This window comes from Heterodontus francisci, chromosome 34, assembly GCF_036365525.1.
Source record: "Heterodontus francisci isolate sHetFra1 chromosome 34, sHetFra1.hap1, whole genome shotgun sequence".
NCBI classification, from domain to species: domain Eukaryota; kingdom Metazoa; phylum Chordata; class Chondrichthyes; order Heterodontiformes; family Heterodontidae; genus Heterodontus; species Heterodontus francisci.
In genome coordinates this window covers 3,699,484-3,842,170 of record NC_090404.1, presented here as the reverse complement: position 1 = coordinate 3,842,170, position 142,687 = coordinate 3,699,484, and the positions used below count along the sequence as shown (strand labels likewise).

General features: G+C 44.7%; 8 protein-coding genes, 1 long non-coding RNA gene and 1 gene segment (V, D, J or C); 5 read left to right on the top strand and 5 right to left on the bottom strand.

The window, feature by feature from the left end:
• The first annotated feature begins 8,933 nt into the window (after positions 1-8,933).
• Positions 8,934-10,694, top strand: LOC137348465 (T-cell receptor alpha chain V region 2B4-like). The segment is given in 3 exon segments: positions 8,934-9,111; positions 9,196-9,486; positions 10,275-10,694. Coding segments are annotated over 2 exon segments (351 nt in total).
• Positions 10,695-40,912: 30,218 nt separating this feature from the next.
• LOC137348924 (zinc finger protein 34-like) lies at positions 40,913-49,287 on the top strand. The gene is made up of 2 exons (XM_068014170.1): positions 40,913-41,357; positions 44,542-49,287. The coding sequence occupies exons 1-2, from the start codon at positions 41,273-41,275 to the stop codon at positions 45,222-45,224; spliced, it is 768 nt and encodes a 255-aa protein (XP_067870271.1). The 5' UTR covers positions 40,913-41,272; the 3' UTR covers positions 45,225-49,287.
• A 227-nt stretch (positions 49,288-49,514) lies between these two features.
• On the top strand, positions 49,515-74,397 carry LOC137348922 (gastrula zinc finger protein XlCGF49.1-like). 6 transcript variants are annotated; one of them, XM_068014168.1, is made up of 4 exons: positions 49,515-50,034; positions 65,480-65,595; positions 71,462-71,590; positions 72,510-74,397. In XM_068014168.1, the coding sequence occupies exon 4, from the start codon at positions 73,029-73,031 to the stop codon at positions 73,533-73,535; it is 507 nt and encodes a 168-aa protein (XP_067870269.1). In that variant the 5' UTR covers positions 49,515-50,034; positions 65,480-65,595; positions 71,462-71,590; positions 72,510-73,028; the 3' UTR covers positions 73,536-74,397. The 6 variants fall into 6 exon arrangements, with proteins under 6 accessions (XP_067870269.1, XP_067870268.1, XP_067870266.1 ...); XM_068014167.1 differs by lacking the exon at positions 49,515-50,034 and adding an exon at positions 63,292-63,459; XM_068014165.1 differs by lacking the exon at positions 49,515-50,034 and adding an exon at positions 63,499-63,629 and having other exon boundaries at positions 72,778-74,397.
• LOC137348459 (zinc finger protein 664-like) lies at positions 55,798-56,487 on the bottom strand. The gene is made up of 2 exons (XM_068013766.1): positions 56,134-56,487; positions 55,798-56,052 (listed from the first exon to the last, which is right to left on the bottom strand). Exons 1-2 carry the CDS (start codon positions 56,485-56,487, stop codon positions 55,798-55,800), a joined length of 609 nt encoding a protein of 202 aa, XP_067869867.1.
• A 4,540-nt stretch (positions 74,398-78,937) lies between the features above and the next one.
• LOC137348921 (zinc finger protein 501-like) lies at positions 78,938-105,447 on the bottom strand. Of its 4 annotated transcripts, none has more exons than XM_068014157.1 (4): positions 103,983-105,447; positions 102,941-103,166; positions 85,603-87,047; positions 78,938-82,332 (listed from the first exon to the last, which is right to left on the bottom strand). In XM_068014157.1, the coding sequence occupies exons 3-4, from the start codon at positions 86,157-86,159 to the stop codon at positions 82,326-82,328; spliced, it is 564 nt and encodes a 187-aa protein (XP_067870258.1). In that variant the 5' UTR covers positions 86,160-87,047; positions 102,941-103,166; positions 103,983-105,447; the 3' UTR covers positions 78,938-82,325. The 4 variants fall into 4 exon arrangements, with proteins under 4 accessions (XP_067870258.1, XP_067870260.1, XP_067870261.1 ...); XM_068014159.1 differs by having other exon boundaries at positions 102,941-103,161; XM_068014160.1 differs by lacking the exon at positions 102,941-103,166.
• Positions 91,014-91,487, bottom strand: LOC137348458 (zinc finger protein 239-like). The gene has a single exon (XM_068013765.1). It carries the CDS (start codon positions 91,485-91,487, stop codon positions 91,014-91,016), a length of 474 nt encoding a protein of 157 aa, XP_067869866.1.
• Positions 105,194-106,068, top strand: LOC137348923 (uncharacterized). The gene is made up of 2 exons (XR_010969137.1): positions 105,194-105,245; positions 105,896-106,068. It is a non-coding gene; the product is annotated as an uncharacterized lncRNA (long non-coding RNA).
• A 187-nt stretch (positions 106,069-106,255) lies between these two features.
• Positions 106,256-106,829, top strand: LOC137348457 (zinc finger protein 239-like). Its single transcript, XM_068013764.1, has 2 exons — positions 106,256-106,266; positions 106,331-106,829. The coding sequence occupies exons 1-2, from the start codon at positions 106,256-106,258 to the stop codon at positions 106,827-106,829; spliced, it is 510 nt and encodes a 169-aa protein (XP_067869865.1).
• Positions 106,830-114,209: 7,380 nt separating this feature from the next.
• On the bottom strand, positions 114,210-122,645 carry LOC137348464 (oocyte zinc finger protein XlCOF6.1-like). 3 transcript variants are annotated; one of them, XM_068013771.1, is made up of 3 exons: positions 122,565-122,645; positions 117,446-117,755; positions 114,210-116,589 (listed from the first exon to the last, which is right to left on the bottom strand). In XM_068013771.1, the coding sequence occupies exon 3, from the start codon at positions 115,779-115,781 to the stop codon at positions 115,401-115,403; it is 381 nt and encodes a 126-aa protein (XP_067869872.1). In that variant the 5' UTR covers positions 115,782-116,589; positions 117,446-117,755; positions 122,565-122,645; the 3' UTR covers positions 114,210-115,400. The 3 variants fall into 3 exon arrangements, with proteins under 3 accessions (XP_067869872.1, XP_067869871.1, XP_067869873.1); XM_068013770.1 differs by lacking the exon at positions 122,565-122,645 and adding an exon at positions 117,876-117,904; XM_068013772.1 differs by lacking the exons at positions 117,446-117,755; positions 122,565-122,645 and adding an exon at positions 117,876-117,904.
• A 630-nt stretch (positions 122,646-123,275) lies between these two features.
• LOC137348920 (zinc finger protein 436-like) lies at positions 123,276-129,889 on the bottom strand. Of its 3 annotated transcripts, none has more exons than XM_068014155.1 (4): positions 129,806-129,889; positions 127,574-127,697; positions 127,407-127,454; positions 123,276-126,256 (listed from the first exon to the last, which is right to left on the bottom strand). In XM_068014155.1, the coding sequence occupies exon 4, from the start codon at positions 125,969-125,971 to the stop codon at positions 124,976-124,978; it is 996 nt and encodes a 331-aa protein (XP_067870256.1). In that variant the 5' UTR covers positions 125,972-126,256; positions 127,407-127,454; positions 127,574-127,697; positions 129,806-129,889; the 3' UTR covers positions 123,276-124,975. The 3 variants fall into 3 exon arrangements, with proteins under 3 accessions (XP_067870256.1, XP_067870257.1, XP_067870255.1); XM_068014156.1 differs by lacking the exon at positions 129,806-129,889 and adding an exon at positions 129,421-129,776 and having other exon boundaries at positions 127,407-127,460; XM_068014154.1 differs by lacking the exon at positions 129,806-129,889 and adding an exon at positions 129,421-129,776.
• Between the last annotated feature and the right edge of the window lie 12,798 nt (positions 129,890-142,687).

The following is a 142,687-nucleotide window of genomic DNA, read 5'->3' as shown; positions in this document are numbered from 1 at the left end:
GTCTTACTTGTACAATAGATAAAGGAGAACCAGAGGATGTGGTGCATTTGGATTTAAAGAAGGCTTTTGATAAGGTCCCACACAGAAAGTTAGTAAACAAAATTAGAACACATGGGAATGGGGGAATATATTGCAATGGGTTGAGAATTGGTTAACAGACAGAAAGCAGACAGTAGGAATAAATGGGTCATTCTCAGGATGGCAGGCTGTTACTAGAGGGGTACTGCACGGATCAATGCTGGGACCACAGCTGTTCACAATCTATATAGATGACTTCGATATGGGGACCAATTATAATATTCCCAAATTTGCAGATGACACAAAACTAGGTGGGAATGTAAGTTGCAAGGAGGCTGCAAGGAGGCTTCAAGGGGATTTGGACATGCTAAGTAAATGGACAAGAGCATGGCAGTTGGAATATAATGTGAATGAGTGTGAAGTGATCCACTTCAACCAAAAGGCACAGTATTTCTTAAATGGTGAGAGGTTGGGAAGTGTTGATGTCCAAAGAGACCTGGGTGTCCTTGTTTATGAGTCACAAAAAGCTGGTGTCAGGTAGAGCAAGCAATTAAGAAAGCAAATGGTATGTTGCCCTTCATTGCGAGAGGATTTGAATATAGTAGTAAAGCTGTATTGCTTCATTTGTATAAAGCATTAGTGAGACCACACCTGGGGTATTGTGTACAATTTTGGTCTCCTTATCTAAGGAAGGATATATTTGCCATAGAGGGAGTGCAACGGGGGTTCACCAGACTAACTCCTGGGATGGCGGGATTGTCTTATGAAGAATTAGAGGTGAGTCTAGAACCAGGGGGTACAGTCTTGGAATAAGGGGTAGTACATTTCAGACTGAGATGAGGAGGAATTTCATTATTCAGAGGGTGATGAATTTGTAGAATTCTCTACCCCAGAGGGCTGTGGCAGCTCAATCATTGAGCATGTTCAAGACAGATATCGATAGATTTCTGCATACTAATGACATCCAAGAATATGGGAAGTGTGGAGGAAAATGGCGCAGTAGTAGGTGATCAGCCATGATCTATTTGAATGGGGGAGCAGGATGGACGGACTGAATGGCCTACTCCTGCCTACTCCTGCTCTTATTTCCTATGATCCTACAAGAAGTGTCCTTGAGTTCCCAAATAGAACAGGATGTACACTCCACGGGACTGAGATGCCCTGCCAAACCTTTCCTTATTAAATCATTATTTGACTTAACCGGAATAAACTTAATTTAAATGAATAAAGACTCATCAGCTACTCACTGGTCAGCTGCTTCCTTTATGCTGATGTCACTTTATTTTATAGGGAGTTAACTTAAATGCTTTACTTAATGTTTATTATCTGCATAACTCAGCTTTTAACTTACTGAAAATTTCAGATCCCTTTATTGTCACTATCCCTTGTTATTTAACTTTTTCTTCTAAATGTGATTGACTAATTGAACACTGACTGTAATTATATAAGTTATCAAATTGGCTTTAGTTTGATATGAATTAATTGATCTCGTCTTACTCTATAGTTGATTAATGTGGAGACCAGATCTGTACACAGTTCTCTAGCTGTGGGGAGGGTCTAATTAGTGTTTTATAAAGGTCTAGCATAATCTCCCTGTTCTTATACTTTTAAAAAATCGTTCATGGGATATGGGCGTCACTGGTTAGGCCTGCATTTATTGCCCATCCCTAATTGCCCTTGAGAAACTGAGTGGAGTGCTGGGTCATTTCAGAGGGCAGATAAGAGCCAACCACGTTGCTGTGGGTCTGGAGTCACATGGAGGTCAGGGCAGGCCAAATTCTTGCTTCTGTTTATCGGTGCGAGAGCGCCCTCTGCTGAGCACTAACTGGAATTCTCAGTGTGGGTTTTTGTACGGGGGGGCTGCAATATCTCTGCAGCAGTGTGGGCTCCGTGGCACAGAAATACACGGCGGCGTCGGAGAGAAGAAACCCGGCGATATTTAAAGGAACCGTTTTTGTTTGATTTGTGTACAACAGCAGAGAACCTATCTGGGAAATCTGGAGACTTTTGTCCCTTCCCCGTGCTGTATTTCTTCAATAAATATCTCGGAGTTTCTCTGGTCTACTGGATGTACAAGAACAGAGTTGGAAAACCAGCTGTCGAGGAACTACAGTTCAGTATTATGGTCTGTCCTTCCAGAACTGTTAATTCAGGAGGATCCTGGAACACCGAGTCTTCTCCATTGGTTCCTGTAACATAATACAGAATGCATCCTAAACCTGAAGGTGAATATAACCCATGGAACAGACACTAACCATTTAAACATAGACTCACCGGGCAGTACGATCAATATTATCACTAAGTAACATGGAGAACACATGCTGTCTGGTTTAGAGTTCCACAGAAAATGAAAGAATGTTTTAAATAAGTTCACATTTCTAGTGTGAAGTTAAAGAGTAAAGCGAGATCAGAGAGAGATTTCATTCATTGAGAAACTCAGGGGCGTTTCCCAGGGACAGGATTGGCTGTTTTCTCAGAATAGATGATAGTTGGGCTGCAATCAGCGTAAGTTACAGACCAATTACTTCCTCTGACTGTTTCTCTTTCTCCTTCTGTCTTTCTCTGTGTCTTCAGCTCTCTCTCCGTCTCGGTGTCTGTCTATTTCTCTGTCATTCGGACTCTCTGTATCTCTATCTCCCCTCTCTTTGTCTCTGGGGCTCTCTCTCGGTTTCTCTGCCTTGTCTCCTTCTACGCAACAGTGAAGAGTGTAAAAAATCTAATTCCCCCCGTTTCAAAGAGTTTCCCAAAATGTTTCATTAATAGTAGCAGCTATGGCAGAGAGGGCATAATAACAAAAACACACAGACAATTTTAAAATAGAAGTAGCTACATTAAAATACCACTAGTATAGGTGTGAATCAGGAGTCATATTTGTATCCTTTGTATGTATGGGCAGTTAAAAATCAGCATCTTATCGTGATCTCTGTTGTTTCACATTGTCTAAATGGAGTATTATTTAACCATTAAAATAAAAGCAAAATACTGCGGATGCTGGAAATCTGAAACAAAAACAAGAAATGCTGGATTCACTCAGCAGGTCTGGCAGCATCTGTGGAAAGAGAAGCAGAGTTAACGTTTCGGGTCAGTGACCCTTCTTCGGAACTCAGTTCGGAACTCAGCGGCCGAGAAAACAAACTGCAGAATCCGATCGGACAGCAGATCCAACACAATTTTTCTTCGATCTTTTAAAAGGTGCCTGTGATTCTCACTGAGGAGGTTGAATTATTGTTTTCGTTTATCGGTCTGAGAGCGCTCTCTGCTGAGCACTAGCTGGAACTCAGTGTGGGTTTTATTTTGTTCGGGATCCGCTAGATCACAGCACAGAAATGTGGGCAAGAAGAACCCGCGGCGATATTTCAAGGAACCGTGTAAAACAGCAGAGAACCTGACTGGGAAACCTGGGGACTTCTCTTCAATTCCCGAGTTATATTTCTTCAGTAAATATCTCGGAGCTTCCCAGGGATACCGAATGCACCAGAACAGAGTTGGGGGTGGTGTCGGTTGTCCAGTAACTCCGGTTCAGTATTGCGCTCTGGCCTTCCTGAACCGTTAATTCAGATGGATTCTGGGATACTGAATCTCCGCCATTCGTTCCTGCAACGTTGGTGGAGGCAGGAACCCCCCACAACATTTAAGAAGTATTTAGATGAGCACTTGAAACGCCGTGGCATACAAGGCTGCGGGCCAAGTGCTGGAAAATGGAATTAGAACAGATAGGTGGTTGATGGCCGGCACGGACACGATGGGCCGAAGGGCCTGTTTCTGTGCTGTATAGCTCTATGACTCTATGAAATGTAGAATGCTTCAAAATTCAGTGAATTTGGATTTGAACCCCTGGATGACACGCTGACCATTTAAAACAGACTCAGCGGGCAGCAAGACCAATGTTATCAGTATGGAACACGGGGAGCACATGACGTCTGGTTTAGAGTTCCACAGAAAATAACAAAACGTTTTAAATATATTGCCCTTTGCAATCTGACATTAAAGAGTGAACTCAGATCAGGGACAGGCTTCACGCAACGGGAAATTGAGGGGCGTTTCCCAGACTTGGCTGGTCTGTCAGACCTGACGACAGTTGGGCACCAATCAATGAGAGCGGTAGAAAATTACTTTCTCTGATTGTTTCTCTGTCTCTCTCCGACTTTCTCTGTGCCTCTGTCTCTCTGTCATTCGCTCTACCGCTGTCTTCGGTGTTCCATGAAGGCGTGGTGCTTAGAACATCTAACTTGTCTCAGAATCTCGTTTTAACGAGTTCCCCACACAAAGTAATGTAAACTGTTCCATTAGTGCTCCGTTAATAGTAACAGTTAAGATAGATAAAAGGTACGAAGCGCAGCTCAGAGACACCTTTAAAATCAGAGACGTTATATTTAAAATATCCCACCGTATATTGGACAGGCGGGAATCAGGAGTAAGTCTGCACCCTCCGTGGTTGACGCAGTACCCAAGAGTTGGAATCTGCACTGTTTCAAACTGATTTCAACGCGCTTCATTCATCATTTGTATCTTGGATGTTAAAAGAAATAAAAGGAAATACCAAGATATAAAATGAAGTTGGCATTAATTCTGTGCATATTGAGTGTGAGTTAAAGTGTATAATATGTAGTTATAATAATCAGTCTGTGACATAATTATTCAGCTGCAGCCAGAGGTAATTTTGTGAATTGTGATTTCCCAGGTGGTGCTGGCACAGCGCTTTTCCCAACTCAGCTCCCGTTGCATCAACCAATACAAATTGCAGTTAGTGTAACTTAACACAAACTTCATTTTCACCTCAGTTTGATTCTCATTAATGTAACATTGTCTACTCATTATTCAACAATCTCAAACCTTACCTAACTATAAATCAGGTTGTCACTTCAAGTTTGCAGTTTCGAAATAAATACATTTCTTATTTATAATTAAAATTCAGGATTGGTTGGGATTTGATGGAATTACCCAACATCTACCCCCATTGTATAATCCCAGCTCAGAGTGAAGAGATTTGTGGCAAATGAAGTAACTCTGTTTGCTAAAAGGCTGCTTAACAAAATTGAGGCTCATTGAATAAAAGGGCCAGTGCACAACTGGATTTATAAAACGGCTGAAAGACAGAAAATAGCGAGTTGTGATAAATGGTTTTTGGGTCAGTGCTGGGACCACTGCTTTTTTTTTTGCCTAGATATAAATGGCTTGGATCTTGGAATACAGTGTAGAATTTAAAAATTTGCCGATGATACCAAAATTGGTGGAGTGTCAAACAGTGAGGATGATACGAATCGCCTGCAACAGTACAGACCAGCAGAATGGGCAGACAAGTGGCAGATGGAATTTAATACTGACACGTATGAGGTGATGCATTTAGGCAGAACGGATAGGGTGAGGCAATATAGTCATAATGTTGCATTTCTAAAGAGTGTACAGGGACAGAGGGACCTGGGGGCTCATGTGCAACGGTTTTGAAGGTAGGAGGATATACTAAGAGTGTGGTTAGTAAAGCATATAAGCTAGTAAATCTTCATAAACAGAGGCATAGTGTACAGAAAGAGGGAAGTTATGCTGGACCTTTATAAAGCTCTAACTGGCCCCAACTAGAGTATTGTGTCCAGTTCTGGTCACCAGAATTTCGGAAGGATTTGAGAGTCCTTGAAAGGGTGCAAACGAGATTTACCAGAATGGTTTCAGGATTGGGGAATTTTAATTAAAAGGTTAGGAAAAGCTGGGGTTGTTCTCCCTGGAGCAACGGATTTTGAGGGTCTTTTTGATAGAGGTGTACAGGATTAGATAAGTCCCATTAACTGATGGTACAAGGACATGGAGACGCAGATTGAAGGTTTGTGGCAAGTGACGACGGGAATATGAGGAAAAACATGTTTACGTAGGGAGTGGTAATAACCATAAGGCTGGTGGAAGCGGAGATAATCAGTGACTTCAAAAGGAAATTCGGTGGATACTTGAAGGAAATAAACTTGCAGGGCTACTGGATCGAGTGGGGGACTGGGATATGCTCTACGGAGCATGGACTTGATGGGCCGAATGGACTCCTTCGAAGCTGTAAATGACTCAGTGAATCTATGGAATACTTTCACGAATCTGGACGTCATGCTGTTCTTTGGGAGAAGCGAAGTTATATCATTTGCAATGGGTAGATTGTTATTGAATCATTTCCTGACACATGTATTGCCCGGGCGCTGTACAGGTGAATGCCGAAATTAGACAATCAGTGCCAACAGATATCAAATCCATCTTATCCTGTCAATGTGAACATTGATAGTACTTAAATTTCTCCGGATTAACTTTCATCCACCGCAATTTGCTGTATTCTCTCATCTCATACAGTAACGCCCATTCAACGCCACCATTAATGTCCATTTTTCACTAGTGTTCGGTAGCCCCGGGTGCCTTATTGGGTAATCTGTTTGAGACACTGCTCGCCTCGGTCACCCCCAGTAGAAAGGGAGGTTTTTATTCCCTTTAGCTGAGAGGACTTTAACACTGAGTCCCACATAGTGAAATGATTGCTTCGGACCCATTACAAAGACCCGATTCCCCCATCAGAGTGAATAGACTCCAATCGCTTTTGACCTTCACAAAGACCAACCATCCCAAACATTGGGCGTGTCGGTGAGAGACACGTCAGCCCTTTGATTATTGGATGCTGAAGAACGAAGTGGCGGCTGGAGTTGGCGAACGCTGGTAAATTTGAACACTGGTTACCGAATTGATAAACCACGCAGTTGGATTTTCAGACCATTGATGTCCACGTGATTTCAGAACCAATATCCGGAAATATGACGAATCCAGTTGGGACATTCGCGTTGTTATTCGTGTGTGGCTTTTCTGACTTAAGAATATTAGATTGGAAGTAAAGCTGGTGAGAGTGTTGTATATTTGTCTTGTATTAAATCCGTGGTAAGGATAGGATATCCCAAACTGAGCAGGTGTCGCCAGTGAAAGGGCAAGCGGTTCAAATCCGGTGTGATGCGGCCACCAGTAACAGTGACCGGCAATTACTGGACAGACACCGGAATTTATATTATGTTAACACAGTTTGCGGGAGCAGCTGGTTCGGAGTGTTTGTTGGCAGAAAGAGAGGTGATAATGTTTTCGGTGTGCGGGAAATCGCGGCTCCAGGCTCCAGGGTGTATTACTGTGGGAAGATGCACATTTGCACAAATGGTGAGAGATCCTTCAGAATAACTTGTCGCTTTCAATAATCGAGTTCAGAATTTTCATCCTCAGCATCTTTAGTCTCCCTTTAGAAAACAATCAAAATTGTTGTAGTGCCATTTTGTGTCATTTCATCAAACACCTAAGCGGTTAAGGAAAAGTTAATGGCGTCGCAACTTTAACAAGACACACTTGTATGAATCCAGTGTGGCTGAGGTTACCCGGCAGCCGTGATTTCCCTGGTATACATCAAATCTGGTGGTGCCATATTGTTTAAAACTCACTTACATAATTCCAGAGAGTCGCCAGGAGGACTAGGGATGCTCAATAAATACCGGTCATGTCGGATATGCCCATAGTCTGGAACTAATTTAAAATGCAACATTTTATGTCGTGTTCATTTAATTTCATTCTTTTAACGTAGTGTCACATCAAATCAAATAAATTAAAGCGTAAGTTTTTGCAATATTTTCTCCCTGTTAGGTTAATTTCCCTCAGTAGTAAACATCCTCTCCACAGTAAAATAAATAGAAGAAAAATACAAATACTTCAGTGACTGAATACCAAGTTTGACAAATTGAACGGGCAAAATCTACCCAAAATCGGCACTAGGCGGCGCACCTGCCCTAATAGGAAGATTCACGCAGGCGCAGGGCAAAGAGGACAATCAGACATTGTCAAAAATACAAGGGTAATGGGTATAAAGTATAAACAAAACTCACCGTTTCTGTTTGTCTCATACAATGAAACCATACAGTTCATACGGTCGCTCTGATAAATGTAAAGTAGAAAAATAACAAATAACGAAATATTAATTTAAATGAGGAAAGGAGGGCAGAGAATTCGGAGTTCAGAGACAAAAAGTGGGGAACAAGCTCCTGGCGCTGGGAAAGGGATAAAGAATTCAATGTTTATAAAGAGGAGCAGGGATTTCCAAATATACAAAACGATGATAAACTTTGTACACATCACTGGTGAGGCCGCAGTTCGAATATTTGATCCAGATTTTGGCCCCTTCTTTAAAAAGATATGAAATTCAGGGACAGGGTGCGGGAGAGATTCCAAAAGATGAAGCAGGGGTGAGAGACGATATTTTTGAGTGGAGACTGAAGGAACTGAGGATGTTCTCACCAGAGCAGAAGGGCTCATATTTAGGAAAGTTGAGGAAAAGGTGAAAGACAGACATTGTTATCACGACTGGCAATTCAGTGGATAACTGGAGGAGAATATTTCAGATCATCACTAACTGAACGGAGCGAGAGTTGAGTAAATTGTTGTATCATTTAGCGCAGGTTTATTAGGGGACGAGATGACCCAACGAGAAACAGTGATGGAAACAGAAACTGTGGGCAAGTTTAATAGCCAAGTGGATAAAAGTTTGAAAAGATGAAAATAATTTTTAAAAAACATAAGATTTATTGAACAGGCAGGTGTTTGGTTCTATGTGGGCTGATCTTTCACAGAGGCAGCAAAAGGGTGGTGGGCCGAATGGCCTCTCCCTTTGTGATGCAAATGTTTATGATTCAAAGACCAAGAATGATATTTTGAGTTAGAAAGACGACAGAGATCAAATCTTCCTGAAACATTTAACCTGTTGCTCCATACAGCGACAAGCGATACTCTCTCCCAGCGACTGTTCAAGAGATCTAAGGTTTGAGAAACAGCCAATCCCGGAGAGACACAGTGAATAATGTCAGGTGACGACATCCCATAATAATCTGATCGGTGAATGACGCCCATGAGTCTCACACTGTTCGAGGAGAATGTAAAGCTCTCCCCTCTCCTCCCCCTCCTCACCATTGAGAGTCTGGGACTCGGCAGCAAGTGCTAGTCTGGAAATCGGACCCTGATTGATCCGCCTTTTGTCCATCTTCACCGTCATGAACAGAAACCTCCACAAAAACCTGTTTCCAGTTGGTGTTCTGGCGCTGTTGATGTTGTGTGAGTTTATTTATCTGATCGGGCACCTTGTTTCACCAATCTTTAATACCTTGTGGTTGTTGAGTGATTTTGTTTTGTTCACAGGCGTTCAGTGTGAGGATCAGAGCTCACACCCCGAGCAGGTGGTGTCTCGGGAAGGTGAACGGGTTGAACTGGACTGCCGGCTCTCCATTGCTGCTGGGGATACAGTAGCCTGGTACAGACAAACACTGACAGGGGCACCGACATTTATCAGCTCCATATACCAGGGGACTGAGACTAAAGGACGCTACACACTGTCCTTCGACCGAGTACAGAAGTCTAACACCATCTCCATAGATAGCACCGTGACCGAGGACGCCGGACTGTATCGCTGTGCCACGAGGGCACAGTGAGGTAAAGAGCGGATCCAGCTGCACAATATCTTGCTTGCTGCCGTGTCTCCGTTACACGGTTAATCCTTCGCCAAACTAAGTCCTTTAGACATGCCAGTGATATTCAGAAATAGTAATTGTCCGCGTTCAAACTTCCATCTGGATAAAGTTACAACACCCTATAGTTGTTACTACAGAGACAGTGCATCGAAATATGTTAGCGAAGGTATTCTATGTTTGGTTGGACAAAATACAGAGTCAATAGATGGATAGACATGGAACACTGTATCACATACACCGAGATAGATAGATAGATAGATAGATAGATAGATAGATAGATAGATAGATAGATAGATAGATACATTGAACAAGAGAGAGAGAGAGATAAATTAATATATAGATAGACAGATAGATAGATAGATAGATAGATAGATAGATAGATAGATACATTGAACAAGAGAGAGAGAGAGATAAATTAATATATAGATAGATAGATAGTTATAAATAGGTGAATCGATAGATAAATAGATGGCTATATCAATAGATAGACCAACAGATAGGTACATAGATAGAGAAATGGGTAGATTAGTCAATTTTTCCCTATCAACCACAGAGGTTCTGATGAAAGGTCACAGACCTGAAAAAATTAACTCTGCTTCTCTCTTCACAGATGCTCCCTGACCTGCTGTGTATTTCCATCACTTTCTGCTTTTATTTCAGATTTCTAGCATCTGCAAAATATTGCTTTATTTTAGTATTTAATTCTCCTTGTGCAGATCATTATGTGAATTATTGATATTGCTTTGACAGCTGTTCCTTATCATTCGGAGACATTCCAGATGTCGGTGCTTCAAGGAACTGAAGGACAAACCATTTCTCTGCAACACAACGCTACTTTCGGTACAGGTGATTTTATATTCTGGTACCGGCAGTTCTCCAATCAAGCTCCTCAGTATCTCGTCTCCACATTCAGAGATGAGAGAGTTGAGGGAACGTTTAAAATATCTGTGGACAGTGAGAAAGGCACCACCACTCTCACCGTTAGCACGGCTTGGCTGTCGGACGCTGCAGTGTATTACAGTGCAGTGAGACACGGTGAAACACAGAGGGAAGGAGCCTGTACAATAACTCACTCAGCATGGGGTGTGAACAGAGGAGCAGTTCACAGGTTACAGAAGCTAGTGTGATACAAGTAAAATCAGCAATATGGTAAAATAAATGAGTGAATTGCATCATCAGAGTCATATTTATTATAATAATATGTGCTGTTTACTTGGAAAAGCGTTTATTCTTCACCATTTCACGCATAATCCTGCCTGATCCAGGCAGAGCCTCTCTGTATATTATCCCCTGCTGTATCTGATCGAGAGTAATTGATGGGACAGTGTAGAGGGAGATTTATTTTGTATCTAACCCGTGATATACCTGCCCTCAGAGAGTTTGCTGGGACATTGTAGAGGGATATTTACTCTGTATCTACCCGTGATGTACCTGCCCTCAGAGAGTTTGCTGGGACAGTGCAGAGAGAGATTTGTACGTGCTCTAGGAGTGTTTGATGGGACAGTGTACAGGGGGCTTTACTCTATATCTAACCCATACTGTACCTTCCCTGGGAGTGTTTGATACAACAGTATATATGGATCTTTATTCAATATTTCATCCATACAGTACCCGCTCTAGAGTGATGGAACAGTGTACAGGGGGCTTTGCTCTATATCTAACTCATACTTTACCTGCTCTGGGAGTGTTTGATGGGACAGTGTACAGGAAGTTTTACTCTGTATCTAACCCATCATGTACCTGCCCTGGGAGTGTTTGATACAACAGTGTACATGGATCCTTATTCAATATTTCATCCATACTATACCTGTTCTAGGAGTGTTTGATGGAACAGTGTACAGGAAGCTTTCCTCTATATCTAACCCATACTGTACCTGCTCTGGGAGTGTGTGACTGAGCAGTGTACAGGGATTTCTGCTCTCTTTATAACTTATGATGTTCCCGATTGGGATGTTTTATATTTATAATATATGTGTGTGTATGTATGTTTTTATCCAACATACAGATTAAACCTCAACAGCAAAGTACTAATCACTTTCGTGTCATGGAGTTACTGAATATTGATTGATCTTCGCATTCGATGATTCGAGAGGTCGAAAAACTTCAATTCTTACGAAATTAAAAATCCAGTCAGGTGAATTGAGGAATTATTAACGTGAAGTCCCTCTGATATATGCTGGTGAGCATGTAATGTGTTAGTGGCTTGGGCATACCAGAAAAATGAGACACGAAATCTGAGAATTAATACAAAATAGCAACGGTAGCAAAAGCCAAACAATAAAGTGGCAGCAGTTACAATAATCGTAAAATAAAACAGTGACAACTATACTGCTCTAGCATAATAATAGTTCAACATGGACATGCAGCAGTTTCACTGATAAATTGAGAATCCAAATGTTTCACAGACAAGATTCCATTTACTACCTGACGCCACTGGATGGCGCTCCAGCACCTCATCTTTGTCCAATACTTTCAGAGCCGTCAGTTTAGTGGTTTCACAGGTGACAGCTGGAGATTGTAGCAAATATTTCTGTGTGGTATCACCGCACACGGCGGTGTATTTACAGCGAGAGCAAAGTACAGGTGGTACCACATTGTTGACTGAGACAATGAAGTATTGGAATCATTGTTTTTCATTAATCCAATGTCACTGTATAGTCCAAAGATGAAGGATAACATTTGTTTTTTCGTTCAAAATGGTACTTTATAATACATAAACAGACAAACAGGCAAACAATTTCATCCATTGTTTTCTGACCGGATGTTGCTTCATTATTGAACATAAAATGAAATTATTTGGAAAGTTCCTGGACTGACAAATCCATTCACTCCTCCACAAGTGTCAGATTGGCGAAACATTCTGTCAGACAATTAAACATCCTCACCTCACACTGTGTAAATAATATTTCTTGCATTGGAACAGCCACTACACCTGCAAGGTGCTTTTTTGACTGTAAGGTGCTTTTGAACGTTCTGACGTCGTGAATAGCGCTATATTGAAAATAAAAGTCTGTCCCTTTCTATTATAAAAAAAACTAATATTTTCTTCCATGTAATATATCACTCTAGGGGTTAAATTTTTGAGCAGTAGAATTTCTTCTTTCCGTTTCTTTGCTTCCATCCCTCTTTGGTTGATAAGCAGTCTCCACTTCCTGTGATGTCCCGGATTCGGGCTCCAATCTGCTCAGTGACTCTCTCCGCTCAGCAGCACCCTCTCAGTCTTTTTTATTCTTTCGTGGGATTTAAGGGTCACAGGACAGGGAAGCATTTGCTGCCCATCCCAAATTGCCCTTGAGAAGTTGGCCAGCTGCCTTCTTGAACAGGCCATCTGGTGCGGGTACATCCATAGTGTTCTTAGGAAGGGAGTTCCAGGATTTTGACCAACCGGCAGTGGTACTGCCGAAGGAGCTGAGGCGAGTTGCTGCAGTGCATCTTGCAGATGGTGCGCACTGCTGCCACTACGCCTTGGCGCTGGGGTGGGGTGGGGGGGGAAATAAATACTCAAGGTGGTGGATCGGGTGCCAATCAATTGGGCTGTTTTGTCCTGGATGGTGTCAAGCTCCTTGAGTGTTGTTGGAGATGGACCCATTGAGGTAAGTGGAGAGTATTCCATCACACTCCTGACTTGTGCCTTGTAGATGGTGGACAGGCGTTGGGGAGTCAGGAGGTGAGTTACTCGCAGTAGGATTCCTACCCTCTGACCTGCTTTTGCAGTCACTGTATTTCTACCATTAGTCCAGTTAAGTTTCTGGTCAATGTTAACACCCAGGATGTTGATGGTGGGGGATTCAGCGATAGAATGCCGTTGAACGTCAAGGGGAGATGGTTGCATTTACTTTTGTTTGAGATGGTCACTGCCTGTCACTTGCCACTTATCAGCCCAAGCCTGAATGTTGTCCAGGTCTTGCTGCATGTGAGCAAAAACTACTTTAGTATCTGAGGAGTTGCGAATCGTACTGAACACTGTGTTCATCAGCGAACATCCCCACTTCTGACCTTATGATGGAAGGAAGATCATTGATGAAGCAGTTGAAGATGTTTGGTCCGAGGACACTACCCTGAGGAACTCCTGCAGTGATGCCCTGGGGCTGACATGATTGACCTCTAACAAGCACAACCATCCACGTTTATGCTAGGTATCACTACTGTATCTATATCGGATCAGTGTTGGGACCCTTGCTTTTCCTGATATATGTATGTTAATGACTTAGACTTTGGTGTACAAGGAACAATTTCAAAGTTTTCATATGATAAGAGACTTGGAAGCATTGCGAACTGGGAGGAGGGTAGTGTATAACTTCAAAAGGACATAGAATGGGCAGACAGGTGGCAGATGAAGTTCAATGAAGAGAAATGTGAAGTGATTCATTTTGGTAGGAAGAACATGGAGAGACAATGTCGAATAAAGGGTACAATTCTAAAGGGGGTGCAGGAGCAGAGGGACTTGGTGTATATGTGCATAAGTCATTGAAGGTGGCAGGACAAGTTGAGAGAGCAGTTAATAAAGCACACAGTATCCTGGGTTTTATTAATAGGGACATAGAGTACAAGAGCAAGGAAATTATGTTGAACTTGTATAAAACATTAGTTCCGCCTCAGCTGGAGCATTGCGTCCAGTTCTGGACGCCACACTATAGGAAAGACGTGAGGTCATTAGAGAGACTACAGAAAAGATTCAGGAGAATGGTTCCAGGGATGAGGAACTTCAGTTATGAAGATAGATTAGAGAAGTTAGGACTGTTTTCCTTGGAGAAGAGAAAGCTGAGAGGTGATTTGATAGAGGTATTCAAAATCATGAGGTGTCTGGACAGAGTAAATAGAGAGAAACTGTTCGCACTCGTGAAAGGATCGAGAACGAGAGGGCACAGATTTAAAGTATTTGGTAAGAGAAGCAAAGGTGACATGAGGAAAAACTTTTTCAGGCAGCGAGTGGTTAAGATCTGGAATGCGCTGCCTGAGAACGTGGTGGAGGCAGGTTCAATTGAAGCAATCGAAAGGGAATTAGACAGTTATATGTAGGGGAAGAATGTGCAGGGTTATGGAGAGAAGGCAGAGGAATGGGACTGAAGAAGTTGCTCTTTCAGAGAGCCAGTGTGGACACGATGGGCCGAATGGCCTCCTTCTGTACTGTAACTAATCTGTGATTTTGGAAGGTGTATTATTGAATGCCTGGACTTCCATTTACCTATTCCTCCTTGACCTATATTTTAATTAGCAACAGCCCTAGGTCATCAGCCGTGACTCTGTTGGTAGCACTCTCTCCACTGAGTTAACAGGTTCCATTTCAAATCTTCCTCTGGGACACGAGCACAAAAATTGCACTGGTACTCCAGTGGAGTGTTGTATTGTCAGATATATCGTCTATTAAATGGTCCATGAACCCAAGGCGCCGTTTACTCTCTCAGGTGCAAAGGATCACATGGAACCATTTCAACATGTGCTGGAGGGTTCTCCCCGGTGTCCTGAACAATATTTATCCCTCAATCAACAGATTACTTGGCCATTATCGCATTGCTGTTTGTGGCGCCTGCTGTGTGCAAATTGGATGTCGTATTTCTTAAATTACAGCGGTGACGACACTTCATAAGTACATAAGCCTTTGAGAGGTCCTGTGGACGTGTAAGACGCTATATAAATGCAACCTTTTTCTTCTGTTCCTTTTATTTTTTTTTAATTCTTTCATGGGATGTGGGCATCACAGGCCAGGCAGCATTTATTGCCCATCCCTAATTGCCCTTGAACTGAGTGGCTTGTTAGGCCATTTCGAGAGCATGCAAGAGTCAACCACATTGATGTGGGTCTAGAGTCACATGTAGGCCAGACCAGGTAAGGACAGATTTCCTTCCCTAAAGGACATTAGTGAATGGGTTTTTACAACAATCGACAATGGTTTCATGGCCATCATTAGATGATGGGCAATAAATGGGCAATGAATGCTAGCCTGGCCTGTGACGCCCACATCCCATGAAAGAATTAAAAAAAAAGGAACAGAAGAAAAAGGTTGCATTTATATAGCATCTTACACGTCCACAGGACCTCTCAAAGGCTTATGTACTTATGAAGTGTCGTCAAACCCATGTCCCCAAAACAATACCTGCGGCTCTGAGCTATTAGTCCAATAACAATACCAGTACGCCACTGCCACCGATTGGCAATAGGTGTAAAAAAAGCAGTGTTGAATTGAGCCAGTAAATCATATACTCCTGGAATGATAAAGCTGAGGAGGCCATTCAGCCTTTCAGGACTATACCAGCGATTTGAAACAAACTTCCAATTATTACACTACTGTCTGCTATTTCCCCAGAGCCCTGCAACCTTTTTTTCATTTGAAATATTTATTAAATTCCCTTTTCAAAGTTATTATTCATTGTGCTTCCTCCACCCCTTCAGGCAGTGCATTCCAGATGATAACAATTCGCTCTGTCATTTATCGCCTCCCTAATATCACCCAGAGTTATAGAGTCATTAACGGCAGAGAAAGTGGCCATTCAGCCCATTGAGTCCATGTCTGCTCACCGCAGCGCTATTCAGTCAGCCCCACTCCACCGCTCGATCCTCGTAGCCCTGAAAGTCTATTTCTTTCAAGTGGTCAACCAATTTCCTTTTGAAGTCACTTGTTCTCTCCAGTTCCACCACCCTTGTGAGCAGAGAGTTCCAGTTCATTACCATCTGCTGCGTAACAAAGTTCCTCTTCACATTCTGCCTGTATCTCTCGATCAAAACCTTCAATCTCTGTCCCCGAGTCCTTGTACCATTCATTCATGCAAACAGTTTTATTCTTGTCTAACCTACCTAAGCCTGTCATAATCGTATACATTCCTATTAAATCTCCCCTCAATCTCCTTTGTTCCGAGGAGAATAATCCAATTTTTCCAACCGAACCTTCTAACTAAAATCCTCCCTCCCTGGAGCCATTCTGATAAATCTCTCTCAAGGACCCTCACATCCTTCCTAAAGTGTAGTGACCAGAACTGGATGCAATACTCCAGTTGGGACCTAACCAGAGCTTTGTACAGGTTTAGCATAACCTCCCATATCCTTTGCTAACCACTCGTTCAATATGTCCTGCCATCTTCAAAGATCGATACACATGCACCCCCAGGTCCCTCTGTTCCTGCACTCTTCTGAACTGCACTGTTAAGTATTCATTGCCTCTCCCTATTCCTTCTGCCGAAATGCATCAGCTCACTCTTGACAGTAGTAAATTCAATCTACCACTTGTTTAGTTTTGTTTAGAGATACAGCACTGAAACAGGCCCTTCGGCCCACCGAGTCTGTGCCGACCATCAACCACCCATTTATACTAATCCTACACTAATTCCATATTCCTACCACATCCTCACCTGTCCCTATATTTCCCTACCACCTACCTATACTAGGGGCAATTTATAATGGCCAATTTACCTACCAACCTGCAAGTCTTTTGGCTTGTGGGAGGAAACCGGAGCACCCGGAGAAAACCCACGCAGACACAGGGAGAACTTGCAAACTCCACACAGGCAGTACCCAGAATCGAACCCGGGTCTCTGGAGCTGTGAGGCTGCGGTGCTAACCACTGTGCCACTGTGCTGCCGCTTGTCTGCCCACTCTGCTAACCTATTTAGATCCTATGGCAGACGCTTCATATCATCCTCACCGTTTGCCACAGCTTTAAGTTTGGTGCATTAGCAAATTTTGAGATTCTACTCTGTATTCCAAGATCCAAGTCATTTATATGTAGCTTTGGTTACTTTGCTATTTACCTTGAATCTGTGCCCTTTGGTTATGGACCTTTTTGCCACTGGAAATGTTTTCAGCTTATTCATTCTACCAAAACACTTCATGATTTTGAACACCTCTATGAAATCTCCTGTTAACCTTCTCTTCTCTCTGCAGAATAACCTCAGTTTCTCCAGCCTCTCCACAGAACTGAAATCTTTCATCCCTGGTACCATTTTATAAAATCTTTTCTGGACCCTTCCCAAGGCCTCGATCCACTTTTGAAAATGTAGCACCCTGGATAGTCTTAGTGCAAAAGTCTTAAAGGGGGTGGAATTCTTAAAATGCATACGAGAGAGCTTTTTGTGCCAGTATGTACATTGACCTACAAGAGATGGGGCAGTACTGGACCTAATCCTAGGGAATGAAGCCGGACAAGTGGTAGAAGTGTCAGTGGGGGAACATTTCGGTGATAGTGACCATAACTCTGTAAGATTTAAGGTAGTTATGGAAAAGGACAAAGATGAGCCGAAAAGAAAGGTACTGAATTGGGGGAAGGCCGATTTCAATCTGATAAAACAGGATCTGGCCAAAGTGGACTGGGAGCAGCTACTTGTAGGAAAGTCGACATCGGATCAGTGGGAATCATTCAAAGAGGAAATAGTGAGAGTTCAGAGCCAACCTGCACCCATTAAGGTGAAGGGTAGAACCAACAAGTTCAGGGAACCCTGGATGTCAAGGGATATAGAGGATTGGATCAGTTAAAAATAGGTGGCTAATGGCAGATTCAGAGTGCTGAAAACAGTGGAGGCACTAGAGGAGTATGGAAAGTGTAGGGGGGTACTTAAAAATGTAATTAGGAGAGCGAAGAGGTGACATGAAAAAACACTGGCAGACAAGATAAAGGAAAATCCTAAGGCATTTTATAAGTATATTAAAGTCAAGAGGATAACCAGGGAAAGAGTAAGGCCTATTAGTGACCAATGTGGCAATCTGTGTGTGGAGCCAGAGAACATAGGTGAGGTTTTAAATGATTACTTTTCATCTGTGTTCACTATGGAGCAGGACGATGTAGGTGTAGAGATCAGGGAGGGGGATTGTGATATACTTGAACAAATTAGTATTGAAAGGGAGGAAGTATCAGCTGCTTTAAAGTGGATAAATCCCCAGGCCCAGATGAGATGTATCACAGGCTGTTATCTGAGGCAAGGGAGGAGATTGCAGGGGCTCTGACACAAATTTTCAAATCCTCTCTGGCCACAGGAGAGGTACCAGAGGATTGAAGGACAGCGAATGTGGTACCATTATTTAAGAAGAGCAGCAGGGATAAACAAGGTAATTACAGGCTGGTGAGTCTAACATCAGTGGTTGGGAAACTATTGGAAAAAATTCTGAGGGACAGGATTAATCTCCACTTGGAGAGGCAGGGATTAATCAGGGATAGTCAGCATGGCTTTGTCAGGGGGAGATCGTGTCTGATGAACTTGATTGAATTTTTTGAGGCAGTGACAAAATGAATAGATGAGGGTAAAACAGTTGTTGTAGTATACATGGACTTCAGTCAGGCTTTTGATAAGGTCCCACTTGGGAGATTGGTTAAGAAGGTAAGAGCCCATGGGATCCAGGGCAATTTGGCAAATTGGATCCAAAATTGGCTTGGTGGCAAGAGGCAGCGAGTAATGGTCGAGGGTTGTTTTTGCGAGTGGAAGCCTGTGACCAGTGGTGTACCGCAGGGATCGATGCTGGGACCCTTACCGTTTGTAGTGGATATTAATGATTTAGACGTGAATATAGGAGGTATAATCAGTAAGTTCGCAGATGACCTAAAAATTGGTAGTGTCGTAAATAGTGCGGAGGAAAGCCTTAGATTACAGGACGATATAGATGGGCTGGTAAGATGGGCGGAGCTGTGGCAAATGGAATTTAATCCTGAGAAGCGTGAGGTGATGCATTTTGAGAGGACTAACAAGGCAAGAGGCTATACAATGTATGGTACAACCCTAGGAAGTACAGAGGGTCAGAGGGACCTTGGTATTCTTGTCCACAGATCACTGAAGGCAGCTGCACGGGTAGATAAGGTGGTTAGGAAAGCATATGGGATACTTACCTTTATTAGCCGAGGCAGAGAATATAAGAGCAGGGAGATTATGATGGGGTTGTATAAAAAGCTAGTTTGGCCACAGCTGGAGTACTGTGTACAGTTCTGGGCAGCACACTAGAGGCAGGATGTGATTGCACTGGAGAGGGTGCAGAGGAGAGTCACCAGGATGCTGCCTGGGCTGGAGCATTTCAGCTATGAAGAGAGACTGAAAAGGCTAGGGTTGTTTTCCTTAGAGCAGAGAAGGCTGAGGGGAGAATTGATTGAGGTATACAAAATTATGAGGGGCATTGATAGGTTAGATAGGAAGAAACGTTTTCCTTTAGCGGAGGGGTCAATAACCATGGGCATAGATTTAAGGTAAGGGGCAGGAGGTTTAGAGGGGATTTGAGGAAAAAACATTTCACCCAGAGGGTGGTTGGAATCTGGAACACACTGCCGGAAGAGTCGGTAGAGGCAGGAACCCTCACAACATTTAAGAAGTATTTAGCTGAGCACTTGAAACGCCATAGCATACAAGGCTACGGGCCAACTGCTGGAAAATGGGATTAGAATAGTTAGGTGCTTGATGGCCGTCACAGACACGATGGGCCGAAGGGCCTTTTTCTGTGCTGTATAATCCTATGACTCTATGAATTGGACACATTACTCCCGCTGAGGCCTCCTGGTGTTTTGTAGAAGTTTATTATAATCATTATTTTTCTACCGGAGTTGTCTGTGGCCTAGTGCAATGAGAACTGAGACAAGACCTAGTGTAATATAAACACTCGGCGGCTAGTTTTTTCAGCCAGTGCAGACACGATGGGCTGTATGGCCTCCTTCTGTGCAGTAACTTTTCAATGGTTCCACATACATGGTCTTATAGTACACATTACATTACATTATGCTCGACTCTGTTTACATTGCACTCGACCCTATTTCTGTTGATGTTACCATGTTCATGTCTCAGTTTTAAATACAGAAGATTGTGCCTCTTAGTATATTATACAAGATTATGTCTCAGTTGTTGCTGTACTAGACTATATCTTACTCTTTGCTCCTCTTGACCACCTCCTCTCTCAGTAATTAAACCATGTCTCTATTTCGATTGCACTGGATCCTACCTCAGTTTTAGTACTCGACTAAATCAAGTGTCTGCTGATATTCCACTAGAACCTGTCTCTGTTACACTAGACATTATCTCAGTTGGCACTGCATTAGATCATCTCTTTATAACCCATTCTCGGTTATTACAACAATAGACCAAGCTTCTGCTCAGATTACACTAGGCCCTGTCTCGCTTAATATTGCACTGGACCAAATCTCTGCTTCCATATCTCTTCTTTCGACATTGGACCATGTGCAGTTATTAGTACAGAGACTATTTGTCTGTTTATAATATACTAGGCCTTGCTCAGTTATTACTGCACTAGATCATGTCCCACTTACATTACAAAAAAATCATATCCCACTTATATTACACTAGACTATGTTTTTTTTGTGTTATGCTAGGCTGTGTCTCAGTTTTTGTTGCAATAGGTCATATCTCCATTTATACCACTAAACCGTGTCACTTTTTACAGTATGTCAGTTTGTGCCTCAGTTATTAATGAACTAAATCATAAAAACTATTGGAACATACCGGGGAGGAAATAGTGAACTTAACAGGTTAAAAATGAAATCTGTGAAACGAGAAATGGTGTGAAATTAACTGGAAAGCAGCAAGTGTTTCATTTCTTTGAAAACGAGAGAAATAATAAATCAGTCATTTACAGATTCATTAACTTCACGCCAGTTACAGGTAGTTCATTACCCTCAGTCTTCAATTACATTTTGAATTAAATAAATGGTAAAAAATAATTGGTGAAGATAATTATTTATATTTGTGGAATTGCAAACAATATGTTGTGTTTTTCACACATATACACACGCATATTTAACAAACACTTTGGGGGTTATTTTAGTGAAAGTGTGAAACCAGGGGCTAAATGAGCACTGTGCTAATGAAAAGCCCCTGGTTGAATGTCTGGATTTAGCACACGATTTTGATCCTAATTGCTGATTACCATAATTGAACTTGCCTCGAGTCGCTAATCCAGAGACCTGCAGATTAAGTACGCAAGTTTTGATTAACTACAATTTTCCTGAAGCAGAATACGTGGGATCCATGCACCCACTTCTGCTATAAATGTGGGGTGGCCTGGCTGACACACAGTAACATGTTTCAGGATGGCTCTGGAAGCAATTGAGTAGGTGCACAGATTCTCAGACACAGCATTGTAGGTCCTGGTGGACCAGATCCAGTGGATGAGGGATGTCCTGTGCCAGCAGCGGGGAAGGTCACCACCTCACCCTCCTGTCTCACTATCCTGCAGCAGCTAGTGCTGCTCTGCCTGGCCTCAAGTCCTCCCCACATTTTCCCGGCCAGAAAGACGCCTATGACCAAGCACTCGCTTTCTCCTTGTGATTCCTATATGGCCAAGTCACACAACCTTTACACTTTTTGGGTGAGGCCCTTCGAGACTTTCCAAGAATAAATGTTGATCGGGTGTTGGCAAATTTGCAAAAGTGTCCCAGAAATTATGCCGAATGGTTTCAAAAGTCCTCTTGAACCTGCCAGCAGCCAATGGACAGTAGAAGGTAATGTACCTTTAACTAGGGCAGAAAACCTCTGGGACAACTTTTTTCACTCCCAAATCAGCTGGTTGTTGTTTAGAGAGAGGGGATATTGGTGACAATTGGTTGATGAATGATCCTCTGGGTGATCGATCCCAGAGCAAGTGTCAGCTCCTTTACCAAGATGGCATCTTCTGTCAAACGCAGGCTTAAGCAATGCTTCAGCTTAAGGTCCAACCTTGGCTCCATTGGAGGCTCTGTAGTACATACAGTATCGGGGAAAATCGCCCCCACTGTCTTTCAGGTGCTTTCATGAACCAATAATAACTCCCCTCCCCCTTCTCTGTTGATGTGGACATTAAAGCTCCCATGGTCCCCACACTGTCCTTGTCAACATTCCTCCCTTCAACCATGGTTTGACATCCTTCCATCTACGAAAAATGATGGACACAAAGTAAACAATCCATTTAGTTGGGGTGTCTTCTCTTGGTTCACTTTTGCTGATGGCTGTGAAGGCCAATCCTCGAGAGGCAGGTTCTGTCACAAGTGCCACAACCCCTTTGATCAAAAAAAATACATGAACAGGAGTTCAGCCACTTTGCTCTATTACTGATGTTTCTGCGCACAAGTCGGCCACGTTCATCTGGGATTAGTTGCACTGCACATTTTGGGACCTCCTAGAGAGGGCGATGATCTTGTACATCAATGCAAGTTGTTTCTTGGTATATTAATATCAGAAATAGTAACTGACTTCGACTTTTTCACTTTAGGACCAATGGCCAAACATAGTCACCAGGTGTCAGTGAAAGCCCGATTGCTTACATTACATGAAACAGGCACTGCCTCGGTTATTACTGCTCTAGATGCTGTCTCACTTTATATTACACTAGACCCTGCCTGTTTATATTGCACTAGATGCTGTCTCACTTTATATTACACTAGGTCCTGTCTCTGTTTATATTGCACTAGATGCTGTCTCAGTTTATATTACACTAGACCCTGCCTCTGTTTATATTGCACTAGATGCTGTCTCTGTTTATATTACACTAGATGCTGTCTCAGTTTATATTACACTAGACCCTGCCTGTTTATATTGCACTAGATGCTGTCTCAGTTTATATTACACTAGGCCCTGCCTCTGTTTATATTACACTAGATGCTGTCTCAGTTTATATTACACTAGGCCTGCCTCTGTTTATATTGCACTAGATGCTGTCTCAGTTTATATTACACTAGACCTGCCTCTGTTTATATTGCACTAGATGCTGTCGCAGTTTATATTACACTAGGCCCTGTCTCTGTTTATATTACACTAGATGCTGTCTCAGTTTATATTACACTAGGCCCTGTCTCTGTTTATATTACACTAGATGCTGTCTCAGTTTATATTACACTAGGCCCTGTCTCTGTTTATATTACACTAGATGCTGTCTCAGTTTATATTACACTAGACCCTGTCTCTGTTTATATTACACTAGACACTGTCTCTGTTTATATTACACTAGATGCTGTCTCAGTTTATATTACACTAGACCCTGTCTCTGTTTATATTGCACTAGATGCTGTCTCAGTTTATATTACACTAGATGCTGTCTCAGTTTATATTACACTAGACCCTGTCTCTGTTTATATTACACTAGGCCCTGTCTCTGTTTATATTGCACTAGATGCTGTCTCAGTTTATATTACACTAGAGCCTGTCTCGGTTAATATTACACTGGATCTTGTCTCAGTTTATGTTAAGATTGAGCCTGCTTTAGTCTATATTATGCTAGATGTTGTCTCCATTTACATTACAATCCGTCATTTTCCTATTTGCATTGCAACAAACCTTGTCTCTGATCATATAAAAACAGTCCATGCCTCAGCTATTTCTACATTGGCCCAATCTCAGGTTTTAATGCACTAAACCATGTTTCTACTTGGACTGCACAATGCCCTGTCTAGGTTATTACTGCACTAGACCACGTTTCTGTTTCTGCCACACAAAGCCCTATCTCTGCTATTACTGTAATGAACCATCTCTCTGTTACTATTACACGGAATGCTGTCTCACCTATTGCTGCACTTGTCCATGTCTCAGCTCATAGAAATCGAGGTCCTGCATTAGTGTTACTGCACTAGGGTCTGTCTCAGTATATATTACACAATGTCCTCTAGCAGTTAAAACTGCACTGGACCTTGTCTCAGTTTTTCTTATACTAGGCCCTGTTTCACTTATTACTACACTTGACTCTTCATATTACACTGGAACATGCATCTATTTAAATTACACAAGACGATATCTGTTATTACTCCACGACCCAATCTCAGATTTTACTGCACTTGGCCCTGTCTCAGTAATTACTGAACTAGACCCAGTGTTGGTTTATATTATATAGGTCTTATATCAATAATTGGTGCACTAGGCCCTGTCTCAGAATTCCTGCAAAGGACCCTGTCCCTGTTTATATTACAACATGCCTGTCTCCGGTCATATTGCACTAGTCCCTCTTTCAGCTGTTACTACACAGGTCTATGTCTCTGTTTATATTAAATTCGGCAAAGTCTCTGTTATTGCTGCACCAAACCCTATGTATGTTTATACTACACTAAACCCAGTCTCATTTAATACTGGACTAGTCAATGTCTCCGTTTATATTACACTGGACCATGTCCCTGTTATTACTCCACTGAAACATGTCTCTTTGTATCAAACTAAGCCCTCTCGCTTCATTAATATTGTGTTTATATTACACTAGGATCACTCTGTTTATATTATACTAGACCCCAACACTGTTCATATTACACTATACTCTGTCTCTGTTTATATTACACTAGATGCTATCTTTGTTGATATTACACAATATCCTCTCTCTGTTTAAATTACACTATACCCAGTCTCTGTTCCCTGTCTCTGCTTATATTACACTAGACCTCATCTTTGTTGATATTACATTATACCCCACCTCTGTTTATATTACAATATGGCCTATCTCTGTTTACATTCCACTAGACCCCACCTCTGTTGATATGACACTAGACGGTGTCTCTGTTTGCATTACTGTACACCCTATCTCTATTTATATTACACTAGACGCTGATCCTGTTTGTATTACACTGGACACTGTCTCTGTTTATATTAAATATATATATATATTTATTATATTGTTTAAGAAGGGTAGCAAGGATAATCCAGGAAATTATAGGCCGGTGAGCCTTACATCAATGGTAGGGAAATTATTAGAGAGGATTCTTCGGGACAGGATTTACTCCCATTTGGAAACAAACGAACTTATTAGCGAGAGACAGCATGGTTTTGTGAAGGGGAGGTCGTGTCTTACTAATTTGATTGAGTTTTTTGAGGAAGTGACGAAGATGATTGATGAGGGAAGAACTTCAGTACAGCCTTTGACAAGGTCCCGCATGGCAGACTGGTACAAAAGGTGAAGTCACATGGGATCAGAGGTGAGCTGGCAAGATGGATACAGAACTGGCTCAGTCATAGAAGACAGAGGGTAGCAGTGGAAGGGTGCTTTTCTGAATGGAGGGATGTGACTAGTGGTGTTCCGCAGGGATCAGTGCTGGAACCTTTGCTCTTTGTAATATATATAAATGATTTGGAGGAAAATGTAGCTGGTCTGATTAGTAAGTTTGTGGACGACACAAAGGTTGGTGGAGTTGCGGATAGTGATGAGGATTGTCAGAGGATACAGCAGGATATAGATCGGTTGGAGACTTGGGCGGAGAAATGGCAGATGGAATTTAATCCGGACAAATGTGAGGTAATGCATTTTGGAAGATCTAATACAGGTGGGAAGTATACAGAAAATGGCAGAACCCTTAGGAGTATTGACAGGCAGAGAGATCTGGGCGTACAAGTCCACAGGTCACTGAAAGTGGCAACGCAGGTGGATAAGGTAGTCAAGAAGGCATACGGCATGCTTGCCTTCATCGGTCGGGGCATAGAGTATAAAAATTGGCAAGTCATGCTGCAGCTGTACGGAACTTTAGTTAGGCCACACTTAGAATATTGCGTGCAATTCTGGTCGTCACACTACCGGAAGGACGCGGAGGCTTCGGAGAGGGTACAGAAGAGGTTTACCAAGATGTTGCCTGGTCTGGAGGGCATTAGCTATGAGGAGAGGTTGGATAAACTCAGATTGTTTTCACTGGAACGACGGAGGTGGAGGGGTGACATGATAGAGGTTTACAAAGTTATGAGCAGCATGGACAGAGTGGATAGTCAGAAGCTTTTTCCCAGGGTGGAAGAGTCAGTTACTAGGGGACATAGGTTTAAGGTGAGAGGGGCAAAGTTTAGAGGGGATGTGCGAGGCAAGTTCTTTACGCAGAGGGTGGTGAGTGCCTGGAACTTGCTGCCAGGGGAGGTGGTGGAAGCAGATACGATAGCGAAGTTTAAGAGGCATCTTGAAAAATACATGAATCGGATGGGAATAGAGGGATATTGGCCCCGGAAGTGCAGAAGGATTTAGGTTAGGCAGGCATCAAGATCGACGCAGGCTTGGAGGGCCGAATGGCCTGTTCCTGTGCTGTACTGTTCTTTGTTCTTTGTTCTAAACTAGGCCCTGTCTCTGTTTATATTACACTAGACCCTGTCTCTGTTTGTATTACTGTAGACCCTGTCTCTGTTTATATTACTGTAGACCCTGTCTCTCTTAATATTACACTAGACCCCGCCTCTGTTTATTTTAATGTATACCCTATCTCAGTTTATATTAAACTAGGCCCTTTCTCTCTTTAGATTACACTAGACTCTGTCTCTGTTTATGTTGCACTAGACCCCATCTCTGATTACAGTACACTGGATCCTGTCTCTATTTATATTACACGAGATGCTGCCTCTGTTTATATTACATGAGAACCTGTTTCTGTCTATAGTAAACTTGCCCTGTCTCTGTTTATATTACACTCGATCATGCCTCTGTTTGTAATACGCTAGGCCCTGGCTCGATTTATGTTACACTCAACCCTATCTCAGTCATCATTGAATTTCGCCTTGTCTCTGTTTATGTTGCACTAGAGCCTAACACTGTTCGTATTGCTCGAGACCCTATCTCTGTTTCTACTCCACTAGGCCCTATCTCTGTTTATATTAAACGAGGCCTTGTCTGGTTATATTACACTAGATCCCTTCTCTGTTTATATTCTACTAGACCCTGTTTCTGTTGATATTCCACTAGACCCTTTCTCTTTACAGAACACTAAAGTTTGTCTCTGTTTAAATTACACTCGACTCTGTCTCAGTTATCAGTGGACTTCGCCGTGTCTCTGTTTATATTACAGATGACCCTGTCTCTAATCTTACTGCACCAGGCCCTGTCTCTGATTAAATTACACTACACCCTGTCTCAGTTATCACTGGATTTTTCATATTTATTTTTATATTACACTAGTCGTTGTGACTATTTTTATATTACGCTAGACTGGATCTCTCTTCTTACTGCACTAGACCCTGTCTCTGTTTATATTAAACTAGTCCCTGTCTCAGTTATCACTGGACCTTGTCATGTGTCTTTTTATGTTACACTAGAGCCTTTCTTTCTTTGTTTTTATTCATTCCTAGGATGTGGGTGTCACTGGCTAGGCCAGCATTTTTTGCCCATCCCGAATTGCCATTGAGAAGGTGTTGGTGAGCTGCCTTCTTGAACCGCTGCAGTCCATGTGGGGTAGGTACACCCACAGTGCTGTTGAGAAGATATTTCCAGGATTTTGACCCAGCGACATAGCGACTGCGATATAGTTCCAAGGCAGAATGGTGTGTGGCTTAGAGGGGAACTTGCAGGTGGTGGTGTTCCCTTGCACCTGTTGTCCCACTAGGTGGTAGAGGTTGTGGGTTTGGAAGGTGTTGTCACACACTTGGTGCGTTGCTGCAGTACATCTTGTAGATGGTATACACTGCTGCCACTGTGCATCGGTGGTAAAGGGAGTGAATGCTTGCGGATGTGGTGCCAATCAAGCGGGCAGCTTTGTTTTGGACGGTGTCGAGCTTCTTGAGTGTTGTTGGAGCTGCACCCATCCAGGCAAGTGGAGAGTATTCCATCACACTCCTGACTTGTGCCTTGTAGATGGTGGACAGGCTTTGGGGAGTCAGGAGGTGAGTTACTCGCCACAGGATTCCCAGCCTCTGACCTGCTCTTGTAGCCACGGTATTTATATGGCTACTTCAGTTCAGTTTCTGGTCAATGGTTAGCCCCCAGGATGTTGATAGTGGGGGATTCAGCGATGGTAATGCCATTGAATATCAAGGGGAGATGGTTAGATTCTCTTTTGTTGGAGATGGTCATTGCCTGGCACTTGTGTGGCCCAATGTTACTCTATTTTTGTATGTGGGAAGGTGCAATCATTTTCTATACCTTCAATCTTGTTAATAGCTGTGTGAAATTTCGAATTGTTCTGTTATTATGTGGGTAACATTTGTGTTGAAGGGATGGGGTGAATCCTGCAACAATCTCCCGGAGACGGACTGGGATTGAAGGACAGGACTAAAGGTCAGTCATGGTGCACTGCACTTCACAATACTTGGTGACAAACTCTGTTGTGTTAAAGTTTACTCATTCACACTTGTGTTGTACTGCGACAATTGCTCACTTTTTCATGTTAAGGATTTTTTGTCCCTGCGGGATTTCGACTTCACTTGACCTCGTGATTGTGTTAGAAACAGCCTGGAACAGTAACCCCGCAGTCCCAACCGACAAGCTGCCGCAGGGTCCTAACGTCCACCAAGTTCAATCATCTGATCAACAGGGACAACTGAAATGAAAACACACAATGTTTTATATATATGAGTGCGTGCGTGTGTGTGTGTGTGTGTGTGTGTGTGTATGTACACCAAATAAATCATCCTTAACGGTTGCAAGGTGGTTCCACAAAGATAGATAACCTATTTGACCAGATTGTTTCTGCATTTTATTTCCTTTTATTCAAACTGTAATTGCAGATTGTTTAATACCGTGTGATATAAACAGAGATATGGCCTCGTGCAATGATAACAGAGAGACAGGACATCAGGTGAAACTATAAGAACCATGTCTTGATGTAATAATAATTGAAACAATACTTTGTACAATAATAACTGAAAGTGGTTATAGTGTAAGACTAACAGAAGCAGGGTTAGCATTCACAATACCAGAAACATGGTCCTACTGAAAAGTGACAGAGACAAAGTGTCCAGCAATAATAATAGAGGTGTGCACTAGAATTAGAATAACAGACAGGTTATTTTTCTAAAAATAAGAATGGCAATGTGTAACAATTACACAGACAGGGTCTAATACAATAAGAGTAGAGGCAGGATCCAGAGTATAACAGCAAAGACGTGGCTTACTTTGAGTGTAACAAAGGCAGTGTTTGATCCAATAATAACAGAGGCAGGCTGCAGTGTATTTTTTTTTTTTAATTTCCAAAATATACTTTATTCATAAAAATCTGTAAAAATTACATTGCCAAACAGTTTCCAAACAGCACCAAAAAATACAAACATTGCAAGGGAGATCAGTTTCCTTCAATACTGTCATGAGTTTCTTCCCAACCCTTCCGTTTCACAATTGTCATGTCAATTACAGTTTTACATTTACAGCAATTGAGAATATTAACGATACAGTTCGAGGGGTTTCCCATGTATTACTGAACACATCACTACATCCTGTGTGATGATAACACAGTCACTATCCAGTGCATCAAAACCAAAGCTTTGGTCTCCTATCATAGTGCAAGTGAGTCAGAATCTATTGATATAACAGCAAATACTTTGCCTAACACCTCATAACAGAGTCAATGACCACTGCAGTTTGAATGAGATGGGCTTAGTGTAATAATACAAGCACTGCCTTGTGTAATGGGAGCTGGGAGCTGATCATGGCAGCATTGACTAATTGCTGACACTCTAAACTCTACATCCCGCTCCAGAGACTCGACCACATAATCTAGTCCGATGTCCCCAGTGCAATGTAAATGTTAGCCTTTCTGTTCTTCTTTTCCTCACCATTTTCTTAGACTCAGAAGGAGTGAGGGGAATGGCAGACAGAGCAACTCTGGGCAGTTTCTCCATCCAGCAAGGCAAAGTTTCCTGGGATATCATTCCAGGTTTGACGTGCCTGCCCACTCCTAAAAAAACAACCTCTTCCTCCTTGGATTTGTGAAGGGAGTTACGACTACAGGGCCCGGGGCAGTCTGGGACCTGATATAATAATACTCACAGAGGCTGGCTCCAGGGTATCAATAACAGAGGCTGCTTTTACTGCAGGTACACTTACCTGGAGTGAGGCAGGGAGCCTAATAAACACCTGATTGTAATAGGAAGACAAGGTGCAGGGAAGCAATGAAGTCTTGGGCCTAGTGCAGGCTTCTAAGTTATGGTGAATGACACAGGGATTGTGTGATAAAATAGGAGCGGAAACGTCATGACAGAGGCACATGTGACTGACTCCACCTGACTAAGAGCTGATACACAAAAGGGGGTGACCATGAGTACAGGGCAGACTGCAGAGATTTCTTATATGTGAGATGACAATGGTGCATCTCTCAGAGAAACTGAAAAGAATCTGTCCCGTCTCACCTTTCTTCAGCTGTATCTCGGTTAGTAACACTCTTGTTTTTGAGTCACAAGCTTTTGGGTTCAAGACCCACTCCAGGGCTTGAGCACACAAATCAAGGCTGACTCTGCAGTGCAGTACTGAGGGAGTGCTGCACTGCCGGAAGTGCCGTCTTTCAGATGAGATGTTAAACGGAGGCCCCATCTGCCTGCTCGGGTGGATGTGAAGGATACCATGGAAGTATTTGGCAGAAGAGCAAGGGAGTTATCACCGATTGTCTGGCCAACGTTTATTCCTCAATTATCTGCTGTGTTTCCTACATTACAACCGTGACAACACTTCAAAAGTACTTCATTGGTTGGAAAGCGTTTTGAAACAGCTGTTGGTTGTGAAAGGCACTATATAAATGCAAGTCTTTTTTACATTTTTGCAGTCGCCGTGTTACACAGAAACAATGCGGCCGGATCTGACAGTTCATAGCAACTGATGTTTTAAATCTTCTGTTTGAGGCACTTTATGACTGAAAAGATAAAATTTCAAAACCTCACCAGAGGAAAATTCAGAGTTTTACAAAAATGAGTGAGCTGTCCAATTAGTCCCATTCCCCATAACGCTGCCAATCTGTCCCCCTTCAGGTATTTGTCCAGTTCCCTTTGAACGTTACTGTTCAATCTGCTTCCAGTGGCCTTTCAGGCTGTGCATTCTCGATCACAACGAATCGCTGTGTTAAAACAAAATTCTCCTCATCTTCCCCTCTGGTACTGTTGCCAAATATCTTAAATCTCTGTGTCCTCTGGTTACAAACCCTCCTGATCCTGGCAACAGTTTCTCCCTATCTCCTCTATCAAAAACCCTTTCAGATTTTGCACACTTCTATTAAATGTCCCCTTAGCCTTCCCTGTTCGAAGGAGGAAACACCTGTTTTTCCTTCCATAATCTATCAAAAAACCCTCATTATTTTGAACCTCTCTATTAAATTGGAACACACACACACTGATGGAGAGAGATACAAGAGAACGAGAGAGAGAAGGACTGAGAGAAAAGCTGAAAGAGACTTTTAAAAAGGCAGAAACACCGGGCGGTGAGAGATAAAAGCTGAGAAATAGAGGAGACAAAGAGCTCACCGAGAAAATAATATAAACTGAAGGGGAGCAAACTACCAGCTCCCAGTTTCGGAGAGCAGAAGGAGCTCAGTGACTGATCCACAGACATGGTCAGTTATGTTCTGGAATGGAGATTCGAAACAGAAACAGCAGGTTCATTTGTAAACGCCACTACAATGTGAACTGTGTGACTCTGCACTGACTCTGTGGACAGATATAGGCCACCTTGGCAGATGTTTCCGCCAGATTGTGGCCCCTGGATTTATTTTCTGCTCAGAAGTGAGATGTGTGGTTTGGAACCGGCAGCAGAGAAACAGGAAGTTGTGTTGCCTGAGAAGGAAATAGCAGGTGTCAGTTTCATGTTATCACCATGAACAGTCTTCCTGCCTGTGAGGGTGGATTCACTCTGACAGCACCAAGAACCAGCGTACAGATTGCTTCTGGTATCAACATTGCATTCACCTCCATTTACATTTTAAAGAATAAAACACATGAGTTTATTTAGGTTTTAATGTATTCACTGAAGGGGGAGATTGTTACAAGATTCACCCCATCGTTTCAATACATGTATTACCCACATAATACAGAGCAATTAGAAATTGAATACAACTGCCTTCCAATCAAAAATGATGAAATCCTGACACACAAATGTACATCTTTATTTAATATTAAGATGAATGACCCTCACTGTCTGTCTGTCTATCTATCTATCTATCTATCCATCTAAACAGAAGAAATAGGAGCAGGAGTAGGCCATTCGGCCCCGGAGCTTGCTCCGTCATTCAATAAGATTCTGGCTAATCTGATCGTGGCCTTAACTCCACTTTCCTATCTGCCCCCCACAACCCCCTCCGACCCGCCCACCACCCCCCCACCCCCAACCATCTGATAACCATTGACTTACTTGTAGATCAAAAATGTGTCTAACTTTGAATATATACAATGACCCAGCCTCCATTGCCCTCTGGGAAAGTGAATTGCAAACACTAATGACCCTCTGAGAGAAGAAATTCCTCTTCACGTCGGTCTTAAATGGGAGAGCCCTTATTTTGAAACGGTGGCCCCGAGTTCTAGATTCCCCCATGAGGGGAAAGATCCTCTCAGCATCTACCCTTTCAAACCCCCTCAGAATCTTATATGTTTCAATAGGATCATCTCTCATTCTCCTAAACTCCAGTGAGTATAGAACCAAACTGCTCAACCTTTCTTCGTCAGGCAACCCTTTCATTCCAGGAATCAGCCTGGTGAAAATTCTCTGAACTGCTTCCAATGTGAGTACATCCCTCCTTAAGTAAGGAGACCAAAACTGTGTGCAGTACACCAGGTACGGTCTCAGCAATGCCCTGTAAAGTTGTGGCAAGACTTCCCTACTTTTATACTCCATCTTCATTGCAATAACACCAACATTCCATTTGCATTCCTTATTACTTATGGGCAATAAATGCTGGCCTGGCCAGCGATGCCCACATCCCATGAATGAAAAAAAAAGACCTTACCTCTCTTCATATTACACTAGGGCCTGTCTCTTTTCGTTACACTAGACCCTGTCGCTGTTTATATTGCACTAGACTGCTTGGTATCTATTTTGTTTTATAATGAGCTTTGGATGTTTGATTATGCTCAAGGTGCTATCGAAATGCAAGTTTGGATTCTGCTGTTAATCATGTCCAGGACTGAACCAAGTTCATTCTGAAAGTGGAGATGGTTTCTGCTGATGTCAATAACTCCTACAACTGGGCTGGAGTTTAATTTTTGTATTTACCAAATAAATAAGATTTGTTCCAAACAAACATTTGTCCAGTCCTTGATTTCTCCAGGACAGGAGATGACTAATTGATTTCCTGTTACAGACTGTTCCATTTTTGGGCCTTTTCTCCTTTCTAACTTTAGGTTGTTTCCATTCTCATACCTTCAATTACTCTCATGGACAAGTCCCAGCTCCCCATACCTTCCAGAGTGTCTCTGTTAGCCTTGGGATCCAGGGAAGGTATCGGTAAAACATCGGGATAATTAAACACAAAACCCAGTCTGTTACTCACTTTCAGCTACTGGACTTAGCGTATGTCCCACTGCATCTCTCTCACCTTTCATGTGTGAATAGAGCATCACACCTACAACCCCTATTTAAATTTAACATTAAATCTTCTGAGCAAATGTATTTAAATAGCAGATGAACACCTCAAAATAATTGGCAAAATAATCAGCGAGTTGCTGTGATCTGGAATGCACTGGCTGAAAGTGGAAGCAGATTCAATTACAACCTTCCAAAGGGAATTGGTTAAATCTTTAAAAGGAAGAATTTGCAGGGCTCTGGGGAAAGGTCAGCTCTTTCAAAAATGCTGCCAGCCCTACAATGCAGCTCTATATAGACAGGAGACAGTCTGATGTCCAACTCCCTGGAGCCACGGGAAATGGGCGAGGTCTTAAATGAATATTTCTCATCTGTATTTACCGTGGAGAAGGTCATGGAAGCTAGTGAGTTCAAGGGAGGGAACACCAATATCCTGGAGCATATCAACATTACAAAGGTAGAGGTGTTGTAGGTTTTGAAGCACATTCATGTGGATAAATCCCCAAGGCCTGACCAGGTGTATCCTAGGATGCTATGGGAAGCAAGGGAGAAGATTGCTGGGGCCCTGGCAGAGATTTTTATATCTTCGTTAGCCACGGGTGAGGTACCGGAAGACTGGAGGATAGCTAATGTTGTGCCTTTTTTTAAGAATGTCTCACGAATTTGATTGAGTTTTTAGAGGAGGTGACCAAGAGGATTGACGAGGGCAAGGCGATGGAGGTTGTCTACATGGACTTTAGCAAGGCCTTTGACAAGGTCCCACATGGTAGGCTGGTCCAGAAGGTTCAAACACATGGGATCCAGGGTGTATTAGCAAATTGGATACAAAATTGGCTTGGTGATAGGAGGCAGAGGGTGGTAGTGAAGGTTTGTTTTTCAGATTGGAGGCCGGTGATCAATGGTGTGCTGCAGGGATCGGTGCTGGACCCTCTGTTGTTTATCGTATATATCAATGACTTGGATGTGAATGTAAGGGGCATGATTAGTAAGTTTGCAGATGACACCAAAATTGGTGGCATAGTGGACAGTGAAGAAGGTTGTCTAAGGTTACAACAGGATATAGATCAACTGGGAAAGTGGGCAAGGGAGTGGCAAATGGAATTGAACGCAGACAAGTGTGAAGTGATGCATTTTGGGAAGTTAAACCAGGGCAGGACATATACAGTGAATGGCAGGGCCCTGTGGAGTGTTGTTGAGCAGAGAGACCTTGGGGTGCAAGTACATAGTTCCCTGAAAGTGGTAACACAGGTAGACAGGGTGGTGAAGAAGGCGTATGGCATGCTTGCCTTCATCAACCGAGGCATTGAGTACAGGAGTTGGGACGTCATGTTACAGGTATACATAACGTTGGTTAGGCCGCATTTGGAGTACTGTGTGCAGTTCTGGTCGCCGTACTACAGGAAAGATGTGATTAAGCTAGAGAGGGTGCAGAAAAGATTCACAAGGATGTTGCCTGGTTTGGAGGGCTTGAGTTATAAAGAGAGATTGGATAGGCTGGGTCCATTTTCCCTGGAGCGAAGGAGGCTGAGAGGGGACATGATAGAGGTATATAAAATTATGAGAGGCATAGATAGGGTAGATAGCCAGAGTCTGTTTCCCATGGTAGTGGTGACTAAAAGTAGAGGGCATAGATTTAAGATGAGAGGGAGGAAGTTTAAAGGGGATCAAAGGGGTAAATTTTTCACACAAAGAATAGTGGGTATCTGGAATGAGCTGCCTGAGGAGGTGGTGGAGGCAGGAAGAGTAGCAACATTTAAGGGACATCTGGACAGGTACTTGAATGAGCAAGGCATAGAGGGATATGGAATTAATGCAGGCAGGTTGGATTAGTATAGATAGGCATTATGGTCAGCATGGACGCGGTGGGCCGAAGGGCCTGTTTCTATGCTGTATGACTCTATGACTCTATAATAAAGAAAGATCCAAGCTCTGCAATAAATCAGCTTTATTTCAAACCATTTGCAGCAAGTTGGGGTCCAGTTGCCTCGTTCCCTTGTCATCTGGGTACAAACACTGCCAGCTGCTGTGCCCTATAATTGTGGCCCAGAGGCCGCACTCCCTGTTTAAAGCATTGCAGCGCTGCATCCCTGCTGTTCAATCCTCTGCTATCCCCACACTCACTTCCCTTCTTTCTGGAGATCTAACTGTTGTATAATTGTACCAAGTTAACAAGCTCTTTTGAAACCCTCCATCTGCTCTTTTCATGCAGACTTCAGACAATTTATTTGAAGCAGGTGTTATGAGGATTTCTAGTTTTTGTTAAAATTTGAGAATCCATATTTTAAAAAGTGAAAAGGATTCCATGGATGCTGGAATCTTCAAGAAACTGAACTTTGGGTGTTTTTCTTTAAAGTTATCAGAACGTTTGGACTGAAAGTAGACAAGTTTTTACTGGAACGCACCTGTTTGCAAAGAACCCAGCAGGGGGGTGTGTTATGACCTGAAAGGACAGATGTTTACAAGGAAGTGACAGACCATGATTTATAGATGTCACAGGATCACTGCTGAAGAGTTTTAGTTTCATTTTCAACTGTTAAAAAGCCAGTTGTTATTTGGCCTGAAAAAAAAAACACAGAAAGGAGGAGTTACTGTGTGCCTGCCAGGAGAAGACAGCTGATATCTCTCTCTCTCTCTTTGAAGAATCCCTGCATCTTTACAGAATTCCTGCATCAAGTTGTACTGTTGCCTCCTCTATTTGAAGAAATCCTGCTTGTTTGGAGAAATCTTGCATCTTTGAAGGAACTTTGTATTGAATGTGAGAATTGAAACCTTTATTGCTGCACACATGATGTAAGAGCCATGTGAAGCTTTCTGTGCTGAATCTCTTTGAAAGTTTACCCAAACATATCATCAACATCGCTGGAAAGAACTGTTCTAGGAAGATTCCCTTTTGGGACACCTCGCCAAAACAAAGGATTTCCATAACTTCTTTTCAGTCTAAGTTTTTTTTTTATTTCCTTCTATTTCTTTATAACAGCTGTAAACAAAAAATCCTTTTGTTTCCAGTTAGCCGGTTGTGAGTGTATGCGTGAGGGCTAGGATAAATAATTCACTTTGTGCATATGTTTACTTCATTATTGGTTAAGACTTGGTTTATGATAAACGGATAGTTTTGTTGTTTATTAAAGAAACCTGGTTGGTGTGCTTTATTCGGGAGGAAAAATAGAGTATTTGATTGACAGTTTTGGTAAGTGGGAAAGTTTACATATAAGTTCTGATCTGTGGAGAGATGGGATTGAATTAACAGTGCACTCCTCCCGCCTCGGACGTAACACAGGATTTGATTAAATAAATTAACACCTGCCTAAAAATGTTCATCTCAGGACTGTCACACTAACATGTTAAATCTTTGCAGAATTATTAAGAACCATTTTTATATTGGAATCTTAAACCTGCCGTTTCACCTTCAGTCAGGAACAGATCACAGTTTTACACCAATCTCTGATTTGACAGCATGTTTCCAGCATTCACCGTCGTTCTTCCTGACTCTAAACACAGTTGTAAAAGGAGCCTTCTGTTCCGAGCCCAGGAGCTCTGAACCATGGAAGACAGCGTCTGGGACACATTTCATACACACTTCAGGATTAACCCACATGGGGATATTGCGATCAGTGTAGAGATGAGAAAGACCAAAGTGCCGTTTGTCCCTCTCAGTGTGCCCCTGACGGACTGTGTTCAGACTGAAATTCTGTTCCTGCCGTACGATCCTCCCTCAGATTGTCCTTTCTGAGCTCCAGCCAAGTGATGCTAAACACTCAAGGTGGGAAAGACAAAAATCTACAGCAAGGTGTTTAAACCAAAGCTGATTATTTTCACAGATATCGGAATATGAAACCTCAGCAATGAATCAAGAATGTCAGAATGCACATGGTTCAGTGGTGGATGTGATTAACAGCAGCAATAACAGCAGAATCCAACCCTTACAGTCACTTGTGAACGCGCTGGTGATTCAGCGGGTTGGATAAATGAGTAAATCCCTTCCCACACATGGCGCAGTGTGAACTCACTGGTGTGTCAGAAGGTTATATGAATGGGTGAATCCCTTCCCACATACAGAGCAGGTGAATGACCTCTCCCCGGTGTGACTGCATCGATGAATTTCCAGCTGGGATGGGTAATTGAATCCCTTCCCACAGTCCCCACATTTCCACGGTTTCTCTGCGGTGCGGGGGTCCTTGTGCCGCTCCAGGTTGGATGAAAAGTTGAAGCCTTGTCCACGCACAGGTATGCAGTTTCTCCCCAATGTCATTGGTTTATCAGGCTGTGTAACTGGTTAAAGCTCTTTCCACAGTCAGTGCACTGGAACACTCTCACTCGGGTGTGTGTGTCTCGGTGCTTTTCCAGTCACACTGATGTCTGATTTTATTTTCCCAAAGACAGAACAGACAAACATTTCTCCTTCCACATTCAAAGGCCGATGTCATGCAGGTCCTGATGAATCAAGTGACTCTGTCTGATCTTGATATGATGTTTGCTTTTAGTTTCCTGTGTGCAAATCCTCCTCTTCTATTACACTGTAAAAGAAGTTTACAAAAGTCTTCACTGTCAGTCCAGGATAGAAATTCTAAACAGACAATTCTAGTTTCTACGGAACATTTTTTCCTCTCTTGTTCCCCCAAAGCTGTAAATCCCCGTCCCACACACTCTCCCTTCTCCCTGTGCTGAAATCCAAACCCATCGCACCATCTCTTTCCTCCACTGCCAGTTTTCTCCCTCCCTCTACTCTGTCTGGGTTCAGTTCTCCAGCCCCTGTGTTGCAGAGTGAGAATCAAATCAATGAGTCAATGATTTTCTCTCCTGGTCACTGGGACCCTGAAGCCCTGCCCACTCTCTGTGTCCTCACCAAGATGGCCGCACATGCCCAAGACCCCGCCCTGCCCAAGATGGCAGTCAATGATCCCACTCCCCCAGGCCTATCACCGCAGGGTAAACATGGGGCCTCAGGCCTACCCCAGCTGCCATGCGGCAGAACACAGAGGGGATTCACCGGTGGACCTTTATCAGAGCCTGAAGCCCTTCAGCAACATTCTCATCCCTGCGGCAGGTGGCCGGGGCGCGGCCTCCCCGCAGTTTTGTAGTCACATATGAACTCGCTGGTGTCTCAGTAGGTTGGATAAATGAGTAATTTATTTCCCACAGGCAGAGCAGGTGAACAGTCTGTCCCTTGAGTGAGTGGTTTAATTTACCTGTAGATTGTGTTTTTATTTGGCTTTTTAAACTCTTCTAATTTTTCGAACATTTAAAAGATCTTTTGCCAGCGTGAACCAGCTAGTCTTTTCAATGTTGGTGCTTGTCTGAGTGAATTGATCTTGCACACTTTGTTTTAACAAACTGCCTCGCTCATCACAGAGGGATACTCTGTCTTTAATTCTGTCTGTCCCTTTGACTGCCAACCACAGAGATGAAGATTACTGTCCCTTTAAGGATCATTTACACGTTTAAATTAAGATCTGTTTTTAAAGTTGTCTGGGAGGACGGCAGTTTGCTTTCCTTATTCAAAACATTAATGTCTGTGGGGCTCACATATTTCCATTCAGTTGATTTAATTTCACTTCAGCTCCATCTCAGTCGGATCAGGGTCAGACACTGAACACACTAGCCCCCACAGGGACATCACAAACTGCCCCCTCCCTGGGATAGTCATTGCTGGAGGGACTGCAGCAAGAATATCGGAACGGGAATGGTCATTCAGCCCCCTTGAGCCTGCTGCACCATTCTATTAGATCATGGCTGATTTGCAGTCAAACTCTATTTTCCTGCCTTTGATCCATTTCCTTTGCGATCTTTACCTGACAAGAATCTATTGATTCATGCCTTGAGAATTTCAGTGACCCCCCCCCACCCCCAGCATCCACAGCCTTTTAGTGAGATTGATCCAGATTTCCACCACCTTTTGTGTGAACATGTTATTCCTGATTTCACTCTAAGCTCTGTGCCTCCTTGTTCTGGATTCCCTAGCAGAGGAAATAGTTTCTCTGTATCTACACTCACCTTTATCATTCCAAAGGAATACAAATTAACCTGGTCTATCCTAGTGAATCTGTTCTGTCTCATCTCCAAGGCCGATTTATCTTTCCTGTGGTTTGGTGCCCAAACCTTCACACCATTCCTGCTGGAAAATAAATGTTCTTCTTCAATACAAGTTGAGTATTAAACAATGACTGAATGACTAACGCAGGCACTGGGGGTACAGTCAAGTTCCCCTGAGACAATACATGCAGCTGGACAGGTCCCTTAACTGAATTCTGACCACAGACAGTTCATGCGAACAAAACCAGACTGAACAGGAAGATAAGACGGAAACAAAAGCAGGCGTGATGGTCCACAATTAACCTCAATGCAAACTGAATTCAAATGAACATTGGAGTGGCTTAATTAGATTCGGAATGCACAATCAATAAGAAACTGACATCATTCATTTCCAGAGTAAGGATTATTCTGGGCATGGGTCAGAATGATTTGATTCTGAGAGGATGAGGACAGGTTCAAGAACATAGGAATATAAGAAATAGGAGTAGGCCATCATCATGGCTGATCTGATTGTGGCCTTAACTGCACTTGCCTGCCTCCCCCCACACCACCCCCCCAACCCCATACCCCCAAACCCTTGACTTCCTTGTAGATCAAAAATCTGTCTCCCTCAGACTTGATTACATTCAGTGAATCAGCCTCCACTGCTCTCTGGGGAAGAGAATTCCAGTGATTAACATGAGTTTGGGAGAGGATAGAGGCACTGGCTAGATGACGTTAAGTGCCAACATTCAGCTGTGGAAGATAAAATCAAGACTTATTTAGACAATGGAGTGGATATAAAAAGCAAGAGAGTCAGTCAGTTGTGTGATACTTGTAGGTTTGAGGATTATTAATAAATACTTAATTCCTGTTAGCATTCCCACCTCTGAGTCAGCTACCCCACTCCAGACAGTCCTGGTGAATGGAGACGGCTCTCCAGCTCACTGTGGGTTGATCTTAGGCAGGATAGGTCTGTCCAGTGTCTGTGGCTGTCCACCCCCATTGTGTGAGTTGTGGGAACTCATCAAAAGTTTTCACCCAGAGGGTAGTGGGAGTCTGGAACTCACTGCCTGAAAGGGTAGTAGAGGCAGAAACCATCAACTCATTTAAAAGGTGCCTGGATATGCACCTCAAGTGCTGCCACTTGCATAGATATGGACCAAATGATGCAAGGTGGGATTAGGCTGGGTGGCTTGTTTCTCGGCCAATGCAGACATGATGGGCCAAGTGGCCTCTTTCTGTGTCGTAAACTTTCTATGAGTCTATGAAACTCACTCAGTTAAATACTGACCAACAGATCAGCTTAAAGGAGCATTAAACAGCCTGTGAATCCTTGCACTAATTGACACTATTCTTTAAGAGAAGAGTTCCAAAATAAACTATCACCACGCTGTGTTATTTCCTGAAATAATCCCTGCTGACTGTCCTAAATTAACCCATTTCACTAACAAATGTTGCAATGTTTGCTCCGCACCCCAGGTTTTCATTCGTTTCAATCCCCAACAGAAAGGGCCAGTTTGCTCTTGGAGTTGAAGAGAAATCAGGTTACAAAATGATGCAGTTTCAGCCAATGAGGGAGATCCGGGCTCAGCCCCGCCTACTTGGTGCCATAAACCCCGCCCCTCACTCACTGCGATTGGATGCAGAAACGAGCCGTCCGCTCCGTCCTCCAGTCTTCCTATTGGTCCGGAACTCTCATCAATCACCTGGGCATTGAGCTGCCAGGTAAGAGGTGTGGAGGAGGCGGGAGAATAAACCGGGGGGCGGGCACCTGGGTTCACCCTGGCCTGAAAGTGCAGTGTAAGCGGCAAACTCTGGGAGGAATCGCAAGAGCTGGAAATTCTCGGGGAGCGTCTGTAATTGGAGGAGAATTGGAGACTGGTCAGGGAGTGTCTGTAAATGGCGGAGAACTGGAGACTGGTCAGGGAGTGTCTGTAAATGGAGGAGAACGGGAGACTGGTCAGGGAGCATCTGTAAATGGAGGAGAAATGGGAACAGGGCAGGGAGCGTCTGTGAATGGTGAACTGGTGACTGGTCAGGGAGCGTCTGTAAATGGAGGAGAATTGGACTGGTCAGGGAGTGTCTGTAAATGGCGGAGAACGGGAGATTGGTCAGGGAGCGTCTGTAAATGGAGAAGAAATGGGAGCAGGGCAGGGAGCGTCTGTGAATGGAGGAGAACTGGAGACTGGTCAGGGAGCGTCTGTGAATGGAGGAGAAATGGGAGCAGGGCAGGGAGCGTCTGTGAATGGAGGAGAACGGGAGACTGGTCAGGGAGCGTCTGTGAATGGAGGAGAAATGGGAGCAGGGCAGGGAGCGTCTGTGAATGGAGGAGAAATGGGAGCAGGGCAGGGAGCGTCTGTGAATGGAGGAGAAATGGGAGCAGGGAAGGGAGCGTCTGTGAATGGAGAACTGCAGACTGGTCAGGGAGCGTCTGTAAATGGAGGAGAACTGGAGACTGGTCAGGGAGTGTCTGTAAATGGAGAAGAAATGGGAGCAGGGCAGGGAGTGTCTGAAAATGGAGAAGAAATGGGAGCAGGGCAGGGAGCGTCTGTGAATGGAGGAGAACTGGAGACTGGTCAGGGAGCGTCTGTGAATGGAGGAGAAATGGGAGCAGGGCAGGGAGCGTCTGTGAATGGAGGAGAACGGGAGACTGGTCAGGGAGCGTCTGTGAATGGAGGAGAAATGGGAGCAGGGCAGGGAGCGTCTGTGAATGGAGGAGAAATGGGAGCAGGGCAGGGAGCGTCTGTAAATGGAAGAGAAATGGGAGCAGGGAAGGGAGCGTCTGTGAATGGAGAACTGCAGACTGGTCAGGGAGCGTCTGTAAATGGAGGAGAACTGGAGACTGGTCAGGGAGTGTCTGTAAATGGAGAAGAAATGGGAGCAGGGCAGGGAGCGTCTGTGAATGGAGGAGAACTGGAGACTGGTCAGGGAGCGTCTGTGAATGGAGGAGAAATGGGAGCTGGGCAGGGAGCGTCTGTGAATGGAGGAGAAATGGGAGCTGGGCAGGGAGCGTCTGTCAATGGAGGAGAAATGGGAGCAGGGCAGGGAGCGTCTGTGAATGGAGGAGAACTGGAGACTGGTCAGGGAGCGTCTGTGAATGGAGGAGAAATGGGAGCTGGGCAGGGAGCGTCTGTGAATGGAGGAGAACTGGAGACTGGTCAGGGAGTGTCTGTAAATGGAGAAGAAATGGGAGCAGGGCAGGGAGCGTCTGTGAATGGAGGAGAACGGGAGACTGGTCAGGGAGCGTCTGTGAATGGAGGAGAAATGGGAGCAGGGCAGGGAGCGTCTGTGAATGGAGGAGAAATGGGAGCAGGGCAGGGAGCGTCTGTAAATGGAAGAGAAATGGGAGCAGGGAAGGGAGCGTCTGTGAATGGAGAACTGCAGACTGGTCAGGGAGCGTCTGTAAATGGAGGAGAACTGGAGACTGGTCAGGGAGTGTCTGTAAATGGAGAAGAAATGGGAGCAGGGCAGGGAGCGTCTGTGAATGGAGGAGAACTGGAGACTGGTCAGGGAGCGTCTGTGAATGGAGGAGAAATGGGAGCAGGGCAGGGAGCGTCTGTCAATGGAGGAGAAATGGGAGCAGGGCAGGGAGCGTCTGTGAATGGAGGAGAACTGGAGACTGGTCAGGGAGCGTCTGTGAATGGAGGAGAAATGGGAGCTGGGCAGGGAGCGTCTGTGAATGGAGGAGAACTGGAGACTGGTCAGGGAGCGTCTGTGAATGGAGGAGAAATGGGAGCTGGGCAGGGAGCGTCTGTGAATGGAGGAGAACTGGAGACTGGTCAGGGAGCGTCTGTGAATGGAGGAGAAATGGGAGCTGGGCAGGGAGCGTCTGTGAATGGAGGAGAACTGGAGACTGGTCAGGGAGCGTCTGTGAATGGAGGAGAAATGGGAGCAGGGCAGGGAGCGTCTGTGAATGGAGGAGAACAGGAGACTGGTCAGGGAGCGTCTGTGAATGGAGGAGAAATGGGAGCAGGGCAGGGAGCGTCTGTCAATGGAGGAGAAATGGGAGCAGGGCAGGGAGCGTCTGTGAATGGAGGAGAACTGGAGACTGGTCAGGGAGCGTCTGTGAATGGAGGAGAAATGGGAGCTGGGCAGGGAGCGTCTGTGAATGGAGGAGAACTGGAGACTGGTCAGGGAGCGTCTGTGAATGGAGGAGAAATGGGAGCTGGGCAGGGAGCGTCTGTGAATGGAGGAGAACTGGAGACTGGTCAGGGAGCGTCTGTGAATGGAGGAGAAATGGGAGCTGGGCAGGGAGCGTCTGTGAATGGAGGAGAAATGGGAGCTGGGCAGGGAGCGTCTGTGAATGGAGAACTGGAGACTGGTCAGGGAGCGTCTGTGAATGGAGGAGAAATGGGAGCTGGGCAGGGAGCGTATTTAGCGCATGCGCAGTGTCACTTTGATCAGAGTTGTCTGAGTGCTGAAGATGCTTTTGCAGCGGGTGAGAGTCGGCGGGGCGCAGGGGAGGAACGGAGCCGGCGGGTGGGCGAGGAAACTTCAGAAACACCTGATGTAGGCGGCAAGCTCTAAATAAGAACATCCAGGTCCCGCGTTTGCTGCTCCGAGGCTTTTTCCCGGGAACAGGTCCAGGTCAATGGCCGCCATCTTGGCTGAGCGGGGAGCAGAGCGCATGCGTGCCCATGTCGGTGACGACACCGCGAATGGGCGGGGCTTCAGGGTCCCAGTGACCAGGAAGGAGGAGAAATGTTTATCTGTTCTGTCTGTGGAAAAGATTTCAAGCACCCACACACACACACACCCGAGTAAGAATGTTCCAGTGCACTGACTATGGAAAGATCTTTCACTAGTTACACAGTCTGAAAATTGATCACACCATTCACAGTGGGAAAAAACAGTGCATGTGTTCTGTGTATGGACAAGGCTTCGACTGATCATCCTTGTGTCTCTCCAGGTCGCACCATGGAGAAGCAGTGGAAATGTGGGGACTGTGGGAAGGGATTCAGTTGCCCATCCCTTCTGGAAATTCATCGACGCAGTCACACTGGGGAGAGACCGTTCACCTGCTCTTTGTGTGGGAAGGGATTCACTCAGTCATCCCACCTCAAAACACACCAACAAGTTCACACTGGAGAGAGGCCGTTCACCTGCCTTGAATGTGGGAAGAGATTTAATGCTTTATCAAACCTCCTGTCACACCAGCGGGTTCACTCTGATAAGAGACCGTTTAAATGTTCTGACTGTGAGAAGAGATTTAAAAGCAAAAACCAGCTTCAGCAGCACCAACGTACTCACACTGGGGAGAGGCCGTTCACCTGTGCTGTGTGCGGGAAGGAATTCACTCAGTTATGCCACCTTCTGAGACACCAGCGGCTTCACACGGGGGAGAGACCGTTCACCTGCTCTGTGTGTCGGAAGGGATTCATCCAGTCATCCCACCTCACTGAACACCAACTTGTTCACACTGATCAGAGACGTTTTAAATGTTCTGACTGTGAAAAAAGATTTAAAAGTAAAAGCAATCTGCTGAGACACCAGCGAGTTCACACCGGGGAGAGGCCGTTCACCTGCTATGTGTGTGGGAAGAGATTTTCTAATTCAAACAATCTGCTGAGACACCGGCGAGTTCACAAGTGACTGCTGGGATTGGATTCTGCTGTTATTGCTGCTATTAATCATATCCAGACTGAATCCTGACTGGATGCCTTTTTCCAGTTGGGTTTCCACAGGGTTCAGCACTAGGCTGCTGGCTTTTCGTTATATATACGAATAATGTAGACATTAAGAAGTTTGCAGATGATACAAAAATTGGTTGTGTGGTTGATAATGAAGAAAAAAGCTGTAGACTGCAGGAAGATATCAATGGACTGGTCAGTGGACATAAAAGAGGCAAATAAAATTCATCTCTGAGAAGTGTGAGGTAATGCATTTGGAGAAGGTTAACAAGACAAAGAAATACAATATTACTGGTGAAATACTGAGAAGTGTAGTGGAACAGAGAGACTTTGGAGTGCATGTGTACCGATCCCTGAAGGTAGCAGGACAGGTAGATAAAGTGGTTAAGAATGCAAACGGGATACTTTCCTTTATTAGCTGAGGCATAGAATATAAGAACAGGGAGTATTTCCAGAATTTTCTGTTGATGAAAGTTTACAATTCTGAAATGTTAACTCTGTTTCTGTCTCTACAGATAGTGCCAGAGCTGCCGGTATTCCCAGCATTTTCCACTTTTTTACAAGATCAGGGAGGTTATGCTAGATGTGAATAAAATACCAGTTCGACCACAGCTAGAGTACTGCATACAGTTCCGGACACCACATTACAGGGTGCTGTACCATACATTTGATGGGATGTGAGCATCACTGGTTAGGCCAGCACTTATTGCCCATCCCAGATTGCCCTTGAGAAGGTGGTGGTGAGCCGCCTTCTTGAACCAGTGCAGTCCGTGTGGGGTAGGTACACCCACAGTGCTCTCAGGAAGGGAGTTCCAGGATTTTGATCTAGTGACCATGAGGAACGGCGATCTAGTTCCAATCAGGATGGTGTGTGGCTTGGAGGGGAACTTGCAGGTGGTGGTGTTCTCATGCGTCTGCTACTCTTGTCCTTCTAGGTGATGGAGGTCGCGGGTTTAGAAGGTGCTGTCAAAGGAACCTTGGTGAATTGTTGCAGTGCATCTTGTAGATGGTACACACTGCTGCCACCGTGCGTCGGTGATGGATGGGGTGCCTATCAAGCGGGCTGCTTTGTCCTGGATGGTGTTGAGCTTCTTGAGTGTTGTTGGAGCTGCACCCATCCAGGCAAGTGGAGAGTATTCCATCACACTCCTGACTTGTGCCTTGTAGATGATGGACAGGCATTCGACAGTCAGCAAGTGAGTGATTCGCTACAAAATTCCCAGTCTCTGACCTGCTCTTGTAGCCACAGTATTTACATGGCTACTCCAGTTCAGTTTCTGGTCAATACTAACTTCCAGGCTGTTGACAGTGGGGGATTCAGCAACGGTAATGCTGTTCAATGTCAAGGAGAGATGGCTAGATTCTCTCTTGTTGGAGATGGTCATTGCCTGGCACTTGTGTGACACAAATGTTACTTACCACTTAGCAGCCCAAGCCTGAATGTTGTCCAGGTCTTGCTGCATATGGACACGGACTGTTTCAGTATCTGAGGAGTTGTGAATAGTACTGATCATACAATCATCAGCGAACACCCTCACTTCTGACCTTATGATGATGGGAAGGTCATTGAACTGAAGATGGTTGGGTTTAAGACATTACCTTGAGGAACTCCTGCAATCATGTCCTGGGGCTGAGATGATTGGCCTCCAACAACCACAATCATCTTCATTTTTGCTCAGTATGACTCCAACCAGTGGAGAGTTTTCCCCTTGATTCCCATTGACTTCAGTTTGGCCAGGGCTCCTTGATACCACACTTGGTCAAATGCTGATATCCAGGGTAATCACTCTTGCCTCACAGCTTGAGATCAGCTCTTTTGTCTATGGTTGACCAAGGCTGTAATGAGGTCAGGAGCCAAGTGGCCCTGGTGAAACCCAAATTGAACATCATAAGTAGCTTATTACTGTTTAAGTGGTACAAAGAACAAAGATAATTACAGCACAGGAACAGGCCCTTCGGCCCTCCAAGCCTGCGCCGATCCAGATCCTCTCTCTAAACATGTCGCCTATTTTCTAAGGTTCTGTATCTCTTTTCTTCCTGCCCATTCATGTATCTGTCTAGATACATCTTAAAAGACGCCATCGTGCCCGCATCTACCACCTCCGCTGGCAACGCGTTCCAGGCACCCACCACCCTCTGCGTAAAGAACTTTCCACGCATATCCCCCCTAAACTTTTCCCCTTTCACTTTGAACTCGTGTCCTCTAGTAATTGAATCCCCCACTCTGGGGAAAAAGCCTCTTGCTATCCACCCTGTCTATACCTCTCATGATTTTGTACACCTCAATCAGGTCCCCCCTCAACCTCCGTCTTTGCTTGATAGCACTGTCAATGACACCTTCCATCACTTTGCTGATAGTTGCGAATGGACTGATGGGGCGGTAATTGGCCAGATGTGATTTGTCCCTTTTGTGGATGGGACATACCTGGGCAATTTTCCACATTGTTGGGTAGATGCCAGTGCTGTATCTGTTCTGGAACAGCTTGGCTTGGGACGGGGCCAGAAATGGAGCACAAGTCTTCAGTACTGCAGCCGAGATGTTGTCAAGTCCCATAGTCTTTGTATTGTCCAGTGCCTTCAGCCTTTTCTTGATATCATGTGGAGTGAATCAGTTTGGCTGAAGATGATGATGCTGGGGACCTCAGGAGGAGGCTGAGATGGATCATCCAATGTATGATTGCACCAGAGAGGGTACAAGGGAGATTTATGAGTATGTTTCCAGGAATGGAGAATTTTAGCTATGAGGAAAGATTGACGAGGCTCAGATTGTTTTCGTTGGAACAGAGGAGGCCGAGGAGAGATTTAATTGAGGTGTCTAAAATGATGAGGGGCCTGGACAGGTTGAATAGGAAGGAGCTGTTTCCCTTGGAGATCAATAAGAAGGAAGCATAGATTAAAAGTAATTGACAGAAGCATTTAGAGGGGAGTGGAGAAATCATTTCACCCAGAGGGTGGTGAGGGTCTGGAACTCACTGCCTGAAAGGGTGGTAGAGGCAGAAACCTTAATCACATTTGAAAAAACAATACTTGGATACACACTTGAGGTGCTGTAACCTACAGGGCTATAGACCAAGGGCTGGAAAGTGGGATCAGGCTGGGTAGCTCTTATTTTAGCTGGCACACATATGATGGACAGAATGGCTTCCTTCTGTGCTGTAAATTTCTATTCTGATAATTGGGGTTTTTACTGATTTTCATAAACCCTCTAACTGGGCTGGAGGTTCCAGCTGAAAGATTTGAAATAAATCATCTTTGTTTTCAACACATTGTTGTAGATTTTTGTCCTTCCCACCTGAGTGTTTAACATCACCTGGCTGGAGCTCAAAGGACAATCTGGGGGGAGGATGGTACGGCAGGAACAGAACTTCAGCCTGGACACAGTCCTTCAGGGGCAACACTGAGAAGGACAAAGGGCACTTGGGTCTTTTTCGTCTCTTTTCACGAGCAGCAAAGATCCTGTGTGGGTAAATCCTGAGTCGTGTAAGAAATGTGTCCCAACCGCTCACTTCCATGGTTCTGAGCTCCTAGACAAGAAACAGAAGGCTCTTTTACAACTGTGTTTTTAGAGTCAGGAAGAACAACGGTGAATGCTGGAAACGTGCTGTCAAGTCAGAGATTGGTGTAAAACTGTGATCTGTTCCTGACCGAAAGTGGAAAGGACTGTGGTAATTATTCTACAAAGATTTAGCATGTCTGTGTGTCAGTCCTGAGTCCATCATTTTAACACAGGTCTTAATTCACTTAAAATACAGGGATGAGAAATTTCCGCCAAATGGCAGATGTCCGACATTGGGGTTATTGGAAATTGATCAGTGGCTTCTTCCAGGCTGCCAAAGCTTTCAATGCGATCCCGTCTGTTATTGGTCAGTGTCTGTGACTGACAACCGGCTGCTTGGGCAGGGTGAGCGCTGATTGGTGGTTCGCAGCGGAGGCGGGCTGGGTTCGGCCGCTCCTGCTGTTTTCAGGCGGATCGGTGAGTGAGCGAGTCAATGGGAATGGCTGCTGCAGAGAAGAGAGGGCGAGGGCGAGGGGAGGGGAGGAGGCGAGCCAACACATAGCCAGAGGCGTGGGCAGGACCAGCACTGAGGGAGCACACAGAGTCAGGCAGCCCTTTAAACCAGCACCGGCCCAGGGAGCAGAGGGGGAGAGAGAGAGATGGACAGAGAGAGAGGAATAACAGAAAGGGGGGAGGGGTGGGGTGGTGGAGAGAGAGACACACACTCAGACATGGGGAGAGAGAGTCATAGTGACACAGACAGAGAGCAAAGAGACAGAGAGAGAGACACACACAAAGAGAGGGAGAGAGAGAGAAGTGGAGAAAGTGACACAAAGAGAGAGAGATGGGGAAGACAGAGAGGGGGAGGGAGAGACACAAAGAAAAAGAGGGGACAGAGAGAGACATAGACATGGGGAGAGAGAGTCATAGTGATGCAGTCAGAGAGGAAAGAGAGACAGAGACACATAGAGAGAGGGAAAGAGACATACAGACAGAGAGATGGGGAAGAGGGAGAGAGAGAGGGGGAGAAAGAGACATAGCGAGAGACACACACAGAAAGAGAGACTGAAGTAGAGAGAGAGAGATGGGGAAGAGGGAGAAAGACAGAGAGAGAGAGGGGGTAGTGAGAGCGCTCAAAATTACTCCTGACAGATGGACATCTATCCGGAATACTCCCATCACTACATCAAGTGTGAGGACAAACATTGACAACTTGTGCAAGTAAAAATAATGCCAGCTATCTCAGTAAATCAGTGTTCAACATAGTGACGAGAAAGTAAGTTAATAGATTAGTCTTCTCATTTAAAGCTTGTTCATAAAAATTCACATTTTTTGTTGTTTTGATGAAAAGTAAAATGCATTTTTAATGCCTTTATTTTTCTGAAATTTGCTCATCGACCCCCGATATCGGACAAAAATGGTAATGTGGCCTCTCACATGAAAAGACTGCAGTTTCTGACCTTCAGACCCAAAATACCAGCTTTTAAAAAACGGAGCTGTCAATTTCAACTGACAGTTGCTGCGAGCAGGAACTGCTGCTTCTGACCTTCGGGGCAGCTTCGTGGTTTTCCGGCCGGCTTTTAAAAAAAAAATCAGAACTGACAGTCTGGTGTTTAAAATTTAGTTCATCCTTCATAATTACATGATGTACTAACTGGATTAAATACTGAAATGTTGGAATGCTGAGGTCACGTTGGTAATTTTATACAAATGCATTGGTCCACCGTCTTGATGATCATCGAAGGTAAACAAAGGGAAAACAAATGGTTCTGCACATCTGAAGTGGTCTGGAAGCATTTGCATCCATTACAGATCATTTCCATTGTTATAATTACATGATTCTTTGTCAAAAAAGAAAATTCAGACTTTTTTGTCTTTGGCCATTAATTTTCAGACCTTTTGCTCTTTGGCCGCTCTCACCCCTAAAAATAAACCCTTTTAAAATGAATAAAGTCTGCATGAAAATAGCAGAGAGAGTTTACAGGAGCCTGTGAACTGCTCGTATAATTACACAACAGTCATTTGCTCTCCAGATAAAGTCGGACCTGCAACATGTTTCCAGGAATTCCTTGCATTATTGATGTGTGTGTTAGACATCAGGATAACTAAAAATACACGACTCGGAAGGGGGTGAGATCCCAGCCGGGATCACTCCCGCTGTGGAACTCCACCATGGACCCCGCTCAGGGATTGGGACCTCCAGGAGTGGACTGTAAGAAAGCTGGGTTGGGTTTCACTATCCTGACAGATATATGGTGAGGAACCAGAGGAATCCTTATGAAGGAACTCTCTGGGGTTTTACCTGCCAGTGTAGGTCTCGGGGTGGATGATGCCTGACTCCCCAAATTCTCTTACATTGAACCCAGTTTGGAACAAGATTAATTCAGTTTCCAAGAGAATACGGACAAATATCACCACAATTTTCTTTTAATCTTTCATGAGATTTGGGCATTGCTAGCAAGGCCAGTATTTGTTGACCATCCCTAGTTGCCCTTGAACGGAATGGCTTGTTAGGCCATTTCAGAGGGCAGTTAAGAGTCAGCCACATTGCTGTGGGTCTGGAGTCACATGTAGGTCAGACCAGGTAAGGACAGAAGATTTCCTTCCTTAAAGGACGTTAGTAAGCCAGATGGGTTTTTATGGCAATCGATGATAGTTTCATGGCACCATTACTGAGACTAGCTTTCAATTGCAGATTTTTTTATTAAGCACACAAAAGCAAAAGCTAAGAGATCTTTGGAAAAGAATAGAAAAAGCTTTTCCAGCTACATCAGGAGTCAAAGACATAGTCACATAAAGTTACAGAGAATTACAGTGAGCCAATAGAGTTACATCAAGTTAACAGCAGTGATTCGGAAAGATTTTTGGTTGAAGGACCCCTTTTCAAATGGATTAGTAATCACGGACCCCACACCTAAATTATCCTGTTAAAGGCACTTGCAGGGAAGTTTGCCAGTGCTGTCCGATATAGTGAACATTGATGTGATTGGTGATATGAAAATGTTTATCTTTCCTTCAGCTGAAAGGTAACCCGACAGGAAATATCCACTGAATCTCATTGTAAAATTAATTAAACAAGAAAATGATACATGTGAGTGTTAATTCAGCTTTATATCACCTCCCAGTGGAATGTCCTGTCCTGTCGATGCTGGGTCAGGCCCTGTCCAGGGGCCTGTCTCCCTCGCTCCGTGTTCCCTGCTCCATGTCCCCATTCCCTGCTCCATGGGCGGCACAGTGGCGCAGTGGTTAGCACCGCAGCCTCACAGCTCCAGCGACCCGGGTTCAGTTCTGGGTACTGCCTGTGCAGAGTTTGCAAGTTCTCCCTGTGTCTGTGTGGGTTTCCTCCGGGTGCTCCGGTTTCCTCCCACAAGCCAAAGACTTGCAGGTTGATAGGTAAATTGGCCATTATAAATTGCCCCTAGTGTAGGTAGATGGTAGGAGAATGGTGGGGATGTGGTAGAGAATATGGGGTTAATGTAGGATTAGTATAAATGGGTGGTTGTTGGTCGGCACAGACTCGGTGGGCCAAAGGGCCTGTTTCAGTGCTGCATCTCTAAATACATAAATAAAATTTAAAAAACCAGCCTCGATAACATGGGCCATCTTGACAGTCATGTGTGAGGAAGACAATGCTGGATCTGATTTGCTCCAAATTAAATTTTATGTTTCATATTTCACTCCAGGGGTCAGTTAGTTTCTTTAGGTTAGGATTATCATTAAAATGGCAACACACACTGTGTTCACCCATTGATCTCCCCAGATTCACCATCACCTCACAGCTGGTGTCACCTGTCTATGAAGAGGAGGTTGTTGTCCTGTCTAGAGCGGGGTTGACCAACATTTAGCCTGCGGGCCAACTTTCCAAAATGGGGTTTGGGGAGGGAATCTGCAATTGGATCCAACTGCTCTACACAAACATCAGTAGCGCAGTGTCAATCAACGGGTGGGAATCGGAAAGTTTCCCGATCCAATCTGGAGTCAGACAGGGCTGTCCTCTGTCCCCGGTCTTGTTTGTTTGCTGTATTGAACCCTTTGCTGAGTCTATCAGGAAGGATGCGAGCATAAGAGGGGTGACAATCCCAGGCAGCGGAGGCACTCAGGTCAAAACCTCCCTGTACATGGATGACGTCGCCGTCTTCTGCTCGGATCCGCTGTCCGTGCGCAGACTGATGAGCATCTGCGACCAGTTCGAACTGGCCTCGGGAGCCAAAGTTAACCACGGCAAGAGCGAGGCCATGTTCTTTGGGAACTGGGCTGACCGATCCTTTGTCCCCTTCACCGTCAGGTCAGATTACCTGAAGGTGCTGGGGATATGGTTCGGAAGGGCCGGGGCGTGCACCAAAACATGGGAGGAGCGAGTAGCCAAGGTACGACAAAAGTTGGGCATGTGGGGGCAGCGATCTCTCTCCATTGGGGGTAAGAACCTGGTCATCAGGTGCGAGGCGCTCACGTTGTTGCTCTACGTGGCGCAGGTCTGGCCCATACCCCACTCCTGCGCCGTGGCAGTCACCCGAGCCATTTTCCGCTTCGTCTGGGGATCTAAAATGGACCGGGTCCGGAGGGACACGATGTTCAAATCTCTGGACATGGGCGGGAAAAATGTACCCAACGTGGCCCTCATCCTGATGACCACCTTCGTGTGCGGCTGCATCAAGCTATGTGTCGATCCCCAGTACGCAAACTCCAAGTGTCACTACGTGCTGAGGTTCTATCTGTCCCCGGTGTTGCGAAGGATGGGCCTGGTCACATTGCCGCGGAACGCACCATGCAGTTGGGCGGCGCCGTACCACCTATCCTTCGTGGAGCAGTTTCTGCGGAAAAACACCTTTGACCACCGGTCCATCAGGCAGTGGTCTGCACGGAATGTCCTCAAGGCCCTACGGGAAAAGGAAACGGTGGATCCTGTCGGATGGTTCCCCGAGCAGACCGTCAAAGTCATTTGGCGGAATGCCTCATTACCAGAACTTTCAAACAAGCACCAAGACGTAGCTTGGCTGGTGGTGAGAAGGGCCCTCCCCGTCAGATCCTTCATGCATACCCGAAGTCTCGCCCCCTCCGCACAGTGCCCCCGCGTTGGCTGTGGTGGGGAAGAGACGGTCGCCCACCTCCTCCTGGAATGTGCCTTTGCAAAGCAGGTGTGGAAAGAGATGCAGTGGTTTTTGTCAAGGTTCATCCCAAGCAGCTCTGTAACACAGGAGTCTGTGCTCTACGGGCTGTTCCCAGGGACGCACACCGAGACAAACATCAACTGCTGCTGGAGGGCTATCAATTCGGTGAAAGACGCCCTTTGGTCTGCCCGAAACTTGCTGGTCTTCCAGCGCAAAGAGTTGTCCACCGCCGAATGTTGCAGACTGGCACATTCCAAGGTCCAGGACTACGTGCTGAGGGACGCACTAAAGCTTGGGGCAGCCGCAGCAAAGGCTCAATGGGGAAAGACCACAGTGTAAGGTTCCCCCACCAAGCTGGACTGAGGGGCTGGATCCATGGGAAACCCCTCGAACTGTATCGTTAATATTCTCAATTGCTGTAAATGTAAAACTGTAATTGACATGACAATTGTGAAACGGAAGGGTTGGGAAGAAACTCATGACAGTATTGAAGGAAACTGATCTCCCTTGCAATGTTTGTATTTTTTGGTGCTGTTTGGAAACTGTTTGGCAATGTAATTTTTACAGATTTTTATGAATAAAGTATATTTTGGAAATTAAAAAAAAAAAAAAAAATCTCTTTCTCCTCCCCTCCCCTCTCTGTCTCCCTCTCCCTCCTCTCTCTGTCTGTTTCTCCCCTGCCTGTCTCTCTCTTCCCCTCTCTCTGCCTCCTCCCCTTTGTTTGCCTCCCTTTCCCCATCTCTCTCTCCCCATCCTGTCTCTCTCTCTCTCTCTCTGTCTCACCACTCTCTCTCCCCTTCTCTTTCTCCCCCCCATCTCTCCCTCCTTCTCTGTCTCTCTCTCCTTCTCTGTCTTTCCCCCCGCACCGACTCTCTCCCCCATCTCTCTCTGTCTCTCTCCCCCTCTCTGTCTCCCCCATCACTCTGGCTCTCTCTTCCCCTCCCCTCCCCCCTCTCTCTGTCTCCGTGTTCCCTGCTCCCCTGAACAATATTCATCACCCGAAATGTTCACACACGTATTCACTCTCACACGCACACTCAAGATTGATAAAAAGACAAAGGGTAAGGGATGTTAAGTGTTCAAGGTGTAAAAGTCTGTTGTTTCAGGTAAAACCTGTGGGATACTCAAGGAAGGTGAGTTTGAAAGTTGCAGGCCTTTTTGCTGGTTGACTTGGATTTGCTGGGTTGAAGACGACAGTTCGAAGACGGTGCTGATTTCTTAATTCAGTTTTCACAGGTGAAGGAGTTGTTTAAAAGGCACTGTCTTTTCTCTGTTGCAGTTGGCTTCCAACTTGTCTCAGCAGGGTTCAACGGTATCAGCTGGAACTGATCTCTCTCTCTCTCAGCCTTGTGCTGGAATTCAAGATGTCTTTTGATGTTGACTTTGTAGCGACAGAGCCCAGACTGATGTTGATGACAGATGTTCTGAACTAGAAAGACCGCTTTTTCTTCAAAATGATAACCTTTAAAGGTGAACTCAAGTGTTAGTTTCGCCCATGTGACTTTAGGCGATAAGCTGGTACAATAGACTTTGATGGCCCCATTTTCATAAAATGGGGGCTGTTCATGCTCAATTGTGGTGAAGAGTAGCTGGAGATGTAGTGTCTGGGGAGTGCCTTTGTCTTAGCTCGCTTTGTGTATAATTCACATCCATGTGTGATAAGCTGCCTCATTTCCATGCGGGACTGAGTTAATTGATTTCTGTTCCAGCAGACATTGATGTGGATTTTAATGCAGGAGATGGTATGGGTCATGTGACTTGTCCTCCATTTTGTCGACAGTAAATGTACCAGTCTTTTAAAATTGTTATTTTTTGTAACTCTTCAGTTTAATTCTGTATTTTCATTGCTGCACTTCTCGTGAGTGTGATAACATGATTCAGTCCTGGATGTGATTAACAGCAGAATCCATTCACTGTAGTTACTTGTGAAGTCACTCATGTGTCAGCAGCTGGCACGAATGAGCAAATCTCTTCCCACACACAGAGCAGATGAATGGCTTCTCCCCAGTGTGACGTCGATGGTGTGTCAGCAGGGTGGATGAACAAGCAAATCCCTTCCCACAAAAGAAGCAGACGTAAATCCTCTCCCCAGTATGAATTCGCTGGTGTCTCAGCAGGTGGGATGACCGAGTGAATCCCTGCCCACACTCGGAGCAGGTGAACGGCCTCTCTCCAGTGTGAATACGCTAGTGTACAGTGAGGTTGCTTGATCGCTTGAATCCAGTTCCACATTGAGAGCAGCTAAACGGTCTCTCATCAGTGTGAACACGTTGATGGGACCTCAATTGAGAGGGATGTTTATAGCAATTCCCACAGTCTGGACATTTAAAAGGTTTCTTGCCAGTGTGAACTTGCCGGTGTTTCCGGAGGTTGGATGACCCAGTGAATCTCTTCCCACACACGGAGCAGGTAAACAGCCTCTCCAGGATCTGACTGTGTGGATGAGTTTCCAGCTCAACTGGATAATTGAATCCCTTTCCACAGCCCCCATATTTACACGGTTCCTCCCCGGTGTGACTGTGCTTGTGTCTCAACAGGCCACATGATCGGCTGAAACCTCGTCCACACACTGAACGCGTGTATGGTTTGTCTCCATTGTGATCGGTGCTTTTTCCTTCCATGCTCAAATTTCGATGATATTCAGGTTACGATAAGCCCAACAGAACATGATGTGATCTTTTGTTTTGAATTTCCTGACTGCAAATTCTCCCCTTCCAATACCCTGTGAAATTGATTTAAAACAGGAAAAAGGGAGTGTGAGAGAACTCACAAAAACACAAAGGCAGGTTGTGAAAGTGAGCTGAATGAATCTGTGGGGTAATGTATGGGGCCAGCCCTGGGAAAAAGTGACCATAGAAGCTGCTGGATTGTTGTAAAAAAAAACTAGTTCATTGATGTCCTTCAGGGAAGGGAACCTGCCACCCAGTCTGGACCTACACAAGACTCTGCCCTCTATGGGAGGACAGAGAGGGAGAGGTGGAAGAGGCAAGGAGCAAAGGAGAGGGATTTTATATATCTACAACACGAGCAGAGTAATTTTTTTTTTAAATTTCCAAAATATACTTTATTCATAAAAATCCGTGAAAAATACATTGCCAAACAGTTTCAAACAGCACCAAGTCAAAAATACAAACAGTGCAAAGGCGGTCCGTTTGCTTCATTACAATCATGAGTTGCCTCACAACCCTTCCATTTCACATTTGTCATGCCATAAACATTTTTACATTTTACAGCAAATGAAAATTTTTCCGATACAGTTCAAGGGGTTTCCCATGGATCCAGCCCCTCAGTTCAGCTTGGTGGGGGGACCTTACCCTGTGGTCTTTCCCCATTGAGCCTTTGCTGCGGCTGCCCCAAGCTTTAGTGCGTCCCTCAGCACGTAGTCCTGGACCTTGGAATGTGCTAGTCTGCAACATTCGGTGGTGGACAACTCTTTGCGCTGGAAGACCAGCAAGTTTCGGGCAGACCAAAGGCCGTCTTTCACCGAATTGATGGTCCTCCAGCAGCAGTTGATATTTGTCTCAGTGTGCGTCCCTGGGAATAGCCCGTAGAGACACAGACTCCTGTGTTACAGAGCTGCTTGAGATGAAGCGCGACAAAAACCACTGCATCTCTTTCCACACCTGCTTTGCAAAGACACATTCCAGGAGGAGGTGGGCAACCGTCTCTTCCCCACCACAGAGTAATGACAGAACCTACCAGACCCTCGAATTCCACCATCTAGAAGGACCAGGGCAACAGGTGTATGTGAACACCATCACCTCTAAGTTCCCTCCAAGCCACACACAGTCCTGACTTGTCTGACATCCAGTACTAGATGAACAGCCGTTTCCTCCAATTGAACATTGGGAAGAGCGGATTATTCCCACTCTGTTCAATTTTTCTTCTGTAAGCTTGTCATCTGATTTATGTCATCAAATGTATGGAGATTTTAATCGTTAAGAGAAATGGTGGACAGTTTTACGAAGCACAACACAGGAGGAGATTTAGCTGAATTGACATAAAGACAATGAGGAACACAATGTAACAATGCACAAACAATTGAAGGACTGGCTTAAAGGAATAACTGGGCAGACAGGGGATGTCACCATTAGAAAAAAGCGAGTCCCTGATTTCGATAAATACATTGGCATAAGAGTTAGGACAGTTTAGAGGTAAGGTTAATACTATCAACATTCAGAATAACAGAGACTATGAAGAAACAATGATCTCAAAGACGCAATCTTTTGCAGGTTGTATGGAGGGGTTCAAAGGGATTAAATGATAAATGTATTCTATGTCAGGCAATCAAATTAAAATATGGAACTCTTATGGGGATATGGATTGGTGTTAGGTGGGAAGATTTGGATCAGCGTATTACTCCAGGAAGCCTTGCAATCAGTGACATTATTTCCGAACTGATTCCTGTGATAGCAGCAATCCCATTGCTATCTATTGGTGTAAGACTGAAGGAAGTATTTAAAGCGGAGACCACAGGCATGTTGGGGGATGATGTAACAAAGAATTTGTGAACTATCCAAGGAGCTGAGTGAAGGGAAAGGAAGGGATGTGGAAAGCTCCAGACACTTTATGTTGTTCCGGGAGAAGTAGGGCCTGGTTATGCTGATGTCAGGTTTTATCAAGCGCACGGTCAGCCTGTGGTTTCACCCTGATGAAGAATCTTTGAATTGTACCATTCAAATCACTCGATGGGATTTTCAGAGGACCATATATCGTCTGTTTGGAGAGAGGAAGGTTTGTGTTACAGCTGATGAGAAGCAGCACAAACACACGCGGGGACATTTCCTGTCCCATCAGGTGGACAACACTTTGCCTCACAGCAACCAAGCTGACTAAAATCGGAACAAAGTGTTGCTGCCTGTAGGGGCCACAATGTTAGAAAAATTCAAGTAAACATGACCCTTCAGGGACTGCGAGCAGTTTTGACCATCCAATTCCACCCCTTTCTCTGAATCTTAAATCTATATTGAACAACATCTGGGACAGAGGCAATCACAAAAACAATAACAATGAGCGGTTTATTCCCACTCTGAGTGATCAGCCCCAGTGGGAGATAGGATACAATGCAGGACAACATCCCGGGATAATTACAGCCTCAGCTTTCCTCTTGGTTTTACAGATGATAATAATAACCCTTATATTGATGGTCTGTTTGATGCAGAGAGCTCAGAGACAGGTTACAAGGAGAAAAAATAGAATGGAAATGTTTGCACTGACCAGGTGATAAGCTTTGAGGTTACAAAAGGAAGAATCTTTTTGAGACTCGAGGTGGGGAATGTAGACAGAGGTAGTCGAGGTGGGGAATGTAGACAGAGGTAGTCGAGGTGGGGAATGTAGACAGAGGTAGGCGAGGTGGGGAATGTAGACAGAGGTAGTCGAGGTGGGGAATGTAGACAGAGGTAGGCGAGGTGGGGAATGTAGACAGAGGTAGTCGAGGTGGGGAATGTTGACAGAGGTAGGCGAGGTGGGGAATGTAGACAGAGGTAGGCGAGGTGGGGAATGTAGACAGAGGTAGGCGAGGTGGGGAATGTAGACAGAGGTAGGCGAGGTGGGGAATGTAGACAGAGGTAGTCGAGGTGGGGAATGTAGACAGAGGTAGTCGAGGTGGGGAATGTAGACAGAGGTAGGCGAGGTGGGGAATGTAGACAGAGGTAGGCGAGGTGGGGAATGTAGACAGAGGTAGTCGAGGTGGGGAATGTAGACAGAGGTAGTCGAGGTGGGGAATGTAGACAGAGGTAGGCGAGGTGGGGAATGTCGACAGAGGTAGGCGAGGTGGGGAATGTAGACAGAGGTACGCGAGGTGGGGAATGTAGACAGAGGTAGGCGAGGTGGGGAATGTAGACAGAGGTAGTCGAGGTGGGGAATGTAGACAGAGGTAGGCGAGGTGGGGAATGTAGACAGAGGTAGTCGAGGTGGGGAATGTAGACAGAGGTAGTCGAGGTGGGGAATGTAGACAGAGGTAGGCGAGGTGGGGAATGTAGACAGAGGTAGGCGAGGTGGGGAATGTAGACAGAAGTAGGCGAGGTGGGGAATGTAGACAGAGGTCGGCGAAGTGGGGAATGTAGACAGAGGTAGGCGAGGTGGGGAATGTAGACAGAGGTAGGCGAGGTGGGGAATGTAGACAGAGGTCGGCGAAGTGGGGAATGTAGACAGAGGTCGGCGAAGTGGGGAATGTAGACAGAAGTAGGCGAGGTGGGGAATGTAGACAGAGGTAGGCGAGGTGGGGAACGTAGACAGAGGTAGGTGAGGTGGGGAATGTAGACAGAGGTCGGCGAAGTGGGGAAGACCTGAATAATTCTAATGACTTTATTAAACATTTCTCAATAGTAAAGACACTTACACACATTAAAACTAAGAATCTGCAGGTTCAGAGAGGTCATATTAAGTATAAGATTAGAACCTGTGAACGGACATTCGTAGATTAATGATCTGAAAGGACAGACTTGAAGTATTTTAGAGACCAAGCCAGATGGTCAGGAGATAGACAATGCAAAGACATTATTAAGCCTCTCAGAAAGAGATGAGACATAAAGGTACAAACTGTAAGAAAAGCAATGATAGTATTGACTCACTAAAGAGAATTCCATCATTTACAAGATGACTTAATTGGTTAACGTGTTCTGTTTTAATAAAATATAACCAGAATGTGTTGACATGTTATCATGTTAGCGAGATATTACTAAAACCAAAAGGTTTCAATACGCGAAAGCTTGGGGCTCTTGGCTTGGGCTAGCTTCGAGCTCAGTAACCAGATTAGAATGATGCATTCACAGCTCTTTCTGAGGAGTCCTCTTGTGAGTATCCAATAATCTCATGGTCTCGGCATGGAGTGGGTTGTGTAACAGAAATAAAAGCATTAAACCAACATCTCACTGTTTCCCACTTTCCGAGCTTGTTTAAAGGGGTTCTCGATACAGATAATCCTGTAAAAACGCAGTGCGTATTTATCCTGTTAGGGGGTAAAGCACTAAAACCCTGTAACAATCTGAAACATATCCCAGGATCTCCAAAAAGCACTGCATTCGTTATCAGCGAATTTGTTTCCGCACAGGATGCAGGTGAATAGCCTCTCTCCACTTTGTATTTAAAGTTTTTGCAGCTGTGATAACTGATCGAATCCTTTTCCACACCAGGCCCACTACACACTCAGTCACACACGCAGATGAATGCCCTCTACGCAGTGTGAACTCGCTGGTGTTTCAAAAGTTTAAATGACCAATTGAATCCCTTCCCACACATGGAGCAGGTGAACTGACTCGCTCCATTGTGAACTCGCTGGTGTGCACTGAGGTTGTGTGATCGCCTGAACCTCTTCTCACAGTGAGAGCAACTGAATGGTCTCTCGTCAGAGTGAACTCTCTGGTGTCTAATCAGTTCCGTGGAGCTTTTAAAGCCATTCCCACAGTCAAAGCATTTATAAGGTCACTCCTCAGTGTGAACTCGTACATGTGCCAGCAGGTTGGATGAAGCAGCGAATTGCTTCCCACGTTCAGTGCAGGTGAATGGTCTCTCCCCATTGTGGACTCCGCTGCTGCATCTGGAGGCTGGATACATTTGCAAATTCTTTCCCACATATGGGGCAGGAGAGTGGCCTCTCCCTAGTGTGAATTTGTTGGTGTGTCCGTAGGTTGGATGAATTGATAAATCCCTTCCCACATTCGGAACAGATGAACGGCCTCTCCCCGGTGTGAACATGCTGGTGATTCAGCAGGTCAGTTGATTCTGTGAATCCTTTTCCACCCATGGAGTAAGAAAATGGCTTCTTCACTGGTGTGAGTGCACTGGTGTAACAGCAGACTGGATGACTGAGTGAATCCCTTCCCACATACGGAGCAGGTGAATCGCCTCTCCCCAGTGTGAATGCACGCTGTGTTTCCAGCTGGGATGGATAATTGAATCCCTTCCCACAGTCCCCACATTTCCATGGTTTCTCTGCGGTGCCGGTGTCCTTGTGCCTCTCCAGGTTGGATGATTAATTGAAGCCTCGTCCACAAACAGAACACGTGTGTAGCTTCCCCCCGCTGTGCATAGGGCAATGTTGTTACAGGCTGTGTAACTGGTTAAAGTTCTTTCCACAGTCAGTGCACTGGAACACTCTCACTCGGATGTAGGTATCTCAGTGCTTTTCCAGTCACCCCGATGTTTGAAATTTTTTCCCATAGTGATAACAGACAAACTTTTTGCCTTCCACATTCACAAGATGATGATATTCATGTACTGATGAATCAAGTGACAGCCAGGTTTTGATGTACTGTTGGAATTTGAGTTTGTTGTCTATAAATTCTCCCCTTCTAATACTCTGTAAAAGGAGTTTACAAAAGTCATCACTGTCAGTACAGGATAGAAAATCAAAACAGACAATTCTAGTTTCTATGGAACATTTTTTCCTCTCTTGTTCCCCCAAAGCTGTAAATCCCCATCCCACACACTCTCCCTCCTCCCTGTGCTGAAATCCAAACCCATCCCACCATCTGCACAAGTTCTTTCCTCCACTGCCAGCTTTCTCCCTCCCTCTACTCTGACTGGGTTCAGTTCTCCAGCCCTTGTGTTGCAGAGTGAGAATCAAATCAATGAGTCAATGATTTTCTCCCCTCATCACTGGGACCCTGAAGCCCCGCCCACTGTGTGTCATCACCAAGATGGCCACGCATGTGCTCTGCTGCCCACTCAACCAAGATGGTAACTGTTGACCTGGACCTTTTTTAAAAATTAATTAATGGGATGTGGGCGTCACTGACCAGGCCAGCATTTATTGTCCATCCCTAATTGCCCTTGTGAAGGTGTTGGTGAGATGCCTTCTTGAATTGCTGCAGTCCATGCGAGGTAGGTACACCCACATTACTCTTCGGGAGTTCCAGGATTTTGACCCAGCGACAGTGAAGAAACGGCGATACAGTTCCAAGTCAGGATGGTGTGTGGCTTGGAGGGGAACCTGCAGGTGGTGGTGTTCCCATGTGTTTGCTGCCCTTGTCCTTCGAGTTGGTCATGGTCACGGGTTTGGAAGGTGCTGTCTGAGGAGCCTTGGTGCATTGCTGTAATGCATCTTGTAGATGGTACACACTGCTGCCACTGTGCGTCGGTGGTGGAGGGTATGAATGGGGGTGCCAATCAAGCGAGCTGCTTGATGTTGATAGTGGGGGATTCAGCGATGGTAATGCCGTTGAATGTCAAGGGGAGATGGTTAGATTCTCTCTTGTTGGAGATGGTCATTGCCTGGCACTTGTACGGTATGACTGTTACTTGCCACTTATTAGCCCAAGCCTGGATATTGTCCAGCTCTTGCTGTATTTCTTTCGGGCCTGCTTCAGTATCTGAGGAGTGGTGAATGCTGCTGAACATTGTGCAATCGTCAGCGAACATCCCCACTTCTAACTTTATGATTTTCCCTGGAAAAAGTCTCGCAGCTGCAAACGCGGGATCTGGAGGTTCCTGTTCGGGGCTTGCGGCCTCAACTGGGTGTTTCTGAAGCCTCTCCGCCGACTCTCATCCGCTGCAAAAGCATTTCCTGCACTCGATGGACTCTGAACAAAGTGACACTGCGCATGCGCGCTGGCCTCCTGCGGACCCGTTCACTTCCCCCGGTTAAATGTTGGGTAAGTTCTGCCTGACCGCAGCTGGTCCGTATTGCGCATGTCGGGGGCGCGCGCGTGCGTGGAGGATATTTTTTCCGCATGGAGAAGTTCGAACGGGAAACGGTTTAACGGTCGCCGGCGTCGCCATGGCTGCGGGGGGCGTGGCTTGGTAACGGCGCGCGCCGGCGCAGGTGAGCCATCGAGCTCGAGCTGAGCAGCAGCAGGTGAAGCGGCCAGGAGCAAGGCCGCGGAGAGAGCCTGGGGCTCGAGTGGCAGGCGGCAGCCGTATCTCCTGGGGAGGACGCCACTCTGACTGGGGCCACCCAAAACGAGGAAACACGGGGATTTTAATGTCACAGCCTTTGAGGGGGAGGCAATGGGTGCGAGAAAACCTGTAGATAATTACTGTAAAAAGGCAGGAAGGTAACAGCTTCAGACAGAGTGAGAGTTTGGGATTTTCCAAATTCCATTGTGGAAGTTTGAACTCATTATGAGCAGGTACAGGTTAAAGGCCCGATTTTCTGGAGCCTCTTAAAGCAACCCTCAATACTGTATGGTACCTCCAGTGAGAGTCGTGGAGTTATCCAGCACAGAAACAGGCCCATCGTGTCTGTGCCGGGCATCAAGCCGATCTATTCTAATCCCATTTTCCAGCAGTTGTCCCATAGCCTTGTATGCTATGGCGTTTCAAGTCCTCATCTAAATACTTAAATGTTATGAGGGTTCCGTCCTCTACCACCCCTTCAGGCAGTGCGTTCCAGATTCCAACCACCCTCTGAGGGGAAAAAAAATGCTTCCTCAAATCCCCTCTAAACCTCCTGCCCTTTACCTTAAATCTGTGTCCCCTAGTTATTGACCCCTCTGCTAAGGGAAAAAGTTTCTTCCTATTTATCCTATCAATGCCCCTCATAATTTTGTATACCTCAATCGGGTCCCCCCTCAGCCTTCTCTGCTCTAAGGAAAACAAGCCTAGCCTATCCAGTCTCTCTTCATAGCTGAAATGCTCCATCCCAGGCAACATCCTGGTGAATCTCCTCTGCACCCTCTCCAGGGCAATCACATCCTTCCTATAGTGTGCTGCCCAGAACTGTACACAGTACTCCAGCTGTCGCATCAGTATATGAAATTACAAGTGCAAAGCCTCCCATTCCATGGGAAAGCTCAAGAACAGTAAAATACAAAAGTAAAACAGTCAAGTAAAATCCCTTTTCCCATATTTATGTTGGCCAAGGGTAGTGCTTCCCCTCCCCACACTTCCATCAGTTTTGCCATAACACTGCCCTCCCAAAGTATCACCCGTCGCATTGGTTACACCCATTGGGTTTCTGTATTGGGAAGGTAGAAGTAGAAGTTCGCTTTGCTGAGCTTGCACTAAACACAGCCGTTAAAAAGTCATGAACAATTCAGGAAAAAGTTATGTGAGAAAACCCTGGTTGATAATTACTGAGCTTGGATGGGTTTTGGTGTCTCCAGTGCGTGGGGTTCAGATTTTCCACCAGTCCCTTTGAGGAAAGGACTGGCTGCAAGTTTTTACTAATTCATTCTTGGGATGTGGGCATCGCTGGTAAAGCTGGCATTTATTACCCTGTCCCTAGTCACCTCTTGAGAAGGTGCTGGTGGTGGGCGGCCGCCTCCTTGCACCGGTTTCATACGACTGAGTGGCTCGTTCGGCCACTTCAGGGGCAGTTAATAGTCACCCATGTTAGTGTAAGACTTAAGTCACACATACAGGGCCAGACTGGGTAAGGACAGCAGGTTTCCAACCCTCGAGGAGCATTAACAAACCAATTTCACGCTAATTGTGAAAAACTGGACTGTACCTTTATCCCTTTGCTGTTTGTGGGATCTTGCTGTGGGCAGCTTGGGCTGCCCACATCAACCTACATTACAAGAGTGAGTACACATTTTAAAGACGCTTAATTGGCTGTAAAGCACTTTGGAACACCCTGAGGTCGTGAAAGGTGCTGTATAAATGAACGTTCTTGGGAAATCCAACAGCTTCATGGTCACTTCTACTGACAACCAGCTTTTGTACTTCCAGATATTTTCTTCCAATTCTCAAACTGCTGTGGTAGAATTCAAACTCACGCCTTCTGGATTAATGTAACAGGACCACGACTGAGTGCTGTGTGACAGAGTGTTTAATTCAGGAATTCAGTAAGTGTGGGAATTTCAAATGTTCATCCCTTTCTAAAATCTAGTCAAGTTTCCATATAGCATTTAACTTAACATTAAATTGTAGTTCCTTTCAATCTTAGTCAATGGTAAACAAGCTGCCTGCTAGTGTCAGCTGTACAGTTGGTTCCTTAGGCAGCTAGTTAGAACTGGTTCCCTGGTCAGCAGGGCCTGACTCAGGTCTCTGGAATTCTAGCTAGTATAAATACAGGAGATTTTACTATCGCACAAAGTATGTAGCACAAAGTTCTGCTCGACTGCGAGACAGAGAGCTGAACTCGGGAATTTGGTGCCGTGAGGGAGAAGGTGCTGTTCTGGTTTTTTACAGAACAAGTATTTTATTAAACTAGTTAAACTGCAAATTATCAGTGATATTTCTAAACTTGAAACCTAATTAGTTAAATAAAACACAATAAAGATGGCACGGCAGGTGATTTGTTGCAGCTGTAGCATGTGGGAGCTGGTGAATACTAGTGTGATCCACTGCAACCACATCTGCAGTTAGTGTCCGAAGCATGAGGAACCTCGGCTCAGAGTTGATGCGCTAGAATCCAAGATTCAGCACTGCGATGCATCAGGGAGGGGTAAGTCACCTGGACGCTTTGTTCCAGGAGGCAGCCACACCCCTTAGGCTAGGTACTTCAAATTTGGTCCATGGTCAGGGGCAGGAGGATGTGACTGTGAAGGAGACAGGTATGGGGACCCAGAAAGTTGCAATGGAGGAGCCTTAGCCTTTGCACTGTCCAACAGATTCAACGTTGTTGCACCTTGTATGTTCAAGAACAGGGACTGCAAACTGACCACAGCACTGTGCTGCAGGGGACCATTCAAGTGGGGGAGTAAAAAGGAATGTAGTAGGGGACAGTATTGTTAAGGATGCTGTTCTTTGCAGCTGAGAGTGTGAGCCCCAAAGGCTGTGTTGCTTGCCTGGTGCCTGGGTTAAGGACAGCTCTTCAGGGCTGGAGAGGAACTTGGAGTGGGAGGGGAAGGATCCAGTTGTCGTGGTCCATGTGGGTACCAACGACATAGGTAGGACTTAGAAAAAGGGAGTACAAACAGCTCGGGGCTAAATTAAAAAGCAGAACCCCAAAGTAATAGTCTCTGGTCCATGAAGAAATTGGCTTCGGATCATTACGATCAGAGAGTTGAATGCGTGGCTCAAAGATTGGTGTGGGAGAAATGGGTTTCGATTCATGGGGCACTGGCACCAGTACTGGGGAAAGAGGGAGCTGTATCATTGGGACGGCCTTCACCTGAACCATGATGGGACCAGTGTCCTGGCAAATTGTATAACTAGGGCTGTAGAGAGGGCTTTAAACTAAATAGTTGGGGTGGGGGGAGGGTTCAGGTGAGGGGAAATTTAGAAAGTTAATGAAAAAGTACAAGACGATATTGCAGGGTAGCAATACAGGCAATGATAACCAGAGTGTAACAGGAAGGGATGGAGAGTAAGAGTACACCAGCAAATAAAGTCAGAGTAGGGAAAAATGGTAATAAGACAATTAAAGGCCCTTTATCTGAATGCATGCAGCATTCATAACAAGGTGGATGAATTGATATCATACCCATTTATTTCAGTTTGTTCTATGATAGCCATTTCAGAGACATGGTTGCAAGGTGACCAAGGCTGGGACCTAAATATTCAAGAGTATTTGCCATTGCAAAAGGATCGGAAGAAAGGAAAAGGAGGTGGAGTAGCTCTGTTAATAAAGGATGTGTTTAGTACAGTAGAAGATCAAGATGTAGAATCAGTTTGGGTAGAGATAAGAAATAGCAAAGGAAAGAAGTCACTGGTGGGAGTAGTTTTTTTTATTCGTTCGTGGGATGTGGACGTTGCTGGCAAGGCCAGCGTTTAATGCCATCGATAATTGCCCTCGAGAAGGTCTTGGTGTGTAGGTGCACCCATAGTGCTGTTAGGAAGTGAGTTCCAGGATTTTGACCCAACGACAGTGAAGGAACCGTGATATAGTTCCAAGTCAGGATGATGTGTGGCTTGGAGGGGAACTTGGTAGGTGGTGGTGTTCTCATGCATCTGCTGCCCTTGTCCTTCTATGTGGTAGAGGTGCTGTCAAAGGAGCCTTGGTGAGCTGCTGCAGTGCATTCGTATACAGTACACACTGCTGCCACTGTGCGTTGGTTGAGAGAGTGAATGTTGAAGGTGGTGGGTGGGGTGCCAATCAAGCGGGCTGCTTTGTCCTGGATGATATCAAGCTTCTTGAGTGTTGTTGGAGCTGCACTCATCCAGGCAGGTGGAGAGAATTCCATCACACTCCTGACTTACGAACATATGAATTAGGAGCAGGAGTAGGACACTCGACCCCTTGAGCCTGAACTGATGACTCCATATTTCCAACTACCCCCGATAACCTTTCACCCCCTTGCTTATCAAGTATCTTGTGTCTTGAAGGTGGTGGACCGCCTTTGGGGAGACAGGAGGTGAGTTACACGCTGCAGAATTCCCAGCCTCTGACCTGCTCTTGTAGCCGCAGCATTTATGTGGCTGATCCAGTTCAGTTTCTGGTCAATGGTGACCCCCAGGAGGTTGATATTGGGGGATTCAGCGATGGAAATGCCATTGAACGTCAAGGGGAAATGGTTAGATTATCTCTTGCTTGATATCGTAATTGCCTGGCATTGTTGTCAAGATCTTGCTGCATATTTGTGTTTATAGGCTCCATAATACTGTAGGACAGAATATGAATCAAAAAATCCTGGTGGCTTGTAGGAAAGGTACTGCAATAATTGTTGGTGATTTTAATCTTTATATAGATTGGACTAATCAAATTGACAAAGTAACCTGGAGGATGAGTTCATAGAGTATATTGGGGGCAGTTTCTTGGAACAATATGTTATGGACTGTTTTCCTTGGAGTCGAGAAGGCTGAGAGGTGATTTGATAGAGGTATTCAAAATCATGAGGGGTCTGAACAGAGTAGATAGAGAGAAACTGTTCCCACTCGTAAAAGGATCGAGAACGAGAGGGCACAGATTTAAAGTATTTGGTAAGAGAAGCAAAAGTGATATGCGGAAAAATGTTTTCACGCTGCAAATGGTTAAGGTCTGGAATGCACTGCCCGAGAGTGTGATGGAGGCAGGTTCAATTGAAGCATTCAAAAGGGAATTAGACAGTTATATGAAAAGGAAGAATGTGCAGGGTTACAGGAAGAAGGCAGGGGAATGGAACTGAGTGAATTGCTCTTTCAAAGAGTCGGTGTAGACATATGGGCCGAATGGCCTCCTTCTGCACTGTAACTATTCTGTGATTCTGGAACCAACCCGGGAGCAGGCTGTTTTAGACCTGGTAATGTTTAATGAGACAGGATTAATAAATGACTTCATAGTAAAGGATCCTCTCGGCAAGAATGATCATAACATGTTAAAAATTTCACATTCAGTTTGAAGGTGAGGAGTTTGGATCTGAAACTAGTGGCCTAAACTTAAATAAAGGCAATTAGCAGGGAATGAAGACAGTTGGCTAAAGTGTACTGGGAAAATAAGTTAAAAGGTAAGAGAGTTGAGAAGCAGTGGCAGACATTTAGGGAGATAGTTCATAGCTCTCAACATGATATATTCCATTGAGAAAGAAAGACTCTGTGAAGGATGGACCATCTGTGACTCAGGAAGTTAAGGATGGTATGAAATTGAAAGAAAAGGCATACGAAGATTAGTGGTAGGCCAGAAGATTGGGAAAATTTTAGAAACCAGCAGAGGATGACTGCAAGGAAAGGGTGAAGTTAGAATATGAGAGTAAACTCGCAAGAAATATAAACGCAGACAGTAAAAGCTTTTCCAAATATATCAAAAGAAAGAGAGTATCTGAAGTATGTGTTGGTCCCTTAGAGGATGAAACTGGGAATTAATAATGTGAAACAAGGAAATGGCAGAGACTTTGAATATTTTGTATCTGTCTTCACAGTAGAAGATACAAAAAACATTACAAGAATCACAGAAAATCAAGAGGCAAAAGTGAGGGAGGAACTTAAAGCAATCACTATCACTGGAGAAAAATTACTTGGAAAACTAATGAGACAAAAGGCTGAGATGTCCCCTGGACCTGATGGCCTGTATCCCAGGGTCTTAAAAGAACCGGCTGCATTGGTTTTAACCTTCCAAAATTCCCTAGATTCTGGAAAGGTCCCAGCAGATTGGGAAACAGCAGACGTAACACCTCTATTCAAGGAAGGGGGCGACAGAAAGTGGGAAACTATAGGCCAGTCGCCTAACATCTGCCATTGGGAAAATGCTAGAATCCATCATTAAGGAAAGGGTAGCAGGAAATTTAGAAAATCATAATGCAATCAGGCAGAGTCAACATGATTTTATGAAAGGGAAACCATGTTTGACAAATTTATTAGAGTTTTTTGCAGATGTAACAAGCAGGGTGGATAAAGGGGAACCAGTACATGTGCGTTTACTGTTGGAGCTTATTCACACTACAGGAGCCCAGTCCGCAGGCGCGGTGCTGGACTGTATCTGGAGCATGCGCAGTGTCACTTTGATCAGAGCTGTGCGAGTGCTGGAGACGCTTTTGCAGCGGAGTTGGCGGGGCGCTGGGGAGGAATGGAGCAGGTGGGGAGGCTTCAGAACCACCTGGTGTAGGCCGCAAGCTCCGAATAAGAACCTCCAGGTCCCGTGTTTGCAGCACTGGGGCTATTTACCGGGAACAGGCTCTGGTAAAGGGGCACCCCTTGGTTGAGCGGGGAACAAAGCGCATGTGCGGCGGTACAGAGTGGGCGGGGCTTCAGGGTCCCAATGACCTGAATGGAAACTTATTGACAGGACACCACTCGCGCATGCGCGGTTTTCCCAGACCTCGTTCACTGTTGCCAGGATTGTTTTGCGCAGGCACAGATGGTCTGTGGTGACGTCTTCACACTGCGGCAATTGCTTGATGACGTCATCCCACTCACCGGGTGGTTCCTCATTGGCAGCATTTTTGAAACCTCTGACTCCAGGGTTTCTGAGATCTTTCCAGCTGCAGGCTCCAGCAGGAGGTTTTAAATTTGAAAACAGTGAAATATTATTTTCGAACATTTATCTACAATTTCGAACTTTTCGTGCGAATCTGTGTTATCTGTGAGTGGTTCCATGGCTTTGATGGGCACCTTTATTGTGGATCTAAATCCATGTCCATCCATTGCTCAGTTTCACCTCTGCCCTCCCTAATTGCCTCTCTGCCATTGTCTAACTTCCTCTTCCACTAATAATGGCTTTATTTTAGAGGTGTTTGATATTTTACTGTTACTTCCCCCGAGCATGCCCTGCAGGATTACCAGCTTTATCTTCCCACATCTTTCATGGTCAGGAATTGTTTTTCCTGCTCTATAGTCAATTTCTCTTCCACTTCTGAGCTTATATTGACCATCAAATTCTGCACCATTTTTATTCCCTGTAATTAATTCTGCACACCCTGAAATACTAACTCTGTTTCTTTCTCCACAGATGCTGCCTGACTTGCTGAGTATTTCCATCACTTTCTCTCTTTATTTCATATTTCCAGCATCCGCAGTATTTTGCTTTTGTTTTATTGCAGGCGTTGCTCACTGAACCGAGTCCAGTGATACAGACGGACCAGTTAAGAGCTGATTTATATCAGGGTGGGTGTTGGATGTAGGTTTTTCTTTTTTGTTGCATCACTTTGAGCTGGAGAGGAGATGGAGGAGAAGCTGCTGGATTTAATCGCAAGTACTTGTGAGCCCAGTCGGGCCCAACAATTTTCAGGGGTGGTTGATTCTGGGGGAGATTAGGTTGCTAAAGAAACATTGTCTGTACAATGATTTCGGAACAAATATTTCTGTAGAGGCTTTTAATCCATTTTACATATCCAGATTTTTTCACTTCATTCTCAGGAAATGGGTGTCACTAACCAGACCAGTATATATTGTGAATTACCAGTTGCACGTCGAGAAGCTGATGATGGGCCGCTTTCTTGACCCGTTGCAGTTCATGTGGTGACGATGCTCCCACAATGCTGTTAGGTAAGGAGTTTCAGGATTTTTACTCCGGAATGATGAAAAGATGGCGATAAAGGTCCAAATCAACAACAACAACTTGTATTTATGTAGTACCTTTAACATCATAAAACGTTCCAAGACATTTCACAGAAGTGTTATAAAACAAAATTTGACACAAAGCCACAGAACAAACTATTAGGGCAGATGACCAAAAGCTTTGTTAAAGAGGTAGGTTTAAAGTAGCATCTTTAAGGAGTAAAACGAAGTAGAGAGGCGGTGAGGTTTAGGGATGGAAGCAGCAGAGGCAATTTTACATTGGTTTAGTGGAACTTCCTGGCCTTTGTACACAATGCCACTAATTATAAAGTCCAGATTCCATTTATACTTTATTAACTGCTTTGTTAACCTGTCCTGCCACCCTCAAAGATCTGTGCACAAACAACCAGGCCAGATACAATATGTTGAGAGGAGGTGAAGAGGAAAATAAGACTGGCAAAGAGAGAATATGAAAATAGAATAGGAACCCAAAAATCCTCTACCAGCATGTATATAGTCAACAGGTGGTGGGCCTATTGGGTACAATGAGGGTAATGTATGCTTAGACGCACAGGGAAAGGCTAGAATACTTAATGAGTACTTTCTATCAGTGTTTACGAAAGAAGAGGATGTGTGACAAAATATCAGTAGAAGCAGAAATAGTAGAGGTAATGGATGGGGTGAAAATGGATAGGCAGGATGTACTGGAAAGGCTCGCTACACTTAGAGTGGGTAAGTTGCCTGTTCAAATGGCTTGCTTTCCAGATTGCTGAAGGAGGTGGGAGTGGTGATTGTGCAAGGGCTTGCCATATTCTTCCAATCTTCTTCAGATAAAGGGGAGGTGCCAGAGGAGTGGAAAATGGCAAATGTGTATTCTATGTCATTCTACATAATCTCCTTTCACAAGGGAGGATTTGCACATGGGAAACTCAAATCAAACATCACATCAAGATCTGACCGAGTCACTCGATCATCAGAACCTGAATATCATCATCCTTTGAATGTGGAAGGAGAAATGTTTGTCTGTTTTGTCTGCGGGAAAAGATTTCAAACATCAGTGTGACTGGAAAAGCATTGAGACACACACACACCCGCGTGAGAGTGTTCCAGTACACTGACTGGGGAAAGAACTTTAACCAGTCACACAGCCTGAAAAAAAATCATACCATTTACAGGTGGTGTTAAACCGTACACATGTTCTGTGTGTGGACGAGGATTCAACTGATTCTCCAACCTGGAGAGACACAAGGATATCTGCAACACGGAGAAACCGTGGAAATGTGGGGACTGTGGGAAGGGATTCAAATACCCGTGCCTGCTGGAAGCTCATCGACGTAGTCACAGTGGGGAGAGGCCATTCAACTGCTCCGCGTGTGGGAAGGGATTCACTCAGGCATCCCACCTGCTGCAACACAGTGGGTTCACAATGGGGAGAGACCGTTCACCTGCTCCGTGTGTGGGAAGGGATTCTCTAATCCATGCACCCTGCTGCCACACCAACTTGTTCACACAGATAAGAGAGCTTTTAAATGTTCTGACTGTGAGGAGATTTAAAAGTAAAAACGACCTGCTGCAACACCAGCGTACTCACTCTGGGGAGAGGCCGTTCACCTGCTCCGTGTGTGGGAAGGGATTCACTCAGCCGTCCCACCTACACGCACACCAACTTGTTCACACTGATGATAGACCTTTTTATTGTTCTGACTGTGAAAAGAGCTTTAAAAGTAAAAACGACCTGCTGCAACACCAACGTGCTCACACTGGGGAGAAGCCGTTCACCTGCTCTGTGTGTGGGAAGGGATTCTCTCGGTCGTCCCGCGTTCTGAGACACCAGCAAGTTCACACTCGGGAGAAGCCGTTCAGCTGCTCCTTGTGGGAAGGGATTCACTCAGTCATCCCACCTCCAAGCGCACCAATTTGTTCACACAGATAGGAGACCTTTTAAATGTTTTGACTGAAAAGAGATTTAAAAGTAAATTTGAGCTGCTGCAACACCAACCTACTCACACTGGGGAGAGGCCATTCACCTGCTCCGTGTGTGGGAAGGGATTCACTCGGTCGTCCTGTGCTCAGACACCAGCGAGTTCACACTGAGGAGCAGCCATTCACGTGCTCTGTGAGTGGGAAGGAATTTGCTAATTCAAACAATCTGCCGAGACACCAGTGAGTTCATCAGTGACTGCAAGCTTGGATTCTGCTGTTATTGCTGCTGTTAATCACATCCAGGGCTGAATCCTGACCGGAAGCCTGTTTCCAGTCTGATTTCCACAGGGCTCTGTACCAAGCCACTTGCTTCTCGTGGTATATATCAATGATTTGGACTTGTGTAAGGGGTCATGATGAAGTTTTCAGATGATAGAAAAATTGGTCGTTTGGATGACCGTGAGGGAGAAAGCTGTAGACGGCATGGACTGGTCACATGGGCAGAAAATTGGCAAATGGAATTCCACTGGGGAAGTGTGAGATAATGCATTTGAGGAGGGCAAACAAGACAAGGGAATAGACAGTAAATGGTAGGTTCCTGCAAAATGTAGAGGAACAGAAGGATCTTGGAGCACAAGTCCACAGATACCTGAAGGACAGGTAGATAAGATGGTCAAGAAGGCGTATAAAATGCTAATTCGACCCCCACAGCAAGGGAGCTGTATACTGATCTAGTCTCCACATTAATGAACTGTAGAGTAAGACTAGATCAATTAATTAACATAAAACTAAAGCCAATTTGCTGATTTATCATATAATTACAGACAGTGTTCAATTAATCAGAACAAGAAATGTTGGAACCACTCAGCAGGTCTGGCAGCATCTGTGGAAAGAGAAGCAGAGTTAACGTTTCGGGTCAGTGACCCTTCTTCGGAACTCAGAAGAATTCCGAAGAAGTTCTGAGTTCCGAAGAAGGGTCACTGACTCGAAACGTTAACTCTGCTTCTCTTTGCACAGATGCTGCCAGACCTGCTGAGTGGTTCCAGCATTTCTTGTTTTTATTTCAGATTTCCAGCATCCGCAGTATTTTGCTTTTATTCAATTAATCAGATCTAGAGGATAATGTTAAATAACAGCAATAGTGACAGTAAAGGGTTCTGAATTTTTCAGTAAATTGCAATCTGAGATATATAGATAACTTAAATGTTTTACTGAATGTTTATTAACTCCTGATAAAATAAAGTGACAACAGCACAAAGGAAACAGCTGACTCGTGAGTAGCTGATGAGTCTTTCTTTATTTAAATCTTCAGTTTATTCTGGTTAAGTCAATTAATAGTCTAATAAATAAAGCATGGCAGGGCATCTCGTCCAGTGGAGTGTGCATCCTGTTCCATGTGGGATCTCCAGGAGACTTTTCAGGCTCTGGACAACCACATGTACAGGAAGTTTTGTCAGCTGGAGCAGCAAGAAGCAAAGGGCAACGATCAGGTGTTTTTGTGACTGGAAGGCTGTTTCCAGTGGGGTTCTGCATGGCTTAGTACTATATCAATATCAATGTTAGTACATGTCAGTGATTTAGACTTTAACATAGGCGGTATGATGAAGATATTTGCAGCCTTGTGGTTGATAGTGAGGAAGTACTGCAGGAAGATGTCAATGGACTGGTCAAGTGAGCAGAAAAGAGGCAAATGGAGTTGAATCTGGAGAATTGTGACCAGTGCATTTGGGGAAGGCTAACAAGGCAAGGGAATACAATATTACTGATAGAAACTGAGAAATGGAGAGGAACAGAGAGACCTTGACGTTCATGTCCTCAGATCCCTGAAGATAGCAGGACAGGTAGATAAAGTGGTTAAGGGATACATTCCTTTATTAGCCAAGGCACAGAATATAAGGACAGCAAGTATTTCCAGCATTTTCTGTTGATGAATGGTTGCAGGCCTGAAACTTTAACTCTGTTTTTCACTGCACAGATGCTGCCAGACCTGCTGAGCATTTCCGGCGTTTTCTGTTGATAGTACAAGAGCAGGGAGGTTATACTAGTCCTGAATAAAACATTAGTTATACCACATCTAGAGTACTGTGTACAGTTCTGGTTACAGAGTTACAGAGTAGGTGTGATCGCACCAGAGAGGGTACAGAGGAGATTTATGAAGATGTTGCCAGAACTGGAGAATTTTAGCTCTGGGAAAAGATTGGAATAGGCTGGAGTTGTTTTCTTTGGAACAGAGGAAGCTGAAGGGAAATTTAATTGAGGTGCATAAAATTAGGAGGGGCCTAGATAGAATGGATGGGAAGGACCTGTTTCTCTTAGCAAGGAGGTTAATAACCAGGGGGCATAGATTTCAAGTGATTTGCAGAAGCATTAGAGAGGGAGTGGAGAAATCATTTCATCCAGAGGGTGGTGAGGGTCTGGAACTCTCTGCCTGAAAAGGTGGTAGAGGCATAAACCCTCATCACATTAAAAAAAACACTTGAATATGTGCTTGGGTTTCTGTAACCGACAGGGCAATGCACTAAGTGCTGGAAAGTGGGATTAGGCTGGGTAGCTTTATTTTTGGCTCACGTAGTTATGATGGGTCTCCTTCTGTTCCATAAGTTTTCTATGTTTCTGATTGTTGGGGATTGTTTCTGCTGATAATAACTTCTCTAATTGGGATGGATATTAATATTCTGGAGAGATTAGAAATAAAGTACTCAGCAGGTTTGGCAGTATCTGTGGAGAGAGAAGTAGCTAACGTTTCAGGTCTGTGACCTTTCATCAGATACATTGGAAGAGTTACAGAGAATTAGAGTGAGTACGTAGACTTGCATCGAATCGACAGCAGTGATTCTCAGTGTTTTGGTTGCAGGACCCTTTTCAAATGGATTAGTAATCATGGGCCCCCCCCCAACCTAAATAATACTATAAACTCCTTATACATTTACATTTCTGAATGTAAAGCTCATCAGTGTCCTGTTAAAGGGATGTTCAGGGCAGTTTGCCAGGGCTGTCCGATATAGAGAACATTGATGTGATTAGTGATGTGAAAACTTTTATCCTCCCTTCAGCTGAAAGGTAACCGGACAGGAAATATTCACAGAGTCTCATTGTAAGTTTAATTTTACAATGAAAATGATACATGTGAGTGTAAATTCTGCTTTATATCACCTCCCAGTCCTGTCCAGCACAACCAGCCCCGGTAACATGGGCCATCTTGACAGCGATGTGTGAGAAAGATAATCCTGGACTTGATTTGCTCCAAATGAAATTTCTTGTTTTATATTTCACTCCTGGGAACGGTTTGTTTATTGGGGGTAGGATTATCATTATAATGACAACACATACTGTATCCACCCATCATTCTCCCCAGACTCACCATCGTCTTTCAGTCGGGATCATGTATCTATGAAGGGGAAGTTGTTATCCTGTCTAGAGCACCCTGAATACCCTCATGTGCAGACTTTTATCTGAACAGTTGACTTATTGAATGTACTGTTAGGTGCAAGGACTTTGGTATCAAAGGCTTTTTTTTGAGACAGTCATTTACTGGGAAATGAAACTAAAAACTTCAGAGTTCTGGGAGGTCAGAGTCATGTGACCAGAGCTATTCAATGGTCAGTTCCCAGGTCTGCAGTATGGAAGCAAGCTGCAGGCTGTTGTTCTTCCAGACAAGCTGTTGGCTTTTCCAAAGACAGGCTGCAGAAAGGGAAGACTTGTTTCTGGGAGCTGCCTCTTGGCAAATATGAGTAGCTACAGCTGTTTTCAACGACTTAGAGTTACGAATGCAACCACACTATTAAAACTGTTGTAAGCAGGATCAGGGACATTGAGAGGTGACGAGACTGAACCGTTATAGGGAAGACTGCAACACTCACTATCGACGAGAAGGCAATACATCTGTGTTTGCATCTTGGAGGACAGGAGTTGGAAATCCACCTGAAGAAGCTCATGGTTTTGAGGAACATTATGGCTATTCGGTGCTATCTTTGCTGAGTGGACTGCCCAGTAAATCTGAGAGATCTATCTTTGTTGCATCTGATAATTAATGTGTAATCTTTAAGCCATATATACATAGATATGTGTGTGTTTGTGTGATTTACCTGTTCGGTCATGTTTCATCTTTGTTGCTTTTGGTTTGAGTGTTAAAGTTTATAAAACTGAAACCTTGTATGTTGGTTTTTCTATTGGGGCTGTTCGGTAATTTCGATTCTCTTGTTTTGGTGATCTCCATGGGAAACATAACACCTTGCTCCATAACTGTAAGGAATAGAAGGTCCTAGTATTGAGAGAGATGCCTCAGGGCATCAGTCTCGGTCATCCTGTAAAATAGAGGAAGGCAAACAGGGCCATTCAGCCCCTCCAGTCTGTTCCACCATTCAATTACCTCATGACGGATCTGTGTCTCAACTACATTTACCCAGTTAGGTTCCATATCGTTTAGTAGCCTTACACAACAAAAATATATCCATCTCAAATTTTGAAATTCACACTACCTCTCACTGTCGGTCTGTCGCTTCCCCATGTCTGTCTCTGTTTCACTCAGTTTCATTTTCTATAATGCTGACATCGATTCTCCACTTCACAGAATAGCTGCTACTCCAGGGTCAACACAACACCCAAGATGAGCCCGAGATTGTGCCCACATACAGAACACAATTAGACTAATTTTGCCAGTCATTTCCAATCAGGGTCCATGAAGCTGGTGGTGGATAGGAACAACATTAACCAGAGTGGAAGGAAATTGGACTCTTCCTGGTGTGAATCAGGTACTAACTTCAAGCCCCACTGATCTTCCCTTTTTGTGATATCACCATCTCCTTACTACAAGTGTTAGGAAAAGGCTGACTGTGCAGCAAAAATGTTGATTTGTCCGGATATATAAAAATGTCACAATGTAAATCCCACTTTAATTTTAAACACGTGAATGAAATGTTTTGAACTAATTACATACAGGTTTGGTTGTGAGTTTATAATATTGGCATCTTCAGAGAGTCTCATCAATCTAAAAGGCTTCTGTTAAATACATTTCCTGAGTGGATTTAAATTTAAACCAGGTTTGCAGGCATGATGATTTATTCACACGTCAAAGGTGAGAGAGATGCTGTGGGACACACGCTAAGCCCAGTAGCTGAAAGTGAATTACGGACAGGGTTGTGTTTAGTTATCCTGTGCTTGTTACCGTACCTTCCCTGGAGCCCAAGACTAGCAGAGGCATTCTGGAAGGTATGGGGAGCTGGGACTTATCCATGAGAATAACCAATGGTGTGAGAACTGAAATAATCGAGTTAGAAAGGAGAAAAGGCCCAAAAAGGGAACAGGACATCAATTATTCTACTGTTATCTTGGAGAAATTAAGGACCCAACAAAGTGTGTGTTTGAAACAACATTAATTTATTTGAGAATTATCAGAATATTAAACTCCAGCCCAGTTATAGCAGTTATTTACATCAGCAGAAATAAACCTCAACTGTCAGAATGAACATGGTTCAGTTCTGGATGTGATTCACAGCAACAATAACAGCAGAATCCAATCTCTGCAGTCACTTGTGAACTCGCTGGTGTTTCAGCAGGAGTGAATCCCTTCCCACACATGAAGCAAATGAATGACCTCTCCAGTGTGAGTGCAGTGGTGTTTCAGCAGATCTTTTTTTAAAGCCCTTCTCACAGTCAGAACATGTAAAAGGTCTCTGATCAGTGTGAACAAATTGATGTTCAGTGAGACGGGATGACAGAGTGAATCCCTTCTGTAAGAGATCTGGGTCTTATTAACTCTCACTCTGTGAATCTTTACCCAATTCATATTAAATTGTCCTTTTGAGACTATAACCATGCAGACAATAAGAGATAATCTGGTGTTGTAATATCAGGAAACATTTATTAAGCAACAAAAGTAATACTTATCAGAAGTTAGGTTATGACTTCACTGACACAATGCGAGTCTTGCCTCCTGATTCAGCCTTGGGTGCAACTTGACACATGGTCTCCTCTCTCTGGCACTTTGAGTATGCAGTCTCCAACTTCACACTCTGCGCACCGTGTTACTGGCACCTAGTCTTTTTAACCCTTTCTGGTGCACTGGCTATGCTCATGATTAGTGGCGTTCCCAGCCTCTGGTTCAGGCAGTGAGTGATCAGTCTCTGATTGGTTCTTTAGAGTGGCAGTCACTTGCAGCTTGATTGGTTCCCTCAGGTGTGTCACCTGCGGAACAGTACCCCTCATTACAGCATTGTTTAGTCCTTTCATTGAATTTAATGGTTTTCTATTAAGATAATACGGTGCCTTATAATATGCAGTACTCATCATTATACAATGGCACATTACACAGCCTCAAATTAATACAGAAATTACAAAAATACTTCATACATAAAATCTACACATAACATGTTTGAAAGCAGCATGTAAAGACAATCTGCGTAAAGATGAGGTAGCAAGATACAATTACGAATTACAGCAGGATACACTCAATGAATACAGGGTCATAAGTACCAAGAGCAAAAGGAAAAAGACTACATAACTACAAAACTAATTGCAGAACTTAATTCTTAAGCTTACAGAACCCAGGTAATACATTAGGGCTGTTATATAATTCGAAAGAAATTGATGGGTTTTTTAAAGGCATTACTGTGCAATTAACAAGTTAATGTCTTATTAAAAGAAGTAACTAATTTAAAACACAGAACTCAAGGCTGAAGGCTCTGACAGTTGTTTTATGTATCAGGTATAGCTGATACGATTTAATGGTTAGGGAGTTTGTATCCAGACACTGGACTATTCAACCATGACTGTCTTCACAGCAATAACTCTGTGATTGAAACACAAACTAGTTTTACACGTAGTCCTTGGCCATGTGGTATGTTTCACCTGTCAGACACGAATGCAGCTACATCTTCACAGATGAAGGTGCAGTCACATGGGAACAGTGTCCAACATTGATGACAATTAAGAGAATATATTAGGTTAATCAATTAATATAATTTAATTACTTGATAATTACAAATAACTGGACTACAAGCTAATAAACAATATTTTTACTACAAACTAAGTGGGACTGACCTCACTTGGCTTCACTCAGACAGATCCAATCAGAGCCAAAGAATCTCTAGCAATGGCTTCTCTTCTCACCCCATTACCTTTGGAGTCTCCCAAGGATCTATTGATGGCCCCTTCTATCCCTCATCTATCTGCTACCTCATGGTGCCATCATCCGAAGACATGACATCAGGTTCCACATGTACACTGATGACACCCATCTCTACCTCACCACCATCTCTCTTGACCCCTCCAGTGCTTCTGTGTTGTCAGCCTGCTTATCTATTCTAATGCTCTTCTCACTGACTTCCATCCTGCTTAAACTTGAGCTCATCCAAACTCTGCTGCCTTTTACCCCAACCATCACAAAGTCCCACTCATCCATCACTACTGTTCTCACTGACCTACAATGGCTCCAGGTCCACCAATGCCTCCAATTTAAAATTCTCATCTCGGGTTCAAGTCCCTTCAAGGCCTCGCCCCTCCCTATATCTTGAACTTCCTCCAACTCTGGCCTCTTATACATCCCTCACTCTCTCTGTCCCATTGGCTGTGCCTTCAGTTATCGGCCCGAAACTCTGGAATTCCCTCCATATACCTCTCTGCCAGTCCACATCACTCCTCTAAGACCCTCCTAAAAACCTACATCTTTGACTAAGCTTTTAGTCAGTCCTCCTAATATCCCCTTCTTTAGCTCCGTAACAGTTTTTGTCTGATTTCAGTTTAAGCTTCTGAGATGCAGCTTGGACGCTTTCCTACCTTAAAAGGTACAATGTAGGTGACAGTTGTTTTTAAAATCACATTACAACAGTCTGGGGAAGCTGGTATCAAAATAATATCTGGGTACATGGAGTTAGGTTGCAGATCAGTCATGATCGATCTCATTGAATGGCAGAACAGGATCGAGGGGCTAAATGGCTGACTCCTGTTCCCATTTCCCTAATAAACTTGGACTCAAACACAGACATTTATCTAGAATATTAAACTGCAGCCCAGTTATAGGAGTTATTGTCAGCAGAAACAAATCCCAACTATCAATGAACAGGTTTGGTCCTGGATGTGATTAACAGCAGCAATAACAGCAGAATCGAACCCTTCCAGTCAATCGTGACCTCGCTGGTGTCTCACCAGGTTTGATGAATGTGTGAATCCCTTCCCACAAACGGAGCAGGTGAATGGCCTCCCCAGTGTGGACTCACTGGTGCATTAACAGGGTAGACTGATTAAATCCCTTCCCACACCTGGGAGCAGGCCACTCCCCAGTGTGAACTTGCTGGTGTGTTAACAGGGTGGAGGATTGATTACATCCTTTTCCACAAATGGAGCAGGTGAACGGGCTCTCCTCAGTGTGAATACGCCGATGAGTTTCCAGCTGGCCTGCGCAAATGAATCCCTTCCCACAGTCCCCACATTTCCATGGTTTCTCTGTGGTGCAGGTGTCCTTGTGTCCCTCCAGGTTGGATGATCAGTTGAAGCCTCGTCCACACACTGAACACATGTACAGTTTCTCCCTGCTGTGAATACTGTGATGTTTTTTCAGGCTGTGTAACTGGTTAAAGCTCTTTCCACAGTCAGTGTACTGGAACACTCTCATTTGGGTGTGTGTGTCTCGGTGCTTTTCCAGTCACACTGATGTTTAAAATCTTTTCCCACGGACAGAACAGACAAACATTTCTCCCTCCACACGCGAAAGCCGATGATATTTAAGTCCTGTTGAATCGAGTGACTCTGTCAGATCTTGATGTGATGCTTGGTTTGAGTTTCCCATCTGTAAATCCTCCCCTTCTTATCCCCTTTAAAAGGAGTTTACAAAAATCATCACTGTCAGTACAGGACATAAATTCAGAACAGACAATTCTAGTTTCATGAGAAAAACTGTTGACATTTCAGATCTGTGACCTTTTATCAACAGAAACTGCTAGAAATACTCGCTGCTCTTATATTCAATGCCTTGTCTAATAAAGAAAAGTATCCCCTATCTTTGTAACCAGCTGTCCAGCTACCTTCAGGGATCTGTGGACATGCACTTCAAGGTTTCTCTGTTGCTCTACACTTCTCAGTATTCCACCAGTAATACGGTATTTTTTTTTTATTTCCAAAATATACTTTATTCATAAAAATCTGTAAAAATTACATTGCCAAACAGTTTCCAAACCACACCAAAAAATACAAACATTGCAAAAGAGATCAGTTTCTTTCAATACTGTCATGAGTTTCTTCCCAACCCTTCTGTTTCACAATTGTCATGTCAATTACAGTTTTACATTTACAGCAATTGAGAATATTAACGATACAGTTCGAGGGGTTTCCCATGGATCCAGCCCCTCAGTCCAGCTTGGTGGGGGAACCTTACACTGTGGTCTTTCCCCATTGAGCCTTTGCTGCGGCTGCCCCAAGCTTTAGTGCGTCCCTCAGCACGTAGTCCTGGACCTTGGAATGTGCCAGTCTGCAACATTCGGTGGTGGACAACTCTTTGCGCTGGAAGACCAGCAAGTTTCGGGCAGACCAAAGGGCGTCTTTCACCGAATTGATAGCCCTCCAGCAGCAGTTGATGTTTGTCTCGGTGTGCGTCCCTGGGAACAGCCCGTAGAGCACAGACTCCTGTGTTACAGAGCTGCTTGGGATGAACCTTGACAAAAACCACTGCATCTCTTTCCACACCTGCTTTGCAAAGGCACATTCCAGAAGGAGGTGGGCAACCGTCTCTTCCCCACCACAGCCACCGCGAGAGCATTGTGCGGAGGGGGTGAGACTTCGGGCGTGCAGGAAGGATCTGACGGGGAGGGCTCTTCTCACCACCAGCCAAGCTACATCTTGGTGCTTGTTTGAAAGTTCTGGTGATGAGGCATTCCGCCAAATGACTTTGGCGGTGTGCTCGGGGAACCATCCGACAGGATCCACCGTCTCCTTTTCCCGTAGGGCCTTGAGGACGTTCCGTGCAGACCACTGCCTGATGGATTGGTGGTCAAAGGTGTTTTTCCGCAGAAACTGCTCCATGAAGGATAGGTGTTACGGCACAGTCCAACTGCATGGAGCGTTCCGCGGCAATGTGACCAGGCCCATCCTTCGCAACACCGGGGACAGATAGAACCTCAGCACGTAGTGACACTTGGAGTTTGCGTACTGGAGGTCTACACACAGCTTGATGCAGCCGCACACGAAGGTAGTCATCAGGATGAGGGTGACGTTGGGTACATTTTTCCCGCCCTTATCCAGAGATTTGAACATTGTGTTCCTCCGGACCCGGTCCATTTTGGATCCCCAGATGAAGTGGAAAATGGCTCGGGTGACTGCCACGGCGCAGGAGTGGGGTATGGGCCAGACGTGCGCCACATACAGCAACAACGTGAGCGCCTCGCAACTGATGACCATGTTCTTACCCACAATGGAGAGAGATCTCTGCCCCCACATGCTCAGCTTGTGTTGTACCCTGGCGACTCGCTCCTCCCAGGTTTTGGTGCACGCTCCGGCCCTTCCGAACCATATCCCCAGCACCTTCAGGTAGTCTGACCTGACGGTGAAGGGGACAAAGGATCGGTCAGCCCAGTTCCCAAAGAACATGGCCTCGCTCTGCCGTGGTTAACTTTGGCTCCCGAGGCCAGTTCGAACTGGTCGCAGATGCTCATCAGTCTGCGCACAGACAGCGGATCCGAGCAGAAGACGGCAACGTCATCCATGTACAGGGAGGTTTTAACCTGAGTGCCTCCACTGCCTGGGATTGTCACCCCTCTTATGCTCGCATCCTTCCTAATAGACTCAACTAGGGTTCAATACAGCAAACAAACAAGACAGGGGAGAGAGGACAGCCCTGTCTGACTCCAGATTGGATCGAGAAACTTTCCGATTCCCACCCGTTGATTGAGACTGCGCTACTGATGTTTGTGTAGAGCAGTTTGATCCAATTGCAGATTCCCTCCCCAAACCCCATTTTGGAAAGCACGTCCATCATGTCGGTGTGCGATATCCTGTCAAAAGCCTTCTCCTGGTCCAGGCTGTTGAGGCAGGTGTCCACTCTCCTGTCCCGTACATAGGCGATCGTATCCCTGAGTAGTGCGAGACTATCGGAGATCTTCCTGCCGGGTACAGTACAGGTCTGATCAGGGTGGATCACCAACTCCAGAGCAGACTTGACTCGACTGGCTATGACTTTGGACAGAATCTTGTAGTCAACATTAAGCAGTGAGATGGGCTGCCAATTTCTGATTTCTGCCCTCTTCCCCCTTCCACTTGCAGATGAGGGTGATGATGCCTTTCCTCATGGATTCTGACATGCTGCCGGCCAGGAGCAGACTCTCGTATACTTCCAGCAGGTCCGGGCCGACCCAGTCCCACAGGGCCGAATACAACTCAACCGGTAAGCCATCGCTTCCGGGAGTTTTACTCGTCTCGAAGGACTCGACGGAGGCTCTTATACTCTAGGTTTTTTTTTTATTTCCAAAATTTACTTTATTCATAAAAATCTGTAAAAAATACATTACCAAACAGTTTCAAACAGCACCAAGTCAAAAATTAAAAACAGTGCAAAGGAGGTCCGTTTCCTTCAATACCATCATGAGTTGCCTCACAACCCTTCCATTTCTTATACTCTAGGTCTTGGCTAATAAAGTAATTCCTACACCTTCTTGACCACCTTATATACCTGACCTGCTTGCGTCAGATATCTGTGGACATGCACTTCAAGGTCCCTCTGTCCTTCAACATTTTCATCCTACCATATTATTGTATATTCCCTTGCCTTGTTTGTCCTCCCCAAAAGCATTACCTCACACATCTCCAGATTGAATTTCATTTGTTACTTTTCTGCTCACCTGACGAGCTCATTGATATCTTTCTGTTGTCTACAGCTTTTTTCTTTATCAACCACAGGACCAATTTTTGTGTTATCTGCAAACTTATCATAATCCCTACATTTAAGTCTATATCATTGATATATAACCACGAAAAGAAAGCAGCCTCGTGCTGAGCCTTGTGGAAACCTACTTGGAAACAGGCTTCCAGTCAAGATTCAGTTCTGGATGTGATTAACAGCAACAATAACAGCAGAATCCAAACCCTGCACTCACTTGTGAACTCGCTGGTGTCTCAGCACGTGGGATGACCGAGTAAATCCCTTCCCACACATGAAGCAGGCGAAAGGTCTCTCCCCGGTGTGAATTCGCTGGTGTCTCAGCAGGTGGGATGAATCAGTGAATCCCTTCTCACACACGGAGCAGCTGAACGGCCTCTCCCTGGTGTGAACTCGCTGGTGTCTCAGCAGGGTGGACGACTGATTAAAACCCTTCCCACAAACAGAGCAGGTGAACGGCCTCTCCCCGGTGTGAACTCGCTGGTGTCTCAGCAGGGTGGACGACTGATTAAAACCCTTCCCACAAACAGAGCAGGTGAACGGCCTCTCCCCGGTGTGAACTCGCTGGTGTCTCAGCAGGGTGGACGACTGATTAAAACCCTTCCCACAAACAGAGCAGGTGAATGGCCTCTCCCCGGTGTGAACTCGCTGGTGTTTAATGACACTCCATGGACGAGTGAATCCCTTCCCACACTGAGCAAGTGAATGGCCGCTCTCCAGAGTGAACTCTCTGGTGTTCAATGACACTCCATGAACGGGTAAATCCCTTCCCATACACAGAGCAGATGAACGGCTGCTCCCCAGTGTGACTGTGCTGGTGTCGGAGCAGGAGGGATGAATTAATGAATCCCTTCTCACACATTGAGCATGTGAATGGCCTCTGCCCAGTGTGAACTCGCTGGTGCATTAGCAAGGTGGATAATTTATTAAATCCCTTTCCACAAACGGAGCAGGTGAACGGCTTCTCCCCTGTGTGAACTCGCTGGTGTGTCAGCAGGTGGGATGTCCGGTCGAATCCCTTCCCACACACTGAGCAGATGAATGGCCACTCCCCAGTGTGGACTCGCTGGTGTGTCAGCAGGGTGGACGACTGATTAAATCCCTGCCCACAAATGGAGCAGGTGAATGGTCTCTTCCCAGTATGAATGTGCTTGTGTTTCAAAAGACTGCATGCTTCAATGAATCACTTCCCACACACGGAGCAGGTAAATGGCCTTTCCCCAGTGTGACTTCGGCGATGTGTATCCAGCAGTGATGGGTAACTGAAACCCTTCCCACAGTCCCCACATTTCCAAAGTTTCTCCATGGTGCTCGGGTTCGTATGTCTCTACAGGTTGGATGATCCGCTGAAGCCTCGTCCACACACAGAACACGTGTACCGTTTCTCCTTGCTGTGAATGTTGCGATGTTTTTTCAGGCTGTGTAACTTGTTAAAGCTCTTTCCACAGTCAGTGCACTGAAGCACTTTCACTCGGGTGTGTATGTCTCAGTGCTTTTGCAGTCAGCACTAATGTTTAAAATCTTTTCCCACAGACAGAAGAGACAAACATTTTTCCTTCCACATTCAAAGGTCAATGATATTCAGGTCCTGGTGAATTGAGTGACTGTCAGGACTTCATGTGACATTTGGTTTGAGTTTGCAAATCGTGCCCTTCTCATACACTGTAAAAGGAGTTTACAAAAATTATCACTGTCAGGGCAGAATAGAAATTCAGAACAGACAATTCTAATTTCTATGGAACATTTTTTCTTCTTTTGCTCCCCCAAAGCTGTATATCCTCGTCCCACACACTCCCTCCTCCCTGTGTTGAAATACAAACCCATTGCACCATTCTTTCCTCCACTGCCAGTTTTCTCCCTCCCTCAGCTCTGGCTGGGATCAGTTCTCCAGCCCCTATGTGCAGAGTGAGAATCACATCTCTCCTGGTCACTGAGAGCCCACTCTGTGTTGTCACCAAGATGGCAGCGCATGCGCTCTGGTCTTCATTTAGCCAAGATGGCGGCGCTTGGCCTGTTACAGGAAGAAGCCCAGAGCTGCAAACGCGCGACCTGGGGGTTCTTATTCGGGGCTTGCGGCCTACACCAGGTGTTTCTGAAACCTCCCCACCCACCCGCCGCGTCCATTTCTCCCCTGCGCCCCGCTGACTCTCACCCGCTGTAAAAGCGGTCCCAGCCTTCGCACAGCTCTGATCAAAGTGACATTGCTCATGCTCCAGAGACATACCAGTTTTGCGCCTGTGCACTGAGCTGTCAGTGTGAATTGGGTACATTCACTTCCGCCTGGAATGCTGGGTAACAGCCTCTCATTGATTGCCTCAGGTCATAAATGGATATAATTTGCTGTGATCTGATTGAAATAACTGTATCCATGGGTTTCCCGCTCAAACGGCAAATGAATCTGTTCCCACACTCCCCACATTTACATGATTAATTCAACTTGAGCTAAAAACAAAAAGTGCTGGAAATATTCAACATGTCTGGCAGCATCTGTGGAGAGAGAAGCAAAGTTAACCTTTAATTAGAACAGTATGAGAAGAGAGTGCTGATTGGTTGGCAAGTGAACTCTGATTGATATAGACGTTGCCATGGAGAATGCACCAGTTTCTGGTGACTGAGTTAACTGTCCAGCTTATTTGAAATTTAAACCAGGCAGCTTGACTTTGATTGGTCAAAGCATTGCCCTGAGGAATGAACCAGCTGTCACTTATTTTGTTTAGTTGAAACAGTCGCAATGTGTGGACACGTTCTTTTTGTCTGCAAATATATGTAGCTTCGAGTACACGCAAATGTGCCACACTGTTATCCCTACTGACAATCTTAAATTGGTTGTCAGATCATTCTTAGCTCACGGAGGATTTTTTTAAATTCATTCATGGGATGTGGGCATCGCTGGCTAGGCCAGCATGTATTGCCCATCCCTAATTGCCCTTGAGAAGGTGGTAGTGAGCTGCATTCTTGAACCGCTGCAGTCCATGGGAGGTAGGTACACCTACAGTGCTGTTAGGAAGGGAGTTCCAGGATTTTGATCCAGTGTAGGTGAAGGAACAGTGATATAGTTCCAAGTCAGGTGTGTGACTAGGAGGGGAACTTGCAGCTGGTGCTGTTCCCATGCATTTCTTGCTCTTGTCCTTCTAGTTAGTAGAGGTCACGGGTTTGGAAGGTGCTGTCGAAGGAGCCTTGGAGCATTGCTGCAGTGCATCTTGTAGATGGTACACACTGCTGCCACTGTGTGTCGGTGGTGGAGAGAGTGAATGGCACCCCATCACAAACAATCAAGCGGGCTGCTTTGTCCTGGATGGTGTTGGGCTTCCTGAGTGTTGTTTAGCTGCACCCATCTAGGCAAGTGGAGACTATTCCATGACTTGTGCCATGTCGATAGTGGACAGGCTTTGGGGAGTCAGGAGTTGAGTTACTCACCGCCAGATTCCTAGCCTCTGACCTGCTCTTGTTTCTACAGTATTTATATGGCTACTCCTGTTCCGTTTCTGGTCAATGGTAACCCTCAGGATGTTGATGGCGGGGGATTCAGTGATCGTAATGTCATTGAGTGTCAAGGGGCGATGGTTAGATTTTCTCTTGTTGGAGATGGTCATTGCCTGGCACTTGTGTGGCGCATATGTTACTTGCCACTTATCAGCCCAAGCTTGGATATTGTCCAGGTCTTTCTGCATTCCTACACAGACTGCTTCAGTGTCTGAGGAGTCACAAATGGTGCTGAACATTGTGCAATCATCAGTGAACATCCCCACTTCTGACCTTATGACTGAAGGAAGGTCATTGATGAAGCAGCTGAAGATGGATGGGCCGAGGACACTACCCTGAGGAACTCCTGCAGTGATATCCTGGAGCTAAGATGATTGACCTCCAACAACCACAACCATCTTCCTTTGCGCTAGGTATGACTCCAACCAGCGAAGAGTTTTCCCCCTGATTTCTATTGACTTCAGTTTTGCTCAGGCTCCTTGATGCCATATTCAGTCAAATGCTGCCTTGATGTCGAGGGTAGTCACTCTCACCTCACTGCTTGAGTTCAGATCTTTTGTCCATGTATGAACCAAGGCTGTAATGAGGTCAGGAGTTGAGTGGCCCTGGCAGAACCCAAACTGAGCATCGCTGAGCAGGTTATTGCTAAGCAAGTGCCGCTAGAGAGCACATTTGTCCAATTGCAGAATCACATCTAAAGTTGGACACTGTGTTTGAGGTTTGCAAGCATGGGTTGGTTGGGTATGCCTGTACCTTGACCACTGCGAACAGCAGAAGGGATATGTTGTTTGATACGATCTGCCAGTCTTTGGGAGGTATGGCCTATATACCTAGCATCACATTAGTATTGAAATTCATATATCACATTACTCATTTGTGTGATAGGCAGAACGTCTTTTTGGCTTGACAGCAGCATCCTGTTTGTGGCAAACAGCACACATGTTGCTACTGCATAATAACAACGTGAAACAGCTATCTTCACCTGTTGCTCAAATTTTTGGGATAGGTTACTCTTCCAGGGTAATTTGAGGTGGACTGTGCATTTTTCAGGACCGAAAATGGGTGATATACAGCGAAAAATGATGTGATCACCGTAGCCATTATCACGCAGGATGCCTTTGATTCGACCTATTTCAGCATCACGCTTTCATGGTGAGCAAATGGCTCTGGCCCTATTTACAAGGATGCTGATAAGGCCAATCTTGTGGCGTGTGGAACTGTAAGAATTCCAACGCATGTATTGACCAGTAAAGGTCGGTTTGCAGTTGACCGTGGTAGAGAACCCCTTAGCAGATTTCTCAACTAGTACATCATGGAAAGGGAGCTCATTTGACTGCTCCATTTCAATGGAGGATATTGATAGTCAATTTTAGGCTGGAAACTGAAACCTGCTGGATCACTTTCAGTCAGGAACCGATCACAGTTTTGCACCAATCTCTGATTTGTTAGCACGTTTCCAGCATTTACCGTTGTTCTTCTTGACTCTAAACATAGTTGTAAAGGAGCCTTCTGTTCTGTGCTCAGGAGCTCTGAACCATGGAAGACAGCGGCTGGGACACATTTCTTACAGGCCTCAGGATTAACGGGGATTTTGCTGTCAGTGAAGAGAGATGAGAAAGACCAAAATGCTGTTTGTCCCTCTCAGTGTGTCCCTGAAGGACTGTGTCCAGGCTGAAGTTCTGTTCCTGCCGTACGATCCTCCCCCAGATTGTCCTTTCTGAGCTCCAGCCACATGATGCTAAACACTCAGGTGGGAAAGACAAAAATCTACAACAATGTGTTCAGAACAAAGCTGATTTATTTCAGTTTCCTAGAATATTAAACTCCGGCTCAGTTATTGGAATTAGTAGCATCAGCAGAAACAAACCCTGACTGTCTGACAGGATGGTACTTGCATATGCACCTGAAGTACCGTAACCCACAAGGCTACAGGCCAACAGCTGGAAAGTGGGATTAAGCTGGATGGCCACCTGTTGGCCAGCCTGGACACAATGGGCCGAATGGCCTCCTTCTGTGCTATAAATTTCAATGGTTCTATGATTTCTATGTCAGAATGACCATGGTTCAGTCCTGGATGTGATCAACAACAGCAATAACAGTAGAATCCAATCCCTGCCGTATCTTGTGAACTCGCAGGTGGGATGACTAAGTGAATCCCTTCCCACACACGGAGCAGGTGAATGGCCTCTCCCTACTGTGACTCTGCTCATGTACAGTGAGGTCAGCTAATCGCCTGAACCCCGTCCCACAGTGAGAGCACCTTAACGGTCTCTCATCAGTGTGAACACGTTGATGGGTCATCCGTTCCCAGGAGCTTTTATAGCACTTCCCACAGTCTGGGCATTTAAAAGGTCTCTCATTGGAGTGAACTCGCTGGTGCTTCAGCAGGACAGAGAAATCAGTGAATCCCTTGCCACAGACAGAGCAGGTGAACGGTCTGTCCCCAGTGTGAAAGCACTGGTGAATTTCCAGTTCAGAAGGGTAATTGAATCCCTTCCCACAGTCCCCAGTGTGGCTGCGCTTGTATCTCGACAGGCCAGATGAATGGCTGAAGCCTCGTCCACACACAGAATATGGGTACGGTTTCTCCCCACTGTGAATAGTGCTTTTCCCTTCCATATTCAAAGGCTGATGATATTCACATCCCAATGAAGTGAATGACTGTCAGATGTTGAAGTGATATTTGTTTTGAGCTCCCTGTAAAATGAATTTAAAACAAGGAAAAGGGAGCAGAAGAGAGAGGGAAAAAAAACACAAAAGTAGGTTGTGAAACTGAGCTGAATGAATCTGGTAATTTTTGGGGCCGACACCAGAAAGTGACCATGAAAACTGCCAGAATGTCGTAAAAATCCAGCTGGCTCACAGCCCTTCAAACCATTACTGACAGAATCACCATCTATTCTGAAAGCTCCTTTGGTTGTAATTCCCTCACAGAATATCTACCTCTCTGGCAAAAACACGGCTTCTCCACAGCAGAAAGGAAACCGCTCACCCACCACTCCCAACTCCCAATGATCTGGGATATTGCTGGGAAGTGTCCAGGACAAATTGCTATTTGTAAGGTGAAGGTACATCAGCAGCAGGAGTTAGTGAAGAGGGTGATGGTAATAACCAGGCAGATTTCCTCACCAGGAAAGCTGCTATGGATAGGATTCAATGGGATCCACCCAAAGCACAATCAATGGCACCAGTACGACAGATTCCAGTTATACCTAATGTGACTATGGTCAAAGAGGCCATACATCACAGGAAAGACTTTCCCTTGTCTCTCTCATCAAGTAAGGACCCACTCGTCCCACATGATGAGGCTTTGTATCACAAGGATGTGTTTAACGTGACTTGGGTCACACTTTATGCCTCAGAAAAAAATTAATTTGGTTTATGCATCAAATTGAGGAGCATTTTTCCATTTCCCGAATCCTCGATCTGTTATATAATTATTATTGGTGGTCGATGATGCACCAGGATGTCCATCCTGAACCTGTGTCTCATCTGTGCCCAAATGATTCCAGCCCTCAAAAACAACTTGTATTTATATAGCATCTTTAAGGTCATAAAACATTCCAAGGCTCTTTACAGGAATGTTATAAAGCAAAATTTAACACCGAGCTACATTAGGTGATCTGCGGTCAGATAACCAAAAGCCTGGTCAAAGAGGGAGGTTTACTCAAGCGTCTTAAAGGAGGAAAGTGAAAGGTTGGAGGGCTTTAGATTCTTGGGACATTGGGACCGGCTCTGGGGGAGATGGGACCTGTACAGGTCGGACAGGTTGCACCTGAACAGAGCCTGGACTGAGTTCCTTGCGGGACATTTTGCTCATGCTGTTGGGGAGGGTATAAACTACTTTGGCAGGGGCATGGGGACCTGAGGGTAGGCTCAGTTGGGACAAAATGAGAAATGAAAATGGAAGGCAAAAAAATTAATGGATGAATCTGGAAGGCAGAAGAAACAAAGGTTAGAAAAACAGAGTTTGGCAGTTCTCAAGGGTATCTACTTCAATGCAAGGAGTATAGCAAATAAAGCAGATGCGCTGAGGGCACAGATGGACACGTGGCAGTATGATTTCATAGCTGTTACAGAAACATGGCTTAAGGAGGGACAGGAATGGCAGCTCAATGTTCCTGGTTACAGGGTTTTCAGATAGGGAGGGGGATAATAAAGGAGGGGCAGTGGCAATTTTGCTCATGGAAACTATTACAGCTGTGAGGAGGGATGATATGTTGGAACGTTCATCAAATGAAACCAGATGGATTGAGCTAAGGAATAAAAAAGGGGAATCACACTGCTGGGAGTGTACTATAGACCCCCAAACATTCGGAGGGAGAGAGAGGAGCATAAATGCAGGCAAATCTCTGAGAAATGCAAAAACAATAGGGCAGTAATAGTCGGGGATTTTAACTAGCCCAATATTAACTGGGATAGTTTTAGTGTGAAAGTAATTGAGGGAGCAGAATTCTTGAGGTGCATTCAGAAGAACTTTTTTGCTCAGTATGTAGCAAGTCCAACAAGAAAGGGCGCTGTTTTAGACTTAGTTTGAGGAAATGAAGCTGGGCAGGTGGAAGGAGTGGCAGTGGGAGAGCATTTTGGTGGTAGTGATCATAATTCAGTCAGTTTTAATGTAATTATGGAAAGGACAAGAACAGGAGTTAGAGTTCTCAATTGGGGCAAGGCCAATTTTGCTAAGCTGAGGAGTGATTTTGTGAAAGTGGACTGGAAACAGCTACTTGAAGGTAAATCAGTGTCAGAACAGTGGGAGACATTCAAAGGGTTCAATGTAAACATGTTCCCACAAAGAAAAAGGGTGAGACGGCCAAATGTCGAGCCCCATGGATGTCAAGGAGCCTACAGGGTAACATAAAACAGAAAAGGAAAGCTAATGTCGGACACCGAGATCTCAATATTACAGAAAGCCAGGAGGAATATAGAAAGTGGAGGGGTGAAATCTAATAGGAAATTAGGAAAGCTAATAGAGGGCATGAAAGAATATTGTCAGGCAAAATCAAGGTGAACCCAAAGATGTTTTATCAATATATTCACATTAAGAGGATAACTAAGGAAAGAGTAGGGCCCATAGAAGACAAAAAAGGTAACCTTTGTGTAGGGACGGAAGATGTTGGCATGGTTCTTAATAAATACTTTGTATCTGTCTTCACAAAAGAGGGGGACGATATTGTAGTTAAGGAAAAGGGGTGTGAAGTATTGGATGTAATCAACATAGGGAGAGAGTACGTATTAATGGGATTAGTATCCTTGAAAGTGGATAAATCACCAGGGCCGGATGAACTGTACCCAAGGCTGTTAAAAGAAGCCAGAGAGGAAATAGCAGAAGGTCTGTCTATCATTGACCAGTCCTCACTGGATGCAGGTGTGGTGCCAGAAGATTGGAGGACTGCTAACACAAGAACACAAGAAATAGGAGCAGAAGTAGACCAAATGGCCCATCGAGCCTGCTCCGCCATTCAATACGATCATGGCTGATCTTGGACTTCAATTCCAATTTCCTGCCCGCTCCCCATATCCCTTGATTCCCTGTAGGACCAAAAGTCTATCTATCCCAGCCTTAAATGTATTCAATGATGGAGCACCCACAATCCTCTGAGGGAGAGAATTCCAAAGATTCACAATCCTTTCGAGTGAAGTAATGTCTCCTCATCTCAGTCCTGAATGATTGGCCCCTCATACTGAGTCTGTGTCCCCGTGTTCTAGATTCCCTGACCAGTGGGAACAATATCTCAGCTTCTACCTCGTCAAGCCTTTTCAGAATTTTGTATGTCTTGATTGAAACATATAAGATCCTGAGGGGTCTTGACAGGGTGGATGGGGAAAGGATGTTTCCCCTTGTGTGGGAATCTGGAACCAGTGGTCACTGTTTTAAAATAAGTGGTCACCCATTTAAGACAGAGATGAGGAGAATTTCTTTCTCTCAGAGGGTCGTGAGTCTCTGGAGTACTCTTCCTCAAAAGGCGGTGGAAGCAGAGTCTTTGAATATTTTTAAGGCAGAGGTAGATAGATTCTTGATCAGCAAGGGGGTGGAAGATTATCGGGCTAGGTGGAAATGTGGAGTAATCAGTTCAGCCATGAACTTATTGAATGGCGGAGCAGGCTCGAAGGGCTGAGTGGCCTACTGCTGCTCCTAATTCATATGTTCATTTTTCTCAATTAGATCGCCTCTCAATCTTCTAAGGATTGATGAGTCTCCTGGCCCTGATGGAATGCATCCCAGGGTACTAAAAGAGATTGCGGGAGAAATAGCAGGTGCACTGGCGGTAATTTTCCAAAATTCGCTTGGCTCTGGGGTAGTCCCAGCAGATTGGAAAACAGCAGATCGGGCGGCACAGTGGTGCAGTGGTTAGCACTGCAGCCTCACAGCTCCAGTGACCCGGGTTCAATTCTGGGTACTGCCTGTGTGGAGTTCTCCCTGTGTCTGTGTGGGTTTCCTCCGGGTGCTCCAGTTTCCTCCCACAAGCCAAAAGACTTGCAGGTTGGTAGGTAAATTGGCCATTATAAATTGTCCCTAGTATAGGTAGGTGGTAGGGACAGGTGGGGATGTGGTAGGAATATGAGATTAGTGTAGGATTAGTATAAATGGGTGGTTGATGGTCGGCACAGACTCGGTGGGCCGAAGGGCCTGTTTCAGTGCTGTATCTCTAAACATAAACATAAACAGATGTGACGCTACTGTTTAAAAAGGGAGGTAGACAAAAGATGGGGAATTATAGACCGGTTAGCTTAACCTCTGTAGTGGGGAAGATGCTTGAGTCTATTATCAAGGAAGAAATAGCAGGGCATCTCGATAGAAATTGTCCCGTTGGGCAGACGCAGCATGGGTTCATGAAGGGCAGGTCATGCTTGACAAATCTTTTGGAATTCTATGAAGACATTACGAGCAAGGTGGACACTGGGGACCCAGTGGATGTGGTGTACCTAGATTTCCAAAAGGCCTTCGACAAGGTGCCGCACAAGAGACTGCTGCATAAGATAAGGATGCATGGCGTTAGGGGTAAAGTATTAGCATGGAAAGAGGATTGGTTGACTAACAGGAAGCAGAGAGTGGGGATAAATGAGTGCTATTCTGGTTGGCAATCAGTCACTAGTGGTGTGCCTCAGGGATCGGTGTTGGGACCGCAATTATTTACAATTTATATAGATGATTTGGAGTTGGGGACCACGTGTAGGGTGTCAAAGTTTGCAGATGACACTAAGATGAGTGGCAGAGCAAAGTGTGCAGATGACTGTGAAACTTTGCAGAGGAACATAGATACATTGAGTGAGTGGGCAAAGGTCTGGCAGATGGAATACAATGTTAATAAATGTGAAGTCATTCATTTCGGTAGGAGTAACGGTAAAAAGGATTATTACTTGAATGGTAAAAAGTTGCAGCATGCTGCTATGCAGAGGGACCTGGGTGTCCTTGTGCGTGAATCGCAGAAGGTTGGTCTGCAGGTGCAGCAAGTAATTGGGAAGGCAAATGGAATTTTGTCCTTCATTGCTCGAGGGATTGAGTTTAAAAGCAGAGAGGTTATGTTGCAGCTGTGTAAGGTACTGGTGAGGCTGCACTGTGTGCAGTTTTGGTCTCCTTACTTGAGAAAGGATGTACTGGCACTGGAGGGGGCGCAGAGGAGGTTCACTAGGTTGATTCCGGAGTTGAGAGGGTTGGTTTATGAGGAGAGACTGAGTAGATTGGGATTATATTCATTGGAATTCAGAAGAATGAGGGGGGATCTTATAGAAACATATAAAATCATGAAGGGAATAGATAAGATACAAGTAGAGAGGATGTTTCCACTGGCAGGTGAAGCTAGGACAAGAGGGCATAGCCTCAAGATTAGAGGGAGCAGATTTAGGACTGAATTGAGAAGGAACTTCTTCACCCAGAGGGTTGTTAATCTATGGAATTCCTTGCCCAGTGAAGTAGTTGACGCTACTTCAGTAAACGTTTTTAAAGCTAAGGTAGACATCTTTTTGAACAATAAAGGAATTAAGGGATACGGTGAGAGCGCGGGTAAGTGGATCTGAGTGCACGAAAAGATCAGCCATGATCTTATTGAATGGCGGAGCAGGCTCGAGGGGCCGGACGGCCTACTCCTGCTCCTAGTTCTTATGTTCTAAACTCCAGAGAATATTATCCCAATTTACTCTGCATCTCTTCATAGGACAACAGCACTCAGCTTAGGGACCAATTTAGTAAATCCTTGCTGCACTGCCTCCAGTGCAAGCATATCCTTTCTTAAATTTGGAGACCAAAACTGCACAGAGTATTCCAGGTGAGGTCTCACCAAAGCCCTGTGCCATTTTACTAAGACTTCTTTATTCCTGTACTCCAATCCCCTTGCAATAAAGACGAACATGCCATTTGCCTTCCAAATAGCCTGCTGCACCTGTGTGTTTACTTTGTGCGGTCTTTATACAGGTACCCCCAAGTCTCTCTGAACATCAACATTTTGCAGTTTCACACCTTTTAAAAAATATTCTGCTTTTCTATTTTTACGATCAAAGTGAACAACTTCACACTTCCACACTCCATTTGCCATCTTGTTGCCCAGTCACTTAACCTGTCTATATCTCTTTGCAGCCTCTTTACATCCTCCCCGCAGCTTACCTTTTCACCGAGCTTTGTATCATTAGCAAACTTAGATAACATTGTACCTATGTATAAAAAGGGAGCAAGGGATAGACCAAATAATTACAGGCCACTCAGTCTAACCTCAGTAGTGGGCAAATTATTGGAATCAATTCTGAGAGACGGGATAACTTAGAAGGGCACGGATTAATCAAGGATAGTCAGCATGTATTTGTTAAGGGAAGAAGTTGTCCAACTAACTTGATCGAATTTTTTGAAGAAGTAACAAGGAAGATGGATGGGCGTGGTGCAGTTGATACGGTCCACATGGATTTTAGCAAGGCTTTTGACAAGGTCCCATATGGCAGACTGGTTTAAAAAAAAAGCCCATGGGTCCCAGGGAAATTTAACAAGGTGGATACAAAATTGGCTCACTGGCAAGAAACAAAGGGTAATTGTTGATGGGTGTTTTTGTGACTGTAGTGCTGTTTCCAGTGGCATTCCGCAGGACTCAATACTGGGTCCTCTGCTTTTTGTGGTATATATTAACGATTTGGATGGAAATATAGGGGGGGGGGGATCAAGAAGTTTGTAGATGACACAAAAATTGGCCGTATGGTTGATAGTGAGGAGGAAAGCTGGAGGCTGCAGGATGATAACAATGGACTGGTCAGATGGGCAGAAAAGTGGCAAATGGAATTCAATGCACAGAAGTGTGAGGCATTGCATTTGGGAGGTTAAACAATGCAAAGGAATACACAATTAATGGGAGAATACTGAGAGGTGTAGAGGAAGTGAGAGACCTTGGAGTAAATCTCCAGAGATCCCTGAAGGTAGGACAGGTTGATAAGGTGGTTAAGAAGGCATATGAAATCCTTTCCTTTATTAGCTAAGGTATACAATATAAGAGTAGGGAGGTTATGCTAGAACTGTATAAATCACTGGTTAGGCCACACGTTGAGTACTGTGTGCAGTTCGGGTCACCTCATTACAGAAAGGATGTAATTGCACTAGAGAGGGTACAGAAGAGATTTACAAGGATGTCATAGAGTCATACAGCACAGAAACAGGCCCTTCGGCCCATTGTGTCTGTGCTGGCCATCAAGCACCGAACTATTCTAGTCCCATTTTCCAGCACTTGGCCCGGAGCCTTGTATGCTATGGCGTTTTAAGTGTTCATCTAAATACTTCTTAAATGTTGTGAGGGTTCCTGCCTCTACCACCACTTCAGACAGTGTATTCCAGATTCCAACCACCCTCTGGGTGAAAAAATGTTTCCTCAAATCCCCTCTAAACCTCCTGCCCCTTACCTTAAATCTATGCCCCCTGGTTATCGACCCCTCCGCTAAGGGAAAAAGTCTCTTCCTATCTCACCAATCAATGCCCCTCATCGTTCCCCACAGTGAAAACAGATGAAAAGAAATCATTTAAAACCTCACCTATGTCCTCCAGCTCCACACACAGATTGCCACTTTGATCCCTAATGGGCCCTACTCTTTCCCTGGTTATCATGTCCCCCCCCTAATCCTCCTCTGTTCTAAGGAAAACAACCCTAGCCTTTTCAGTCTCTCTTCATAGCTGAAATGCTCCAGCCCAGACAACATCCTGGTGAATCTCCTCTGCACCCTCTCCAGTGCAATCACATCCTTCCTATAGTGTGGTGCCCAGAACTGTACACAGTACTCCAGCTGAGGCCTAACTAGCATTTTATACAGCTCCATCGTAACCTCCCTGCTCTTATATTCTGTGCCTCGTCTAATAAAGGCAAGTATCCCATTTGCCTTCCTAACCACCTTATCTACCTGTGCTGCTGCCTTCAGTGATCTATGAACAAGTACACCAAGGTCCCTCTGACACTCTGTACTTCCTGGGGTCCTACCATCCATTGTATATTCCCTTGCCTTGTTAGTCCTCCCAAAATACATCACCTCACACTTCTCAGGATTAAATTCCATTTGCCACTGCTCCGCCCATTTTACCAGCCCATCTTGTAATTTAAGGCTTTCTTCCTCACTATTTACGACACCACCAATTTTCGTGTCATCTGCGAACTTACTTATCATACCTCCTATATTCATGTCTAAATCATTAATGTACACTACAAAAAGCAAGGGTCCCAGCACCGATCCTTGTGGTACACCACCGGCCACAGGCTTCCACTCGCAAAAACAACCCTCAACCATTCCACTGTTTCCTGCCACCAAGCCAATTTTGGATCCAATTTGCCAAATTGCCCTGGATCCCATGGGCTCTTACCTTCGTAACCAATCTCCCATGCGGGACCTTATCAAAAGCCTTACTCAAGTCCATGTAGACTACATCAACTGCTTTACCCTCATCTACACATCTAGTCACCTCCTCGAAAAATTCAATCAAGTTAGTCAGACACGATGTCCCCCTGACAAAGCCGTGCTGACTATCCCTGATTATTCCCTGCCTCTCCAAGTGGAGATTAAACCTGTCCCTCAGACTTTTTTCCAATGGTTTCCCAACCACTGATGTTGCAACCACCGGCCTGTAATTACCTGGTTTATCCCTGCTACCCTTCTTGAATAATGGTACCACATTCGCTGTTCTCCAGTCCTCTGGCACCTCTTCCGTGGCCAGAGAGGATCTGAAAATTTGTGTCAGTGCCCCTGCTATCACTTCCCTTGCCTCACACAACAGCCTGGGATACATCTCATCTGGGCCTGAGAATTTATCCACTTTTAAGCCCGCAAAAGCATCTAATACTTCTTCCCTTTCAATGCTAATATGTTCAAGTATATCGCAATCCCCCTCCCTGATCTCTACACTTACATCGTCGTTCTCCACAGTGAAAACAGATGAAAAGTAATCATTTAGAACCTCACCTACGTCCTCCGGCTCCACACACAGATTGCCATTTTGGTCCCAATGGGCCCTACTCTTTCCCTGGTTATCCTCTTGCTCTTAATATACTGATAAAACGACTTAGGATTTTCCTTTATATTGACAGCCAATGTTTTTTCATGTCCCCTCTTCGCTCTCCTAATTACTTTTCTAAGTACCCCCCCTACACTTTCTATACTCCTTTAATGCCTCCGCTGTTTTCAGCACTCTGAATCTGCCATAAGCCTCCTTTTGTTTCCTGATCCAATCCCCTATATCCCTTGACATCCAGGGTTCCCTGTACTTGTTGGTCCTACCCTTCACCTTAATGGGTGCATGTTGGCTCTGAACTCTCACTATTTCCTCTTTGAATGCCTCCCACTGATCTGATGTAGACTTTCCTACAAGTTTCTGCCTCCAGTCCACTTTGGCCAGATCCTGTTTTATCAAATTGAAATCGGTCTTCCCCCAATTCAGTACTTTATTTTCCGTCCATCTTTGTCCTTTTCCATAACTACCTTAAATCTTACAGAGTTATGGTCACTATCCCCGAAATGCTCCCCGACTGATACTTCGACCACTTGTCCAGCTTCATTTCCCAGGATTAGGTCCAGTACTGCCCCTTCTCTTGTTGGACTTTCTAAGTACTGGCTCAAAAAAGCTCTCCTGTATGCATTTTAAGAATTCCTTCCCCTTTAAGCCTTTTGCAGTAAGACTTTCCCAGTTGATATTAGGTAAGTTGAGATCCCCTACTATTCTTACCCTATTGTTTTTACACCTCTCTGAGATTTGCCTACATATCTGTTCCTCTATCTCTCCCTGACCATTTGGAGGCCTGTAGTACACGCCCAGCCAAGTGATTGCCCCCCTTTTGTTCTTAAGTTCTACCCATTAGGCCTCATTTGAGGAACGCTCTAAGACTCATCCAAAAGACTTGCAGGTGATAGGTAAATTGGCCGTTGTAAATTGCCCCTAGTATAGGTAGGTGATAGGGAATATGGGATTACTGTAGGGCTAGTATAAATGGGTAGTTGTTGGTCGGCACAGACTCGGTGGGCCGAAGGGCCTGTTTCAGTGCTGTATCTCTAAATAAAAAAATAAAATAAAATAAAAATAAATATCATCCCTCCTTACTGCAGTAATTGACTCCTTGATCAACAGTGCAATACCGCCTCCTCTTTTATCCCCTCCCCTATCACGCCTGAAGATTCGATACCCTGAAATATTGAGTTGCCAGTCCTGCCCCTCCCTCAGCCATGCTCTGTGATAGCAATAATATCATAATCCCATGTGCTGATCAATACCCTCAATTCATCTGCCTTATTAGTAAGACTCCTTGCATTAAAGTCTATGCAATCCAGCCTTGCATTTTTCACTTGTGCCTTTACAGGTCTATATTTGCTCTGCCTTCCAGACTGACTCAGTTTCCCTTCTATATTTGGTTGTGCCTCACCCCCTACTGTACCTCCACTCTGTATCCCATCTCCCTGCCAAATTAGTTTAAACGCCCCCCAACAGCACTAGCAAACCTCCCAGCAAGGATGTTGGTCCCGTTCTGGTTCAGGTGCAAACCGTCCAACTTGTACAGTTCCCACCTTTTCCAGAAACAGACAGAGTGATCTCGGAACCTAAAGCCCTCCCTCCTGCACCATCTCCTCAGCCACTCATTCATCTGCTCTATCCTCCTGTTCCTATATTCACTAGCACGTGGCACAGGGAGTAATCCTGAGATTACAACCTTTGAGGTCCTGCATTTTAATCTGCTCCCTAGCTCCCTAAATTCTTGTTGCAGGACCTCATCCCTCTTTCTAGCTATGTTGTTGGTACCAATGTGTATCACGAGCTCTGACTGCTCACCCTCCCCCTTCAGAGTGTCCTGCAGCCGCTCCGAGACATCCTTGACCCTAGCACCAGGGAGGAAACATATCATCCTGGAGCCTCTTTTGCAGCCACAGAAACGCCTATCTGCACCCCTTACGATAGAATCCCCTATCACTATAGCTCTTCCACCCCTTTTCCTCCGCTGCTGTGCAGCAGAGCCCTCTGTGGTGCCACGGACTTGGCTGTTGCTGCTTTCCCCTGGGAGGTCATCCCCCCCAACAGTATCCAAAGCGATATATCTGTTTGAGAGGGAGATGGCCACAGGGGTCTCCTGCACTACTTGCCTGCGCCTACTACTCCGTCTGGTGGTCACCCATCCCTTTTCTGCCTGTGCTGCCATTACCTGCGGTGTGACCACATCATTAAACATGCTATCCATGACGTCCTTAGCATCTCGGATTCTCCACAGTGAATCCACCTGCAGCTCCAGCTCCATAATGCAGGTAGCCAGTAGCTGCAAGTGGGCACACTTCCTGCACACATGCTCGTCAGGGACACTGGAAGCATGCCTGATTTCCCACATAGCGCAGGAGGAGCATATTACGGGGCTGAGTTCTCCTGTCATGACTTACCCTTAGATTAATTACCCTTAATTAAAAATGCTAATTACACTCGGGGCCTTGTTCTATCCACTACAATCTAAAATCCTTAATAAGTTGCACTGAGTTTAAAAATAAAACACTTTAGTAGTACTCACCTTATCACCAGAGGTTTTTTTAATAAAAAAAAACTTTCCCCTTACTTTTTAAGCTATTTAAATACATTAACAGCTGCTACTCACCCAACCAATCACCTTCCAGATTTCCCGTGAGATCACTGTAAGTCTCAGTGCGCGCCGAGAGAGAGAGCAGGTCCGCCAGCCGCCGCCGCTCCTATCTTCAGGTAAGTGAGGGCCTTGAGCCCCGCGCTCTTTTTTACAGCTCCCATTCCGGATCAGCTTCCGCCCAGGTCCGCCAGCTGCCGCCGCTCCTGTCTTCAGGCAAGTCATCCTGAAAGATGTGCCTGGACTGGAGAAATGCAGCTATGAGGAAAGATTGGATAGGCTGGGGTTGTTCTCCTTGGAACAGAGAAGGCTGAGGGGAGATTTGATTGAAACGTACAAAATTGTGAGAGGCCTGGTTAGAATGTTTACCTTAGCAGAGAGGTCAGTGAGTAGGGGGCATAGATTTAAAGTGGTTAGTAGAAAGATTAGACAGGAGATCAGGAAAACATTTTTCATCCAAAGGGTGGTGGGGGTCTTGAACTCACTGCCTGAAAGGGTAGTTGAGGCAGAAACCCTCAACCTATTTAAAAGGTGTCTGGATATGCACCTCAAGTGCTGTAACCTGCAGGGCTACAGACCAAATGCTGGTAGGTGGAATTGGCTGGGTGGCTCATTTTTTGGCTGGCAAGGACACAATGGGCCAGGTGGCCTCTTTCTGTGCTGCAAACTTGTATGATTCTATGATTCTTAAACACCTGGTCCACTTGACGCTGAAGTTTCCCTGTATGATGCTGATGATACAAAGCTCGGTGGAAAGGTAAGCTGCGGGGAGGAAGTAGAGAGGTTGCAAAGAGATATAGACAGGTTAAGTGAGTGGGCAACAAGATGGCAAATGGAGTATAATGCAGGGAAATGTGAAGTTGTTCACTTTGGTCGTAAAAATAGAAAAGCCAAATATTTTTTAAAAGATGTGAATTTGCTAAGTGTTGATTTTCAGAGAGACTTGGGGGGTACTCGTACAAGACTAGGAATACTGACAAATGTTAAAGTGTTTTGTTGATAAAAGGAACATTGATTCCACTGTGAAAGGATAAATAATTTGCCAGGGGTTCACACTCACCAGAATTGACAGCCTCAGGTTGCAGCCCTCAAAGGCTGCGATTGCTTCCAGAAGCTGCTGCTCCCTTGGCTGTCCAGCCTAAAGGCCTGCTACCCGACCCAAACCCGATAGGACCCGACAACATGTGTTGGGTCGGGTCGGGTCACTCTTCTGGATCCGGCTTTCAGGCTTGGATCGGGCCGGGTCCAGGTCGGACACGCACAGCATTGATTGGACTTGAAAGGTTGTTCAAACAGATGAAGATTGGAGCCACGAAGTCAGTGATTGTTTGGTCACAAGTTAAACAGAAACTCGTGGAGCTGTGCCCAGACAGGTTGTACCACACTGTACCAGTATCTGTATTGTTTAAAATAAACACAGCAATTGCCCGAAGGCTCAGAAAATATCGTTGTACATAGACTCCTGCTTTACAGGTTGAAATACTTGCAACTTTATCCAGTGAGTAGCTGAGATGCAGAGACCAAGAAGGTGCTGAGTGATTATCAAATATACAGTATTTATATAAAAAATATAAAATGATCACTGTCAGGACTCGAGTCTTCACACATACAGTAGAGCCCTGACAGTGATCATTTTATATGTGCGGAGTTTGCAAATTCTCCCTGTGACTGCGTGGGTTTCCGCCGGGTGCTCCGCTTTCCTCCCACAGCCAAAGACTTGCAGGTGATAGATAAATTGGCCATTGTAAATTGCCTCTTGTGTAGGTAGGTGGTGGGGAATATGGGATTACTGTGGGGTTGGTATAAATGGGTGGTTGTTGGTCGGCACAGACTCAGTGGGCTGAAGGGCCTGTTTTAGTGCTGTATCTCTAAATAAAAAAATAAAATACTGGTACAGTGTTGCACAACAGCTCCATGAGTTTCTGTTTAACTCCAGCCTCTGAGCTTCTTCCTGTTGCTTCCCAGGACAATCAATCAGCTCTCGGTAACATGACCCTGTCAGAGAGAGTTCAGGGGCTCAGAGGAAGAAAACAAATGAGGCCATGAATCTGAGTTGGGAAATACAATGAGAGAAACAGGATTCAATTTATAAATTAACCTATTCCCATCAAATTAAATCAATTATTGCAATTAATATATTCCTGTGGCGCGCTGGGGAGGAGCTTGTGAGTCGCATCTGCAGCCAGTGGGCGGGGGCTTCAGGTCCCAGTTTCCAAATGCACTTTGAACAGAGCCCACTGCGCAGGCGCTGGACTGTACCTGGAGCATGCGCAGTGTCACTATGATCAGGGCCATGGGAATGCTGGAGACAGTTTTTCAACGGGTGAGAGTCGGCGGGGCGCCGGGGAGGAATTGTGCCGGTGGGTGGGTGGGCGGGGAGGCTTCAGAAATCCCTGGTGTAGGCCGCAACCCCCCAATAATAACTTCTAGGTCCTGCGTTTGCAGTTTCGGGGCTCTTTCTCGGTAACAGGTCCAGTCTAACGACCGCCATCTTGGCTGAGTGAAGAACAGCGCATGCGCGAACATCTTGGTGACGACACAGTGGGCGGGTCTTCAGGCTCCCAGTGACTCGGAGAGAAAATCATTGATAACCAGTTCCGAGGGTCACTGACCCGAGGAGTTGACTCTGCTTCACTTTTCACAGATGCTACCAGACCTGCTGAATGGTTCCAGCATTTCTTGTTTTTATTTCAGATTTCCAGCATCCGCAGTATTTTGCTTTCATTGATTTGATTCTCATTCTGCACACAGGGGCTGGAGAACTGAACCCAGCCAGAGTAGAGGGAGGGAGAAAACTGGCAGTGGAGGAAAGAAATGGGTTTAGATTTCAGCACAGGGAAGAGGGAGAGTGTGTGGGATGGGGATTTATAGCTTTGGGGGAACAAGAGAGAAAAAACGTTCCATAGAAACTAGAATTGTCTTTTCTGAATTTCTATCCCATACGGTGATAGCTTTTGTAAATTCTTTTTACAGCATGTTAGAAGGCAAAGATTTAAAGACAGAAAACTCAAACCAAACATCAAGATCTCACAGTCAATCGATTCATCAGGACCAGAATATCATCAGCCTTTGAATGTGGAATCAGCCTCTGTCTGTGGGAGAAGATTTCAAACATCATTGTGACTGGAAAAGCACTGAGACACACACACCCGAGTGAGAGTGTTCCAGTGCACTGACTGTGGAAAGAGCTTTAACCAATTACACAGTCTGAAAAAATATCGCATCATTCACAGCGGGGAGATACCGTACACGTGTTGTGTGTGTACAAGGCTTCAACTGATCGTCCAATCTGGAGAGACGCAAGGATACCTGCACCACGGAGAAACCGTGGAAATGTGGGGACTGTGGGAAGGGATTCAATTACCCGTCCAAACTGGAAACTCATCGGCGCACTCACACTGGGGAGAGACCGTTCACCTGCTCTGTGTGTGGGAAGGGATTCACTCAGTCATCTGTCCTACTGACACATCAGCGAGTTCACACTGGGGAGAGACCATTTATTTGCTCCGTATGTGGGAAGGGATTTAGTTGCTCATCCCATCTCCTGACACACGAGCGAGCCCACTCTGGGGCAAGACCATTCACTTGCTCTGTGTGTGGAAAAGGATTTACTTCTTCCTCCCGTCTTCTGACACATGAGCGAGTTCACACTGGGGAGAGGCCGTTCACCTGCTCCACGTGCGGAAAAGGATTCACTTCTTCATCCCTTCTACTGACACACCAGCGAGTTCACACTGGGGAGAGGCCATTCAGCTGCTCTGTGTGTGGGAAGGGATTCACTGTATCATCCAGGCTACTGACACACCAGGGCATTCACAATGGAGAGACACCATTCACCTGTTCAATCTGTGGAAAGGGATTCACACATTCATCACATCTGCTGAGACATCAGCGTGTGCACATTTAGAAGAGGCCATTATTGCTGCTGTTAATCTATCCCATGTGTGGGAATGAATTCACTTGTTCATCCACCTCAGAACACACATGGTTATCACTGATAGATCTTTCAAATGTTCTTGCTGTGAGAAAAGCTTTAAAAGCACAAATAATTTTCTGAAACTTTAAAAAGACATAGACAGGCTGGTGGAATCAGCAGATGCACAGCAGATGAAATTCAATGCTGAAAAATGGTGATACATGTCAGTAGGAAGATTGAGGAGAGACAAATCATGTTAAATATTAAAGTGGATGTAATAAGAGACCTGTGCAAGAATATGGGCTTTTGAGGTATTAGACACTGAAAGAGTTAAATTGCCCTAAACTTTGTTCTGAAAAGCTTCTTTTTGCAAAAACTACACTGCCTCGGACTCTCTGCTGCCTCAGTGTTCTGGGTGTGTGAGAGGTGGCCTTGGTGTTGTAAAAACACACATCACTGGGAAAGAACAAAGGGAACTCTCTTCTCTGAATATAGGAACAGACAGAGCTTTTGTAAACTGGTGAAATATTATCAATTATAAATCCTTTTTAGTAATTTCCAGCATGAAGCTTTGATACAGTTAGAACACTCGTTATCACCAATGTCCCGAGTTACTTCATTACCATGGAAACACAAACCCAGAACAGAAAAGGCTTGTACTCAGCGTGGAAGGCAGATAAGGAAGACCCAGGAACTATGCCAGGAGTTGGAACCTACCAGGCTAATGAAAGCTGATCAAAGCGTTCTGATGAAAGGTCACAGACCTTAAACGTTAACCCGGCTTCTCTCTCCACAGATGCCTGACCTGCTGAGTATTTCCAGCTTTTATTTATTCTAGCAGGCTAATGATTGGGTGGAATGGGGGTATGTGAGAGACATGATTGGATAGATTTTTCTGTGGTTCCAATTCTTGCAGGATATCCTGGTGGGTTTGGGACATTCTCAGGATCAGGAGGGTCACTGATCCAAACAGGTGCAGATCCGTATGTGAGTTGGAGAAACGAGGAATGGGCCACTCCTACTACCCAAAGAATATTAAATGGATAATATAATTCTTATTCGGACTTTATGAACTGCTGCTCAAATACTGAGTGTATTGTCTCACTTATGCTTAAATAAAACCATAACTGTTACCAACGTGGAGCCAGTTTTGAGCCATTGAACAGACAGTCATAGGAACAGGAGGAATCCATTCAGCCCCTCGAGCCTGTTCTATCATTCAATGAGATCATGGCTGATGTGTGACCTAACTCCATATACCCTTCAAAAGGACTTCTAATTATTTTTTCCAGGTTTGCTGAGGGAAGCAAGGCTGGAGATAGCAGGAGCTCTGACCACAATTTTTCAGTCCTCAAAAAAGAGAAGAGGCATAAATCTGGTAATTACAGGCCAATTGTCTAATGTCAAGGATTGGAAAACTACCAGAGACCATCACCAAGGGCAACATCAATAATCACTTGAAGAAACAGGGGTTAATAAGGGACAGGCAGCCTGGATTTGTTAAAGGCAGATCATGTCTGACTAACCTGTTCTTTGATGAAGTAGTAGAGAAGGTTGATGAAGGTGGTGCAGTCAATGTATATGTGGACTTACAAAAGGTACCTGTTAAAATACCACATACCACACTTATTCAGACATTAGAAGCACATAGTATGAAAGAGGCAATAGTAACCTGGATCTGTAAATGACTGAAATAGGCAGCAGAGAGTATTGGTGAACATATGTCATTCTGACTGGAGAGAAGTATGTTTTGGGTTCCCCAGGGGTCAGTATTATGACTACTGCTTTCTGGTATAGAAATGAACTGGGCTTGGGTATGGGAAGTACAATTTAGACATTTGCGGATGATATAAAACTTGGCAATGTAGGAAATGGTGAGCAGGATAGGAACCGCGTTCAGGAGGACATCAGCAGACTGGTGAAATGGGCAGATACATGGCAGATGCAATTTAATGCACATCAGTGTGAAGTGGTGCATTTTGGGGGGAACTGCTTGGAGAGGCAGAATAATTGAAAAGGTATTATTTTGACCTGGGGGGGGGGGGGGGGGGGTAGGGAAGGAACAGAAGGACCTGGGGATGTATATTCACAAACCCTTGAAGGTGGAAGTGCAAGTTGATAAAGCGGTTAAAAAAATGTACGGGAATCTTGGATTTGTAAAGAGAGGCTCTGAAGACAAAAAACATGGAAGTCATACTAAACCTTTACAAATCACTGGTTAGGCATCATCTGGGGGATTGTTTACAATTCTGGGCACTGCACTTTAGGAAGGATGTCAGGGCCTTGGAGAGGGTACAGAGGAGGTTTACCAGAATGATAGCAGGGATGAGGGACTTCAGTTATAAGATATTGTTCTCCTTAGAGCAGAGAAGGTTAAGGGGAGACCTAATAGAGGTTTATAGAGGAGGTGTTTTGATAGAGTAAATAGGGAGAAATTCTAGCAAGTGGGTCAATAACCAGAGGTCGGAGATTTAAAATAATTGTTTAAAGAACTAGAGGGAAATGAGGAGAAACGATTTCACACAGAGGGTTGTTCTGATCTGGAACACACTTCCTGAACGGGAGGCGGAATCAGATACTAGAGAAATTTATAAAAGGAAATTGGACGTGTACTTGAGGACGACGAATTTGCAGGGTTATGGGGAGAAAGCTGGGCTGTGGGACTAAGTTGAACAGCTCTTTCAAAGAGCCGACACTGGCACGACAGGCTATTTGGCTGCCTTTTTTTCATGGCTAGGCCAGCAGTTATTGCCCATCCCTAATTGTCCTTGCGAAGGTGGTGGTAAGCTGCCTTCTTGAACTGCTGCAATCCATGAGGTGTATGTACACCCACAGTGCTGTTAGGAAGGGAGTTCCAGGATTTTGAACCAGCGACAGTGAAGGAATGGCAATATAGTTCCAAGTCAGGATGGTGTGTGGCTTGGAGGGGTACTTGCAGGTGGTGGTGTTCCCATGCATCTGCTGCCCTTGTCCTTCCAGGTGGTAGAGGTCGCAGGTTTGGAAGGTGCTGTTGAAGGAGGCTTGTTGAGTTGCTGCACCACATCTTGTAGATGGTACACACTGCTGCCACTGTGCGTCGGTGGTGGAGGGACAAAAGCAGGGAATTTACACTGAACCTTTATAAAGCTCTGGTTAGGCCGCAACTAGAGTACTGTGTCCATTTCTGGTCACCACACTTTAAGAAGGATGTGAAGGCCCTTGAGAGGGTGCAGAGGAGATTTACCAATGATGAGGGAATTTGGCTACAAAGTTCAGTAGGAGAAGCTAGGGTTCTCCTTGGAGCAAAGGAGTTTGAGGGAAGATCTGATAGAGGTGTATAACATAATGACAGGTTTAGATAAGGTAGACAAAAGCTGTTCCCAATTGCTGATGGTACAAGGAATAAGGAACATAGAATTAATGTTTTGAGCAAAAGATACAGGGAGATGTGAGGAAAAACTTTTTTCTGTAGCAAATGATAATGGCCTGGAATTCGCTGCCTTCAAGGGTGGACAAAATGGAGATGATCAATCATTTCAAAAGGGAATTTGATGGACACTTGCGGGAAATAAACTTTAGAAAGTTACTATTACTATTGGAGTATTGTGTGCAGTTTTGGTCTCCTTATCTGAGGAAGGATGTTCTTGCTACGGAGGGAGTGCAGCGAAGGTTTACCAGACTGATTCATGAGATGGCAAGACTGATGTAAGAAGAGAGATTGGGTCGATTTGGCTTGTATTCGCTAGAGTTTAGAAGACAGAGAGGGGATCTCATAGAAATCTACAAAATTCTACCAGGACTGGATAGACTAGATGCAGGAAGGATGTTCCCAATGGCGCGTGAGTCCAGAACCAGGGGTCACAGTCTAAGGATAAGGCGTAAGCCATTCAGGATTGAGGTGAGGAGAGATTTCTTCACCCAGAGAGTGGTGAACCTGTGGAATTCTCTCCCACAGAAAGCAGTTGAGGCCAAATCATTAAATATATTCAAGAAAGAGTTAGATATAGTTCTTAGGGTTAATGGGATCAAGGGATATGGGGAGAAAGCGGGAACAGTTTACTGCGTTTGGATGATCAGTCATGGTTGTATTAAAGACTCGAAGGGCCGAATGGCCTACTCCTGCTCCTATTTTTCTATGATTCTATTGAATTTGCTTCCACCGCCCTTTCAAAAGTATATTCCAGATCATAACAGCTCACTGCATAACATTTTCCCTCATGTTACCTCTGGTTCTTTTGTCATAGAATTATAGAAAGTTTAAGGCACAGTGAGAGGCCACTTGGCTCATTGTGTCTGCCGGCCAAAATAAAGCCTGGCCACCCGACCCGAAACCGACTGCACGTGTCGGATTCGGTTCGGGTCGGGTCGAAAGTCTGAGTCCAGCATTCGGGCTCGGGTCGGGCCAGGCTGGACACGGTTTCCCGGAAGTCACGGGATCAAGCTTACCCATGATTCCCCACAACTCCAGCTGCAGGAATAGCCTGTTTCCGGAACAGATGAAGGAGATTCGGGTTGGGTCGGGTCGTGCGCGAAAAAAAATTAAAGAGCTCGGGCTTGGGTTGGGTTTGGGTTGGCTGTGCTCGGGTCGGACCTGGGTCAGGTTTTAATTTTATATCCGAGCCAGGCTTTGGGCTGAGAAATGATCCACCTATTCTAATCCCACCTTCCAGCATTTGGTCTGTAGCCCTGCAGCTTACGGCACTTGAGATGCATATCCAGACTCCTTTTAAATGAGTTTTGAGGGTTTCTGCCGCAAATACCCTTTCAGGCAGTGAGTTCCAGACCATCACCACCCTCTGGATGAAAAACCTTTCTACCAATAACTTTAAATCTATGCCCCCTCATCACTGACCTCTCTGCTAAGGTGAACTGTCCATTCACCTCCACTCCAGGCCCCTAAAAATGATGTACATTTCAATCAGATCTCCCCTCGGCCTTCTCTGTTCCAAGGAGAACAACTCCAGCCTATCCAATCTTTCCTCATAGCTGCATTTTTCCAGTCCTGGCAACATCCTTGTATATCTCCTCTGTATCCTCTCTAGTGCAATTACATACTTTCTGTAATGAGGTGACCAGAACTGCACACAGTACTTAGTACTGTGGCCTAACCAATGAGTTATACAGTTCCAGCATAACCTCCCTGCTCTTGTATTCTATACTTCGGCTAATAAAGGAAAGGATTCCATATGCCTTTTTAACCACCTTATCGACCTGTCCTGCTACCTTCAGGGCTCTGTGGGCATTCACTCCAAGGTCCCTTACTTCTTCTACATTTCCCAGTATTTTCCCATTAATCGTGTATTCCTTTGCCTTGTTTGACCTCCCCAAATACATCACTTTTTTGCAACATTGTAAGCCCCTTCTTTTAGTCTATTACTCTCAACTTCCTGAGTGAGCCACAGATGAGTCTTTCTGGACATGTTTTTGCTTTTGAATGGAATGTACTTTTGTTGAACCCTTTGATTTGTTTCTTTAAATGTTTCCCACTGTTCATTTACCGCCATACCTTCCAGTCTATTTACCCAAATAACCTTCGCCAGTTCTCCCCTCATACCTTCGTAATTGGCTTGGTTTAAGTTTAAAATTCTTGTTTGTGATTGAAATGTGTCACTTTCAAACTTAACATGAAATTCAATGCTATTATGATCACTGTTTCCCAGTGGATCTTTTACGATGACATTGCTTATTAACCGTGCTTCATTACACAATACGAGATCTAAGACACCCTTATCCCCACAAAACTGTCATTAAAGCATTCTACAAATTCATCTTCTAAACCATTGTTGCCAATTTGATTATCCCAGTCTATAAGCAGATTGAAGTCCCCTACAATTAATATATTACCTTTTTTACATGCTCCAATAATTAACCATTTAATATTCTGTCCAATAATATAACGGCTGTTAGGGGGCCTGTAAACTACTCCCACCAATGTTTTCTGACTCCTGCTGTTCCTAATCTCCACCCAAACTGATTCTACTTCATGAGCTTCTGCGACCAGATCCTTTCTTATTAATGTCCTTCTGCTACCCTTTATTATCAGGGCTACCCCTCCTCCTTTGCCATTCTGTCTGTCTTTCCAAAATATTGTGTAACCTGGAATATTCATTTCCCAACCTTGATCTCGTGTAACCATGTCTCAGTAATGGCAATTAGATCCAGATCATTTACCTCTATTCGTGCCACTAGTTCATCTATCTTATTACAAATGCTTCACACATTCAGATAAAGGAACTTTAATTTCATTTTTTTTTACCTCTATTCCCTGCAATGACCTTATTTGCCAATGTACAATTTTTGTTAAACTCTCTGTCCCTTCCTGTTGAGAGTTACCCACATCACTATCCTGCTCCAGTGCCCTGACCTCTCTCTTTGGATTTCTAAATTTCCCTTTATCCAAACCCTCCCTCTCCCCACTCCACCCCCGCCTATGCCACCCCCCCCCTTCTCCTCGTTAGTTTAAAACCCTGTCCACAGCCCTAGTTATACGGTTGACCAGGACACTGGTTCCAGCCCAGTCCAAGTGAAGCACGTCCCAGTGGAATAGCTCCCTCTTCTCTGAGTGCTGATGCCAATGCCCCAAGAATCGGAATCCCTTCTTCCCACACCACTCTTTGCGCCACGTGTTTAGTTCTCTCATCTGCTTGACCCTGTGCCAATCTGTGCGTGGCTCAGGTAACAACCCAGAGATGATTACGTTTGATGGTCTGCATTTTAGTTTGGACCCTAACTCCTCAAATTCTCTAAGCAGAACATCATTTCTGGTTCTACCTATGTCACGGGTTCCCACATGGACCATGACAACTGGATCCCCCCCCTCCCACTCCATGTTCCTCTGCAGCCGTGAGATGTCTTTAACCCTGGCTCCAAGCAGGCAACACAGCCGTCAGAGATCCCGGGCGTGGCCGACTATACTGTTTCCTATCACTATCATATTCCCCTTCACTCCCCCTACTGCAATGGCATCTTTCACCATGGTCAGTCCGCTCATCCACACAGGTAGCAAGGACCTCGTTCCCATTGGACAAGGTCAGGGGCTGAGGCTCCTCCATCACTACATGCTGATTCCTCCTACGTACCTCACTTGCAGTCACACCCTCCTGTCCCTAACCATTGGACATCTCCAATGTTCTTCCTACTCTAAAGGGTGTGACTGCTTCCTGGAACAAAATGTCCACGTAACACTCCCCATCCCTGATGCTCCACAGTGTCTGTAACTCAGTCTCCAGCTCAGCAATTCTGAGCTGAAGTAGTGCAAGCTGCAGAGACTTATTGCAGATACGGCCGTCTGGGATTTCAGTTCATTCCACAGATTCCAACATGCTGCAGTTGCAGCACACCAGTGGCTCCCACCATCTCTGTACAATCTTATTTTTTAATTAGTCAATTAGTTCATAATTCAAGCTGAAGTGATGGAAAGTTGCACTCACCTACCTTAGAGTCAGAGGAAGAAGACTCACCAACTGCTGGAGGCTGCAAAAGATAGGAAAAAGAGCCCCTCTTTCCCCCTCTGCACTGAATTCCCACATGCACCAAATTTCCAAATCCACTCTGGCAAATGTCTCACTCAGGCAACTGTCTCTTCTCAAGTGCGTCCCTCACTGGTTCACTTGAGGTCTTTAGAGACCAATGGGTACCACAGGGGCTGGAGTGCATCATAGTTGTGGAGAATTACATTTTAATTTGAGTTCAGTTTTACTTACCTGTTTTTAAATAAAGTTGTTTATTTAAAATTCGTATAAACAGGGCCTGGGAAATAAAGGTCCCTTCGACAAAATAAAAGGGATATGGGGTATAGAGGCCATCTTAAAAACAAGAAAAAAAAGGGTTAGATACAGAGTAGAGCACCCGCTACACTGTCCCATCAAACAGTCCCAGGACAGGTACAGCATGGGTTAGATACAGAGTAAAACTCCCATTACACCGTCCCATCAAACACTCCCCGAGCAGGTCCTGCATGAGTTAGACACAGAGAACATAAGAAATAGGAGTTGGACTTGGCCATTTGGGGCAAAGCTCCTTCTAAACTTCATTCGCTGTAAAATGTTTTGAGACGTCCTGATGTCATGAAAGGAGCTACAAAAATACAAGTCTTTCTTTAACAGAGGAGAAAAAGCCCAAAAATGGAACAGTCAACAGCAGCATTTCAATTAGTCTCCTGTCTTCCTGCAAACAGATACTCCACACACTGTGTGTTTAAAATAAAACTGATTTGATATTTATCCAGAATATTAAACTCCAGCTTAGTTATTGGGATTATTAACAACAGCGGAAACAAACCAACTGTCAGAATGAACATGGTTCAGTCTGGATATGATTAACAGCAGCAATAAACAGCAGAATCCAGTCCCTGCAGTCACTTGTGAACTTGCTAGTGTCTCAACAGGGTGGATAATGGAGTGAACCTCTTCCCAGAGTCAGAACAAGTGAATGGCCTCTCCCCAGTGTGAACAAGTTGGTGCGTCAACAGAGAGGATGACAATGAATTGCTACCTACACACAGAGCAGGTAAATGGTCTCTCGCCAGTGTGAATTCGGTGGTGTCTCAGCAGGGTGGATGACCTAGTGAATCTCTTCCCAGAGTCAACAAGTGAATGGCCTCTCCCCAGTGTGAGTGTGTTGGTGTTTCAGCAGATAATTTCTACTTTTAAATCTCTTCCCACAGTCCGAACAATTGAAAGGTCTCCGATCAGTATGAACAAATTTGTGACTCCTTAGGTGAGATAATTGAGTGAATTCCTTTCCACACACATAGCAGGGGCATGGCCTCTCCCCAGTGTGAACTCGGTGGTGTGTCAGCAGATTGGATGGATCAGTGAAGTCTTTCCCACACACGGAGCAGGTGAACGGCCTGTCCTTAGTTTGAATGCGTTGGCGTTTCAGCAGATAATTTCTACTTTTAAGTCTCTTCTCACAGTCAGAACAATTAAAAGATCTCTGATCAGTGTGAACAAGTTGGTGCATCAGCAGATCAGAGGACTGAGTGAATCCCTTCCCACAGTCAGAGTAAGTGAATCCCTTCCCACACAAAGAACAGGTGAACAGCCTCTCCCCAGTGTGAACTCACTGGTGTCTCAAAAGGTTGGATGAACAAGTGAATCCCTTCCCACAGTCAGAGTAGGTAAATGGCCTCTTCCCAGTGTGAGTACGTTTGTGTGTCAGGAAGTTCAATGACCGAATGAATCCCTTCCCACAAAAGGAACAGGTGAACGGCCTCTCCCCAGTGTGAGTGAGTTGGTGTTGCAGCAGCTTGTTTTTACTTTTAAATCTCTTCTCACAGTCAGAACAAGTTGGTGATGAGTGAAGTGGGATGACTGAGTGAATCCCTTCCCACACACAGAGCAGGTGAACAGTCTCTCCCCAGTGTGACTGCGTTGATGAGTTTCCAGTTTGGACGGGTAATTGAATCCCTTCCCACAGTCCCCACATTTCCACGGTTTCTCCATGGTGCGGATGCCCTTGTGTCTCTCCAGGTTGGACGCTCACTTGAGGCCTTGTCCACACAGAGAACTCGTCTACTACCTCTCCCTGTTGTGGATGGTGTGATGTTTTTTCACGCTGTGTAACTGGTTAAAGCTCTTTCCACAGTCTTTGCACTGGAAAAATCTCACTCGGGTGTGTGCTTTTCCAGTCACACTGATGTTTGAAATCATTTCCTACAGAAAGAACTGAGAAACATCTGATATTCAGGTCCTGATGAATCGTGTGACTCTTTCAGATCCTGATGGTTTGGTTTGTGTTTCCTGTCTTTAAATCCTCCCCTTCTAATACCCTGTAAAAGGAGTTTACAAACACCATCACTGTTAGTACAGGATAGAGACACTGAACAGACAATTCTAGTTTCTATGGAACATTTTTTTCTCTCTTGTTCCCCCAAAGGGTGGCACAGTGGCGCAGTGGTTAGCACCGCAGCCTCACAGCTCCAGCGACCCGGGTTCAATTCCGGGTACTGCCTGTGTGGAGTTTGCAAGTTCTCCGTGTGTCTGCGTGGATTTCCTCCGGGTGCTCCGGTTTCCTCCCACATGCCAAAGACTTGCAGGTTGATAGGTAAATTGGCCATTAGAAATTGCCCCTAGTATAGGTAGGTGGTAGGGAAAAATATAGGGACAGGTGGGGATGTGGTAGGAATATGGGATTAGTGTAGGATTAGTATAAATGGGTGGTTGATGGTTGGCACAGACTCGGTGGGCCGAAGGGCCTGTTTCAGTGCTGTATCTCTAAAACTAAAAAAACTAAAACAAAGCTGCAAATCCCTGTCCCACACACTCTCCCTCCTCCCTGTACTGAAATCCAAACCCATTGCACCATCTCTTTCCTCCACTGCCAGTTTTCTCCCTCCCTCTACTCTGACTGGGTTCAGTTTTTTTTAATTTCCAAAATATACTTTATTCATAAAAATCTGTAAAAATTACATTCCCAAACAGTTTAAAACAGCATCAAGTCAAAAAATACAAACAGTGCAAAGGTGATCAGTTTCCTTCTATACAATCATGAGTTGTCTCACAACCCTTCCATTTCATTGTCATGCCATATACATTTTTACATTTACAGCACACATTTTCCCGATACAGTTCGAGGGGTTTCCCATGGATCCAGCCCCGCAGTTCAGCTTGGTGGGGGGACCTTACACTGTGGTCTTTCTCCATTGAGCCTTTGCTGCGGCTGCCCCAAGCTTTAGTGCGTCCCTCAGCACGTAGTCCTGGACCTTGGAATGTGCCAGTCTGCAACTGGGTTCAGTTCTCCAGCCCCTGTGTTGCAGAGTGAGAATCAAATCAATGAGTCACTGATTTTCTCTCCTGGTCACTGGGAGCCTGAAGCCCCGCCCACTCTGTGTCGTCACCAAGATGGCCGCACATGCGCTGTGCTCCCCCACCAGCCATTAATCTGGGCTTGCTCCGAGAAAAAGCCTCGGAGCTGCAAACGCCGGATCTGGATGTTCTTAAATAAGAGGAAAATATGGAAGTTATTATTCGAGGCTTACGGCCCACACCAGGTGTTTCTGAAGCCTCCCCGTCCACCCTCCGGCTCAATTCCTCCCCAACGCCCAGCGACTCTCACCCGCTGCAGAAGCGTCTCCAACACCCTCATAAGCACTGATCAAAGTAACACTGCGCATGCTCCAGATAACATCCAGTTCCGCCCCTGCGTTCTGGGCTCTTGCAGCGTGAACATACGAATTATGAGCAGGAGTAGGCCACTCGGCCCTTCGAGCCTGCTTCCCCATTCAATAAAATAAAAGCAAAATACTGCGGATGCTGGAAATCTGAAATAAAAACAAGAAATGCTGGAACCACTCAGCTGGTCTGGCAGCATCTGTGGAAAGAGAAGCAGAGTGAACGTTTCGGGTCAGTGACCCTTCTTCGGAACTGACCCGAAACTTTAACTCTGCTTCTCTTTCCACAGATGCTGCCAGACCTGCTGAGTGGTTCCAGCATTTCTTGTTTTTATTCCCCATTCAATAAGTTCCTGGCTGAACTGATTACTCCACATTTTCACCTACCCCCGATAACCTTCCCCCCCTTTCTTATCAAGAATCTATCTACCTCTGCCGTAAAAAATTCAAAGACTCTGCTTCCACCGCCTGTTGAGGAAGAGAATTCCAAAGACTCACCTTCTGTCTTAAATGGGCGATGCCTTATTTTTAAACAGTGACCCCTAGTTCTAGATTCTCCCACAAGCGGAAACATCCTTTCCACATCCACCCTGTCAAGACCCCTCAGGATCTTATATGTTTCAATCAAGTCGCCTCTTACTCTTCTAAATTCCAGCGGATACAAGCCTAGTTTTCCAATCTTTCCTTGTAAAACAACCCGCCCGTTCCAGGTATTAGTCTGGTAAACCTTCTCTGTACTGTTTCCAACGCATTTACATCCTTCTTTGAATAAGGAGACGAGTACTGTACTCCAGATATGGTCTCATCAATGCCCTGTATAGCTGAATCTTAACCTCCTTACTTTTGTATTCAATTCCCCTCGTGAAAAATGATAACATTCTATTAGCTTTCCTAATTACTTGCTGTATCTGCATACTAACCTTCTGTGATTCATGCACTGGACACCCAGATCCCTCTGCATCTCAGAGCTTTGCAATCTCTCATCATTTAGATAATATGCTTTTTTTTAATTCTTCCTGCCAAAGTGAACAATTTCACATGTTCCCACATGATCTCCATTTGCCAGGTCTTTGCCCACTCACTTAACCTACCTATATCCCTTATGTCCTTTTCACAAGTTACTTTCCTACCTATCTTTGTTTCATCAGCAAATTTAGCAACCGTACCTTTGGTCCCTTCATCTTAGTCATTTATATAAATTGTAAAAAGTTGAGGCTCCAGCGCAGATCCCTGTGGCACACCACTCATTACATCTTGCCAACCAGAAAATGACACATTTATGCCTACTCTCTGTTTCCTGTTAACTAGCCAATCTTCTATCCATGCCAATATGTTAACCCCTACACCATGAGCTTTTATTTTCTGCAATAACCTTTGATGTAGCACCTTTTTGAATGTCTTCTGAAAATCTAAGTACCATACATCCACCGGTTCCTCTTTGTCCACAACACATGTAACTCTCTCAAAGAACTGCAATAAATTGGTTCAAAATGATTTCCCTTTCACAAAACCATGTTGACTCTGCCTGATTACCTTGATTTTTTCTAAATGCCCTGCTATACCGTCTTTAATAGTAACTTCTAACATTTTGCCTATGACAGATGTTAAGTTAACTGGCCTGTAGTTTCCTGTTTTCTGTCTCCCTCCCTTTCTGAATAAAGAAGTTACATTCACTATTTTCCAATCTAAAGGAACCTTCCCCGAATCTAGGGAATTTTTGAAAATTAAAACTAATGCACCAATTATCTCACTAGCTACTGCTTTTAACACCCTAGGATGAACTCCATTAGGACCTGGGGACTTGTCAGCTCACAGCTCCAACAACTTATTCAATGCCACTTCCCTGGTGATTGTAATTTTCTTGAGTTTCTCCCTCCCTTCCATTTCCTGACTTACAGCTAATACTTGTACCCTCAATAGTGAACACCAATGCAAAATGTCTGTTCAGTTCATTCCCTATCGCCTTATTATCCAGTATTAATTCCCAGACTCACTTTCTGTAGGACCAACGCTCACTTTGTTAACTCTTCTTTTTAAAAATCTATAGAAACTCTTACTATCTGTCTTTATATTTCTAGCAAGCTTTCTCTTGTACTCTAATTTTACCTTCCTTATCAATCTTTTAGTCTTTTGTTGCTGTTTTTTATATTCTGTCCAATCTTTTGACATGCCTCCCATCTTTGCGGAATTATAGGTTTTATCCTTAAGTTTGATGCTATCTTTAACTGTTTTAGTTAAGCATGGATGGCGGGTCCCACCCTTGGAATTTATCTATTCTGTGTATTCTGAAATATCTCCTTAAATGTCTGACACTGTATCTCTATTGGCATATCCTTTAACCAGATTTGCCAGTTCACTTTATCTGGCTCTGCTTTCATGCCCTCATAATTGCCCTGATTTAAGTTTAAAAGGGCATGTTCATGTCCGTGTGGAATGCTGGGTATCAGCTCCCCCATGATGATTGGAAAAGAATTCTCTGTGATCCTATTGAGATAAATTTAACGAAAAATTCACACTGAAACCCAAGTTTAAGGGCCCTCTGCTATGCTCCAGTCCTGGATGTGATTAAACACAACAGAATCCATGAGGTTCAATGTTGTCTCAGCAATTGGGGTTAATTTCTTCCCACACACAGAATATTTAAACAGCATCTGTCCAGTGGGAGAATGCGCTAATCATGCATCAGCTGCTTTGAAATTTTGAAGATTTTCCCAGAGTCAGAGTGTTCAAAGCAACTCTTGTAAGCTGGAAAACCCTCCCAAGACAGATACGACATGGGATAGATACAGAGTTACTCTCCCTCTACACTGTCCTGTCAAACACTCTCAGGGCAGGTACAACACAGGTTAGATACAGAATAAAGCTCCATTTGGACTGTCCCATCAAACGCCCCCAGGGTAGGTGCAGCACAGGTTAGATACAGAATAAAGTTTCCTCTACACCAGGGTTGTCTCACATATGGCCCAAGGGCCAGGATCCGGCCTGCCAAAGATTTCCATCCAGCCTGTGGATGTATCTCAGAGATGAGCAATTTCCCATTGTCTTCTTCTTTCAGACCAGCTTTATAAATATATATAAATATATATATATATATATATATATATAGTGCTGTCAGTTTCGCAGCTCACAGGTGATTGGAGTGGGAACACTGGTTTCCCAACTTCGGCCATATTCGGGATTTTCCTGCAGGCTTTTAAAAAAACGTTGGGACCCAGCAGAAAACTGCAAATCTGTCCGAAGTTGGGAAACCGCTGTTCCCTATGTCAGCGGCTGTCAGCTGTGAAACTGACTTGCAATTTTTTTTAAAAAAATAGGCCAAACACAAAGCTACTGTGTGGATCATTCCCACTCCCTGCAACTGTCAGAGAAACAGCGAGGGAAGCAGAAAGAGAGAGAGAGAGAGGGTGAATAGAGAGAGAGAGAGAGAAACAGAGAGAGAGAAAGAGAAGCAGAGAGAGAGGGGGACAGAGATAGAGGCGGCACAGAGAGAGAGAGAGAGGGAGGGACACAAGAGAGAGGGGGCAAAGAGAGAGGGGGTAGAGAGAGGGGCAGAGAGTGAGAGGTGGCACACAAGACAGAGAGGGAGCAGGGAGAGTGGGGGGGGGGGTGGGCAGAGAGAGAAAAAGAGAGAGAGGATCATAGAGAGAATGGGAACGGAGGGAGAGAGGGGGCAGCAAGACAGAGAGAGCATAAGAGGGAGACACAGAGAGAGAGGGGCAGAAAGAGGGGAGAGTAGACAGCGAGAAAGAGGGAGAGGGGATCAGAGAGATAATGGGGACAGAGGGAAAGAGGGAAGAGACAGAAAGAGGGATGGGGACAGAGAGAGAGAGGAGGGATAGAGAGAGAGTGGGGGGGGGAGTGGGTGGGGGGTGCAGAGAGAGCGGGGCAGAGGGAGAGAGAGGAAGAGGGGGGACAGAAAGAGAAAAATTATGACACAGAGTGGGGGGGGGGGGAATAACATAGAGATGGGGGAACAGCACAGAGAGGGAGGAACACAGTAAGAGAAAGGGAAAGAGAAGGGTTCTCAGAAGAGAGACAGAGAGAGAGCAACTTAGATAATTCCTGACAGATGAGCATCTATCTAGAATACTCTGCATTACTACAAGAAGTGTGTGGGCAAACATTGACTACTTGTGCAAGCAAAAACTGCCAGGTATTTCACTAAATCAATGTTCAGCATCGTGATGAGAAAGTAAGTCAATCAATTAATCTTCTCATTTAATTGTTCTTCACAAAAATACACATTTGTTGTTGTTTTGATTAATAGTAATATAATTTCTTCACAAAATTGTCCCACCTGCTTCCTATGCAATTAATCTTCAGTTTTTAAACTTACAAGAACACCTGCCACAGTCTGTTTATTTGACAAATAAAACACAAAGGGGTTAAAAATCTAACAACAAAAACACTCGCGTGACCAGGTGGGAGTTGAATAGTGGGAACCACCCACACCCCTCATCACGTGGGCATAACACTGTGGAGACCTGCCCAGTGGTGCTCGTGCCTGGAGATCCATGTCCAGCAGTGCAAATCCCTGTGTATACCTGCCCCACAGCACTACTCCCTATGTATATATGTCCCGCAGTGTGAGTCCCTGGATATCCCAGCCCCACAGTGCTAGTTCCTGTGTATACCTGCCCTGCAGTACTTTCTTTCTTTTGGGCCTCCTTATCTCGAGAGACAATGGATACGCGCCTGGAGGTGGTCAGTGGTTTGTGAAGCAGCGCCTGGAGTGGCTATAAAGGCCAATTCTGGAGTGACAGGCTCTTCCACAGGTGCTGCAGAGAAATTTGTTTGTTGGGGCTGTTGCACAGTTGGCTCTCCCCTTGCGCCTCTGTCTTTTTTCCTGCCAACTACTAAGTCTCTTCGACTCGCCACAATTTAGCCCTGTCTTTATGGCTGCCCGCCAGCTCTGGCGAATGCTGGCAACTGACTCCCACGACTTGTGATCAATGTCACACGATTTCATGTCGCGTTTGCAGACGTCTTTATAACGGAGACATGGACGGCCGGTGGGTCTGACACCAGTGGCGAGCTCGCTGTACAATGTGTCTTTGGGGATCCTGCCATCTTCCATGCGGCTCACATGGCCAAGCCATCTCAAGCGCCGCTGACTCAGTAGTGTGTATAAGCTGGGGATGTTGGCCGCTTCAAGGACTTCTGTGTTGGAGATATAGTCCTGCCACCTGATGCCAAGTATTCTCCGAAGGCAGCGAAGATGGAATGAATTGAGACGTCGCTCTTGGCTGGCATACGTTGTCCAGGCCTCGCTGCCGTAGAGCAAGGTACTGAGGACACAGGCCTGATACACTCGGACTTTTGTGTTCCGTGTCAGTGCGCCATTTTCCCACACTCTCTTGGCCAGTCTGAACATAGCAGTGGAAGCCTTACCCATGCGCTTGTTGATTTCTGCATCTAGAGACAGGTTACTGGTGATAGTTGAGCCTAGGTAGGTGAACTCCCTGGGTAAACCTGTACAACCTCGCTTGTCAGAGCTGAAAAATGTGGAATTTGTCTGTGAGTCTAACATCCTGAGAACGTGATTTTGAGAATGTGCAGTTGAGATGACATGACACCCACTTTCCAATCAAAACTCACCCCAGTCACAGGATTAGAATGGTGTTTCCCGGAGCTGGGGCGAGGGGGCAGCTGGTTTCCATCCAAATGGATCCTAATAAGAGTGATCTGATTCCAAAGATTCAGGGAAGGACATTCAGAAACTGCTTTGGGAGTTTAACGACTTTGTAATGGATATTTTTCCCGTGTGACTTGTTTGGTACGGTGAAATGTTTGTCCGAGTGAGTGCAGTATTTCACCATCTTCCTCAACTCCTCTGACCTGAGGCCAGGTTGTTAGGATGTTGATGTCGAGTAGGGATTATCAGCTTTGCCTTACTCGCAGAAATTCCCTGGTCACTTGGGATACATTTCCTTCAGTGTGTAACAGGATCTTGTTGGTTTATTAACAGTGATGTGCACAGTTTTTCCCCATCTGACAGATTAACTGCTTTGCAAAACTTGTTTCCTTGACCATGAGTCGAACACGGGCCATGGTGGTGAGATCGCCGAATCCTGACCATTAGACTACCAAGGAATGCTGTTGAAAAGCCATGCGGCAAATGTAGATATAATTGAAAGTATTGGAATTAATTGACTTTTGTGCTGGATGTAAATCCATTTCATAACTCTGCTGCTTACAGATCTATTTACATGTGTTCATTTTTCGCTTCAATCTGCCTTCATTCGGAAAGTACTTTCTGCCTATTTATTTCTCTCTTACTTTTCATTTACACCTAAATACATTTATACACAACATAGATCTGAACAAATACATTCAGAAATAACACACACATTTATTCATAACTGGCACACTCGTGCATCCACAATACATTTACAAGTCTCACAGTATCAATCAAAAATATTTATATATTTAGAACCGAATGTATATTTTGAAAATAAAAGTTAATTTACAACTGATACATATACAAAGCATTGCACTCATAACATAAACACTCACAGTTTATACAGAAAAATGACAGCCACATACACAAACTCAGTTTATATTGTCACACGGTCCTGTTTGAAGTTCTGGGAAAAGTCGACACACCAAAAGTTGAATAGTTTTTCACGAGCTGCCCATCCTGTTGTGTATTTGGAGCAGTTTCCTACTTTCATAGCGGTGATTCTGAGTGATGATTCTGGGACTCGGTGTGTGGAATTGAATTTGAAAGCTAAAGGAAATTCGCTGCTCAGTGTTCAGCTCTCAGTGACAATTCCACAGCCACTTTCATCACCTGTTAGCAGCGAGACTGGAACAAATACAGCCAGAGACTCTGAGTTTACATCAACAGAGATGAAGTTATTTGATAAAAAGTTAACACATTATTAAAATGGTCCACCTACAGATCATGGCCCCCTACAGATGTCTACATCATTGATATATACCACGAAAAGCAAGCTGAGCCCTGTGGAAACCCAACTGGAAAAAGGATTCATCCCTGGATGTGATTAACAGCAGCAATAACAGCAGAATCCAATCCCTGCAGTCACTTGTGAACTTGCTGGTGTCTCAGCAGATGATTTGAATTAACAAATCCCTTCCCACACGCAGAGCAGGTGAATGGCTTCTCCCCAGTGTGAACTCGCTGGTGTGCTAACAGATTGCTTTTAGTTTTAAATCTCTTCTCACAGTCAGAACACTCAAAAGGTCTCTTATCGGTGTGAACAAGTTGATGTACAATGAGGTGAGATGTCGCTGTGAATCCTTTCCCACACACGGTGCAGATGAACGGTCTCTCCCCTGTGTGAACTCGCTGGTGTGTCAGTAGCTTGGATAATCGAGTGAATTCCTTCCCACATTCAGTGCAGGTGACCGGCCTCTCCTCAATGTGAACTCGCTGGTGCATCAGAAGGTTGGATAATCGAGTGAATCCCTTCCCACACTCAGACCAGGTGAACGGCCTCTCCCCAGTGTGAGTACGTTGGTGTTGCAGCAGCTCATTTTTACTTTTAAATCTCTTTTCACAGTCAGAACATTCAAAAGGCCTCTTATCAGTGTGAACAAGTTGGTGTCTCACGAGGTTGGATGGCTGAGCGAATCCCTTTTCACACACAGAGCAGGTGAATGGCTTCTCCCCAGTGTGAACACGCTGGTGTGTCAGCAGGTGGGATGACTGAGTGAATCCCTTCATACAAATGGAGCAGGTGAATGGCCTCTCTCCAGTGTGAGTACGTTGGTGTTTCAGCAGCTCATTTTTACTTTTAAATCTCTTCACACAGTCAGAACATTTAAAGGGTTTCTTATCTGTGTGAACAAGTTGGTGTATCAGGAGGTTGGTTGGCTTAGTGAATCCCTTCCCACACACAGAGCAGGTGAACGGCCTCTCCCCAGTGTGACTGCGTTGATGAATTTCCAGCTGAGATGGGTAATTGAATCCCTTCCCACAGTCCCCACATTTCCATGGTTTCTCCGTGTTGTGGATGTCCTTGCGTCTTTCCAGGTTGGACAATCTGTTGAGGCCTCGACCAAACAACGAACACATATAAGGTTTCTCCCCACTGTGAATGGTGGGGTGTTTTTCAGGCTGTGTAACTGGTTAAAGCTCGTTCCACAGTCAGTGCACTGGAACACTCTCACTCGGGTGAGTCTGTCTCAGTGCTTTTCCAGTCACATTGATGTTTGAAGCCTTTTCCCACAAACAAGTATTTCTCCTTCTATATTCAGTGACCACTGACATTCAGACACCGATGAACCGAGTGATCCTCTCAGATTTGATGTGATGTTTCCTTTGAGTTTACCCGTCTGCAAATCCTCCCCTTATAAAAACCTGTGAAAGGAGTTTACAAAAGTCATCACTCTAAGTAGGAACATCAGAACAGCAGGAGGCCATTCAGCCCATTGAGCCTATTCTGGCATTCAATTAGATTATGGCTGATCTCAATCTTAACTCCATCTACCCACCTTGGTTCTGGAGCCCTTAGTAATCTTGTCCAACGAAAATTTAATGGACACAGTATTGAACTTTCAATTGACCCAGAGCCGCTCCAGTTTTTTTGGTGGGGAGAGTTCCAGGTTTCCACGGCTTCCTGACATCACCACTGAACAGCCGAGCTCTAATTTTCAGGTTATGTCCCCTTGTTGTGAATTCCCTCCCCAGAGGAAATAGTTTCTCTACATCTGTCCCATCAATGCCTTTAATCATCTTAAACACCTCTATTAGATCACTCCATAATCTTCTGTATTCAGGAGAATATAACCCTAGTTAATGAAACCTGCCCTCATAATTTAAAAAAGTCATTACTGTAAGTACAGGATAGCAATTCAAAACAGACAGTTCGAGTTTTTCTGGAATATTCTTTCCTCCTTTCTCTCTCCTAAGCTTTAAATCACACATCCCACACACTCTCCCTCCTTGCCACATCCTCACTGTTTGAAATCCAGATTCCTCACAGGCTCCTATTTTTGTCCCCTTCTCTCCTGAAGGTGCTGTGTGATGGTGGGGTTCAGTCCCAGTCACTGTTTACCCTCCAGCACCTTGCCAAGTGATAATTCTGAACTTGTGAGCATAGACAGCGAGTTGCCAGCATTTTGACCTTGGGGATCTTGTAAAGTAGTAAAACATCCCAAGACACATGACAAGAGCCCAATCAGTCAAAAACTGACAGAGAGCTAAGCGTCTAATTTTAGGGCTAAGACGATGGAAGGGATGGTCATCAATGGTGGAGTGAAATAGGTGCTAGAGGCCAGAATTGGAAGAATGCAGAGATCTCAAAGGATTGTAGGGCTGGAGGAGGGTACTGAGATAGGGAGGGATTTGAACAGAAGGAGGGGAATTCTAAAGGCTGAAACCACAGGACTGTGATTCACCACTTATGGGAAGGATGTTACCTTTAATAACTGCAAGTGCAGGCAGGTGCAACATTGTCCATCTGAATAAACAAATTAATGCATAATGAGGGGGAAATCAATCTCTGTACCTTTAACAAACAGCGACGTGGAAAGAGGGAAACACCTGGTCCACTTGTCTGAAACTCAGAATAGAAAATCAAAATATTGACACATGTTAAACAGTTTTGTTGGCAAAAAAAATCTTGGTTTAAATTTTATAAGTTAAATTGTTTAACAGGGATTCACACTGACTCACCTGACTGGCCAGCTCAATTTCCAGCCCTCGAACTCCATGACAGTTTACAGAACCTTGTCCATACGGCCCCTGAACTGTCTTCCTGTTGGTTTCCAAGTGAATCAATCACTGCTAGGTTCAGGGGCTCAGAGAAAGAAAAAATGATACCATTAATCTATGTTGGTAAATACAATTAGAGAAGCATGATTCGAATGGTAGACTAAACCATTCATAACCAAATCAAATCAAATATTGCAATTGATATAACAGCAAAATATTGCAGATGCTGGAAGTCTGAAATAAAACCAAGAAATGCTGGAAATACTCAGCAGGTCTGGCAGCATCTGTGGAGAGAAAAGCAGAGTTAATGTTTCAGGCCACTGACCCTTCATCAGAACTGGTACAGGCTAGAAATATAACAGGTTTTAAGCAAATAAAGCGGGGGTGGGGCAAGAGATAACCAAAGAGAAGGTGTTGATAGGTCAGGGTCACAGGGAATGACGGACCAGAAGGTCATGGAGCAAAGGCAAACGGTATGTTAATGGTGTGCTGAAAGACAAATCGTTAGTGCAGAGAGGGTGTTAATTGACAGAAAAGTAGAACAACCTGGCCCAAAGCACGAACAGGACAAAAAAAAAGCAGTGGGTAGGCACATGGTAAAAAAATGAATGATGAAACAAAATGAAATAAAATAAACAAATAATAAACAAAGAAAAATAGCTAAAAATAAAAAGGTGGGGTGGGGGGGGGGGGGGGGTGGGTGGTGGTGGTGGTGGGGGGCGTCACGCTCTGAAGTTACTGAACTCAATGTTCAGTCCGGCAGGCTGTAGTGTGCCTAATTGGTGAATGAGGTGCTGTTCCTTGAGCTTGCGTTGATGTTCACTGGAAAACTGCAGCAAGCCCAGGACAGCGATGTGGGCATGAGAGCAGGGGGAAGTGTTGAAATGGCCAGCAACCAGAAGCTCAGGGTCATGATTTCAGACTGAGTGGAGGTGTTCCACAAAGTAGTCACCCAATCTACGTTTGGTCTCCCCAATGTAGAGGAGACCACATTGTGAGCAGTGAATACAGTTTAGTAAATTGAAAGAAGTACAAGTGAATCGCTGCCTCACCTGAAGGGAGTGTTTGGGGCCTTGTATAGTGAGGAGAGAGGAGGTGAATGGGCAGGTATTACACATCCTGCGATTGCATGGTAAGGTGCCGTGGGAAGGGGACGAGGTGTTGGGAGTAATGGAGGAGTAGACCAGGGTGTCGCGGAGGGAATTACCCCCTCAGAATGCTGACAGTGGAGGGGAGGGGAAGATGCGTTTGGTAGTGGCATCACGCTGGAGGTGGCAGAAATGGTGCAGGATGATCCTTTGGATGTGGAGGCTGGTGGGGTGGAAAGTGAGGACAAGGGGAACCCTGTTGTGGTTCTGGGAGGGAGGGGAAGGGGTGAAGGCAGAGGTGCGGGAAATGGGCCAGACCATTGAGGGCCCTGTCAACCACAGTGTGGGGGTGGGGGGGGGGGTGGAAATCCTCGGTTGAGGAAAAAGGAAGACATATTAGAAGCGCTGTCGTGGAGGGAGCATCATCAGAGCACATGCGTCGGAGACAGAGTAACTGGGAGAATGGATTGGACTCCTTACAGGAAGCAGAGTGTGAAGAAGTGTAGTCGAGGTAGCTTTGGGAGTCGGTGGGCTTATAATTAATGTCAGTGGACTGCCTATCCCCAGAGATGGAGACAGAGAAGTCAAGGAAGGGAAGGGAAGTGTCGGAGGTGGACCATGTAAGTTGAGAGAAGGGTGGAAATTAGAAGCAAAGCTGATAAAGTTTTCTAGTTGGGAGCGGGAGCAATAGATATTGATATAATTGATTATTCATCTTACACAACACCGGTGGGTAATGGGAGTTTTAGACCATTTTCTTTTCGACGATTATGGCCATGAACTTCCCCTCCAGTCTGTTAAATCTCAATGGCTGACTATCCTACCCAGAATACGGAGCGCGAGCGAATACGTCATAGCTCCAGCAGTGGGGCAGTAACGCGCAGGCGCACGAACGCCCCGCCCCCGGAGACCGCCAGTCGTTGCGGCGCATGCGCTGTGTGCCTCCAGGGTGCTGACCGAGATTGAGCGCAGTGTGAGCGACACCGAGTCTCAGCGGCTCTCAGGGCCCAAATCAGAGCCGCGGGACCCGGCGGACCTGCGGCGAGCGCCCCGGGGCAGGAGGGGAAACTATTCAGCTGATGATGCAGCGCCTCCCCCATCCTACCCGCTGCTTCCCTGTTTCTTCTCCCGTTTCCACCGAGTCCGGCTCGCAACAAAAGACAGGACCGAGGCCGCCCACAATGCCCCGCGCCTGGACCTGGGTAGCATGCGCACTCTCAGTGGACGGGGAAATCAGCGCGGTGAATAGACCGGTTGCAAGTGCGCAGAGAATTGTGGGAGCTGCGGCTGCCATTAGTCAGCGGCTGTCAGTAAGTGTTTTCCTGTAGGCTGACCAAAACGTTGATTTTGTTTCTCTCTCCCCAGATACTGCCCGACCTGCTGAGTATTCCCAGCATTTTCTCTTTCTAGTTTGTTAGATTACAGAGTCATAGAGTTGTACAGCACAGAAACAGGCCTTTCGGCCCATCGTGTCTGTGCCGGCCATCAAGCACTTAACTATTCTAATCCCATTTTCCACCACTTGGCCCGTAGCCTTGTATGCTATGGCGTTTCAAGTGCTCATCTCAATACTTCTTAAACGTTGTGATGGTTCCTGCCTCTACCACCTCTTCAGGCAGTGAGTTCCAGATTCCAACCACCCTGATTTCGATTCATAGAGAAATACCGCACTGAAACAGGCCCATCGGCCCACCAAGTCTGTGCTGACCAACAACCACCCATTTATGCTAATCCTACATTAATCCATTATTCCCGACCACATCCCCACCATTCTCCTACCATCTACCTACACTAGGGGTAATTTACAATGGCCAATTTACCGACTAACCTGCAGGTTTTTGGCTGTGGGAGGAAACCGGAGTACCCGGCGGAAACCCACGCGGTCACAGGGAGAACTTGCAAACTCTGCAAAGGCAGTACCCAGAACTGAACTCGGATCGCTGGAGCTGTGAGGCTGCGGTGCTAACCACTGTGCCACCCTCTGAGTGAATTTTTTTCCTCAAATCCCTTCTAAACCTCCTGCCCCTTAACGTAAATCTATGCCCCCTGGTTATTGACCCCTCCGCTAAGGGAAAATGTTTCTTCCTATCTAACCTATCAATGCCCTCATAATTTTGTATACCTCAATCATGTTCCCCCCTCCCTCCCTTAACCTTCTCTGGTCTAAGGAAAACAACGCCAACCTTTTCAGTCTCCCTTCATAGCTTAAATGCTCCAGTCCAGACAACATCCTGGTAAATCACCTCTGCACCCTCTACAGTGCAATCACATCCTTCCTATAGTGTAGTGCCCAGAACTGTACACATTACACCAACTGTGGCCTAACTAGCGTTTTATACAGCTCCATCATAATCTCCCTGCTCTTATATACTGAACCTCGGCTAATAAGGCTAAGTATCCCATATGCCTTCCTAACCACCTTATCTACCTGTGCTGCTGCCTTCAGTGATCTATGGACAAGTACTCCAAGGTCCCTCTGACCCTTTGTACTTCCTAGGATCCTACCATCCATTGTATATTCCCTTGCCTTGTTAGTCCTCCCAAAATGCATCACCTTACACTTCTCAGGATTAAATTCCATTTGCCACTGCACTGCCCATTTTACCAGCCCATCTATATCGTCCTGTAATCCAAGGCTTTCTTCCTCACTATTTATGACACCACCAATTTTCATGTCATCTGCGAACTTACTGATCATACCGCCTATATTTATGTCTAAATCATTAATGTACACTGCAAACAGCAAGGGTCCCAGCACCGATCCCTGCGATACACCACTGGTCACAGGCTTACACTCACAAAAACAACCCTCGACCATCACCCTCTGTCTCCTGCCGCTAAGCCAATTTTGGACCCAATTTGCCAAATTGTCCTGGATCCCATGGGCTCTTACATTCTTAACCAATCCCCCATGCGGGACTTTATCAAAAGTCTTACTGAGGTCCATGTAGACTACATAAACTGCCTTACCCTCATCTACACATCTAGTCACCGCCTCGAAAAATTCAATCAAGTTCGTTAGACACGATCTCCTCCTGACAAAGCCATGCTGACTATCCCTGATTATTCCTGCCTCTCCAAGTGGAGATTAATCCTGTCCCTTAGAATGTTTTCCAATAGTTTCCCTCCCACTGATGTTAGGCGCACCGGCCTGTAATTACCTGGTTTATCCCTGCTACCCTTCTTAAATAATGGTACTACATTCGCTGTCCTCCAATCTTCTGGTACCTCTCCTGTGGCCAGAGCGGATTCGAAAATTTGTTTCCGAGCCCCCGCTGTCTCCTCCCTTGCCACACATAACAGCATGGGATACATCTCATCTGGCCACATTTAAGCCCACTAAAACAGCTAATACTTCCTCCCTTTCAATGCTAATATGTTCAAGTATATCGCAATCCCCCTCCTTGATATCTATACCTACATCGTTCTTCTCCAAAGTGAACACAGATGAAAAGTAATCATTGAAAACCTCACCTGCACTTGCTGGTCCTACCCTTCACCTTAACGGGTACATGTTGACTCTGAGCTCTCACTATTTCCTCTTTGAATGACTCCCACTGGCCTGATGTAGACTTTGCTACAAGTAGCTGCTCCCACTCCACTTTAGCCAGATCCTGTTTTATCATATTGAAATCGGCCTTCCCCCAGTTCAGTACCTTTATTTCTGGCCCATCTTTGTCCTTTTCCTTAACTACCTTAAATCTTACAGAGTTTTGGTCACTATCACCGAAATGCTCCCCCACTGACACTTCTGCCACTTGACCAGCTTCATTCCTTAGGATTAGGTCTGGTACTGCCCCTTCTCTTGTATGATTTTCTACGTACTGGCTCAAAAAGCTCTCCTGTATGCATTTTAAGAATTCCACCCCCTTTAAGCCTTTTTGCAGTAAGACTATCCCAGTTGATATTGGGGAAGTTGAAATCCCCTACTATTCTTACCGTATTACTTTTACACCTCTCTGAGATTTTCAGACACATCTGCTCCTCTATCTCTCCCTGACTATTTGGAGGCCTGTAGTACACTCCCAGCCAAGTTATTGCCCCCTTTTTGTTTTTAAGTTCCACCCATATGGCCTCATTTGAGGAATGTTCTAAGATATCATCCCTCCTTACTGCAGTAATTGACTCTTTGATCAACAGTGCAATGCCACCTCCTCTTTTACCCCCTGTCCCGCCTGCAGATTCTATACCCTGGAATATTGAGCTGCCAGTCCTGCCCCTCCCTCAACCATGTCTCTGTGTTAGCAATAATATCATATTCCCATGTGCTAATCATCGCCCCCAAGTCTTCTGCTTTACCAGCAATCTTTTATCGTGTTATCTTTTATTTTCTTTGGAATCCTCTACCCAGTGATTTGTGGACGTTCCATCATTGAGCATATTTAATGCTGAAACAGACAGATTACAGGGTAAACTGGAATGGAGGTGGCGGGGAAGTGGTTGGTTTTAATCCCGAGTCCTTCTGAGCTTAGTGGGGTCCAATGATTTCAAATGTTTGGCCTGTCAAGTGCAGTAGATACTAGGGAAGATTGGGTTGTTAAATCGGTACTGTCCGTTTTGTGAAAGAGTATTGTTTTAGGCACAAGTATTTCTGTCGAGAATTTTAATCCATTTTACATGTGCATATTTGAAATAAAAATGTTGGCATGTGGGTTTTTATGACAATCTGACAGCTTTCAGTCATTTTTTCTAGTGCCAGCTCCACAAATTCCCATTTCAATATGGTCCATTTCACATCCTGTCTTTGTGTTTCTGTTCTCTCTCACACTCCATTTTTCCTGCTTTAAATTCATTTTATAGGATATTTGACGGGGCAGATTTGTTGACGGGAAACACCAACTAAACATCACATCAAGATTCAACACAGTCACTCAATTAATCAAGACATGAATATCATTAGTCTTTGAATGTGCAAAAAGAAACATTTGTTTAATCTGTCTGTGGGAAAAGATTTCAAACATCAGTGTGACTGTAAAAGCACCGAGACACACACAGCTGAGTGGGAGTGTTCTAGTGCACTGACTGTGGAAAGAACTTTACCCACCAGGAATGGTTTGAGGGCTGTCCGCTTCTTCCTGGAACAGAGGCCCAACCAGTCCCCATCCACCACCACCCTCCTCCGCCTGGCTGAACTTGTTCTCACATTGAACAACTTCTCCTTCAACTCCACGCACTTCCTTCAAGTAAAAGGTGTCGCTATGGGTACCCGCATGGGTCCTAGTTATACCTGTCTTTTTGTGGGATATGTCGAGTATTCTTTGTTCCAGTCCTGCTCAGGCCCCCTCCCCCAACTCTTTTTCCGGTACATTGATGACTGTATTGGTGCCGTTCCCTGCTCCCGCCCCGAACTGGAAAACTTTATCAACTTTGCTTCCAATTTCCACCCTTCTCTCACCTTTACATGGTCTATTTCTGACACTTCCCTTCCCTTCCTTGACTTCTCTGTCTCCATCTCTGGGGATAGGTTGTCTACTAATATCCATTATAAGCCCACTGACTCCCACAGCTACCTCGACTACACTTCTTCACACCCTACCTCCTGTAAGGACTCCATTCCATTCTCCCAGTTTCTCCGTCTCCGACGCATCTGCTCTGATGATGCTACCTTCCATGACGATGCTTCTGATATGACCTCCTTTTTCCTCAAGCGAGGATTTCCCCCACTGTGGTTGACAGGGCCCTCAACCGTGTCCGGCCCATTCCCCGCACCTCTACCCTCACCCCTTCCCCTCCCTCCCAGAACCGTGACAGGGTTCCCCTTGTCCCCACTTTTCACCCCATTAGCCTCCATATCCAAAGGATCATCCTCCGCCATTTCTGCCACCTCCAGCGTGATGCCACTACCAGTCGCATCTTCCCCTCCCTTCCCCTGTCAGCATTCCGAAGGGATCGTTCCCTCCGCGACACCCTGGTCCACTCCTCCATTACCCCCACCACCTCGTCCCCGTCCCATGGCACCTTCCCCTGCAATCGCAAGAGGTGTAATACCTGCCCATTTACCTCCTCTCTCCTCACTATCCCAGGCCCCAAACACTCCTTTCAGGTGAAGCAGCGATTTACTTGTACGTCTTTCAACGTAGTATACTGTATTCGCTGCTCACAGTGTGGTCTCCTCTACATTGGGGAGACCAAGTGCAGACTGGGTGACCGCTTTGTGGCAAACCTGGAAATATTACACTTAATCCTCACATCCAAATCATAACTGGGGCCCAAGCACTGATCCTTGCGGTACCCAACTAGTCACAGTTTGCCAACCTGAAAATTACCCACTTTTCCCTACTTTCTGTTTTCTGTCCCTTAATAAGTTCTCAATCTATGCCCGAATATTGCCCCCAATACCATGAGATATAATTTGTTTACAAACCTCTTGGGTGGAACCTTATCAAAGACTTTCTGAAAATCTAAGTCGACCACATCCACAGGTTCTCCCTGATCTCTTCTGCTAGTTACATCCTTAGAAAACTTCAATATGTTTGTTAAACATGAGTTCCCTTTCATGAATCTACGTTGACTCCGCCCAATCCTACCATAATTTTCTAAGTGTCCTGTTATCACATTCTTTATTATGGATTTCAGCATTTTCCCTACGACTGACGTTAGGCTAGCAGGTCTGCAGTTCTTCTGGTGGCGATGTGAAGTAAATGACGTTCTGCCTGGGAAATTAATGAATTCTCAAATTGCTGAAGGAAGTTGTTACATAGGTATGATACATTATTCACGTTCTCACTATTATTAATGTGTCAAAACAATGTAATGCAGAAAATCATATACTTGGCGTTAATGCCAACTTCATTTTAAATCCTGGTGATTCCTTTTGTTTATTTTTAATATTCAGTCATAATGGCAGAATTAGAATTAGAACATTACAGCGCAGTACAGGCCCTTCGGCCCTCGATGTTGCGCCGACCTGTGAAACCATCTGACCTACACTATTCCATTTTCATCCATATGTCTATCCAATGACCACTTAAATGCCCTTAAAGTTGGCGAGTCTACTACTGTTGCAGGCAGGGCGTTCCACGCCCCTACTACTCTCTGACTAAAGAAACTACCTCTGACATCTGTCCTATATCTATCACCCCTCAACTTAAAGCTATGTCCCCTCATGTTTGCCATCACCATCCGAGGAAAAAGACTCTCACTATCCACCCTATCTAACCCTCTGATTATCTTATATGTCTCTATTAAGTCACCTCTCCTCCTCTTTCTCTCCAATGAAAACAACCTCAAGTCCCTCAGCCTTTCCTCGTAAGACCTTCCCTCCATACCAGGCAACATCCTAGTAAATCTCCTCTGCACCCTTTCCATAGCTTCCACATCCTTCCGATAATGCGGTGACCAGAACTGCACGCAATACTCCAGGTGCGGCCGCACCAGAGTTTTGTACAGCTGCATCATGACATCGTGGCTCCGAAACTCGATCCCCCTACTAATAAAAGCTAACACACCATATGCCTTCTTAACAGCCCTATTAACCTAGTTAGCAACCTTCAGGGATTTATGCACCTGGACACCAAGATCTCTCTGTTCATCTACACTACCAAGAATCTTCCCATTAGCCCAGTACTCTGCATTCCTGTTACTCCTTCCAAAGTGAATCACCTCGCACTTTTCCGCATTAAACTCCATTTGCCATCTCTCAGCCCAGCTCTGCAGCCTATCTATGTTCCTCTAGTAATATTGCTAGTTTAAAAGAGGAAGCCACAGAGAAGATTAATCACCTTGTCATATACAAATGATGTAAGCGTGACGCATCATTCATGCCTATCCTACATTCTTTGGGATTTTAATGCAACTGCTGCTACATTAAACGTACCCCTGAGCTATGGTTATTATCTTTTATCCATTATAACTGATGCTATTAATGGAGTAATTCATGTGGGAAACTCATTGAACCGAGAGCTCGGGAGAAATTGGATTTTCTACACTCTGCACTTGCATGGAACACGCCAGAGAGAGACAGTCAGAATCAAAGAAAGAGAAAGATATTGAAATCACGTCCCACATGGGCAGGGAATGCAGTCTAGAAGTCAGCAACACCAATCAAATGTTTAGCAGCGAAACAACAAAGACAGAAGTCAGAGGGAGTCCTGATAGAAATATACAGACCTGTGGTCACACACACCGTGGGCACTGATCTCTATTATTTTCCTGCTGCATATGTTCCTGAGAGAGGTGCGTGGATATAGAGATTGTGGAAACGAGGGAATGAGAAAGACAGCAAGTTAAACAAACAAAGTGGAGCCTAGTTAAAAAGAGAGACACCAAAAGAGAGAAACGGAGACAGATGAAGAGAGAAAGACGCCGAGTTTGACAAAGCGAACGAGATCTGTCCAGACAAAGAGAGACAGAGGGACAAGCAAACAGAGTGAGACAGAGGCCGAGTTAAACAGAATGATTGACACCGAGACAGAGTGAAAGGGAGCCACAGATAGACAGAGAGAGGGGGAGGCAGATAGACAGTGAGAGAGAAAAAGAGAGAGAGAGAGAGAAACAGAGACAGAGACAGACAGACAGACAGACAGAGACAGAGACTCACACGCCTAAGCAAAAAAAATGTTTGTCGGGAGACATCAGTAAGTGGATCACAGCTCGCACTGATTGGCACACATCTACTGTCAGTTCTGACAGACCAGCAAATCCTCTCAATGGGAAACCTCCCCGCATTCGAACAACCAGTGAAATCTCCCCCTTATCTGAGTTTACTGTTTAATATCAGACTGCACGTGTCTACATATTTAAAGGATTTTATTATTTTCTGTGGAACTCTAAACCTTACACCATTTGCTCCTCATGTTCCTTACTGATCGTAATGGTCATGCTGCTCGGTGACCCGATGTTAAATTGTCAGTGCGTGTTCCATGGGTTATATTTACCCCTAAAATTTTGACATATTCTTGTGTTTATGTTACACGAACGAGTGGCAAAGACTCAGTCTCCAGGATCCGCCTGCATTAACGATTCAAGAGGACAGATCATAATACTGAATTGCAGTTACTTCACATCGGAGAGCTTTTCCTACCTCCACTGTATCCCGGGGAAGCTCCAAGATATTTACTGAAGAGATACGGCAAGGAAACCGGGGACAAGTCTCCAGATTTTCTGGATCGGTTCTCTGCTACCTTTAACCAAGACAAGAAAACGGTTCTTTAAAATCGCCAGCGATTTTTTGCCTGACTCTGCTCTGTATCACAGTGCGCTGAGCCGCACATTGTTACAGGGGTCCAGCCAGTCCATACAAAAATCAACAAATGACTCCCACCCCCTCTCACTGGATTAGACCTAGGGCCTAGTTTATTCGCAGATATTAGAACGAGAACAAAAATAAAGACAAGTTGCGCCCAGTGACACATTTCTGTGTTGCAGACTCTATGTCATTCTGTGTAAGATCCCTCTTAATATCGGCTGTGGATGGTTCCCATGGTCAGTGAGAAGCTCATTTAATAGGAGCCTCTGGCGTTAATAACGAAAGCACATTAACCATTTCCCCTCACTGCTCCACCTCACAGACGGACTCTGTTCAGGGCCAGCATTGAATTTAATCCTCGTCCAGTTTCCTGTTGTCAGGAGAACATTTCCTGCACCCATTTCCTGCTCCCCGCCCTGACGTAATGAATTGTAGAAGAAAGGTCCTGTGAACTGATTGCATGTCACCTGTTGACTCTTTGAGGAATTAACCAATCGGTAGAGAGACCGGATATGAATGAACATCCTCTAACTCTTGCCTGGTTCAACCCGGTCTGTTCAATTCGCCATCATCTCTCTTCAAACATGTTGGTTGTTACTTTGTATTCAATCTACAAATAATGCAGCACCCTGACCTGGGAAAGCTTACAAGTTACGCAATCTTTGTCTTGCAAACATCATTGACAATCCACTCTGTCGGATAGATTTTTTCTGGTCGCGAGAGCTAGCGGAATCGTGAATGAGAGACTAATCTACTAAACGAGCCAGCAGATTTCCCATTCAGTTTGGGATGTCGCTAGTACAGAGAGATCAGCGTAAATCTTCCACTTGTCTGTATCTCCAGCGGAAGGCTGATGAAACACAACACCCACATCACAGCCCACGCCTCATCCCCGCCGAACAGCTCAGTCTGATGTCTACGTGACAGTGAGTGACATAAACTGAGTGTCTTCTTCTCCATTCAATTCCAGTCTATTTCTCCTTGAGATATCTTTCCTCAGGCTACGCAGGTCTCTCAGATCAATTAGAGATCAAGCAGTGTCTCGGATCAATTAGGGATCAAACTGTCTCAGATCAATTAGGGATCAAACTGTCTCCGATCAATTAGTGATGAAACCATCTCTCAGAACAATTAGAGATCAAACTGTCTCTCAAATAAATTAGAGATCAAACTGTCTCTCGGATGAATTAGAGATCAAACTGTCTCTCGGATCAATTAGAGATCAAACTGTCTCTCAGATCAATTCGAGATCAAATTGTCTCTCAGATCAATTAGAGATCAAACTGTCTCTCAAATCAATTAGAGATCAAATTGTCTCAGATCAATTCGAGATCAAACTGTCTTTCAGATCAATTAGAGATCAAACTGTTTCAGATCAATTAGAGATCAAACTGTCTCTCAACTCAATCAGAGATCAAACTGTCTCTCAGATCAATTAGAGATCAAACTGTCTCTCAAATCAATTAGAGATCAAACTGTCTCAGATCAATTAGAGATCAAACTGTCTCAGATCAATTAGAGATCAAACTGTCTCTCAAATCAATTAGCGATCAAACCGTCACTCGGATCAATTAGAGATCAAACTGTCTCAGATCAATTAGCGATCAAATTGTCTCTCAAATCAATTAGAGATCAAATTGTCTCTCAGATCAATTAGAGATCAAACTGTCTCAGATCAATTAGAGATCAAACTGTCTCTCAGTTCCATTTGGGATCAAACTGTCTCAGATCAATTAGAGATCAAACTGTCTCTCAGATCAATTAGAGATCAAACTGTCTCACATCAATTAGAGATCAAACTGTCTCTCAAATCAATTAGAGATCAAACTGTCTCAGATGAATTCGAGATGAAACTGCCTTTCAGATCAATTAGAGATCAAACTGTTTCAGATCAATTAGAGATCAAACTGTCTCTCAAATCAATCAGAGATCAAACTGTCTCTCAGATCAATTAGAAATCAAACTGTCTCTCAAATCAATTAGAGATCAAACTGTCTCAGATCAATTAGAGATCAAACTGTTTCAGATCAATTAGCGATCAAACTGTCTCTCAGATCAATTAGAGATCAAATTGTCTCTCAGATCAATTAGAGATCAAACTGTTTCAGATTATTTAGAGATCAAACTGTCTCAGATCAATTAGAGATCAAACTGTCTCTCAGATCAATTACAGATCAAACTGTCTTAGATCAATTAAGATCAAACTGTCTCAGATCAATTACAGATCAAACTGTCTCAGATCAATTAGCGATCAAACTATCTCTCAGATCAATTAGAGATCAAACTGTCTCAGATCAATTAGAGATCAAACTGTTTCAGATCAATTAGCGATCAAACTGTCTTAGATCAATTAAGATCAAACTGTCTCAGATCAATTAGCGATCAAACTGTCTCTCAGATCAATTAGAGATCAAATTGTCTCTCAGATCAATTAGAGATCAAACTGTTTCAGATTATTTAGAGATCAAACTGTCTCAGATCAATTAGAGATCAAACTGTCTCTCAGATCAATTACAGATCAAACTGTCTTAGATCAATTAAGATCAAACTGTCTCAGATCAATTACAGATCAAACTGTCTCAGATCAATTAGCGATCAAACTATCTCTCAGATCAATTAGAGATCAAACTGTCTCTCAGATCAATTAGAGATCAAACTCACTCAGATCAATTAGAGATCAAACTAACTCTCAGATCAATTAGAGATCAAACTGTCTCTCGCATCAATTAGAGATCAAACTATCTCAGATCAATTAGAGATCAAACTGTCTCACATCAATTAGAGATCAAACTGTCTCTCAAATCAATTAGATATCAAACTGTCTCAGATGAATTCGAGATCAAACTGTCTTTCAGATCAATTAGAGATCAAACTGTCTCTCAAATCAATCAGAGATCAAACTGTCTCTCAGATCAATTAGAGATCAAACTGCCTCTCAAATCAATTAGAGATCAAATTGTCTCTCAGATCAATTGGAGATCAAACTTTTTCAGATCATTTAGAGATCAAACTGTCTCAGATCAATTAGAGATCAAACTGTCTCTCAGATCAATTACAGATCAAACTGTCTTAGATCAATTAAGATCAAACTGTCTCAGATCAATTAGAGATCAAATTATCTCTCAGATCAATTAGCGATCAAACTGTCTCTCAGATCAATTACTGATCAAACTGTCTCAGATCAATTAGAGATCAAACTGTCTCAGATCAATTAGAGATCAAACTGTCTTAGATCAATTAAGATCAAACTGTCTCAGATCAATTAGAGATCAAACTGTCTCTCAGATCAATTACAGATCAAACTGTCTTAGATCAATTAAGATCAAACTGTCTCAGATCAATTAGAGATCAAACTGTCTCAGATCAATTAGAGATCAAACTGTCTTAGATCAATTAAGATCAAACTGTCTCAGATCAATTAGAGATCAAACTGTCTTTCAGATCAATTACAGATCAAACTCACTCAGATCAGAGATCAAACTGTCTCTCAGATCAATTACTGATCAAACTGTCTCAGATCAATTAGAGATCAAACTGTCTCAGATCAATTAGAGATCAAACTGTCTCTCAAATCAATTAGCGATCAAACCGTCTCTCGGATCAATTAGAGATCAAACTGTCTCAGATCAATTAGCGATCAAATTGTCTCTCAAATCAATTAGAGATCAAACTGTCTATCAGATCAATTAGAGATCAAACTGTCTCAGATCAATTAGAGATCAAACTGTCTCTCAGTTCCATTTGGGATCAAACTGTCTCAGATCAATTAGAGATAAAACTGTCTCTCAAATCAATTAGAGGTCAAACTGTCTCTCAGATCAATTAGAGATCAAACTGTCTCACATCAATTAGAGATCAAACTGTCTCTCAAATCAATCAGAGATCAAACTGTCTCTCAGATCAATTAGAGATCAAACTGTCTCTCAAATCAATTAGCGATCAAACTGTCTCTCAAATCAATTAGAGATCAAACTGTTTCAGATCAATTAGAGATCAAACTGTCTCTCAGATCAATTAGAGATCAAATTGTCTCTCAGATCAATTAGAGATCAAACTGTTTCAGATTATTTAGAGATCAAACTATCTCAGATCAATTAGAGATCAAACTGTCTCTCAGATCAATTACAGATCAAACTGTCTTAGATCAATTAAGATCAAACTGTCTCAGATCAATTAGCGATCAAACTGTCTCTCAGATCAATTAGAGATCAAATTGTCTCTCATATCAATTAGAGATCAAACTGTTTCAGATTATTTAGAGATCAAACTATCTCAGATCAATTAGAGATCAAACTGTCTCTCAGATCAATTACAGATCAAACTGTCTTAGATCAATTAAGATCAAACTGTCTCAGATCAATTAGCGATCAAACTGTCTCTCAGATCAATTAGAGATCAAATTGTCTCTCAGATCAATTAGAGATCAAACTATTTCAGATTATTTAGAGATCAAACTATCTCAGATCAATTAGAGATCAAACTGTCTCTCAAATCAATTAGAGATCAAACTGTCTCTCAAATCAATTAGAGATCAAACTGTTTCAGATCAATTAGCGATCAAACTGTCTCTCAGATCAATTAGAGATCAAATTGTCTCTCAGATCAATTAGAGATCAAACTGTTTCAGATTATTTAGAGATCAAACTATCTCAGATCAATTACAGATCAAACTGTCTTAGATCAATTACAGATCAAACTGTCTCAGATCAATTAGAGATCAAACTATCTCTCAGATCAATTAGAGATCAAACTGTCTCACATCAATTAGAGATCAAACTGTCTCTCAAATCAATTAGAGAT

Excerpts from the sequence above, each read along its gene's own strand:
- LOC137348924 (XM_068014170.1), top strand. The coding sequence starts at position 41,273 with ATGCAGAAACGAGCCGTCCGCTCCGTCCTCCAGTCTTCCTATTGGTCC. Across the intron at positions 41,358-44,541 it reads CCTGGGCATTGAGCTGCCAG|GTCGCACCATGGAGAAGCAG; the intron begins GTAAGAGGTGTG and ends GTGTCTCTCCAG.
- LOC137348921 (XM_068014157.1), bottom strand. The coding sequence starts at position 86,159 with ATGGGAAGGGATTTACCCGTTCATGGAGTGTCATTGAACACCAGAGAG.
- LOC137348464 (XM_068013771.1), bottom strand. The coding sequence starts at position 115,781 with ATGCACCAACTTGTTCACACTGATCAGAGATCTTTTAATTGTTCTGAC.
- LOC137348458 (XM_068013765.1), bottom strand. The coding sequence starts at position 91,487 with ATGGAAGGGAAAAGCACTATTCACAGTGGGGAGAAACCGTACCCATAT.
- LOC137348459 (XM_068013766.1), bottom strand. The coding sequence starts at position 56,487 with ATGGAAGGAAAAAGCACCGATCACAATGGAGACAAACCATACACGCGT. Across the intron at positions 56,053-56,133 it reads AATTGAGGTCCCATCAACGT|CGTATTCACACTGGAGAGAG; the intron begins GTTCACACTGAT and ends ACTGTACACTAG.
- LOC137348922 (XM_068014168.1), top strand. The coding sequence starts at position 73,029 with ATGGGGAGAGACCGTTCACCTGCTCCGTGTGTGGGAAGGGATTCTCTA.
- LOC137348920 (XM_068014155.1), bottom strand. The coding sequence starts at position 125,971 with ATGTGTTCGTTGTTTGGTCGAGGCCTCAACAGATTGTCCAACCTGGAA.